This window comes from Rosa chinensis, chromosome 4 (assembly GCF_002994745.2).
Source record: "Rosa chinensis cultivar Old Blush chromosome 4, RchiOBHm-V2, whole genome shotgun sequence".
NCBI lineage: Eukaryota > Viridiplantae > Streptophyta > Magnoliopsida > Rosales > Rosaceae > Rosa > Rosa chinensis.
Window position 1 is genome coordinate 50,610,016 of NC_037091.1, and position 143,248 is coordinate 50,753,263.

The 143,248-nt window shown below is 41.5% G+C and overlaps 5 protein-coding genes and 3 long non-coding RNA genes across 15 annotated transcripts in view; 7 read left to right on the top strand and 1 right to left on the bottom strand.

Annotated features, from left to right (window-relative positions):
• The first annotated feature begins 17,727 nt into the window (after positions 1-17,727).
• On the top strand, positions 17,728-19,694 carry LOC121053044. The gene is made up of 3 exons (XR_005810562.1): positions 17,728-17,766; positions 17,838-17,888; positions 19,447-19,694. It is a non-coding gene; the product is annotated as an uncharacterized LOC121053044 (long non-coding RNA).
• Positions 19,695-21,404: 1,710 nt separating this feature from the next.
• LOC112199487 lies at positions 21,405-24,652 on the top strand. The gene is made up of 4 exons (XM_024340502.2): positions 21,405-22,214; positions 22,272-23,381; positions 23,470-24,081; positions 24,350-24,652. Exons 1-4 carry the CDS (start codon positions 21,405-21,407, stop codon positions 24,650-24,652), a joined length of 2,835 nt encoding a protein of 944 aa, XP_024196270.2.
• Positions 24,653-31,336: 6,684 nt separating this feature from the next.
• On the top strand, positions 31,337-32,602 carry LOC112199488 (FIP1[III]-like protein). The gene is made up of 4 exons (XM_024340503.2): positions 31,337-31,613; positions 31,826-31,998; positions 32,103-32,229; positions 32,432-32,602. The coding sequence occupies exons 1-4, from the start codon at positions 31,419-31,421 to the stop codon at positions 32,543-32,545; spliced, it is 609 nt and encodes a 202-aa protein (XP_024196271.1). The 5' UTR covers positions 31,337-31,418; the 3' UTR covers positions 32,546-32,602.
• Positions 32,603-44,145: 11,543 nt separating this feature from the next.
• On the top strand, positions 44,146-46,433 carry LOC121052953. The gene is made up of 3 exons (XR_005810375.1): positions 44,146-45,773; positions 45,978-46,089; positions 46,239-46,433. It is a non-coding gene; the product is annotated as an uncharacterized LOC121052953 (long non-coding RNA).
• Positions 46,434-55,639: 9,206 nt separating this feature from the next.
• On the top strand, positions 55,640-61,871 carry LOC112200732 (palmitoyl-monogalactosyldiacylglycerol delta-7 desaturase, chloroplastic). The gene is made up of 6 exons (XM_024341738.2): positions 55,640-55,945; positions 56,063-56,200; positions 56,268-56,388; positions 61,189-61,208; positions 61,333-61,439; positions 61,527-61,871. The coding sequence occupies exons 1-6, from the start codon at positions 55,655-55,657 to the stop codon at positions 61,726-61,728; spliced, it is 879 nt and encodes a 292-aa protein (XP_024197506.1). The 5' UTR covers positions 55,640-55,654; the 3' UTR covers positions 61,729-61,871.
• Positions 61,872-81,886: 20,015 nt separating this feature from the next.
• On the top strand, positions 81,887-85,816 carry LOC112200356 (gamma-tubulin complex component 2). 4 transcript variants are annotated; one of them, XM_040519181.1, is made up of 9 exons: positions 81,890-82,455; positions 82,534-82,592; positions 82,689-82,734; positions 82,838-82,945; positions 83,578-83,669; positions 84,220-84,292; positions 84,414-84,810; positions 84,979-85,032; positions 85,566-85,816. In XM_040519181.1, exons 1-7 carry the CDS (start codon positions 82,363-82,365, stop codon positions 84,510-84,512), a joined length of 570 nt encoding a protein of 189 aa, XP_040375115.1. In that variant the 5' UTR covers positions 81,890-82,362; the 3' UTR covers positions 84,513-84,810; positions 84,979-85,032; positions 85,566-85,816. The 4 variants fall into 4 exon arrangements, with proteins under 4 accessions (XP_040375117.1, XP_040375115.1, XP_040375116.1 ...); XM_040519182.1 differs by having other exon boundaries at positions 84,414-84,590; XM_040519183.1 differs by having other exon boundaries at positions 81,887-82,455; positions 82,543-82,592; positions 84,414-85,032.
• Positions 85,817-94,433: 8,617 nt separating this feature from the next.
• On the bottom strand, positions 94,434-115,302 carry LOC112199489. The gene is made up of 7 exons (XM_040518787.1): positions 114,966-115,302; positions 97,989-98,069; positions 96,398-96,533; positions 96,163-96,241; positions 95,854-96,056; positions 95,675-95,744; positions 94,434-95,547 (listed from the first exon to the last, which is right to left on the bottom strand). The coding sequence occupies exons 1-7, from the start codon at positions 115,300-115,302 to the stop codon at positions 95,410-95,412; spliced, it is 1,044 nt and encodes a 347-aa protein (XP_040374721.1). The 3' UTR covers positions 94,434-95,409.
• Positions 115,303-137,379: 22,077 nt separating this feature from the next.
• The window catches only part of LOC112200455, an 18,944-nt gene continuing 13,075 nt past the window's right edge, over positions 137,380-143,248 (top strand). The window contains exons 1-7 of one of the 5 annotated variants that reach the window (XR_005810169.1): positions 137,380-137,783; positions 137,886-137,995; positions 139,046-139,186; positions 139,257-139,399; positions 139,479-139,626; positions 140,029-140,190; positions 140,287-140,361. This is a non-coding gene — a long non-coding RNA (uncharacterized LOC112200455). Of the gene's footprint in view, positions 137,784-137,885; positions 137,996-139,045; positions 139,187-139,256; positions 139,400-139,478; positions 139,627-140,020; positions 140,191-140,286; positions 140,643-143,248 lie in introns of those variants that run through there. The other 4 variants (XR_005810167.1, XR_005810166.1, XR_005810168.1 and 1 more) reach the window with 4 other exon arrangements.

Here is a 143,248-nt window from a genome sequence, read left to right on the forward strand (position 1 = left end):
TCTCCTCGGATTCAGCCCAAATTATACAGAGGCTACTAATTCGTTAATTTAAAGGTTCCAAGGCAGAACCGGGAGATATCCGACGGTCGGATTCTCGTAATTCGATAATCGAAACCCTAAACTTCAAAAAATCATAATTAATTCCAAGCTTCTCCAAAAATTACCAAACGTCACATACAAGCTCCACACAATTTATAGGATTTAATGGGCTAAAAACCGGAATCAAAGCACTGCCCTACACGCCTCCACGCGCCACCCACAATGGCGGCGCGTGGGGCTCACGCGCCGGTGGCCACCACCTCCAATGGTCACCAAATTTTGACTACAGCACCTACTCAACACACTGATCATTTTTCTCAACTACAACACATCCCAATTTTACCTCGAAGAGCTCCAATTTAGCCGTTGAACACAAGCCCAGAAAACCCAAGAACCCTAGAATCGGGTTCTCCTTGATTCTCCTTCTACACTGCAAATCGTGGCTCAAGGGTAGGGGCAAAACAATCCTTGGCAAAAACCGCGCCTTCGACAATGGTTTGGTGGCCGGAAACGGCCGGAATCGCCGGAAATCGACGAAACCTCCGTTTGGCTACAGTGGACTTCTTGGCTCAAATCCGAGCTCCTCCGGCCGAGCCACCGCAAAACACCACCCCAGGCATGACAAGAAGGAGGAGGCGACTTTCCAATGCCCGGATTCCGTCATGGGGTGGCCGGAAACGGAAGAATTCGCCGGTGGAAGAAAAAGGGCAGAAGCGGAAGGAAAATCGAGGAAGAGGAGAGAGAAAATTCGGTAGATTTCCGAAAATGGAAATCTACCACAGTAACTCAGCTATTTATAGAAAGTTACCGTAAACAGTAACCATAAACAGTAACTTGAATATTTCCCTTATAACTTTCGTATACGGACTCCAATTTTAGCGCACCACATATGCACGCGCTTGATTTAACGTCCTCTACAACTTTCATGAAGGAAGTTTTCTCAAATTTTGGCCCGATCAAAAGTCAACTTTTAGGGCCACTAAAATACCGAATTAGGGTAAAAAGTGAAAGTAGTTGTCGTTTACCGTCCAAATGACTAATAAACGGGTAAGTGAAGATACGGGATGTTACAATCAACTTTGCTACGTAGCTGTATCTCGACAGTTGATGGTTTCGACTCCGCCAAAAAGAACTCATTCAGGCCAACCGCCAGATGGCCAAAGGCGGAGCTGAACGCCGATTGCTGGAGGACGGTAGGACGCGCCGTGCCATCCATGCCACCAAACCCCAGCTACTCGCAGATGTGAAAGAGCTGCTCCCACTCATTGTCGGTGAGGAATTTGGAATGGGCTACAAACAAGTCCAGGCTAGTCGTCGGCACCTCCCCAGTAGCGGCAACAGTGACCTTCTCCGCATCCTGCCTTGCCTTCTTCTGTTGGCGGACTACATGTGGCATTATGTCAACCGCCCTTCCTCGAAGTCATTTTGCCGCCGTTTCTTCTGAAGGTTCGTACCATGGGCGGCACCTCTAGCGGTAGTCCTCGGCCAGAGTGCAGGTTCCAAACCCGCAATGGTGATGGGTTCCTCACCACTGGCCTCCTTCCGCGGCCAACCCTCTCCTTTTAATATACTCGGCGGGTGGCGGGAGCGTTCTCAACAGCCTTCTCCTGTTGACCGCCAAACTTTCTCCCGCTATCAGCCCCGCGCTCTGGGCGAGGCTCAAGCCGAACTACAGTTTCCCCAGCAGCTACCAAATGGAAATGGTAGGGCATCTCTAGTACAACTTCATTCTCCGAATGACTGACCTTTTTGGTTTGAGGATCAACAATTGTCCTCCATGCGTTCAGTCCAGCGACGAACATACCCTCCAGGTAGTTATCCAAATCACTGTTGTCCATCACCTTGTCGAACGTCGCACGGCTCAACTTATTACCAGGAAGGGGATCTACAAAGAAAAGGAGGGGCAAGGAGAATGTAAGCACATGCCACATTTCTCGAACTCTAGACAACTACACAAGAAACACAAGAATATATACCTGGGAATCGAGTCAACTTCAACTCAGCCAACAGCTCCCGTCCAGTCAGTAGACGAAGGCCAAGAAGGTTGTGATTCTTCCAGCAACCAAGAATCCTCGCTATGCGGCACTCCTCCGCATGCGTCAACACAAAACCGCAGTCTTGCTAAATTATATATATATATATATATATATATATATATATATATATTAGAGGAACGGATCGAATCTGTTGAACCGGAACCGTTCGTGTTTATAATGATAAATTGCTATTTTGGATGAAATTGCTATTTATAACGATCATCAAATTGGCTGAAAATTCGCAGAAGTGATCTATACATTAGGACCTAAAAACTGAACGGTTAAGATGTGAAAATATGATCGAAAAGTTGGTCTAATGCCTATCCCTATAAAAGACCAAAAAAGGGATCCCTCACTAGAAGGGCCCTGATATATATATATATTAATTTCAAACACCACGGAAATAAAACAAGGCAAATAGCAACAAAAGATTCAACGGCAATCTTGAATAGATTGGAACTCGGACTTAATCCTAAACGTCGGCTCTTCCTTGTTCTTCCTTGTTCAACGACCTTCATAGCCGGACAATCGCCAGAGGGCATTTAGCGCCATCAACATCTTCCACATATGCAGGCAAACTTGCCCAAATGCAATGTCAAACTCGCATAACAGAATCTGAAGATTGGGCAGCAGTGGGAACCATACTCCTTGACGAAACACCACCTCGTGCACGGCTGCATATCCAGTCGGCAGGAATGACGCTTTCTCATCCTTTCTCGGCTACCTCAACTTCGTCACACTTGGAAGTTGGTACACCCGCTTCACTCTGTTAATCGCCGCTTGCGTCATCGGCCCCGCCGGCTAGTCAATGGGGGTACCATCATGCAACACCCACAACGACTCCACTTTTTCCTCATCAGCGAGGTTATCATCACCACCCTCGGAACCGCTAGCGGAGCTGTTACTGGCCAATCTCTCCTCCCGCTGACTACTGGCAGCGGTGTCCTCCCCCTCGACCGAAGGTTCCACGCGACCACCACGTTTCATAACTATACTCAGATAGATCATTTGTAACGGCTAGATGTCTAGCGGATTAGACAGTGAGGTTCCCACAGGGGCAGATGGACGCAACGAGTCAATAAAAATTTTATCGGAACCGCTGAATGACACTTCAGACCCGGAATCCTCACTGCTTGAGATCTCTACGACATTAGCCATCACAAACACCCTAAAACCCAAATTGTTAGTTCCAAACGAATCTAAACTACCCTTGTGTCAGATTTTATCCAAGAACACCAAGAACAAAGGTATGAAAAAGAAAAACCCAGAAACCAAAACAAATATATATATATATATATATATATAAACCCTTTGAACCTAGATTCGACCATCTAGCAAGTTACCCACCAAGAATCCTCTATTCAATCACCAAACAGCCCAAAATCAGTCTCCAAAACCCTTCTAGACCTTCAAACACATGCCAAAAACTCCAAACACCAAAATAATCACAAAACCAGAACATAGAGCACATGGGAACACGATTTAGAGGGCTCAGAGGTCACTAACCTTAGATGTGTGAAGCGCAGTTTTCCCATGTAGTTGCAAATGTCTAGTGTAATCTTTGGCTTGACCTCTTTCCTCCAAACTAGAAACCTTACTGTTATAATCTCTCACAGGCGAACAAGCTTGAAGATGAAGAACAAAGTTTGAAGTACGAAGCAAAGTGTTAACCTCTCTGATTTCCCCTCCTTTTATGTCAACATTGGATAAATCTGAGCCGTCCATCCTAATGAAAGGCCACACAAGATGTCAACACGTGCCCCACTATCACGCCTACTACCCGGGTTAACCAAGGCGTCGCCTTGGTTACTCAATCACCAATTACTCTCATTTATGGCGAGGAGACGAGCATGCTGAAGAGATGCGTGCATACACACCAACCCATTCAGTAGTCAACACGCATCGGCCGATGTCAAGGATAACGCTTATCCACCCCAACCGTCAAAATTCAAAATCCGCAACGGAGACGGTCTCCGCTAAATGAAACACCGCTAGCGGAACTTCTCACCTTTAGACCCCAAGGGAGAAAGTCTCCTCTAAGTGACACACCGCTGCTAGAACTTCTCACCTTCAAACCCCAAGGGAGAAAGTCTCCGCTGATGAAACTTCTCACCTTCAGACACCAAGGGAGAAAGTCTTCACTAAGCGAAAACACCGCTAACGGGACTTCGCACTTCAAACTCCAATGGAGAAAATCTCCGCTAAGCGAAACTTCTTTAGCGGAGCTCCTCATTTTCAATTCTCAATGGAGAAGCTCGCACCAGCGACACCTCTCGGGGTAATGCCTCATATAGTCAACAACAGCCATGCAGCATTGCAGTCAAGCTCTGCTCCTCCGGGAAAGAGTAAAGGGACATGTCAACAAAGTCTTCGACGTCCTTGATCAAACAGTTGACCCCCGACACTAGGGTATCAAAGATTAGGCTCGCTACCTAACACCCACTGCTCAACGCAACTCCCCTCGTCAAACAATCAACCGGCCAAACGGAGGTCTATCTTAGTCGGGGAGTGGGGGACTCCTTGAGGGGCCTAGAAGGGGCCCACCCGAAAGGGTATAAAGAGTTTGCTCAAAACAAGTCCATGGTTGACAACGCACTAACGCTAATTATGCTTTGGCAAGACTAGCAGAAGTACTAACACTTCAAATAGCTAGATAACTCCCTAACCAAGATTGCCCTCCTTGGCTGGGGACTTGGGGGACTTGTACTTACATGAGCATTTGCCTAACCATAATTAGCTAATGAGCCATGCTCATGCTACCGCTAACGGCACCAATATCTATCAAGGGTGTGGCCTACGGAAACACCGCCAAACAGGCTATCGCCTAAGCTCCAGCTCAGTCCAGGATCGCCGTTGACTCGCCGCCATGCGCCGTGCCAAGATCACCTCGCTGAAGCATCAGAAGCTGAGAATAGAAGTATATCAGTCCGACATTGAAAGCAAGGAAGAGATCAGTCTTTTCATCACCTATAAAAGGTCCACTCCTCTCTCTTCATTAACTATGCATTTATTACTTACCTAACGTTATTCTGTCAACATAAATACATTGACAAACTTAGGCATCAGAGAAGAGAAGATCGCCAAACGCAGTCTCCCTCTGACGCCCTGTGTATTTCATTTGACAGATAGCGGTAGCACTATAACCTCCTCAGTAGCGGTCTAGGCTTGGACCAACGTTAAACAGGATACCGCTACCACGAAATCTCAGACATTAACACAACCTACCTCATAGCATGAACATCACTGGATATCATACCCTTAGAATAGGTAACCAATGAAACACATAACATCAAAAAAATAAATAAATAATTGTACATACATAAGCATTTGCCTAAGCATAATCAGTTATAATGAGCCACGCTCACACTGCCGCCAGTGGCACCAACAACCATCAAGGGTGTGACTTATGAAAACACCGCCAAACAGGCTATCACCTAAGATCTAGCTCAACTTGAGATCACCATTGACGTGCTACCACGTGTCACACCGAGATCACCTCGCTGAAGCATCAGAAGTTGGGAACTGAAGTACATAAGTGCCACATCGAAAACAAGAAAGAGATTAGTCTTTCCCTCACCTATAAAAGGTCCACTCATCTCTCCTCATTAACTACACATTTTTCTACTTACCTAACATTATTCTGTCAATATAAATAATTGACTGACTTAAGCATCGGAGTAAAAAAGACCGCTAACAGCGGTCTCCCTTTGACGCCTTTGTATTTTACTTGACAAGTGACGCTAGTGCTACAACTCCTTCAAAATCGGTCCAACCCCAGACCAGCGTTAACAAGGTTTAGCTACCGTTGAATCATAGACATTAACATTGGCGCCGTCTATGGGAATCCTTGAGCAAAAGGTCATCTCATCATAATCCACAATGACTAACGGCAGCACGGAAATCACCGATGAGGAAGAGGATCAGTCCATCAATCCCCAACCCACCAACCCTACGGTTACTGTTAACCGTACACTCTTCAACACTTCAATCAACCCCGGTGTTGAACATCAAGATACCCCTCTACGTTCGCACACCCAATCAACGGTGGAAATTAGCCTAGCAGTAGCCACCAACCGCTAGGACAGGACCTCACCACTAAGCTCGAGCTAGTACCAGCGGATCTTCATAAGGCAAATAAAGAACTACAGCAAGAAATAAGGGAAAAGGCGGAAGCCCAGAAACAAGTGGCCACACTGTTTTCCAAATTTGACAACCTAAAGAAGGCGCTAGAGGCAAACGCCAACTTGGTGAGGAGCGAGAACTCACAGAGTACGAGAGCCAGTCTAAAAGCTGAAATAAGGATGAGGCCACCGCCAGTAATACAGATGGACATACCGCTGAACCCATCCGAGCTGGCAAGATTGGGCCCATGTCCTCCACCACGATTAATGTTGGAACACGAAGCAGAGTCCCAACTGCGTGCCAACTACAGCATGGGTTGAGCAAGGATGGTTGGAAGTCTGCTAGCGCTTAGGCAACACCTAAACTTGGTCCCACTAAATTCATAAGCAAGGCCCGACGCCACCGCCTTGATCCTCCAAAAAATGCAGCAGTTAGAAGAAAGATTGGTCAGAGCGAAGGCAGGCGCCCCAGTGCCAATCCAAAACCCACTTTTTGCAACAAGGTCAGGTCCATTTACAGCCAGAATCTTACAAGCTGTCCGGCCGGCGTATGCAAAAATGCTCAATATTGCTCAATACAGCGGCCTCACAGACCTCTTCATCCACAAGGACACATTCAAGAAGGTAACTAATAGCAAGGGGTTCGACGACACCACCCTGTGTCACCTATTTAGTGAAATGCTGGATAGCGAGGCAATAAGTTAGTTCTTCGAGTGCCTACTTGGATCCATTGATTCATTCTCCCTGTTGTCGAACGCTTTCTTGTCGCGGTTCATCCTCTTGGCAGCGGGATACCACAATACCAGCCAGCTGTTCAACGTCAAAAAGGGCAATGAGGAATCATTAAAGACATTATTCACAAGATGGAGGGCCTCTGATCTCGATGCCGCGACCTTGACAAGACAATGACATTAGCAGCCTTCAAACAAAAGCTCTTAAAGGGACCATTCCTTTATCATCTCAATTACAACTGTCCAAATGCGGCATATGACCACGTCATGGGCAAGGCGTACAGGCAAGGTACATTACATATAGTAAGGCGCCACCCCCGCCAAAATAACTCATCCTTCCTCTTCTCAGCAGGAAACCACCAACAAATCTTCTGTTATGCTCTTAAACGAGAAGAAAAGAGATTGGCAGCAGGGCAACTATTAGGATAAGCGGCAAAAAGATCAGCGGTACCACAACAAGAGTAATCAGTCTTTCCGTAATGACAACTACAACAACATCCTAATAGAAGCATCAAATGCGATAAATATAATGTGCAATCCTTTACACTTTTCTTAGCTATTTCCTTGAAAAAGTCAGTTTTAACTTTGTTATGTTTTTAGGTGCTTCGTGAATTGACTAAAGAGAAATAGGAACTTAAATGGAGTAAAGAAGCCATGGGTCATCAATTACTGATGAAAAGGACTGAAATTGATCATTCATATGGCCGGAAATTACAAGGGAAGTCCACAGATATCGTTGTGCAAAACAATTGATACAAAGCAAGAAACTGCAGTTTCAGAATCAACTTTTCGGGAACCGTTTTGGGGAGCCTTTCTTGCATTATTTTGACTGCACCTTTGTTGAAAAGGCCAGTAATCCATAAAGATATGATGTTGGACTTCAAAATGAGCTAAATAACTGGTCAGAAGCGTCAATGAGGTAGTAGAAAATTAAGCTCAATTAGGCTTCCAGATAAGGCAAAAACTGTCAGCTTTTCACGAAGCATTTTGGAAGATCTTTTCAACCGACTTACTTGGAGTTTTTCCAGAAGGGTCAAGAAAGAAGATTTTTTTCATCAGAAAATGAATAAAAGGATTTGTCTCTTTTCTCAAAGGAATTGATTTATGGTGGTGGTCTGCCTGCGGGGAACCTGGGGAAAGAGAAGAGGATTGCGACAACTGGTTTTTGTTTTTGTTTAAGGTAGTTTTTTTTGTTAGGAATTTGGTTAGGCTTTTCTGGTTTTTAGCATGTCCCTACTCATTTGAGCTAGGGTTGGGTCAAATTGAGGTGCCATGGATGTGGTGTCTTTCTTGGGGACGAATCGATTTATTTTCGGTTTTATCTTATGGTCAATGTGCTGATGAGCGATCCTTGCTCGTGGTCTGGTATCTTTGGCACACGGTGTGGAAGAGGGCGTTGGTTTTTCTGGCAGTTGTCTATGAGGTAGTGTAATACCCCGAAAATTAGTTATTAATTCCTAAATGCTTCGAGAATTATTAAAGTATTCATTGGTATGATTTTGTGGTTCGTGAATGGAGCGGAAGTGTTTCGAACAATTAATTATTTGAAAAGTATGGTTTTAGGGGGGTGCGAAGGTTGACTTTTTGTACGTTTGAATTCTGTGAAAACTTCCTTCACGAAAGTCATAGAGCGTATCGATACGAGTTCGTGCATAGGTGGAACGTGAAAATCGAAGTTCGTATGAAGAAGTTATCGCATTTGGAAAAGGTTTCCATTTTTGATAAAAGGACGAAAGTTTTGGAAAATTACAGAAAAGCCCAGGTTTCCATTTTGGGAAACCAGAGCTCTCTTCTCTCTCCTCTCGGCCATAAATCGCCGATTCCTTCCACCAGCAATTTCTTCCTCCTCCGGCCACCATTGGACGTGAAATTTCTTGGATTAGGACCGCCTCGGCCTTACGCACTTCCCTGTGGTCACCTTTTCCCCTCTTACGGCGGCTACACGGTGGTGCAAGCGAAACCCTATTCGGGCTCCATTTTGAGTCAATGGCGATTTCTCCCAGCTCCGGCCACCTTTGCGTGAGTTGTTGGGCACCCTGGGATTGCTTGAGGATGCTGATGATGCTTCTAGAAGGATCATACCTGAAGTGAAGCTTTGACCGGAAATCTCAAGCTCGCCGGAAACTGGGAAAATTTCGGCAAACCCGAAGCTTCCAAGGTACTTTTCGATCACTTCATTTCATTTTCAAGCTTCGTGCTAGTTAAGAAAGTTGTTCACCATGTTGAGACGAAGAGGTTCAGCCTAGTTTCACCGTCATCCACGGTGGTTGACGGCGGCTCTACCACCGTCTGTGGCGGCCATGTACGGCGGCTTCTGCCCACCTCTGGGGCAGTTTCTGCCCCTCATTGTGATCTACTCGTCGATACGATCATTTCGATATATAGTTTGTAATTTTTGGAAATCGTATAAGCAAGTTATGAATTTTAGCATTTTAGGGTTTTCGGTTCGATCGGTTTTCGATCTGTGAGGATTCAACCGTCCGATTGACTTGTAGTTTTGATATATTGATCGTAAGACTGTTCTGGAGACTTGGGTGGTCTCTGATGGGGTTTTGTCTCAATTGATGTATCCTTCAGTTTATAGTTCATGTGTTTCGAACTTTAAAATAATGTGTGTTTTGTATTGTATTGAATGTGACCTTGATGTGATTAGGTGTTTGACAGAATTGTTTTGGGAGAACAATTGTTGATTGTGTGATCTTGGCTGTTAGAGAAGACGCAACAAGATTTAGAGGTGAGTGAATCTCACGTGGTTCATTTACAAACTGAGTTATTTAATTGTCGGAATTGATTGATAATTGTAAATCGTTTTTGAAAATAAAGATTTGTTTGAAATAATATGAACTTGATCGACTACTGTTCATAGGGTTACGGCTCACAGATAAAAAAATGAATTTCTTGGTTTTAATACATATGAACTATGGTTGGTATTAGTGGTCATTCCTAAGTGAATGACTACATATATATATATATATATATATATTTACGTGAAATATATATATTGGATGGTGTGAAATTGGTGAAGTAATGATTGAGAGTTGATTGAATTGTTATTTCGAGCATTTCTCTTATGAGCATACAATTATCATGATGCGTTGATTACTGTGTAAAAGTGTGTTTAGCTTGAGGAAAGTATTTGAGTCAAATGGACTTTCAAATGTTTGGTTGTGTATCGTTTATCACATTGGTGATCGAGGCAAGTATTATCGTAAGGCTGACCCTCGGCTTAGGTGATAGGTTACGATTCAGTTAGAGCTCTAGTCTGTCTGCCAATGTACTTCTTGAGGAATAACTTTGAGTTATTGTGTGCCTTTGAGTACAATGTACTTCTTAGGGAATAACTTTGAGTTATTGTGTGCCCTTGAGTACAATATACTTCTTGGGGGATAATTTTGAGTTATCGTGTGCCCATGGGTATATTTGTTTAAAAGAAAGTGTCGGTGTCCTTTCTTTTGTCGTCCATGTGGGACTTGATTTCGAATGAATTGTGGAGGTGACATTGGTTACTTTAATTTGATTTTGGGTTGAAAAATGATTAAACGGAGATTTTTCATTTTAAATGTAATCTCCTGAACTAAACTATATGCAGGGATTACTATGGTTTTGGTTTGTATACTTTTGGTGATTTCCTGAACTAATTCTCTATGCAGGGATTACTAAATTTTACCAAGTATGATTGTATGTTTGGTTGTGTTTTGTGGAGTTAAATGTTGTTGCTTTAATTTATCTCACGAATTGAGAAATTATAAGCATGTGTGACGTGAGTCATTTTAATTGAGTTTACTCACACGAGCTTGCAAAAGCTTACCGGGTTTGTTGTTTCAACCCGGTGTACTATTCCATGGTGTAGGGTTTATTGTGCAGTTTAGAATATCGATTAATAGTCGTTGAAGCTGAGGTGTGCGTTCGGTAGCGTGGACGTCGAAGGGTACTCTTAGTTTTAAGTCTTCCGCTGTGTAGTGAATTGTGGTAGGTGTGTTTACTTATTGAATTATCATTCAGTTTAATTTGTAAACTATCTGTAATGTAATATGTGACTCTAAAGAACGAGTCGGTATTGACATTGTGAGCTCAGTTTGTTTAGTTGCTTAATTGAAATGAAAATTTTTCTATGTGTTTTTATTGTGCTTGTTAAGTTTTCGTGTTTCAGATTAGAATTTATTTATTCAAAAGTCAGGGCATGACAGGTAGTATTGAGATTCTCAGGATTCAATGTAGACCAAGAGGTTGGGCAACGTAGGTGGTTAGGGGTTGGGCCCTTTCGGCTCATGAAGGTCATTCATGATGACGGACCAGTAACTGGTTTAGGTCTTAATTAAGGAGGAGAGTGAGGAATTCTTGTCCGCCATCGGTCATTCCCGAATTATGTAATCTTGTTTATTTTCAACAAAGGTTTCTTATTTAAAAAAATGGAGAATATCACAAATGGTCACTGAACTATTACATGTTCGACACTTTGGTCACTCAACTTACACATCGTCTATCACTTTAGTCACTACCATTAGATATATTGTTGTAAGTCCTTAATTTGAGGGCAAATTTGTCTAATCACTATTTTTTATTTATAAGAAAAAAAAATTCTAAAATATCCATGGTCTTTGAGCTTTTTCAAAAAGAAGAAAAATCATGGCTGATATGATTGATTTCCCTCTCTCCCATTACAATCTCAGAATCTCAGTTTGTTTATCAATGAACCATGCTAGCTAGGGTTGCATCACCAATTTCACAATAGGATGAAGAAGAAGGACGCCAAGGGCAAAGATAGTCAACAAGCTTAGCAGAAAAACGCCGATCAACTTCAGCTTAACTAGCCTGAGCACAACGACGACGACGACTCAAAGAAGTCGGCTGCGATGGAGTCGGCGTCGGTGTCTCCTATTCTGGCGTCGTCGCTCGAGTTTAATAGGATAAAGACAAGATCGGGGCCGCTGCCGCAGGAGAGCTTTTTCGGGTTTAGGGGAGACAAAGGCTCGATGTTGGGGTTTAGTAATTTGTCGAAGCCTGTCGCCGATGACGGTAGTGCAAGGTGAACAAGAAGGAGGCTGCGGCGGCGACTCCGAACAGGACAGGGTTCAATAAGAGTGTGACAAGTGGGAGCTGGGTTGATAATGGTAGTAATTTGGATAGTATGTCAACTGGTAGTGTGCCTTCTAGAGACCAAAGCCCAAACATGCCTGCGCCGTAAATCTTATCTCATGGTTGATAGTAAATCTTATCAACCATGGCTGAACTATTTTTTTTTCTTTTCTTTTCTTTTGTGGCCTGTCAATAAGTATTTCTAGATCTTGTTCATTGCCTAAATTTGGGCATGAAATTTTGGTATTTTATTCAACTTCCATCATCAACGTTAATTCATTCCTTCTTTCTGCACTCACCCTTGGTCACCAAATTTCTTATAGCTATTTTCACCCTCTCTCCATAAGCCCATCTCTTTCAAGACCTCTTCTTGTCTATCCCACCAAAATGATAAGGCAGATGAGCAATTATAACCACAATTCATAGTAACCCCAGGCACCATCTCACACGTACTCACTAAGACCAAGTCTCTCCTCAACCTGGCCTTCCAATTCTAAAAGATTTTCTGGGCAGTTAGTGAGTTTACCAAATTGACAGCTTGATTCGCTTACTTTGGGATCCAAGACCAAGACAAGATTAGAGTTTTAAGATTATTGGGTGTATACTCCAATGAACGTTTAGATTCTTCTTGTTGATGCCATTTATCAAGATCTGATACTTTGATTTAATGATCATGAAAAAGGGTTTCTGAAAATTTTGTCCATGGCTCCATGCGCAAATCAACTCATCAAAGAGATAGGGAAGGGAAAGAAACAAATAAAAAGCAGAAAAAGAAAAATAGACAGAAAAAAAAGTTTTATTCTTGAGTACTTTGACTATAATATCCTTGAGATAATGTATTATTTACTAAATTTTAACGCATAAAATAAACAGAAATAGACCGAATAACTAAAGTGATAGATAATATTGAACTTGAGTGACTAAAGTGATATTTCCAAAAGTTTGAGTGAACAAAGTGTCGAATATGTCATAATTCAATAACAAATTAAGGACTTGTATCACCTTAGTTACTCAACTTACACATCGTCTTTCAGTTTAGTCACTCAATAAAATGATTTGTCTCTTTATTTTTTTGTAGAGTGGTTCTATTCATACCTCCCTCAAGCCTTGATTAATGAAACTGCCTAATACAAGGGGGACATTGAGCCTAAACCCCTGATTACAATAAACATCGAGAAAACATCCCAAAATAATATTATGAGTCTCTACAAAATTCAAGTATTCTAACAAGCACCAATTAGTAAAGAGTGCTCTACTGGCTACTCCATTTGCTTTGACATAGCAGTGACATAACAGAAAGATAACTCGTTTACAATCACGAAGCATAATTACCAAAAACGCAGCTTTCTCACTATGTTGCCAACCAGGAATAAATCCGGCGACAGTTCATTTCATTCTGCCACTAGGAGGTTGCTTCCATCTGACAAAGGCACGCCGCCTCACTAGGCCAGACAACGCGTACTGAGTGCATAGACAGAGACAAAACTCATTTAGCCCTACTAAACAAAGGTAGGGATTTATTACTGGCATAGTGTCACTAAGTACTAAATAGTAAAAGTAAAAAAACTCCATAAAATAAAATAAAATCAACTTAGGCCCAATAACTGGGCCCAGACCCACATTCAAGTCAAGCCAGCAAGGAAGGTAAAGCAGCCCACCAAGACCCTCTGGATCGCGAGTTCCACTAATCGAAACCAGTGCAAGAACAACGCAATCCGACCTCCTTCCAACCAAAAATCCTAGCCGCGCCGATCCAACCCCGACACCGATCCCTCTTACCACCAAATTGAGCCGCCAACCCAACTAGCCAACAATCCCCTAACCCTCATCCGCCGCCGTGCCCTCCCTATTCGACCTTGCAAAGATGAGGACTGCAGCTAATTAAACTGCAAAAGATGGAATAAGTTGTTGAAGAAGAAGAAGAAGTGAGATTGAACAGGCTTGGATAGAATCTCAACCGTTGGATTAAGCTACAAAAATTGGAATAAATACAATAAAAGATTGGAGCCGTTAGATGTGAGTTTGGACACGTGGTGGCTTGTAATGAAAAGCTTAGGCAGCTCAGGCTAAAAGCTAGCTCAGGAGAGGATCCTCTCCCTTGGAATTATCCCAAAACTTGTTGATTTCATTTAATTAATATTCTTTACAATCATTTGTTATTGAAACAAAAAGGAATAGTTGAATGAATCGACCTAGTGCTATCTTCTTCCCCCATTCTTGGTGGGTTTTATAGCTCGTGATTTGCCACAGCATATAGTTTAATGGGACCTACATTGCCTACATTCAGCTTATTTTGAAGACCCAATGTTGAAAATTTTTTAATTCAAGATCAGGCTCTAGAACTAGATTACATTTATTTCAAATCCATTCTTGACGATGATCTTCCCACAACACTCAACTTTTCTTGCATTGCTAAGTCAATAAGTTTCATTTCAAAAAAACAAAAAAAAAAGTTAATAAGGTTCGGAGGGTTGCCAGTCTCTTTGTTCTCCTGCAAGTTTCAGTGGTCAAGGGATCGAATTATAAGCAGTAATAGTCCAAATGGTAACGGTCTTGGCACATACTCAACATTAAATTGACGGTCTTCTTGGAATCACTAACAAGCAAGTACTGATTGGAGCATTAGATGTAGGCCTCATCAACGGGCCGGGCCGGGCCTTACTCCATTTTTAAGTAGTAGCGGGCCGGGCCGGGCCGGGCTTTATTGTAAATTGAAGGATCCAAACCATCCATTTAATGCGGGCCTCGCGAGCTTTTTCAGGCCGGGCCGGGCTAAGCCTTGCGGGCTTTTTCGGGGCGGGCCTTGCGGGCTTTATTTACAAATAAATCTTTAAAGATAATATTTTTTATAAACATATATTTATATATCATACACTCCAAAGAGCAACCCCTATCAATTCAAAGAAAATGGAAAAACCGACCGTTGGATGAGTTTATTACAATAAATTATGAGTGTGGTAAAAAATTTAGCCAATTTAACCATATTTTCGAATCCGATCGAATTGGTCAACCGTCGTTACTTGTATGTTTTCTTGGTTGACCGATGGCATGATGACCGCGAAATGTGCTTATTTTTTCACATCATGTCTGTAAATATTCCATCGATGGATGTGCGTGGACATAAGATAAAAATTTCAATTTTAATTGCAAAGATGTTGGCCTATATCAATTTGCCTCCTAAAGTCGTATGACTTGTATATTGCATTTAAATTGTTGAGGTTCATTCTAAAGCAACCATGAAGTAGAAAATGAATTTAGAGAAATCAACCGCTCGATTGAGAGATTGTAATGTTTTATGGTGATTGTAAAAAATTCAGCTAATTTGATTCTCGTTTCGAATTCGATCAATTAGGTCAAATTTAGTTACTCTTATAAACCTATATCTATATATCATACACTCCAAAGAGCAACCCCTATCAATTCAAAGAAAATTGGAAAAATGGACCGTTGGATGAGATTATTACAATAAGAGTGCGGTAAAAAATTTAGCCAATTTCACCATATTTTCAAATCTGATCGAATTGGTCAACCGTTGTCACTTGTATGTTTACTGGGTTGACCGATGGCATGACGACCGTGAAACGTGCTTATTTTTTCACATCACGTCTGTAAATATTTCATCGATGGATGTGCATGGACATAAGATAAAAATTTCAATTTTAATTACAAAGATGTTGGCCTATATTAATTTGCCTCCTAAAGTTGTATGACTTGTATATTGCATTTAAATTGTTGAGGTTCGTTCTAAAGCAACCATGAAGTGGAAAATGAATTTAGAGAAATCAACCGCTCGATTGAGAGATTGTAATGTTTTATGGTGATTGTAAAAAATTGAGCTAATTTGATTCTCTTTTCGAATTCGATCAACTAGGTCAAATTTAGTTACTCTTATAAACCTATATCTATATATCATACACTCCAAAGAGCAACCCCTATCAATTCAAACAAAATGGAAAAATGGACCGTTAGATGACATTATTACAATAAATTATGAGTGTGATAAAAAATTTAGCCAATTTCACCATATTTTCGAATCCTATCGAATTGGTCAACCGTCGTCACTTGTATGTTTTCTTGGTTGACCGATGGCATGACGACCACGAAACGTACTTATTTTTTCACATCATGTTTGTAAATATTCCATCGATGAATGTGTGTGGACATGAGATAAAAAAAAAATTAATTTTAATTACAAACACATTGGCCTATACCAATTTTCCTCCTAAAGTTGTATGACTTATACATTACATTTAAATTGTTGAGGTTCATTCTAAAGCAACCATGAAGTGGAAAATGAATTCGGAGAAACAAACCGCTCGATGGAGAGATTGTAATGTTTTATGGTGGTTGTAGAAAATTTAGCTAATTTGGTTCTCGTTTCGAATTCGATCCACTAGGTCAAACTTAGTTACTCTTATAAACTTATATTTATATATCATACACTCCAAAGAGCAACCCCTATCAATTCAAAGAAAATGGAAAAACCGACCGTTGGATGAGTTTATTACAATAAATTATGAGTGTGGTAAAAAATTTAGCCAATTTCACCATATTTTCGAACCCGTTCGAATTGGTCAACCGATATGTAGAATATATATATACACTAATGCACATATTCTATATAGAAGTATAAGAACTTTCACACACACCACACACACACACACACACACACACACACATATATATCTCTATATATATATATAAACACACACACACACACACACACACACACACACATATATATATATATATATATATATATATCTCTCTCTCTCTCTCTTTCTCTCTCTCTCTATATATATATATATATAAACACACACACACACAAATATCTACATATATATATATATATATATATATATATAAAACACACACACACACATACATATATATATATATATATAATATTTTACGGGATTTTACGGGCTAGGCTTAGTGGGCCCTGTAGACCTCCGTACTTTTTATTGTTTATTTTAATTGGTCGTATAACGTATGAAACTATGTATTCGTAAGGTACACAAGTATTCGCGCTTAGGTTAAAACTTTGAGGCCATTTAAAGGATTAAGAAATTAGAGAAAATCTAATTTGGGTCTAGAAAAGTATTTTTAAAGTATCGAGGCTTAGGACAAGCCCGGAAAATTTTCCCGAAACGATTTGGTGAAGTGTCAGAGAAATAAGGATGTTTGAAGATGCATTTTCGGAGTGGGCTTAAGGAAAATTCAGGGAAAAATAAAATGGAGCAGCCCAAGCCCATTTGGCCCAAAAGGAGGGGCGAATTAGACTTTTCACAATTAAATTGGGAGAGGTATTTAAGAAACACATTCTCCAAACCCTAGCCTCAACCCTCTCATTTTTCACTTCAGCTCTCTCTCTCTCTCTCTACCCGAGAGCTTCTCTCTCCTCATTCTCGCCGGAAATCGCCGCCGCCGGTCGTCGCCGTCGCCAGAACCCGGATTTCAACCAAAATTTCCAGATTTTCTTCTCTTCATCCCCTCTTTCCATTTCTCCAACCAAAATCAAGAAATTTGGCCATTTAATCCTCCAAAAACCCTAGAACCCGAAGCTAATTTGGGGGTTTTTGTGCTTTCTTCTTTCCAAGTTTAAATCAAGGTAATATCCATCCTAATCTAGCCTCTATTCCTTCGATCTATACATCTTTCTAATCAAATTCGAGTTTTTGATTTCCATTTTGATTTTTGATGCATGAACCCGGTTTCTCCTTAAACCATAAAGCTAGGCTATGGGTTTGGCAAAGATTTTTGGTAAGGATCTACCCATGCAACCTTGTTTACGATTTTTTTGGTTGAGATGATGATGTTGGACGGATTTGTAGGTGAAGAAGGCCAAGGAGAAGGAATACGCCGTGATTTTTGAAGAAGAAAGGGTAAGGAATGGATTTTGGACAAACCCTAGAATTTTTGGAATTTATTTGGTTGATTTTGATTATGTTGAGCTATTGTTGTTGTTGGAAAAATTGTGAAAAATAGAGATATGAGGATGGTTTAATTAGTAGGATTTTATTAGCATAATTTTCAAAGTGTTGGAATTTTGGTGTTGAAGATTTGGTGATTGTTGCTGTGTAGTTTTGGCCAAAAGAAAAAGAAAATGAAGAAGAAAAGAAATGGATTTGTTTTTGGAAGAAAAGGAAAATAAAGAAAATGGTAAAAGTTGGATTAAATGAGTTTTACTGTGGTAAAGTGGTAAAAAGTGAAGAAGGTGAAAGTAAAGGTAAATTCAGTAAAAAGGAGGTAAAAGGTAAAAGTGAAAGTGTTGAGGTAAAAGTCATGGTAAAAGTGAAAAGGTGAAAAAGAAGAAGTAAATGGGTAAAAGTAAAAGTAAAACTTTATTTATAATTATTTACTTATTTATTTTTAATAAATAATAAATAATGGTAAATAAAGGAATACTTGGTCAAAAGTCAACTCTGAGAGTTGACCAGGGTTGACCGACCTCGTAAAACGTGAGGATCGACTCGACTTTGGTCGCTCGGATTGGCGAAAGTTTAGCGGAGCGATAAGGACGTTTTCCTTTTTAAGAAAGAAGTAGTTTCCCAAATTGGTAAAGGTTGAAACAGATAATTAATGGTCTCATTGAAATAAAAAGGATTTAGTGTGCGCGGTTACTTAAAGTTGATCATAATGTTTACCTGGATAATTACTTACAAACTAAGTAATGGTTCAGGAAACACGATCGTTAAGGAAGCTTAAGCGGAAAGCATCAGAGTGTGGAATACGCCGGCATTTTCCAGGTAGGGTGAGCTGTCCCTTCCTTGTGAGAGGCTTTTCGATATATGTGGAATGCTCTAGTATAATATTATGTTGCCTACAACTATGTTTTTGGTTGTTCATTAGTCGATGCCTCGTGATACCTATGTTTTCATAACTGATGATTGTTGATTGCGAAAACCGAGGCTAGACTTGCATGTTGAGATACTGTACCCTTTTGTATGTTTGTGTTTGTGACCTGAAAGTGAATGGGACCTAGACGCGTAGATTCCTAGGGATCCCACGGTGTCTATAACCGTGAACCTCCAGAGGGGGCTGTGCTCCTATGTTTGTCGAGGAAATGTGAGTACAGACAGTGAACCAGTCATAAGAGACTCAGAGCCAGGAAATGGACACTTTCGCTATTTGTAGCCATAAAGACTATAGAGTAGTTGGCCGGTTCTCGAAGGATGACGAACCAAGTCGGTCACCGATTTATTTTAGTTTAGCCGGTAGGTAAGTATCTCGGAGCTCCAAGTTGTGTGAAGCATGCTGCATATGATTTCCTGAAACGAAACAACTGTGATTGTTTTTGCTTGCATTTGTTTACTTGATTTTACAAATGCGCGCAACCTATGTTTTAGTAGCTATGTTTTACTTATAGTTTTCAAACCTAACTAAGGTTGGGTCGGCCCCTATTGGGCTAGCGAGGACGAAATGCTTACCCCTACATTTCAGGTTAGAACGAGGTCATTCCGGACGATTTGGATTAGAAGTGGGTCGTTGGCCGAGTTCGTGTGTTGCTGTTCCTATAGCTTCAAGTTCTTCCCTTTTGGTATTCCATCGATTTACTCGCTTTTCTTTCAATGTTGAACTCTGTGAGGTCCGCCTACCTGGGAGCGCGCCTCACCCCTTTGTTTTATTGTTATTGTTGAACTCCTTTCATTTCAGTTATGACGTAAGCCCTAAGGCGCCACAGTGCACTTGCCCACTTTTTTTTTAAGCATTTCTAGACTTGTTAATTTGTATATTGGGTTGTTGATTTAAAGTCCTTTCTTAAAAGTTTTTCTTGGTCTCCTATTTTCTAAAAATTGCATTTTCAAAAGGCCTTGTAATATTAAGTTGGTAGGTCTACGGTACGTCTACTATGTATCAAGCTCCTATTGGCTTAATATTACGGCGCTGTGGTATACCCCTTCGGGTCGCCACAGAAGAGTGGTATCAGAGCGGGTTTCGAAAAAAAAGTTTTTTTTTTTGTAAAAGCGTTTTTTCTAAAAAAAAAAGGAAAAAAAAGAAAAAAACCAACAACCCAAAAACATTTTCGAGAAAGTTTTTCTTGGTTTTGTAAAACTGTTTTTCTTTTCCCAAAAAAAAAAAAAAAAGCTTTGAGGAAAGTCATTTGAGTTTTCGTTGTCTTGCAAATTGTTTCGATTTCAAAAGAAAAGGATTTAAGGAAAGAAGTTTCAAATCACTTGTGACGCCTAATCCCAAAACCATTGCTTCTCATTTAGATTCCTTTGCGCTGCCCTAACCCTTCACGTGGATCCCCTATTGACTTGAATACACATTTACGCAAGCGTACGTATCATTGTCAAGATAGGAAAATATTATGCCTAAAGTTTATCGTATCACGGGGATTAGTGGCTAACCCACAATCCTTGGGTAATCGGAACTAAAGACACTTAGCAAACAAAGAAAAGAAAAAGAAAATAAATAAAAAAGTTAATCTAAGGCACCAAGCCCTAGCAATGCTCGGTTTTGGTTCTCACCAAAGCCTAATCAAAACTAAGAGCCTAGTGATGGATATGCACAAATGAGTGGAAAAGTTTAATGGTTGAGGGTTGATTTTAGATTAACAAAAAGTAATAAAATGTAAAGCAATTAATAAAAATGCAAAGAAGAAGGAAGGGAGTAGGGTTGCCACGTGTCAGTATGGGAGTGGACAAGAAGAAAGGAAGAAATGGTTTGGGCACGTGATGGCGGCAGACTTCTCAATTGAAACCAAAGCTTAATTAAGTGTAAAGCTTAATTAAACTAAGGTCTACTGCTGCATGTTAATGGCTGGAGGTATTAAATAATCAAGCTAATTATCAATTAATACAAAACCTTTTCTTTATTTTCTGTAATTTTCTTCTTCTTCTTTTCTATTTTTCTTTCTTCTCCACTTCCACAATCTCGAATATTTCCATATATATTGTCAAGGGACTAGTCGGGTTTTGCTCTCAAACTTGCATTGACCATGGTTGATCGTGTCGACAATTTCGTCTCCTCGTCGAAAACTCCGATTTGCTCCACTTTTGTACCATTTTCTCTCGTTTCCGCAACTCCGCTTATTTTCTACACAATAAATAAAAAGAATTAATTATATAATAATTGACTCGAGGATTAGCTTAATTCTAGTATTTTAGATATAATTACACGTATAAAAATGCGTGTAATCACCTATCTACTTTGCTTCTTTCTAAGAGTCATTCATTCGTTGTATAATCCGATCATCGTAGTTATGTGTTATTACAAAATGATATGGTGAGATCTTCATTAGGGAGATTCCACATCGTGCATCTGGCACATGAAAATGGAAAAGTCTTTGATTTGTAGACTTCAATTGGACGTTGAAGAGTTTATGATTGATCTCATGTTGTAAGCTTTGTGAATCATATTGTCTTTTGTTCTGTCTCAGTTTGACTCCTGTTACGATGCCGCCACGACCCGATCCTAGAATGGCAGCCGTGCTAATGGCATTCGAAGCCCTATGCACTGCCCTGGAACAGACCCCGGAGGAACTTGAAAGATATAGGGTGACGCAATGCTTGGAGCAGTTAACCAAGCTTAAACCACCCCAGTTCAACGGAATTGGTGAAGCCTGCGAGGCCGAAAACTGGTTGAGGCAAATCTTGAAGATTTTGGATATCTTATGGACACCGGAGCAGTACCGTGTGTCCCTAGCTGTACACCAGCTTGTCGGGGAGGCTGACAACTGGTGGGATACCGTCCATAGCCTACGGATTGTCGCTGACCTAACTTGGGCAGAGTTCGAGCAACTCTTTCTGGAGCGGTTCTTTCCACCTGTCCTGAAGGCACAAAAGATCAGTGAGTTCTTTGCTCTGACCCAAGGAAACAAGACCACTCACGAGTATGTTGTGGCCTTCACACGACTACTTAAGTACGTGCCAGCAATCGCCAACGACGATCAGATGAAGAAACATAGGTTCATGGCAGGACTTCGAGACTCGATTCGACGCGATTTACGCTCGAACACTACCTTGAGCTACAGTGAGTCCGTAGCTGCCGCTTACGCCATCGAGGCTGATGAAGCTGCATACCCAAGACGTGGGGATGGTCAGGGAAGCTCTCACCCACGGAAGAATTGCTGGGTGCATCGGAGGAAGCTCCAAGGAGGAAACTCCCAAGGATATGCCAGTTCCAGCAGTAGCAGTGGATCTTCAGGAAGACGGAGCCCTGCACCCTACACTTGTTTTGCTTGTGGCCAACCTGGACACACCAAGGTTCGCTACCCGTTTGTTAACAACTCATAAGGAGAGTCTTCTGGCTCGGGATTCCAGAATCCGAGGCCAGCTCAATCACTATCAACTCAGATATCGCCAGCACCCTACCGACCACCTCAGCCGTTAGCAGTGAAGTACGACCAGCAGATTACCGCACCTCGACCTGTCAACCAGGCAAACCGAGGAAGAAACCGTGGAGGACGCAACCAGGGAGGACGTGGACAACTGTATGTAATCACCGGTGGAGAGACTACTGAGGCTTCTGGCTCTGGCACTGCACTAGCTAGTACGATACTCATCTCTAACTCTGAAGCTAGAGTATTGCTTGACACTGGTGCATCCCATTCATTCATCACTACATGGCTAGCTGAGTCACTAGGACTAGAACCAACACCGCTAGACGGAGTTTTCGACTTTAAGACCCCGCTTGGTGTGGGGACTGGTGTAGACAAAGCCTATAGGAAGTGCCAAGTTGTTATTGGTGGTAGGAAGCCCCAAGCCGATCTCTATCCTATCGAGTTGTATGACTTTGATCTAATTCTCGGGATGGACTGGCTGAGCAAGTACAAAGCACTCATCGATTTCGATCGACGCGCGGTACGAATCACACCACCAAGCAAGGAGACCTTCGAAATAAAAATGGCAAAACCCCTTTTACCTCCAAGTTCACTACTGAAGGCTTGTTTTCAAGGGAGGAGAATGCTTGCTTGTTACAGCATCATCGCTGCAGGGGAAAAGGTAAACATGGAGACCCACGGCTACATGCCGATTGTAGACGAGTACCCTGACGTATTCCCGGAGGAGCTACCAGGATTACCCCTGCATCTTGAAAAGGAATTCCGCATTGACCTAGTTCCTGGTACTGAGCCGATCTTGATATCGCCGTATCAGATGGCACCAGCCGAGATGAGCGAACTGAAGTTACAACTAGAGGATCTTGAGAGCAAAGGGTTCATCCGAAAGAGTTCATCACCTTGGGGAGCTTCTGTCTTGTTAGCTAAAAAGCCTGACGGAATGCTATGTTTGTGCGTAGATTCTCGACGATTGAACCAAGTAACAATCAAGAACAAGTATCCACTACTGAGGATAGACGAGTTGTTTGACCAACTCACGGGAGTGATGTTCTTCTCTAAGATCGACCTTCGATCAAGGTATCACCAGTTGCGAGTACGTGAGGAGGACATTTGGGTTGACCAACGCCCCATCCGCATTCATGGACCTAATGAACCGAGTGTTTCGACCCTACTTGGATCAGTTCATGATTGTCTTTATTGACGACATCCTCATCTACTCCAAGACGCAAGAGGAACACGTTATTCATCTTCGCATAGTTCTGCAGACATTATTGGATCACCAACTCTACGCTAAGGAATCTAAGTGTGACTTCTGGCTCACAAAAGTAAAGTTCCTTGGACATGTCATCTCTGCAGCTGGACTTTCAGTGGACCCTTCGAAAGTCGAAGCTGTACTTAATTGGGAACAACCACAGAACGTGACCGAAATCCGCAGTTTTCTTGGATTGGCTGGTTACTACCGCCGTTTTAGCCAAGATTTCTCTAAGATCGCCTTACCGTTGACCAAGCTGACAAGGAACGGCACAATGTTCGAGGGGGACGACAAGTGTGAGAACGCTTTTGTGGAGCTTAAGACGAGGTTGACTACCGCACCTGTACTAGTTCTTCCGAACAATGTCGACCCCTACCAAGTGTACACCGACGCCTCGGGGAACGGACTAGGTTGTGTGCTTATGCAAAATGGCCAAGTTGTGGCCTTTGGCTTGAGACAGTTAAAGCCGCACGAGAGGAACTACCAGACTCACGACTTGGAACTTGCTACTATGTATAGTCTTCGCATTGAAGATCTGATGGTGTTATCTCTATGGCACGCAATCTAAAGTTTACTCGGATCACAAGAGCCTGAAGTACATCTACACTCAACATGATCTGAACCTATGCCAGAGAAGATGGATGGAGTATCTGAAGGACTATGAGTTCAATTTGCTCTACCATTCGGGAAAAGCGAATGTCGTCGCTGACGCCTTGAGCAGAAAGACGAGAAGTTAGTTATCCTGCATCTTCTTGTCACGAAACGAGACGTTGAAAACTCTGGAGGAGTTTTGCTTGTATCCCCAATAGGGAAACCCTCAGGGGTACCTTGTGAGTTTAACTCTGAAGCCACAGTTACTACAACTCGTGGAAGAAAGCCAGTGGAAAGACCCGGATACGTATATGCTCCGAGCACAGATCTACGCCGGAGAAGTCACCAACGAGTGGATGGTGGGCCAAGATGGTTGTGTTAGATTTAAGGGTCGGATGGTTGTCCCTGAAAACGACCATATTAGGAAGATGGTGCTGGAAGAAGCGCATCGTACATGCTTCACTATGCACCCGGGAGCAGGAAAGATGTACCAAGATATGAAGCGCCAATTTTGGTGGTGAGGGATGAAGAAGGATGTGGCCGACTACGTCGTCCGATGTGCAATATGTCAGCAAGTAAAAGCAGAACATCAACTACCGGCTGGACTACTTCAGCCGCTACCTATACCAGTATGGAAGTGGGAAGACATCACCATGGACTTCGTCACCGGATTACCACGCTCGTCACGAGGACACGACGGAGTGTGGGTGGTAGTTGACCAACTAACCAAATCCACCCACTTCATACTAGTGAAGATGGACTCACCTGTAGAGTATTTTGCGGGACTGTACATCGACATCATCATCAAGTTACACGGAGTTCCGAAGACTATCGTCTCTGACAGAGATTCAAGGTTCACATCGAGGTTGTGGAAGAAGCTTCAAGAAGAGCTTGGAACACAGATAATTTTGAGTTCGGCATACCACCCTCAGACTGACGGACAATCTGAACGCACCATCAAGACTTTGGAGGATATGCTATGAGCTTGAGTATTGGACTTCAGAGAGAAGTGGTATGACTGTTTGCCACTCGCAGAGTTTACGTACAACAATAGTTATCACCGTAGCATAGGCATGGCACCGTTTGAAGCACTTTATGGACTACCATGTAGGTCGCCTACGTGTTGGGCTGTTGCACAAGAATGGGCTTTACTAGGACCTGACTTAGTTTAGGAAACCACTGAAAGGATTCAAGTGGTTAAAGAGAAATTAAGAGTAGCCCAGAGTAGACATAAATCATATGCAGACACGCGTAGGAGACCCCTAGAGTTTGGAGTAGGGGACTTTGTTTATATCAAGGTGAAACCTCGGAAGGGAATCAGTCGGTTCGGGGTCAAAGGAAAGTTGGCACCCCGATACATTGGACCTTTTCCGATAGTCCAAAGAATTGGGAACATGGCTTATCGGGTAGATTTGCCACCAGAACTAGAGCATATCCACAACGTGTTTCACGTGTCTCAACTTAAGAAGAGTCCGCCAGAGATCCAGCAAGTCATTACTTGGAGAAACTTGCCACTGCAAAGTGATGCCACCTACAAGACAGAGCCTATACAGATTTTAGCACAAAGTACCAGGCAGCTAAGGAACCGCGAGGTTCCATTGGTGAAAGTTCAATGGACACACCAAAAAAAGGAGGAGGTTACTCGGGAACTTGAGGCAGAGATGCGTGAGAAGCACCCCCACCTTTTCAGCTAACCAGGTACAAATTTCGAGGATGAAATTTCTTAAGGGGGTAGAGTTTAGACCCCCGTACTTTTTATTGTTTATTTTAATTTGTCGTATAACGTATGAAACTACGTATTCGTAAGGTACACAAGTATTCGCGCTTAGGTTAAAACTTTGAGGCCATTTAAAGGATTAAAAAATTAGAGAAAATCCAATTTGGGTCTAGAAAAGTATTTTTAAAGTATCGAGTCTTAGGACAAGCCCGGAAAATTTTCCCGACAGGATTCGGTAAAGTGTCGGAGAAATAAGGATGTTTGAAGATGCATTTTCGGAGTGAGCTTCAGGAAAATTAAGGGAAAAATAAAACGGAGCAGCCCCAAGCCCACTTGGCCCAAAAGGAGGGGCGAATTAGACTTTTCACAATTAAATTGGGAGAGGTATTTAAGGAAAACATTCTTCAAACCCTAGCCTCAACCCTCTCATTTTTCACTTCAGCTCTCTCTCTCTACCCGAGAGCTTCTCTCTCCTCATTCTCGCCGGAAATCGCCGCCGCCGGTCGTCGCCGTCACCGAAACCCGGATTTCAACCAAAATTTCCAGATTTTCTTCTCTTCATCCCCTCTTTCCATTTCTCCAACCAAAATCAAGAAATTTGGCCATTTAATCCTCCAAAAACCCTAGAACCCGAAGCTAATTTGGGGGTTTTTGTGCTTTCTTCTTTCCAAGTTTAAATCAAGGTAATATCCATCCTAATCTAGCCTCTATTCCTTCGATCTATACATCTTTCTTATCAAATTCGAGTTTTTGATTTCCATTTTGATTTTTGATGCATGAACCCGATTTCTCCTTAAACCATAAAGCTAGGCTATGGGTTTGGCAAGGATTTTTGGTAAGGATCTACCCATGCAACCTTGTTTTCGAGTTTTTTGGTTGAGATGATGATGTTGGACGGATTTGTAGGTGAAGAAGGCCAAGCAGAAGGAATAGTGATAGGAGCATAAAATGCATCGAATTTATAGTTCAAACCTTTATACTTTTGCTTAGTTTATTCTTTAAAAAGATCAATTTAACTTTGTTATTTTCTTAGGTACTTTGAGAAGCAGTTAAGGAGAAAAGAGAGCTATTGTGGGACAATCAAGGCACTTCACATGAATTAGTGATGCAAAGGATGGAGTCTGATCATTCATTTGGTCATAAAACTCAAGAGTAGATGGAGAGAGTTGCCGTGAAAAACAGTTGCAGAGAAGCAGAAAACAGAGTACAAGAGTCTGTCTTATTTTCTTCTGTATTGGGAAGCTGTTTTGAAGAACCTTCGAGTGGAATTATGAAGAAAGGCCTGGCAAGATTTGAAGATCACATGTTCTACTATAACTGAAGACAAAGAGTTGGTCCAGAATGATAAGGAGGAAGCCGGAGTCTGTGCTCAAAGTTGGTTCCTCGAGAAGACTGTTTCCATCAGCTTTTCAGGAAGCTTTTTCAAGGACTTTTATACTGGACTTACGGGATGATAATCATGAATTTCTCTACCCAGAATTTAAGAATATATGTTTTAGAGCAGTATAGAATCAAGAATCATCCAGAAAGGTGGTGTAATGAAGAAGTTACGATGCTGCAAATATGATCAGAGGATAAGGAAAATCTGGAATTTCTGACAAGTCTTTATGCGAAGCATTTTCAAGACCGTTGTTGGGCCACGTTTCAAGAAGATTTCTAGAAGGTTTTTGCACGGTTTTTAAGGGTGACATCAGAAGTATTATGTGGCAGAATATCACCTTCGAATCTGCTGGGAACCCTTGTCAAACATGGAGAGGGAAATCAGTCCTAGTTGAGAAAGGAAAGTGAATTAAAGGTTATATTTTCTGAAGATATTCTTGGCAGATTCTGGGACGAATTTTATTGGATTTTTGCTGCATTATACTTATCAAAAGACTATTAGAAAGACTTAAGGAAGGTTCAGAAGATTGTGTGGCAGCCAAGCAAGTGGAGTTGGAGAAGAATAAGAAGAACTCAACCCGGTTTTGAAGAGAAAAGTTAGGGGTTTGTAAACAATAAAAGAGGAGGCTTCTTGGCGTCAAAAAGAGACCATATCATACAGATTTCACGCCTCAAAATAACCCTAGCTCTCTGATTTTCGAAGCTCCATACAAGCATAAGGAAAAGAAGCCACCAAAGTCACCATCAGCCACCACCGTGACCATCCATCTTCAAGCAACATCCACCGTGCCTCAAACTAAAACATAGAAATTTATTATGAAACTTGAACCATAGTTTAGGGCTTCAAACTAGCCCCTAACACAAAAGTATTTAGCTACTCATTGTTCTAAGGTAAACACACAGTAACATATTGAAAATAAAAGGGCAAAGTCGCAGAAAAAGAGAGTGAAGAGGCACGGTGGATGTTGCTTGAAGATGGATGGTCACAGTGGTGGATAACGAACTCCTAACTGCTCATCATCATATTCACAGACTTTACTTTAGTTTCATCTTTTGTTCTTACTTTATTTTCAGCAAAATTAATCAACAATCCCCCAATTGTGTTTTTAAATTTGTTTTATTATAGTTTCTAGTTTATTTTGTTTTGTAGGTTACATAAATTGAAGGTAAACCCTTGATCCTTGGCGTAGAACGATCCCTTACTTTCACTACTACAACTTGACAACAAAAAGGGTTTTAAATTGCGTGTTATTTTTAGCAGAGCAAATAGGCCGTGATTTTTGAAGAAGAAAGGGTAAGGAATGGGTTTTGGACAAACCCTTAGAATTTTTGGAATTTATTTGGTTGATTTTGATTATGTTGAGCTATTGTTGTTGTTGGAAAAATTGTGAAAAATAGAGATTTGAGGATGGTTTAATTAGTAAGATTTTATTAGCATAATTTTCAAAGTGTTGGAATTTTGGTGTTGAAGATTTGGTGATTGTTGTTGTGTAGTTTTGGCCAAAAGAAAAAGAAAATAAAGAAGAAAAGAAATGGATTTGTTTTTGGAAGAAAAGGAAAATAAAGAAAATGGTAAAAGTTAGATTAAATGAGTTTTACTGTGGTAAAGTGGTAAAAAGTGAAGAAGGTGAAAGTAAAGGTAAATTCGGTAAAAAGGAGGTAAAAGATAAAAGTGAAAGTGTTAAGGTAAAAGTCATGGTAAAAGTGAAAAGGTGAAAAAGGAGAAGTAAATGGGTAAAAGTAAAAGTAAAACTTTATTTATAATTATTTACTTATTTATTTTTAATAAATAAGAATTATCTGCTTATTTATTTTTAATAAATAATAAATAATGATAAATAAAGGAATACTAGGTCAAGAGTCAGAAGTCAAAGTCAAAAGTCAACTCTGAGAGTTGACCAGGGTTGACCGACCTCGTAAAACGTGAGGATCGACTCGACTTTGGTCGCTCGGATTGGCGAAAGTTTAGCGGAGCGAAAAGGACGTTTTCTTTTTAAGAAAGAAGTAGTTTCCCAAATTGGTAAAGGTTGAAACAAATAATTAATGGCTTCATTGAAATAAAAAGGATTTAGTGTGCGTGGTTACTTAAAGTTGATCATAATGTTTACGTGGATAATTACTTACAAACTAAGTAATGGTTCAGGAAACACGATCGTTAAGGAAGCTTAAGCGGAAAGCATCAGAGTGTGGAGTACGCCAGTATTTTCCAGGTAGGATGAGCTGTCCCTTCCTTGTTAGAGGCTTTTCGATATATGTGAAATGTTCTAGTATAATATTATGTTGCCTGCAACTATGTTTTTGGTTGTTCATTAGTCGATGCCTCGTGATACCTATGTTTTCATAACTGATGATTGTTGATTGCGAAAATCGAGGCTAGACTTGCATGTTGAGATACTGTACCCTTTTGTATGTTTGTGTTTGTGACCTGAAAGTGAATGGGACCTAGACGCGTAGATTCCTAGGGATCGCACGGTGTTGATAACCGTGAACCTTTAGAGGGGGCTGTGCTCCTATGTTTGTCTAAGAAAGGTGAGTACAGACAGTGAACCAGTCATAGGAGACTCAGAGCCAGGAAATTGACACTTTTGCTACTTGTAGCCATAAAGACTATAGAGTAGTTGGCCAGTTCTCGAAGGATGACAAATTAGGTCGATCACCGATTTATTTTAGTTTAGCCGGCAGGTAAGTATCTCGGAGCTCCAAGTTGTGTGAAGCATGCTGCATATGATTTCCTGAAACGAAACAACTGTGATTGTTTTTGCTTGCATTTGTTTACTTGATTTTACAAATGCACGCAACCTATATTTTAGTAGCTATGTTTTACTTATAGTTTTCAAACCTAACTAAGGTTGGGTCAGCCCCTATTGGCCTAGCGAGGACGAAATGCTCACCCCTACATTTCAAGTTACAACGAGGTCATTCCGAACGATTTGGATTAGAAGTGGGTCGTTGTCCGAATTCGTGTGTTGCTGTTCCTGTTCAAGTTCTTCTCTTTTGGTATTCCATCGATTTACTCGCTTTTCTTTCAATGTTGAACTCTGTGAGGTCCGCCTACCTAGGAGTGCGCCTCACCCCTTTATTTTATTGTTATTGTTGAACTCCTTTCATTTCAGTTATGACGTAAGCCCTAAGGCCACAGTGCACTTGCCCTTTTTTTTTTAAGCATTTTCATACTTGTTAATTTGTGTATTGGATTGTTGATTTAAAGTCCTTTCTTAAAAGTTTTTCTTGGTTTCCTATTTTCTAAAAATTGCATTTTCAAAAGGCCTTGTAATATTAAGTTGGTAGGTCTACGGTACGTCTACTACGTATCGAGTTCCTATTGGCTTAATATTACGGCGCTGTGGTATACCCCTTTGGGTCGGCACAGCCTTTGGCGAGCCTGGCCTACGGGACGGGTCTGGTTTTTGATGGCATTTGGCGAGCCTGCCCACTACCCACCCTTGCGGGCTTTTTAACGGGCCGGGTCGAGTTTTTAGCCCTCAGGGCTGGCGAGCCTCCATCGGCCCACTTGATCCGCTGGCTTTTTAATAAGGCCTAATTAGATGTGTACTGATTAGAGCATTAGACGTGAGAGAGAGAGGAGATGAAGACACGGTTGAATTACTTTTTTTTTTTCTCTACATAGTTTTCTAGAGGGGCAGAATGGAAGGGAAACTAATTTTTACAAAAATTTGTGAGGTTGATATAACTGGAGGTATGAATAGAACCTCTTTTTGTTTTAACCGTTATTCAAAGGAAAAAAAAAAAAGAAGAGAGAGAGACAACCGTTAAAACATAATGCAGTAGTTAACGCCGTTACCTTCTCTTCTAAAAAAAATTAAAAAAAATTAAAAAAACGCCATTACCTGTCAGTGAGTAGGGTTTTAGGCTTTAGAACAGTGGAAGGGGGTCTATAGGGGGTTTAGCATTCCGCAACATCCTTTCTCTCACCCTTAAACCCTATCAACAATTTCCCATCTTCATTTCAATTCTTGGGGTTTAAGCCATGGCAGATTTGGACGACGATTTTGGAGACATCTACACTGATGTCGAAGCGCAGGCCGCTTCAGCCATCAATGGCGTATCAGACTTTGCTAAGTTCTATACGAACCCAAAGAAGATAGAAATTATAGTAACAACATTGCAAAGAACGGCGACACTTGCTCCGGCGAGGGTTTCGTCTCCGATTCTGAGAAACCCAAAGAGGAATGGGTAGTAAAGTTTCGGGTTCGGATGAGGATGAGGATTACAGTGACAGTGACAGTGAGGAGGACCTGAATATAGTTTTGAACAATGGGGGCTGTAAAGGTATTCCCTTTTCGGTTTCAGGTGGAGGGGGCATGAGGATTGATGAATATGAAGATGAGGATGAGGATGCTCTTGTGCCCATGAAAGATTGCAAGGTATTCTATTACTTTCAATCTATGGTTTTAGAGACTTTTATGATGATAGAACTGAATTTGGATTATAATTAGTATTCTTGGTGTTTAGGCATGTCAACTTCAAATTGATGATTTTATTCCATGTGAAAATAGTTACCTTGTTGTGTTTCTTTTGCTTAGCCTTGTTACTTTTCTAAATGAGAGATCGTGGGTGGTTTCACTGGTTTGTGTAGTATGTATGGACTCAAGGATTTACTTGTCCAAGCAATGGAAAAGCCAATGAGTCTGTGGATTTGGTGTCGTCCATGCCGTTTGGAGTAGACCAGTCGCAGAGTAGTCGTGTTCGTGATACACCAAATCCAGTGGTGATTCGAAATAGATATGGTTTTCGACTTCCTTGGTATAGGTTAGTAAATGCGTCCAAAAGTTGGCCTATAGAGCATAAAATGATTTTTGAATAGTACTGTGTTAAATTTTGACTGAAAGCATGCCCTGTTTTCTTTCTTACAGGACCATACTGGACGTGGATATTGAATCATTTGAGGAGAAGTCATGGAGGTGTCCTGAAGTTGATATAATAGATTACTTCAATTTTGATTTGAACGAGGACAGCTGGAAAGAGTACTGCAACTCCCTGGTAAGTGAAGTAGTGCTGATTCCATGCTTAAATCTCTCATTTATGTGTTCTGGCAGTTTGCAAATTATTTTCATAAACTTTCTATGCAGAGTAACTTGTGGGTAAACTGTAAATGCTTTGGCCTTATGGCCAACTGGTTGATACTGCTTTTCTGCAATACTGCACTTTATTGAATTGAATCCTAATGCTTAAATGATGGCAGGAACAACTTCGGCAGCTAAAATCCACACAGTATGGCATGCCTGGCTCTTCAAAATTTTATCAGGTCTATTTGAATCTTTTTGGAGTCTTATCATATTACCACAAAATTGTTTAAAGTTTTTGGTGTTGACATTTCCAATCGTATCATTTCTACATAAAATAGGCTAAACAAGCTGGATCTGAGTATGGCAGATTCACCCAGGAAAGAAATGAATTATGCTGGATTATGGGCATATGCTCCTCCGTCATCAACAGTTTATGATTGCAGAGTGAGACAATTGGAACTAGTATATCAGAATTGAATTGATCTATCTTTTGTAGAATAGCTGTAAATCCGTATGTAATTAGGATATTGTGATTATAGAAAATCTTGTCATTGTGGAAAGATTTTTTCCAATTAGAGTTAGACTACTCCTTTGTACTTGTATATATACCCTCACTGTGGCATGAATATTAATCATCGAATTAACCCTGAATTGAAGTATTCTTTTCTACTTGGTATCAGAGCCAGGTTCAATCTTTTGAACTTGCGCTGCATCCTTTGAATCCTGAATCCCGAAAAATACCACAAACCGCTGCGTACCACCACCGTTGAAATCAACCCATCCCTGAATTTCAAACCACCATCACCCTACAATTTTTAGGAAAAAGAAGAGAAAAAAACCTTCTTCTTTTTTTCCAAAACATTCATATCCATCTTGAAACCCTAGAAAATCCAATCCTGCGAAAATCCTCAATTCCTCAATGGTGCAATCAAAGAAACAGGCTATGGGGTATTCAGTAACTACCGAATTTTCTGTTATGGCTCAACGCAAACAGGGACCTCCTCCAGGCTTCTCAAGACCTTCTCCACGCCGTCCTCTAGGTAAACCAAATCCATTTGCAAACAAAAAGTACATTATCTGTGGGGAATTAGGTCATAGCAAGGAACGGTGCTATGAAGTGATTGGTTACCCTAATTGGTGGGACTTCACCAAGAAACAACGAAAGAATCTGGGCAAGGCCGTTGTTGCTTCTACAGAGGAAGTTTACCTAGACAATGCCTCTGCTAATATAGCGCAGTCAGGTATGAAGCGTAAGGTTACTTTTAATAGTACATGGATAATTGATACAGGTGCATCTGACCAATGACCCTAGTCTTGTGAAAAACCTTAGATGTTCCCCTCAAAATGTTGTCTCTACTGCTGATGGTACTCCAACTCTGGTCACCGGAGAAGGTTCTATTGCTTTATCTGATACCTTAACCCTTGAATCTGTCGTAGTTGTTCCATCACTAGCTTATAATCTCCTGTCTGTTGGTCAAATTATTTTAGCTCTTGCATGTATTGTGACCTTCTATCCGTCTTTCTGTGTGTTTCAGGACATTCTGATTCAGTGGATTCTTGGTTATGGTGTTAGAAAGGGGAAATTATACTACCTGGATCTGACAAAGACTGGAAAGAAACAGAAGCATCTTTTGGGACAAGCTAATCAGATCAAAGGGGTAGAGAATGCGAAGGAAGCTGTATGGTTATGGCATCTCCGTTTAGGTCATCTATCATTTAGTTATCTTAAGAAGCTGCAACCTCATTTGTTTCAGTTGTCAATGATTTGGATTCATTGTGAAATTTGTGAATTGGCCAAGAGTCACCATATTTCATATTCATCAAGTCTTAATAAAAGTCATGTTCCTTTTATGAAGATTCATTATGATGACTGGGGTCCTGCGAAAATTCATTCTCTTTCTGGAGCTCGGTATTTTGTAATGCTTATTGATGATTGCACTCGCATGACATAGGTGTCATTACTGAAGAATAAGAGTGATGTATTTAGAATGTTTACCGAATTTCACAAAATGGTGGCAACTCAGTATCAACAATCCATTAGAGTGTTTTAGTCTGACAATGGTGGAGAGTTTGTGAATGGCCCTATGATTGAGTTTTGCCGGTCACATGGAATTCATCATCAAACCTCCAATTCTTATACTCCTCAACAAAATGGTTTAGCAGAACGGAAGAACAAACAGTTGATGGAAGTTGTTCGTGCTTCCTTGTTTGGCATGAATGTACTTCGGTCCTATTGGGGAGAAGCAGTGAAATCAACAATATATCTTATCAACCGTACTCCTTCACGGGTGATTGAGTTTCAGAATCCTCATCAGAAGCTTCATACACTTTTGACCATCCCTTCTATGCCTAATTTGGAGCCCCGGGTGTTTGGGTGCACAGCTTATGTTCATATTCCCAAGCCTCAACGCAGCAAGCTTGATCCCCGTGCCCGTAAGTGTATATTTGTTGATTATGCTGAATTCCAGAAGGGTTATCGATGTTATGATCCTCTTACTGGCACTATACATGTCTCTCTTGATGTTGCTTTTTGTGAATCTGAACCTTATTATTCAGGGGGAGTTTCGGAGTCTTCCCTTCAGGGGGAGAGAGGTTATGAAGGAAATCCTCGAGATTTATTTGAATTTGAAGAATTAGAAACATTTGAATCAAGATTTGGAGTTGGGAATTCTCTAGCACCAGTTGACAGTGAAACTGAAATTGGGACTGTAGGAAACAAAAAGAAAAAGAATCTAGGGACATTGAATTTATTGGAGGTGGACCAGTGGGATCCCTAACTTACCAGGACATATGTGGTGTAGGACCATCCCTTGAACCAAGCCGACGTCATGATCTGTTGAACATGACAGACGCATCACGCCAAGACGTCAGCTTGCATCCCCAAAGTGACAATGACGTCAACTTGCATCCCCAAAGTGACAACGACGTCAACATGCATCCCCAAAGTGACAACGATGCTTCAATGCGTCTTGGAATATATGAAACATCACAAGCTGACGAATTACCCATTGACCTGCCCAACTGTGATACACCCAATGAAAAGAATATAATTCAGAGTTCTCATCTATCAGAGTTTTTCCCCCTCTCTACATCATCAACTGAAGAATTTGATGCGAATGTTCCTCCTCAGGTACCTTTAATTTCGAATGAATTATCCGGGGTAGATAATATTGACTCTAGGAAATCACAAAGGGTTACCAAGGGTATTCCTAAGAAACAATATGAGCCAGACATCAAAGCCAAAGCTAAATATCTTGTAGCTAAATACATGTCTAACCATAGGTTGTCTGGGTCATATGCACTTGTTGTTGATCAATTATCTACTATATCTATTCCTAGTAACGTGCAGGATGCATTGACGGATCCAAAATGGACAAAGGCGATGAATGAAGAATTAGAAGCTCTTCAAAAGAATGCAACATGGGCGTTAGTACCTCTGCCGACTGGGAAGAAGACTATAGGATGTAGTTGGGTGTTTACTGTGAAGCTTAATGCTGATGGAACTATTGATAGATACAAGGCGAGGTTGGTTGCCAAGGGATATACACAACGCTATGGGATTGATTATGATGAGACTTTTGCACCTGTAGTAAAGATCAATACAGTCCGGATTCTAATCTCACTTGCAGCAAACAAAGATTGGCCCTTGCACCAGTTTGATGTGAGGAATGCGTTTCTTAATGGGAATTTGGAGGAAGAAGTATACATGGATGTGCCTCCAGGTGTTAAGAATTACCCAAGTGACGTTAGCAATGTGTGTAAATTGAAGAAATCTTTGTATGGCCTGAAGCAATCTCCAAGAGCTTGGTTTGGAAAATTTTCAAAGTCCATGAAACCCTTTGGGTACAGATAGAGAAATTATGACCATACCTTGTTTATTAAATGCAAGAATGGTAAGATTACAGCTCTTATTATGTATGTTGATGACATGATTGTTACAGGGGATGATCCAAAAGAGATTAATGAATTGCAAAAATATCTGTCATAGGAGTTTGAAATGAAGGATATGGGACAACTGAAGTATTTTCTGGGTATTGAAGTTGCAAGGTCTAAGAAGGGGGTTTTGCTTTCACAAAGGAAGTATGTTCTTGATTTACTTGCTGAAACGGGGATGCTAGACTGCAGACCAATGGAGACACCCATTGAAATGAATCACAGACTTGGTATTTATCCTGATCAAGTTCCAACTGATAAAGGGAGGTATCAACATCTTGTAGGAAGGTTGATCATCTTTCACATTCTAGACCAAATATTGCTTATGCTATGAGTGTTGTTAGCCAGTTTATGCATTGTCCTAGTGAAGAGCATATAGATGTAGTCTTTCATATTTTGAGATACTTGAATATGGCGCCAGGTAAAGGGTTACTGTTTGAGAAAAAAGATGAATTTGAAGTTGTTGGATATACGGATGCAAATTGGGCTGGTGATAAAACTGACAAACATTCTACATCTGGGTACTTTATTTTTGTTGGAGGGAACCTTGTCATTTGGCGTAGCAAAAACCAGAAAGTCGTTGCCAGTGCAGAAGCTGAATTTCGAGGTATGGCATATGTAGTTTGTGAAATGTTATGGATCCGTAATGTCCTGAAAGATCTGGGTTACAAGCTTAAACGGCCTATGGATTTGCATTGTGATAATAGAGCTACCATTGAGATTGCACATAATCCAGTTCAGCATGATAGAACAAAACATGTGGAGGTTGACCGTCATTTTATTAAGAAAATCTTGACAGAAAGGTTATTCGCTTTCCATTTGTAAACTCAGAGGAGCAATTAGCTGATGTTCTCACTAAGTTCTCACTAAAGGAGTGTCTAGGAAGATATTCGACAAAGTTGGCATGATAGACATCTATGCACCAACTTGAGGGGGAGTGCAGAATCGCTGTAAATCCGTATTTAATTAGGATTCTTATTTAATTCGTATATCTTGTGATTATAGAAAATCCTGTAATTATAGAAAGATTGTTTCCTATTAGAGTTAGACTACTCCTTTGTACTCGTATATATACCCCCATTGTGGGATGAATATTAATCATCGAATTAACCCTGAATTGAAGTGTTCTTTTCTACTCCTTTATCCTCCTCTTTTATACATGTGATATACTTTCTTGTTATTCCCAAATTAGTATTCAGATACTTGGTCCGAGATAATTATTATTTGGCTTTTGATTATTTCAGCCAAAAGGGAAAGCAATTCAGATAGAAGATAGTGTTGTTGAACGCCAACCATCTTTTGATAGTTGGGTTCCCATATACATTAGGGGCGGTGATCTATGATATCTAATCACAAAAATTTTGCATTATTTAAGAGTAATTTAATTAATAGAATATCCCAAGTTTTCTCTACACAAAAAACCCTAGTGCCTCTGTACAAACTTTAAGCGCATCCTAAATTTAATAAGTAACTAATAAATCACATAACAATGAGGTATTTAGAACTATACGCCTCTTGACAAGGTATCGGAAAAGAGTCATGGAATATGTCGACTAGAAATGAGGAATGCTCTAATGTGGATGATGTGTCCACTTAACTTCTATAATATGTGGACTTGTTGAATATCTAGACTGTGAGCCCCGGAAAAATTATCGAGCTGAGTTGAGATCATTGAGAAATTAATTTACGATCTCGATAATTAATAGAGGTGCTCGAGATTATTTTTCAAAATTTTTCATAAAATGAAATTTTTGGTTTAAGAGTGTGATAACAAAGTACACGATACAACAAGTTCGTAATAATTTTAGGAGAATTTATGCGACACCGGAAGTGTTTATTTTGAATTTCCGAAGTTTGCGAATTATGAAAATTCATTTAAATAAAAGGAAATTATTGGAGTGCAATTCTAGTCGTCGATCTATCCACTGCTTAATCTCAGCCCTTGAGTTAAATTGGATTTCTGGGTATAAATATTCCTCTGATTGGGTCAACGCGCCAGATTGATCCAGAAGGATAGTGGAGGAGATCAAAAGGCCCGACCCGTTTCTCATAGCTGGACGACCCGCGATGGTGACCCGGACAGTTCTCCACCGTACGGCAAGACACGAAGGCGGACCACCCTTGTTTGAATCCTTTTTCTAGCGCTGACATGCCTCTGGTCATGGATCATCCATGCATGGAGTTAGAAGAGAGAATCGAAGCCCGAAGGCTTTGGATTTTCCAGGGCGTTATAACTTTCCTAATAGGCTTAATTACGTAAGGTGCTCTCCCTACGTACGTACTGCACATCAAAATCTATCGCAATTATAAAGCCAAATTATTAGTATTTACCTTTTCCTTCAATGCCACTAGCAACAAGTATTTTAGCTTTCTTTACAAGTTCCAAATCTCCCAAAAGATAAAGATTCTGCAATATAGTCATCTTCCTTCTGTCGTTGTTCTGAGGCAAAGCCATCTATTTTGGATTTTGGTTTAAAGAGAAATTTGGGTTCTGATTGTTGTTGATAATTCGGTTACCGGTGACGAGCATGATGGAACCGATTGAGTATGTTCCTTTGTTCGTGGGCTTTAAGGAAGAAGACCCAGACCTCTCTGAGTTGTAAGGTATACGTCTGGGAACCCATCTGGTGTTTAAGCTTTAATTTATTAAAGAAATGAGTCTGACATTGGGTTTTTAAATTTGGCTTTTGGTTGCTAATCAACGGGAAATTTGGGTGAGTTCAATGGGTGGAGTTGGATAACAAGTTGACGCTAACTCCAATGGAGTCTTGAATTGGATGAGAGAAGGAACCAGAAGTAGAAGAAGGCGTGCTGCTGCTTCTAATCCAACAACGCAGCAAGAAGGAAAAGTTTAATGTAAAGAATTTATAAGGTAAGTGGGAGACCAACTTGGATTGTTATTGTTGTGACTGATATTTCGATCTGCATGTTTTCCAATTTTTTTTTTTTTTGAAATAGAGTCAGTAGGCGAAAATATATTCATCAGAAGTTAGAATAGGCCGTTACATACCTTTCCGCTGCCATCTAGACAGACAAGAAGATAGTAGTAGTACCCACAGTGGTACATAGAAAATAGACATACTCATTGTACAATCAAGTACGTAGACAAAGCGAGATCCCCCTTTGGTACTACTCCGGATGTGCTAGAAGGCCCGGTCCTCCCAACCTAACTCATAAAACAGTAAATCTAGCCGCCTAGAGACCTCAATTGGTGTACAGCTAGCTAGAGACACTGAGAATTAAATCGACAAAGACCAAACCCAATGCTAAAAACTAAGTAGGAAAAAAAAACCACTAGATGCCTCAAAAGGGGCCTAAATGAACTAGAAAATAATAAAAACTAACCAACTGCCCATTTGGCCCAAAGAAGAGCAAAACCCTAAGCCCAACTAGCTGACCCGACCCTGTTGAGCTTCCGCCTTTCTGTGTTGAGGACATCGCAAGCCAACCGCTGCCACGCCTGCACCATGTAGTCGCCGCCACTTCAAGGACCACTTTCCACACCACACCGCCACCACTGCGAGGGGAACAAAACCCGAACGACACCAGACCCGATCCAAAAAGAAAGGATCCCTGTGTCCCTTGAGCACCGACTGCATCCCGACGATACAGCTGCACTACCGCCGTTGTCTGAAGACAAGCACCAGCCCGCACCATCCCTTGAAGCAGATCCACGACTCCCCCAGCCACAGGGTGGTTTCGACCTAAGCAAGACCAGATCAGACACAAACCTCGAGCCACTGCAAATCTATGAAACAGGGAATCCTAGACCATCAATACTCGTCTGGCAGCCTCCCAGCGACGACAAGGCAAGCCCCACCGACCCAAAGTGCCGCCGGACGAGAGGATCTCGGCTAAAGACTCGACCTTGATCGATGGGAGTGCCGTGCCTTCAGAGAGAGAGAAGTTTCAATGTTTTCTTTATCTGCATGTTTTCCATTGGAAACAAATATGCATGGTATATGAAATCCATTGGTTTGGTGAAACTTATCTGACCTTAAAGTATAGAGTAGACCAAGTCAAAATAGAGAAATTGGAATTAAGGTGTAATATGAGAGTTGCGTGTTGTACTGTTTCCTATTTGGATCACTAGCACCGTGTATTGAAGTTTGGTGGAATAATTATTCTATGATTGATTAAGTTGGATTTATATTTGGTATGATTATATTTCGGTCAAACGCTTTTATTTGTTCCACTCTTGGTTAATTGGTTACCAAACGTGGAATTAGATAACTGAATGGCTATTATGGTTTTGAGAAATAATATTAGTTGTGCAAAGGAAAGTAGGGTGGGTATTCTTAGTAATTCTTAGTAATTTTAAGGGTGCACCTATGGTGAAAGTGATATTGTATTGATTTCGGGAATGTTCTAATTTGGTCGTAATCGGTCTAAATTATTGTATATGGATGCTAAATTACGATAATTGAAATTGACGCCACCTAAGGTGGATTGCGTCGAAAGGAAAGGTTGTTAGTTATGGTCGGTCAAATCTTGGTCAGATTAGGAAAACTGGTCGGACTATATATCAACAAAATTGAGTCTTTATTTCCTTAAGGAAGGTTATTTACATTAATTATGTCGGAATCTAGGACTCTAGTTACCCGAGGAATGGAAGGTTCGTGACTCTTGGAATACGTGAAGAAAAGCATCGGAATCTAGGTAGGGGTCTCTCCTCGATTAGTGGTTTTATTATATTATGCTTTTTTATAAAATGATGCATGTTAAGTCTATGTGGTTTGGTTATGTTAAAATGCAATGCGTACTATTCAAACCGTGAGAGATGTGATGGCTTGAGAGCAAAAGGTGGCACTGACTTCCTTGGGTTCGATCCCCTTAACCTCCAGAGGGTTAGTTACGCCGGTCGTCCAGGTATTCTGATCATAATGACGGGCTCGGTACGTGTGTGTAACTAGGTAGTGGACGCTCTCGCTATGCTTACTTGGTTATAAATTAATTTGAGGTAAAGTCGTGTAGTGGGTCTATGGGACCGGCCATCAGGTAATACTTAGATTTGGCGTCGTATTTATTTAAACATCATGCATCGGTTTTCAAGTTAGAAAATATTGTAAAGTTTGTCATTCTTTAAATGACCTGGTATTCATGAGTATGTTTTTATATTGTGGCCACAAAGCAATACTCTATTGTTTTCAAACCTAGTTGAGATGAGATTTCCCATTGAGCAGCGAGGACAAAAGCTCACCCCTACAACAGTGGATGCAGATATTGTGACTGGTGACGGGATTGGTGGATGGAGCAGGGTGCGCAGGAATAGCTTTGACGAATAGTTGTAATGGAAATCAGGTTCCGTGTCGAGTCTAATTCAATTTCTTGAAAGTCATTAATCTAGAACTTGATCATCCTTGTTCCATCTTGTATCAAAAATGTGTTAAGTCTTGTTTACTTTACTGGTGAATCAGAAACACTCTAGACGGACTAGTTCGCTAAATGTTTTTAAAAGTTTTCATCTCAAAGAGTATTTTCGACATTTCCGCTACGCGTTTTACGAAAAGCTATTTATTTAAAACTGCCTTGCGGGTTTTTAGGATGTGAAATTGTACATTCAGTTTATGTCTTATAGACACGTAGCAATGTGACGTGCTCAAACTGATGAGGTGCAGTTTGGGGCGTTACAGTAGACATAACTAGATTTTAATAGGGTTACTTTTCTAAAGGTAGATCCCTCATTTATGTCTCAAAGCTTCATTATCCCTAATGCTTCACTTATTGTGTTTTGTTTTGTTTTAGGTCACATGAGTATAGAAAGAAGAAAAAGTGGTAGATATTTGGGAATAAAAGTTAGGAATCTTTGGACAAAGCTAGGTAAATGATCGAGATAAGATGGTGTGTTTTGGTTCTCTCGATCATTATGTCAATGTTAGGTTTAGAATTATGGAACTGATGGATTGTCTTTTGGATGATATTGATGCAATGAAATTTTGGTTTCATTTTGAATGCTGATTTTAGTCCAATTTTATGGCTTTGATGATTCACTAGGCCAATAACGTCAATATACAACAAATTTTACATAACGAAAAAAAAAAGTTGTTGTGTTATGATAGAAAGTCAATCATGCAACACATTTAAGAACCTTACGTTGTATAAGGCCATAAAATTTTTGAAGATTTTATTTAGAAGGTGATTGTACAACACTAACAAGAATATTTTGTTGTGTGAATGATAAAAAAAAGAGCGGCAGATTTCCCTCCTAGCTTGACACAAATTTGGGTCCAAATATGTACTATATATATGTCATGATTTAAGGATCCTACAACATAAAAACTTTATTTGTGTTGTCTGAATGAAACATGTTTATCCTAGAGCCAAAACCATTGCACATAGCGGGAACATACTTTGACTTTATTTGATAATCTACCTCTTGGTATTTGACTCCTACAACGTAATTATTTGTTTGTGTTGTCTAAATGAAAAATGTCTATCACTAGCACCAAAACTGATATTTTGATTGCAAATAGGCGGGAACTTTCCCTCCATGCTACCTCAGCTCAAATTTAATGTGTGCAAAATCAGACAACATAACTTCCTTTATGTGTTGTCTGATCAATACAAAATAAAAAGATCCAACTACCCGCATCTTTGCCAACTTAATTAGGCTAGGGCTAGTGACTTTTTGTAGGCCTGGCATTTAGACCTGCAACCCGCAAACTTGCACTATACCCACACGCTAAAAGCCCGCACAAACCAGCACTATTGTTAATCCGGGCTGAAAAAAGCCCGCACGTAAAAAACCCTCAAATAAACGGGCCGGGCTATGCTAAACCCGTTATTACCCGTTGAACCCGTTAACTAAAAATCATTTCTTATTTTTCTCTCTTTCGGTTGCTGAGAGCAGCCTCCATCTCTATTTTCTTTGAGCAGCCTCCAAACCCAAAACCCAGAGAAGCATTGGGCGAGACCTCCCCAAACCCAAAACCCAAATCACTATCTGAGCTTCTTGCACTGCCTTCGTCGAGACCTCCCCAACTGTAAGTCGGCTTCTTTTTCAAGCTTGGATTTCAATGCAATCAGTCAAAATTGGAAAACCCAGTTTCAGTTTCAAAGCACTGGGCTTTTGGATTGTGTGTTTAGCCACTTGTTTCAGTAACTTTCTAGTTTCTACTAATGTTTGATGGTTGAGGACTTGAGTCCTACTGTTGGTTTCAAGTTATTGGTTGATTTGGCTTTTTTTTTTCCTTCATTCAAATCTGGGAGTTATGTGTTATTGGTTGGTTTCAAGTTTGGTAAGTGATGTTCTGGTTTCAAGTTATTGGTTGATTTGCTGATATTGATCCACTCTGCTTTGGCACCTATAATTAGATGTAGATTTGGTTTTTTGCTTATTTAGATTGAGAAATCTGGTTTTGAAGAATGATGAAGTAGCTTTGGTTGTATATCTTGTTTGATTTTTGAGATCTTAATTAAATGGGTTTTGGAGAGATGATGTTGCCCTCCATGTGTTTGTGAAAATGACTCTTTTAATTGAATGATGCGTTTTGTTCTGATTATCTGCAAATGCAAACTAAATGAAGTATTTGGCTCACATAATTGAGAGCTATGGTAAAATGTTCATAGAATTGAAAGGTGAAACTCATTTGCTTGCAGTTGTAGTAAATATAATTCATTTGTTAACTTAGCTTCTTTCAGAAAAAATGAAAAGGTTTTCTTCCTTTTCACTTATGAATATGGTACAATTCCAAGATTTAAAAGGATGGATTTGGTGGAATCGAGATTTCAACAGTTTCTTCGAACATATGTGTGACATCCTTCATCGTGGGTCTCAGCAATGGATCATGTTGAATGCACCATAATGCAGTCATCACACACTTCTCCATCTTCCTCATGTCATCAATTGCTTCATCATCACTGTCCAGTAGCAAATGGAGCTTTCTTTGGTTATAGCAATCATATGCCCAATCAGCTAAATTAAAAAATTAAAAAATTAAAAAATTAAAAAATTAAAAATTAAAAAATCTGTTAACGGGTTTTAACAGGTTCCAACGGATAACCCGCAAACCGGCCGGGTTTAGCCCGCAAAACCTGTTAAGTTAATGGATTTTTATCGGGTCGGCCCGTTAAGAACCCGCACGGTACCCGCACGTTGCCAGGCCTAACTTTTTGTCTCCCACTTCATTTATCAATTTCCAACACTCAAACATAACACAATTTTCTCAGTCTTCTTCTTTCCCAGAAATCGAAAGTCCATGGCTCCACGCCAACCTCCGCGTCCCACTCAAAAGTAAATCTGCTATCCAATTAAACTATCGAAGCTCCCAGCTCCTCGCCTAAGCCAGATCCACCGCCTCCAAGTCCTCCCCTGCTAAGTGAAGGAAAATGCTTAAAGGTTGTATCTTTGTGCAGGTTTGGCTTTGGAGTTTTAGAGAGAGAGTAGTGAGTGACCCATTTGATGGTTTGTCGAATTGGAATGATAAAGATGGAGATATTGACCCTTGCTCTTGGTTTGGGGTTGAATGCGTAGATGGAAAAATTGTGGTCTTGTAAGTACTCTCTTTGTTTCTTCTTTCATTTAATAATTTCATTGGGGTTGATTAAAATTGTGTCTTGGTTGGAAGATTCAAATCAGCCCACCATCAAAGTGAGAGCTCAGCAAGACAGTAAGCTTGTATGTATAATTTATCATTGATTTTGTTCTTCCTAATGAGTGTTATTGTGAGACCCATATGTGTTAAAATTTATGTCCATGTGTTCAAAGTTGTTATGGAATACACTTTTGACCATTAATTAGCTTTGGTAACTCCATTAGAATATTTATAACTGAAATGGATTAAGGTTCAAATATTGCACACCATGTGTTTGATAGTATGCCTCAAAGGCAACTACCAAGCTGAACTAGTGGGTTGCTCTATTATTTTCGAAAAACCTATACTTCTTCTTTTAATCTTAGTTTTTGGAACCTTAAAATAGATTCTTCAATGATCGTTTTAAACTTAGTTTCATGCAAAATGAAGTTGAAATGAGATTCTTATGATATTTTGAAATTAGCACAGTGTTTCAGGATTTCTGCAGAAATCAGCATTTTCTATCAATTTGGATCTCTGTTTGACCGTCCATTAATTTGAACTCCGAATAACTTGAAATTTTGCGAAATTGTGGCTTTACATATCTAGTTTAAATCTGGAGAGTTGTGCTTGAAAGAACTAAAAGGATGATTGTTGGTGAATTTTTCTTTTTTGCTACCAGTTTTCTGAAAATTTCTGAAACTTGCAGCAATCTTGTTACAGAGCAAATGATATTAGAAGCTACTACACTTTTGTCAGTCCTCAGTCTTTAACATGTTAAATTATACATGCAAAGCATGCTTTAAAAGTTAAACTTTAGTCCAAGAGGCTTACTCAACCTTATTGAAAAGGTTTTCATGTTTTCTTCTGATATATTTATTTAGAAACACTGGATTATCCTGCTTTATCTAATGTTGCTTTTTATCATTGTGAGGAACCTTGCTAATACTGAACACTCCTATCATGGGAGACTGGTGGGACCAAAATCCCCAACTCGAAATCTTCATAGCTTAAAACTACCAAAGACAGAACACTATGTTCCTACACTACTCTTCCACCTTCAGATGTAGATGTAAGTCTTTTTCTTTTGTCTTTCTCTACAGTTTCTTGTATGTATCATATTTAGTTGACATTTAGATGGTTGATGTTGTTGCAGAAAAGAATTCAATGCTGGAAACAAATGTGATAGTTGATTGATGTTTATGTCTTATTCTAGTTGCAGCAACAATAGCTAAATCTTATAAAGTAGATAATAACAACTTCGTTTAACATTTAGGTGAGGTTCTTGCTAAGATATGGAACGGAATATGAACAAGCTTTCGAAGCTAATTGCATTCGTGAAAGTCACTCAGTAGCCACATGCTCCTTCAGATATTTCACTCTTACAGGTTGTGTGCATTACCACTTAGACTAGTTTGTGTTTGGTAGTCGTTTAGTTAGCCAGAACGCTGATCATATATGAATTATCTCCAATTAATTAATGTCACTGAGTCTTGTGCTTTGGTGTGCTTACTGCTCAATTTGTGTGATCATGTAGGTTGTTCTACCTGTTTTCAAATTGTTTGTTCTGACAAGGATATTGAAAGCTTGGATGAAGTGAAGAGAGGTTCAAGGAAGAGTAGGTTGTTCAGCCTTTAGTAATTCATATTGTTCTCAATTTTATTCTTGTGTTTTAGTGTATGGATGATTGAGAAATACTACATTTATAGTACATTTGATGCTTTTTTTTTTTTTTGGAAATTAATGAAACTTCATTAATAAATACCACTGAGAGTAAACTCAATGGAATGAGCCCAAAACAAAGCCCAAGTACAAATAAACCCAATAAGGAAAATTACAACTCAACCATAATCCACATGGACATGTAACAGAGTGTAACCCTAAAAATTAAAATACATCAACTCCAAACACAAACACAGCCGCCGCTGCCCAAAGGCTTCCGCACAGCAGCCGCTGCAGTCGCCACCAGAAGCCAAGAGGATGTGAGAAGTGCTGAATCGAAGTGATGAGTACTGAATAGTTGTTGCCAGAACAAACCCAAAAAGCAAATCCAGTCAAAACCAACATAAAGGGGGATGAGAGAAAGGAACCAATACCACACAATGACTCGCGCATCTCCACCAGAGAGACTCAAACCGGGAAGGGGAGAAAGCCACCGAGAAGGGACAAAAGCTAGTAACAAAGAAGAAAACCAGTGGATAATGGGGGGTGGAACACCCATGCGTGAGCACCCATAATCCAATCGGTAAGTGATTCTCACTTTAGAGCAGTAGCCACAAAATCCTTCATGGAGAAGGTCATTGGTAGAAGCAGGGGAGTTGGTGTGAGGTGATGGGTGAGGGGAATCATGGAGTTTTTTGGATCTGAAAATTTTTTGGGTTGATCGGCAAAGAAAGGAGGAACAAAGTCCTCTAGAGCTGGACATAAGCCTGAAAAAGGAGGAACAAAGTCCTCAAGAGCTGGACATAAGCCAGAAGATCACCCCAAAATGAGTGTAGTTCACCACAGGGGTGAGAGAGAAGCAAGTGAAAATGATGAAAGAAAGAGGAACTGAGAAAAAGAGAGGCCAGAACACTAGAGGCCGCCCCCAACTGTCAAGCCAACAATCTAGATCCGGAAGGATCAAGATTAGGGCAAGAGAGAAGGGCCGGGGAGGGAGATGGGTTTTTCTCAGATCTGTTTTCCCTCTCTAGGTTTTAGAGAGAGACGCTCTAGTTTTCAGAAAGTTGAGGCTTTAATGTATGGATTGGAGTACTTCATTGATGAATTGCATTTAGATTTCTTTCTAATATGGATCGGTATTGTTATTTAGATAGCAATGGAGTATTAATTCTGCAAAATTCAGATTACGTAATAATTAAGCAACAATTCACACAACAGACTTCTTATAACACATTAAAGTTCAGTTGTCTGAACTAAATCATACAACAATCATAGTCTACAAACTGAAGTATGAGGAGCAATCACACGACAGTAAAATTCAAATACATGTTGTCTGACGAGCTTAACCAACAACAGTTTGAAAATAAGTTCTCTTGTATGAAGGATGCACCTACCACACACAGCAGGGCTGCGTGGCAGCTGTGCCCTGCATCTGCCGAGGGAAGGTACAACGCTGATAACAAAGAAACTGTCGACTGTTTGTGTTTCACACAACGGCTTTCCACCTTTGTGCCATTTTTCATCACACAACGCTCCGATACACAACGGAGATCGTCCAAATCACACAACGATTTTGGTCCGTTGTCTGTTAGCTTTTTTGGCCTAGTGATTGTTAAATGAATATGTTGCTTCACAATATGTTTTATCAAAAAAATAGAAACAACAAAAACAAACAATGATCTCTTGTTTCTACTTACTTTAAACAACATAAAAGTGGAGTTGAAATCACTCTCAAACAATAGAAGTTGTTGGTTACTTGTATGTCTATTAATACTCGCACAACATAATTTAACTAAAACAATGGTTGAAAGTTCAAAGACAGAAAAGTGGCATTGAATACAACTTCAAACAACATAAATTGCAGTCCAGACTATACTCCAATTGAGATTCAAACAACATAGAAGAACTAAAAATGTAGCTGGAAATAAAATCTAACCACAACAAACACAATTTTCTGGAGTCCAAACAATCTCAAACAACATAACTCACAGTATAAATGTTGTTGTGTGCAAAATCAGTCGACATATAACTGTATTGAATTTTAAATCAGACAACAGAATCATCAACTAAGCTTCAATATTGGTTCAATCAAACAACATAAACAAGTAATACTCTGTCATGTAAGATTAACTACATCGACGGATATTTTGTTAAACCCGTCGACGAAGTTAATTCCCATCAACGTTAATATGCAGTTGTAATAGGTTTCAAACGACAGATAGTCCCTAATTCTTCACTATTGGGTACTTCAGACAAAGTACCTTAAACTGAATCTGTTGTCTGTGTGTATTATCAACGACGGGGAATCTCTGTCGTTTGAGTGGCTTAGAGACAGCAGCTACCTAGACATCAGATTTTGACTTCATCAGACGACATATATCATCTGTCGTCTGAAGGCTTTTTTGGCATAGTGATAAAACAACCTACCTCATAGTCATGAACATCACTGGATATCATACCCTTGGAATAGGTAACCAATGAAACACATAGCATTAAAAAAAAAAAAGGACAAAATACTGTTTACTCCCTAAACTCTCTAATTTCACACAATAAGTCATTGCCGTTAATTCTCCATCAAATTCTTGACCTGACATCCTTTTCACGTTAAAATGTCCATTTTACCCTCACTAACTCTTTTTTTTTTTTTTTTTTTCCCCTCTGTTTCCTTTTCTTTTTATTCTTTTCTCTTTTTACCTTTTCTTCTTCCAGTTCCGGCTCTCTCCTCATCCTCATTTTATGGCGTTTGGGCAATAGCCGAAATCGTTGCTCCATGGTCAACCTCTTCCGGCAAGGCCAAAACGTCGACCTAAACACCCTCAAAATGGCCGTGTGCCTCAAGTACGGCCTCGCACATGCACTAAAGCTGGTGGAGATGATTGCTGCGCTTCCAGAATCGGACAAAGAGGTTCTGCTTCTGAAGTGCGCTGAAAGCCAAGCCGTTCCAAATGATGTGCTCATATTATCCTATACTTCTATGTCTCTTAATCTTGGTTTTTATGTTTAATTCTCCTTATTTATGATTCATTTACATGTTTTAGTGTTTTTGTAGGTTTGTTTAGTAGAAAGAAGAAAAGAAGCTAGAATGAACTAAGTAGGATTGAAAGGCAATTGCAATACCACATTTCAGAATCAGTCTGTGCAGAACATCCAACTTCGCTGAATTACTGGGAATTATTAAAATTGAATCAGATAATGAGCCTTATATCATTGGAAAGCTACGGATGTCTACTTTCTGTATAATTTTACGGATCTTGATTTCGATACTTCTAGAGAAAGTTATGATTATTTGAGTGAAGATAGGTCAGACAGAAAATCTGCTCGGAAATTTACAAACATTCGTGGAGAACTCATGTACCATGGCACAAGATCATCAATCCTAATGTGTCAAGTAAGTTAATTCAGATGAGGATTCAGTGATGAACTTATTCTTCCTTCTACAAGAGATATTTCAAGGTTTTCCCATTCCAAATCAAGAAAGGAATCTAATCTCAAGTCTTACAAGGGAACTTGAAGTCAAAGATGAGCAGAAATCTTCCTTATATAAGGGAGCACGAATTTTACATGAGAAGAGTCTCGGGAGCACAATATAGACGCCTAAGGAGCAGAGACAACTCATCCATCTTCCCCATCTTCCCCTTTCCATTCTTTCCTATGTTTTATTTAAATATATTTTGCTAAACCTTTTTCTAGGGTTAGGATGATGCCTTAGCATGATTGTTTATGTACTTTGATGATTTATTGATGGATTTATAGTTTGTTTATGATGAATTCTTAGTCACTATTAAATTGATACTTTATGTTTAAGTTCTTTGATTGATCACCTTAGGGCTTTGCATCTAGTAATTAGAAGATGAATTTGAGGCGTACCTGCAATACAATTCAAATTAGCTTCTTGTGATTAAGAGTTGTGAATTATATTATTGTCCTACCTGAAGTAATGGTTTGCATGATTCTCTTGTTTTCCAGTACATAATGACTCCTATGTGTTAAATTTATGCCGTACCTGGATAAACTGCATGTTAGGATATACAACATCTGCCGTACCTGGAGAGAATCATACACCTAAGGAAAACTATGGTCTAAGTGCCGTACCTGGACTTAGATACATGAATTGTCATCAAAAGAAACAAAATAATCTGTTAATTACATCAAAACATAAATAGGATTGTTAGTGGTTGATTCCGAAACCCTAAGTTTTATCATCTTTGCTTTTCAACTTATAAACTTTATTTTATTTGTTTGTTTGTTTCACATTATTTCTTTATTCAAAAAATCTAAACACAATACTTTCTTTATCTTAATTGTTCATTGTGTTTTTGTGATTTTGTGTTTGGATTGATTGAGTTAGGGTTTAAATTAATTATCAATTCTCAGTTGGAATGACCTCGTACTTGCACACTATACTAACTACGATTCGTGCGCTTGCGAGTTTTAATTAAAATTTCACAACACCAAACCGCCTCCGGAATCATTGTCGTGGCCGTGATGTCGAAGCCTCACTGGTTCCCTCACATCGTCGCCATAGGGAATATTTGCGGGTACTGCCCCGGTGACCCCTACTCGGATTTTGAGTACAGTACTGGATACAAGCCTACTAGCATGCGCGCAATTTGAGTCTGGTAGGGTTTCAATTGGGGTTTTCTTTGTTTCAATCATGGTGTAGAAGACGAAGTTTGTAGCTTTATTGATTTACTGAATCAAATAGAGAGTTCTGTATTGAGGCAATGCGTAGTCCAACACCTTGTTCAGACCTTCGCCAGAAGGGATGGTGTCTTGCGCTAGCTTTATCAGAAGTAGGCCATACTTCCGGGTTGCCAAGCGAGGCGTTGGAGAGAATCGGGTTCGAACTCTCCGACTGAGGTGATTTGGACTTGAACGGGTTTGGCAATGGTCAAGATTAGGAGGCTTCTTGGCGAGCGACTACGGATGAATGTTTGATGATTATGAATTATATATATATATATATATATATATATATATATTTTAGAATAGATGATTATGAGTGTTTGATCTATGAATGTAGAAACTCTATGATTGTTTTAAATTTACTTAATAAAATCTGGTTGAGCCGCATGCTTTGTTGATCGAGTTTACCTTTTTTGTACTTGTGTGGTATTGGATTTTCAATTGCAGATTTGAGATGATTGTTGGTTCATTTACTGGGTTTGTTTGTTGAGAGAGAGCTGGGTTTGTTTTTGGAAGAAGAAGATAGAGATAAACAGAGGAGGATGAGAGAGCAGGAATTGGAAGAAGAAGAGGTAAAAAGAAAGGAAAAAAAAAAAAGAGGGCAAAAAAAAAAAAAAAAAGAGTTAGTGAGGGTAAAATAGACATTTCAACGTGAAAATGATGCCACGTCAGCAATTTGACGGAAAATTAACAACAAGGACCTATTGTGTGAAATTAGAGAGTTTAGGGAGTTTTTAGGTGAAATTGAAACGTCAGAGACTAAAACGTTGACCCTCTATAAGTATAGGGAGTAAACAGTATTTTGTCCAAAAAGGACAAACCCATAGACATTAAATTTTAAAAAATCAAAAGTCACACCTACTAACAATTGAAACTCATAGCATAAAAAAGTAAAATAAAATTAAAAAAAAACAGGTAGACATTAAATTTATAGAACTTGAAAGTCACGCCTACTATCTTATAGCCGTGACATTAAATAACATCCCTCTATAATAGGTAACCAATAAGTCACATAGCAATATATGTTGTATCTGTAGAAAGTGATTTTCATTGAGTTGATGTTTACATTTGTACACATATATAGCAGTGAGCTGCTGCTGTGACAATGCAGGCAATAAACTATATTTACAGCTAGAATAAAAACTGATAAGCAATTATAGCCTAGTTTTGGCGATTTAGAATCCAATAGTGAGTTGGGCAATGCTTTCAGTTAATGTTGTGGTGAGGACACTGACAATGAGCTGATCTTGTTGAAACCATTTGGTATATACAGGGTTTGGAATTGGAGCGGCTGGTTGAGTTTCAGAGGCAGTGGACATGATGGTTGGTGGAGAAGCAGGTTTAGAGCCATCAATATATCCCCAAAGATCATTGCCATTGAGGTATGGCTTGATTTGACGAAGCCAAACCATGTAGTTGGATTTAGTGAGTTTGATGAAGTTGGAGTTGTTTGGAGAAGGATTGGAGGAAGAGTAGAAAGAGACAAGGATCGAGAGGACAGATGAGAAGGTAAGACCTAAACGTCTGATACCATGTAGAAAGTGATTTTCATTGAGTTGATGTTTACATTTGTACACATATATAGCAGTAAGCTGCTGCTATGCAGGCAATAAACTATATTTACAGCTAGAATAAAAACTGATAAGCAATTATAGCCTAGTATCAAAACAGCCTAGGAATGAATCAATGGAGAAGAATCATATGACGTGATTTTAGGAGAAGATTTAGTTTCTCTAACTCTGATATATACTATGTAGAAAGTGATTTTCATTGAGTTGATGTTTACATTTGTACACATATATAGCAATAAGTTGCTGAACAGTGTAGGCAATAAACTATATTTACAGCTAGAATAAAAACTGATAAGCAATTATAGCCTAGTATCAAAACAACCTAGGAATGAATCAATGGAGAAGAATCATATGATGTGATTTTAGGAGAAGATTTAGTCTCTCTAACAGTATCTACATGCTGTATCTAAAGCTATGAACATCATAACTTAAAACAACCTACCCTCATAGTTATAAACATCACTAAATATTTTTTTTTTTTAAAACATCACTAAATATCATACATGTGGAATAGGTAACCAATGAACTCATAGCATTAAAAAAAAAAAAAAACCAGTAAGCCTTAAATTTATAGAACTTGAAAGTCACTTCTTGCCGACATTAAATAACATACCTCTAGAATAGGTAACCAATAACCAAGGTTTTAAGTTTCTCCGAAAATGCCGAAATTTCCATAAATTTGAAGTACCAAAACGAAATTCATATGCTATATCATTTCCGTCAGGAGTTTCCCGAAATTTTCTGTACATTTCCGCGAAATTCTTAATTTCCGAAATATCTACACACAAAATATATTAAAAAATTCACACCGAAATTTTGTCCGAAATTTCTCTCACTGACAAAATAGGAAATTTTGAATATTTTTTTTTTCCAATCAAGTTGAAATTGGATACAACAAAACTCTCTTTGCTTTATCTGCTACCAAAGTACTCATGCTCCAAGTCTCCAACCACATCATGATTCTATTTGCAATAGTGAGGCAAATTATGGAAATGACAGGGGGAGTGGCAAATCATGGCACTACAACCAATATAGTAGTAATGATCATACTACTTATCCTGGTGCAAATCGTGAATACAATTCTAGAGCTAGGGATGCACAAGGAAGACGTGATAGTCATTTGTCTCTAAATGAGTTTGAATCACTTTCTTCAAGTCTTGACTCAATGGACATAGGAACTCAATATAGTGATAACCCTAACCTATTTCATTCTCATTATCCTCATCATGAAATGAGTTCTACCTCAGAAAGTACTTACGGAATTGCATCAAGCTCACAAGGTGGAAGCACATATGGCCTTTTTGATCATTCTTCGTCCTAAATGCCGTATGCTTCATACAATGAAACACCATATTTGGTGATTCCACAATATCCGATATATGGATTGCATGTGGGAAGAGATCACCACACATACAATATCCATGTGATAAAGCACCAAAATCATTTCCAAAATTCATGTACTTGGGAGCAGTATTGTATGATACTGAATGGGAGCAGTTCAACCACATGGATCGAACCACATCGTAGTAGCTCTTATTACTAGTACTTTATATTGCTTTTGTTGTACTTGTTCATTTTCATTCACAGGGTTTTGGTATTACTCCCCCCGTTGTATTTTTCTAATTATCAGTGAAAAAGGCGTGATGGCCAAGCCTCCCACTGGGTTCCAGCCATAAAATAAATAAATAAATCACATTCACATTGTCAATATACAAAACATTTATAATTACATATAGATAAAAACACTAGTTTAGTAACTTACTACAGTTTTAGTTAATCACTCGTCTATATTAAATATCACAATTATATTATTTATGTATAATTTTAGAGAGGTTATATTGTAAATAGGTTTATTATAAGTTAGTTTAGTCTATATAAAAGTTTCATTCAAAAATATCATTTATAAATGCAATTAATGTGATTTCTTTATTTTTAACCGAAATTTCCATTGAAATCGAAACTTTCTCCGAAATTTCCTTAAATTTGAAGTATCGAAATCGAAACCGAAACCGAAATTTGAAACCTTGCCAATAACCACATATAGCAATGACGTATTGGGGAATTATTAGGTGGTCCCGGAGTACCACGTGGCACTGCCATGTGGTAGTCCCAACTAATAATATCACTCGAATCTGGTGGGGACCATGCAGGGGGTGAAAAAAGAAAGAAAAAAAATTAATTTAAAGGCCAATCAGAAATCATTACAAGTCACATGGGCCAATAATATCATCTCGGACCACCATGTGTACTATGGTCCGGGACCATGTAATAATTTCCCTGAGGTATTTAAAATTATATGCCTCTTGACAAGGTGTCAAAAAACACTCATAACATAAAACAACCTACCTCATTGTCATAAACATCACTAAATATCATACATGTGTGGAATAGGTAACCAATGAACTCATAGCATAAAAAAATAAAAATAAAAATAAAGCCAATAAGCTTTAAATTTATAGAACTTGAAAGTCAATTCTTACCATGACATTAAATAACATACCTCTAGAATAGGCTAGGTAACCAATAAATCACATATAGCAATGAGGTATTTAAAATTATATGCCTATTGACAAAGTGTCAAAAAAACACTCATAGAATAAAACAACCAACCTCATAGCCATGAACATCAGTAAATATCATACCCTTGGAATAGGTAACCAATTTAACTCATAGCAATGAGTCTAAGTGTTCAAGCACTCTGTATAAAGGAAGAGATAGTCCCTGCATTCTCTACGTGAAATAGAGTCCTTCCCCATAAACAAAGAGTTCATACTTAGAGATCTGCAGAAGGCAGTTGTTCATTTTGCTGACTTCATAGATACTTCAAGTATGTATATTAGTTCTATTCAACTATTTTCTATACAAGACATATATATAAGTGTTCATTGAATTGTGTTTATATATCTATGAATTGATTCTGTGCTTGTTCATGTTACAATTAATATACATATAACACTTATTTATCATACTGATTAAGTTCATCGACTACAAATATACCTGGCCTAGACTGTAGTGCAGCAACTGATAGCCAGAAATGGGGGGTCTTGTGGTGAGTACTGTGTTGACTCCCTTTGTACAATTTTGGGGGAGATCATGGAATTTGGTAGACATAATTACAGCGGCTACTTCTCTGGCCCTCCACGGCCTCTGTTTGTTTGCTCCGTTTCATTTCACATGGGCTGCCTTTTGGGTGGCCGTCGCACTCTATATTCTCACTGGTTTGGGAGTCACTCTGGGTTTCCATAGGCACCTTGCGCACAAGAGTTTACGGCTTCCCAAATGGCTCGAGTACTTGTTTGCCTATTTCGGGGTTCTATCACTTCAGGTATGTGCAAGTGCTACTACATGTACGTGATTTTGATGTTTGAGTATTCTTTTGTTCTTTTACTAGACAAAAGAATAAAATGATGTTTGTTGTTTTATTTCGATGGTTTATTTGCAGGGAAGTCCGATAGAATGGGTGAGCACACACCGATACCATCACCAGTTTACAGACACAAAGAAAGACCCTCACAGCCCCTTGAAGGGTTTCTGGTTTAGTCATATGGGTTGGATCCTTGATAGCACTTCTCGGCGAAAAGTAAGAAGGAATTAATTAAGGATTACATTTTAATATGAATTGAAATTGATGTTATGAGTTTTGTCAGAATGGAGGATTGAAGAACGTTGAGGATATGAAGAAGCAGTGGTTCTATAGATTTCTTCATCGTACATTCGTTTTACACGTAATTGTTTCTGGAGCTTTGCTCTATGCCCTAGGTGGACTACCTTAACACTATGCCAATAACCTCATCAGACGACAGAGCTCAGACGACAGACAGGTTGGTTTCTGTCGTCTGATATAATTTAACGACAGACAGTGTAAAAACTGTCGTCTGAATATAGCAACATACCATGGTAAGTTAGTTTTGAGAATTAAGTTTATTTTCAAACAACAGTTATCTGTCGTCTCGTCAAAGAAGATAAATTGATTTCGTTTTGGGTCGTAGCTTCTTTTTTTTGTTTGTATTCAGACAACATATATCTGTCGTCTTGTCAAAGGAGTAAATTGGCTTTGGATTTTGTTGGAACTATTTTTAATGATTTCTCTCTCCCCGACAAATTTATCAAACCAAAAAGAATGGTTTCGCGCTGCACAATTTTCAGATTCCCTCCTCATCCAATTTTCAGATTCCCTCCTCACCCATTCTTTGTCTGACCAATAAAAAAGATAGAACACTATTCCCTCATCTCTAGAAAAACACTCGGCTCACTCGCGTTTTGCTCTCTCTCTCTCTCTCCTCAAATCTCTTCTTTCTCTCCTCCCACATCCTTCCTCTTCCTCGCCTTCTCCATTATCGATATCGCCATGACCTTGGCTTCACTATCGGCCTCTTCACTATCCTCCGACACGCACGTATCCGGATAACACTGTGTTCAACCTTATCGCCAAGCACCATCGCTGGGACGACCTCCACCACTTCGACTGTAACCTTGTGAAAGGCAAGATCTCATACTCGATTCAGCGGGCGTTGACAAGCAGCCTCTCAGCTGTGCGCGAATCCAGTTGCCCAATCTTTGGTATCCATCTGATTTAGGGTTTCTAATCCATGTTATAGAATTTTTTTTTATTCAAACTTGTATGATAATTTCAGTTGTTTGGATTCCAAATTTGATTTATGGGTTTCGTCATTCTTGTTTCTTATTCTTAAATTGAGGTCTGATTCATTCAATTTTGACTTGAGATGGCTTGTTTTCAAGATTTTTTCAGTTTGCAGTTTTGCTTTAAAATGAAGCTTTTTTAGCCATCTTCTGTAGGTATTCTAAATTTCCTTCTATGTTATTTATTTATTCATGTAAAAATTCACTTTTCATATTATTTATTTGCACATTGAAAAGGGTAGTGAACCCAACTCTCTATGCTCAACGATATGGGTATACTGAATGTGAAGTAAGGTTATTGTTCTTCAATGAAATGAATTTGATTTGAAGTGGCCTTCAAATCTGGGTTCTTGTACCGTCTTTTCTATTTCTTTTTTTTAGGTTTCACTTTTTCGGTTGGGTTGGTTGGATCTTTTTGTACAAGTTCAATCAATATTTGCAAAGATCCTGGTAATATTAGTGTTTTATTTTTATTGTCTGTGAATTTATGCCAGTAATAGAGATTTTGGTGCTTTGCAATCACAAAGTTGTAGAGTCCAAGAGAGACCACCCATGGTTGATATTGTTGGGTTGATGATTGATATATGATTCTTTTTAAACCGCAGGATCATGTGGCACAGCAGAAATCTTCAAATAAAAGTGAACCGTATGACATTGCTATTGTTGGAGGAGGCCTGGTTGGCATGGCCCTAGCTAGTTCCTTGGGTAGTTGGTCTTTTGTGTATGTTTTCATCACTTCAGTTGTTTTGTGTGTTGTGTAGTCTATTGTGTTAGATTTGGTAGGCAAGTTGTTCTAATAATCTAGTTGTACTTATGGTTAATATCATCTCACAACTTCATGCTCGTGAATTTTTGGCCTATATGTGCTTGTCTTTGAGATTCTAATGTGTATTCTGACATTTAGAGTGGATAGACTGATGAACTGGTAACAATTACTTTTGTTGCGCAGTTTGTTATCTGCAGATTTCTACAGTGACATACTAATATATGTGTAAGTCTTGGTTCTCACGATTACTTTCGAGCATAGTGTATATGTATGCTTATTCTGGATATGAAACAATTTATTTTTATCTTCTCAGCGATTCTGTGTACTTAGTGGACAATTGCCCCCATGATGACTCTTCCTCGGATGCTCTGTTGTGGTAAATTATTTATGTTATTAGTTTATTTTGGTTTAGTACAGATTTTGCTGCACTGGTGCTTACTAGATTCATGCTCGCTACGTGGTTTATTTGTTGTAGTGACATGATCATTAATTCAAATATGACTAACAAAAAAAGGTCTTGACCATTTTCATTTGAAGCATGTAGGAGCAGTTACATGTTGTAATGATAAATTGATGTAGTAGTAATAAATTCATGTGGTCCATAGCAGTCTACTTGTTTTATAGCAAGAGGAATATATGTTGGTTGATCCACTCTATTATATGGGACACTGCAGGTCAGGAACGTTACCATAGCCGGGCTCCCATGTATTACCACTGTGCAGCTGCAGCTGTTGGTCTATGATATCACAAGCAAACAAGGGTACTAAATTGCTGTGTCCTAAATACGAACCCTACTTCTGGTCAAATGCAAACAAGGGTACTTTTCTATTCTCATTGCTGAGAATTGGTATTCAAGTTTATGAATTTCCTGCAAGGAAGGTAAAGTTTTCAATCAACATCTCAATTTGCCCAGATAAATTCTTTATCAGTAATTTCTTATTTAGATTTCATGCCTTTGTTGTTTAAGTTTACAACTTTGCCATTAATGCTGTGGATTTTAGTTTCCAAATGAAATCCCAGATCCATGTTAATCAAGTTTCTAGATCTTTGGTTAACTTGGTAGCTTAATTTTGCAGTAATGGCTCCTGGGAATTTTGCAGCTTGAATCTTCTATTGCATATTGTAAGTATCTTGTAATTTCAGTTTCGTTATTTGCTTGATTATTGGGATTTTAGGATTATTGTATCCATCAAATCATCAATTGGGTGACTGTTTGAGGGATTTGGGTTATGCCTTATTAAATCTTGGGTGATATTCAATTGCGTAATGGTAGTGGGTATAAGCATCGAAGTCTCTATAGGTTCAAATTTTAATTGTAATCAATTTGTTTTAGGGCATTGAGGATTTGAGTAGATAATTGGAAGAGGGTCTGATTGTAATCAACTTGGTTTCTGTTCAAATTTTGTTTGTAGTTGTTTTGCAATTCAGGAATTAGCTCTCGGTAATCTCTGTCTTCTAATTTATATTATGATATATGAATTCAGGAATTAAAATTGTGTAATTCTTCACAAAACTGTGTAATTTTTATTATGATATATGAATCCAGGAATTAAAAGTAGCGTAATCACTGATTTGTTCTTCTCACTCTTGTAGCTGGATTTGCACTTGGTTATGTTTACGGTGGCTTGGTAAGTTTATATACCCAATTGGTTCATGATTTATCAACTAAAATTTTTTAGATCATGAAGATATGCACTTTCAGAACTACTTTTCTACAACTGGAGTAAATATATATCTTTTGTACTATATCTATGGTGCCAGATAGTGTTTCTTTGATGGTTGACATACTCTTGCTAAACTATTATCTAAAGGTACTAAATGATTACCACTATTTTTCTTTGACTCGATGAAGTCGTTTTTATTTTACCTCGGAATAAGTATTTGCCTTCTTCATTTCTTCAACATGACTTTGTTTTCAGGCAAGTTCTGGAGGTGGTAGCTAGTTGTGACAGTGACATAGTTCAGCTGAGATTTTGGTAAGACTTTGGTAACAGCTATTCGATATATGTGATTTTGGATTTGAGCTGTTCACATTTGCATTCTAAAGCACAAATATTTATAAATTGATCCACATGGTGGTGGCTTCTTGGTCAGTGTGTGTCTTCTTGGTGGACTAATGGCTCTGGGATACACAATTGCTACTATCCTTAAAAGAAGCAGTCATGTATTCTTCAATGATGGTTTGGACATGGGTTTACATGAGGAAGGATGATGGAGATTACACAGCAACAAACACATTACTTTCTCACCCCATTCTCAGAGAGGTAAGAAGGCACTTGACCTTGAGCGTGGAGGGTTTTTTGCCCAACTAAATGAACGGCTTTTGCTGCTATTATCGATCATTTTAACCCTAGCAGAGTAGTCAATTTCAGGCTGGATTGATTTTACTTTGTTGAAAATTTGGAACAATGGATGTAGTTTGGTCGCTTGGTGGCTGATTGAAGTGGTAGTACAATTTTTGCAGTGTTTATCAATGGATATGTTGTTAGTGGTTTCCAGGTTTTTGATGAATATATGGTACAAAGCGATTTCCAGTTTCTATATGAATGGTATATTGTGGTTTATATTTCCAAGTTCTGATGAATGTATGGTACATCATTGTGGTTTCCAGGTTTCTGAATGTATGTTGCTTCATTAAAAAAAGAACAATATATTGAAGCCAAATTCTGTGGTTGTAAACCAAATCACACAACATATAAAGCATAACAACTGAACATCGAACAACAGAATTCAAGCAAAATTCTGTTGTCTGAAACAACCATAATCCATAGATAACTCACCGTAGATGTTGTTTTAATAAAGTTCACACAACAGATTTGCTAAAGAAACTCAAAATTCTACACATTCAGACGACATTTTATTGTCGTCTCACATTAAAACAGACAATAGATTATTTGTAAAGTCTGTTGCTAGAGTTTGACGACAACAACATTTGACTGTCGTTTTATTTTATATCTAACCACATATACTTACACTTTGTGCATATTTAGGCACACTCAGACGACAGATTTTTTTTAGGTGTCTGTCGTCTGAGTCACCTTCTGACGTCGGGCATTGACCGACGTCTGAACGCCAATCAGATATCAGCTTAATAGACGACAGATTTTCTTCATATCAGACGACAGTCAATGTCTGTCGTCTGATGGGTTTGTTGGCATAGTCTTTCTTTATTTGGGGAATGGTGCGTGCTAAATTGCAATTCATCACGTACTTTATATGGCTCGAATCCGTAGTCCATTCTATTTGAGATAGAAACAGTTGAAAATCAAATACAATTTATCATTATGATTAATGAATGATTGCAGGGAGTGAGGACGGTATATGTTTTCCACCTCACCTTGCTAGTAAACTCGGCCGGTCACATCTGGGGAAAACAAGTATGGAACACCGGCGACCTGTCAAAGAACAATTGGTATGGATTTATTCGATCTCGCTCCCTACATTTAAATTAATCAACGACTACTAATTGGGACATATATCATTTTGTTTTGTTTAACAGGTTGTTGGGATGGATCGCACTCGGAGAAGGGTGGCACAACAACCATCATGCATTTGAATACTCAGCTCGACAAGGTCTGGAATGGTGGCAAGTCGACTTGACTTGGTATGTAATCACAGCTCTTCAAGCAATTGGGTTGGCAACTGACGTCAAAGTTCCCACTGAATCTCAGATGCGTCGCAAAGCCCTCAAGAAATATTGAATTGAATACCAACAATTATGTTAGCTATTTGCACGCAATAATTTCATGCAATCGCGTACGTACGTGGTAGATGCATGTCTGTCTTAATTAGTAGTTTACTAGTGTATGGTGATAAACTATGTATCAACAGGACATTAAATTAATAGAACTTGAAAGTCACGCTTACTACCTTATAGTTATGACATTAAATAAGTAAATAACATACTTCTAAAATAGGTGACCAATAAATCACATAGAAATGCGGTATCTAAAACTATATACCTATTGACAATGTATGGGAAAAAACTCATAACTTAAATGAACCTAACTCAAAACCATGAGCATTACTAAATATCATACCTTTGAAATATGTAACCAATGAAATTCTTAGCATAAAAAAATAAATAAAATAAATAAAAGTCAGTAGGCATTAAATTTTTTGAACTTCAAAGTCACGCCTACTACCTTAATAACAAACATTAAACATACATTATAGCTATGATATTAAATAACAAACCTCTAGAATAGGTTAAACTCTTTATTTTGGAGAGCGTGTTTAACTTTATTTACATATTAGCAGCTGCACCGGACTCTTAAATGACTCTCAATTTTAGCTATCTGGTTCCTAAATATAGTGTGAGATAGGTGAAGCCTAAGACTAAAAGAAATAAAGTTACGATCAAAAGCCTAAGCCTGCCGCGAATGCAAGCCTTAAAAAACCCCCAACCCTATCTCGCTCTTTGTGCGTGCTTTTCCAATGAGTTCCAACGATGATGTCGCGGCTAGTTTCGCTACCTCGTTGATGCTAGTTGATGGTGCTGGTTAGATCGACATTAGCCATCTGGCAGGAGGCACGACCAAGAGCTCTTCACTTGCTTATCTGATCTCCTTGGCAAGGTGCTCAAGCATAAGGAGGTGAATCTCAAAACCTACGCAACCATCTCTGGCGTATCTGGGTATTGGAGAATAATTTATAGGTGTAGAAGAAGCTTCAAAACACATTGCTCTTATCATTTGATGATTGTGCGACAAGTACAAGGTTCTCCGTGGTGGTCCTTACAATTATTTTTAGAGTTCCGATGGTTTTGTTAGTGTTTATGTTGGTCTCCGAGGGTTGAGTAGGACCAATAGAATCCTAAGATGGGTCTCGAGTCTCTCCACTAAGTTGCCAGATGTCGAGTGTCCTACAAAATCAAGAGGCGTCAGGGGGTAGACCGGGTGTGCCGACCTATAATGCCTAAGTCAGTATCAGGAATGATGTTGACAACTGGGGGAGAGAGATAGTGGTGACATACTTGATATGGAAGTGGAGGCGTCTTATATAGCCTGTTTTGGGATTGGAGATTTACCCACTTTAGATATGTGGGAGAAAGTGCATTCCCCAAAAGTGGCAAATGAGTTTTGCACGTTTTGGGAAATGGGAACAGGAGCCCGTCAGGGGGTCCAGCACCCCTCGTGCATGTGAGCTCAGTGTCATGCAGATGAGGGGGGGCTCGATCAGAGTCCTCAATCTGGGCGTGTTTGGTCATATTACTAGCATTCGACCCTTGTTTTCAAGGTTAGCGAGCCATAATCTTTGATATTTACACCTGGAAGCTAGGTGGTATAAACAAGTCCCCCCAAGTCCCCGATCAAGAGTTCTCTCGGGTGGGGAATTTGTTTCTTGTGTAAATGTCAAAGTAAGGCAAGTTGCTCATGGAGAAAGATACCTACTCCCCTACTCCCCTTGTGTCAGTCGTGAATGGACACGTGGCAGGATCTGGGGCTGTTTTCCTTTTAATCCAATGGCTAGGATTAACTCGGCTTCTGTTATATAAACGATAGAGAGAGAGAGAGAGAGAGAATTCCAGCCATTTTCCTTCTTGGTTGATTTCTGGAGAAAGGGAGGAGAGGAAGAATAAGAGTGTTTATATGGAGTTTGCCTAGAGGAGTCCTTCCTTGTTGGATGCTCGCTGGTTCATTGGATTTTCCTTCGATTTCGACTGTTTTTTCCGGTCTCATTAGTCAAAACAAGTATGATTTTCTTTTCCCTTTGGTTTTTGTGTTTGCGTTTTTCCATTTGGTTCTGTTGTTGTTTCTGGGTAGGAGTGAGTATACGGTTTCGACAGCCTTTGTGTTCTGGGTTGTGAGAGTGATGGCACCGCTTTGAATGGTGGTTTCTGGTGGACTAGGTTTTGTGGCTCCAAGAAATGGTTTTTATTTTGGATTTGAAATTTATTGTGGACTAATGTTTGAGGGTAGAGGGTAGGTGTTGTTGACTTTTGACTAACTCTAGTGAGCTTTTGGCAGTATTATGGCATGTATGAAGCGTGTAGGTCAGGAAGGGTATCTAGTGTGGGATCTTCAGGTGAGGCCGAAGGGAGAGTCAACCCTCAGGATAAGGTGATAGAGGGACAAGTTGGGCCAGGAGTTGAGGCTTTTGTTAAAGGATCTTCTAGAACCGAGGGTTCCACCCCTACGGATAGCTCTAGTGAGGAGGAGTTGACATTAGAGATTGATGCCTGAGGTAGAATTTTGCTGGGTTTCGGGGATGCTGCTGTTGGTATAGATCAACAGGGGCCGAGCATGACTCAAGGGGAGATCGATGCTCTAAGGCGGAATTGGAAGATCTCCGATCATGTGGAATTGTAGCCCATAGAGGAAGACGAGTGGACTAGTCATCCCCATACTGGTTGGACCTTGTTTTATCTGTACTAGATCGGTTGTGGTTTATGCTTTCCCATTTCTCGGCTGCTATAATACTTGCTTTACTATTTGAACATAACCATCGGGCAGTTAACCCCCAATGCGCTCCAGTAGGGTTCTGACAGACGTGATACTACTGTGGAAAATGTGTGGCCTTAACTGTCCTACATACCACGAGTTTAATGCCATTTACAGGCTTCAGTATTGGAAGAAATATATGCGGTGTGTTACTTGGAAGCCTCAGAAATATGGGTCCCTTGTTGAGGATCTCATTACCAATATCAGCCCTTCATGGGTGAAGAAACCATGCTTTGTTAGTGGGCACTGAAAGCGGCCGAATCAGGGTTGGAGCCTTCTCGGTTTCAACCTATTAGTGAGTATTATGATCCCAGTTATTTTTAGGGAATTTTATGTGTCAAGTGTGCTAATTGTGTTCTTGATATAGGGGAATCCTTTAGTGAACTTAAGAGGAAGCACCTGCTTAGGGTGATTTGTAAATTCCCTGTCGGCAAGAAGGGTGTATAAGTTGTGCAGGTTACAATTATATGCTAGATGGAAGTTGGCGAGGGTTCCTGGTGAGGATTCATTGTTGCTCTTTTGCACTTGTGTCATTGCTGCTATTGATCTGTTGTGTGTCTTACAGTGAATATGGCAGGTGAGGGTAGCATCACAAGCACTACATCATTCGCTAAAACCGCTACTAGTGTGATATTGGCCGAGTTGGAGCCCGAGCAGATGGCTTGCTAAGCTGATGTTGACCTCAGGACGCGTGAGGCTATTGACAGGGATCATGTCGTGGACTTCTCCATAGAGTTTCCCCTATATGGTGGTGTCCCCGATGGTGTTGCAGAGTTGCTTGGGCTTGACACTGGAGTTGAAGCTGAGAAGGGTGGTGCAAGGGGGTCGTGGAACGTCAGGGTGAGCAAGTCCCCCCAGTCACTGTTTCGAAACTGTAGCCGGCTCTTGTTGTTAGGGAGGGAGAGAGTGTTTCAGTGTTGGAGGTGCTTATGGTAGACTTGCCGATGCATACTGCTGGTGATGTGCGTGAAGAGGCACTTGGTAATAATGTGTCCAAGGAGGCGCCTCCAGATAATGTTCAAGCTGAGAACAACTCTGGTGAAAATGAGGTAGCGAGCCAACCTGGTCCCAATGTTAATGCTATAGTGGCTACTAATTTTGAGCGTACTTTTGGTCGGGCTCACCAGGTTATTGCTTCTAAATGTGTGGGCCCTGTGGCATAGTCTCTGACCCCCTCGGTGTCTGATGCCTAAGCCAATAGTACTGATCCTCCCAAGAAGAAGAGGAAGGGTAGTGGTGTTCATCTTGGGCATCCTGCCATGGGCTTGTCATTGAACCCTTGGCCTAAGAAGAAGGCTTGCCAGGCTGGCAATCAAGGGGGAAAATCCAAGTCCCACTCCAGTGGTGGATCCCGGCATTCTTGAGCCTAGGTTGCTAGCAATTTGACTCAGGAGCTAGGGGAAATTGGGGTTGGTGAGAGTTCTATGCCGTCCATGGTGGTTGATCTACGTTGTATTCACTGTGATGGTGGCCGCATTAACCTAGGTGATCCTATTGCTAATGTGGAGGACTCTCATGAGAGTTTGATGCTGGTGAGTAGTGTTTCATTTGTATTGTCTTGCTGGCTCCATGTTTATTTGTTATTGTTGTAACTGCCTCGGTTTTCCTCTTGTTTGTAGGCTACACACCTCATGTATGCCTCTATCGATGGTTTAATTCACTATCAAGCTTCAAAGATTACTCGCTTGGAGGCCACCCTAGAGGCGGAGAGGACGAGGGTTGACAGGATGCAACAGGTCCTTATTTTGAACTCAAGCAGTAGGAGGAGTTGCAACGAACCATTGTTGAGGGTGTTAAGAGGAGGCTCCAACTTGAGCGAGACCTGTTTATAGCTCAGGAGTCTAGGCATGAGTTGGATTGGGCCCTGGCCCAAGAGTGTGGTTCGAGGCAAGACGCCAAGGCTGCTTTGGAACATATGCGTTCGGAAAACTCTGCCCTGCAATTAAGTAATGAGCAATTGGAAGATGTTGTGTGATAGTACAGCGGGTTAAGAACTGAGCTTGATCAATTGGCCATTCAGCTCACCGAGTATGAGATCCGGGTTGAAGAGCGAGATGCGGACTTAGCTGCTTTGGCCCCTTCGGCTACTGAATTAGAGGCCGAGGTGAATTGACTCAGGACCTTTGAGCGCCAATCGCTCGAAAGGGGTGACAAGGTTGAGCATCTTAATGCAGAGTTGGCAAGAACGAGGGCGTAGTTGGAGGAATCAGAGAGAAGTAGGCAGATCTTGTTTGATAATTACATGGAGCTAAGAAAAGAGCGTGATTTAAGCAGTAACACTATACTTTATGCTAGGAGGGAGGGCACTGATCAGTGGGTGAGTACATATGAGCGATCGCCGACCTTCTCCACGAAGATGAAGCAAGCGTATGACCAGGGGTGCACACATTGGACCAAGATGGCCATCGCGAGGGGCTGGGTGGATAATAAGAAGATGACTCGGGATCTACAAGCTAATCGAGCTGTCGAGAGCGAGGCCAAAGTGGTACACAGGAAGCTGCGGGTCCTGAAGATGTACACAGATTGATGAATCCACCCCCACCCATTACTATTGCTCAGCCAGTCGAGGAGCCCAGGGATGAGGGGTTTCAAGAGCCTGCTGTCGAGGTTGAGCCAAGCAATCCTGAGGGGTCTGGTCCTAGCGTCTGGTCCTAGCGCCGAGCAGTGAGAGATGCTCTGTTAGATTTATTTAAGAATTTATGTTTTGCTTTTCCCGTTTTCTCTTTTGTGATGTAAAGGATATTTGGGGATTTTGGCACTTTCTGCTAAGTTTTGTTTTGTGATGTGACTTGGTGATGTGGATGTTGTTTGAAATGGTCTACCCTTAATTTTGGAGATTTGGAAAGTCATAGCTTTATCCTCGTAACTACTATCATTTTATCTCTTTTACTGTTGCGCTTTTATTGCACTTTTAATATTTTTGAATCTTGGTAAAAGCATGCGCTTTTCTGGCAATAAATGTCGCTTTACTCGAGCCAATGGGTGACGATCTGGGCAGTGGGGTTTGCCTTATAAATAGAAGCATTAGGGGTGAGGGGAGAGCACGACAAACATAAGAATGTGTGCGTCTATGTTTTTCCTCCTTGTGTTCCTTTTGCTTCTGAAATCTAGGTTTTTAAAGATAGGCATTTGAGTCTGGTGGTGAAATCTCAAACTTGGATCGAGTCTAGTGACAAAATCTCGGGCACACTCATCCTCAGTAACCCACTAGAGTTAGGCCCATAACACTTGTGGGTTAACGTTCTTGAGCTGCTACTGCAAGAGATGGAGCTGAAGAGGGCCCGATTGCGAACATGGTCCCCAGTGCTGCCGCAATGGCTGGGCTGATGTTGGTGGTTACAACGGAGGCGGTGGTGCACGTTATTGTCATTATGGGTGATGTGTGTGTCTTTGTCCTTTGTGATGGTGTTAAGGCAGAGTGGTACCAACCTTCCTGTGCTTCGGTGTTCTAACGTTGGCTGTCGGGTTGAATCTTCTCGAGTTCAGATGGCGGCGTGCTCTTTTGTGCCTCGGGATTGGCCTGGTGTGGTGTGTGTTATTCGACCTTAGCGTCTGGATTGCCAAAGATGGTTCGATGCCTCAGGATTGATTGTGTCAAATGTAGTTTATTATAATAGGGTTTTACCCTTTAATTAGGGTATTTCATCTCCAATTGTACAAAAAGAAAGTAAAATGAGAATTTGTGATTTTGTAAGATTTGGCTGTTTTGTACGTCTACGTTTAGCATGTATGTTTAAGCGCTGTTATAACGTCTGCTTGTCAGTAGGGGCTCGTTGCTAAGCTTTTGCTGTGACGTCGAGTTGGTATAGGTTGGCTATGTTAGCTAGGTCATATTGAATCCACACAAGGCCAATGATGGTTATAGATAAACTATTTTCTTGCCAATCATGAGGTGTGGCTCATCTGCTAGTTTGGCTTGATTAAGGCTGTGTTAGTATTGTTCGCATGTGTTAAGTATGCGTCGCGGTGCATGCCATATTAGTTTAGTGATTTTAGTTATTGTAAAGCCAAAGTAGGTTGTCAACCGAGTAGCGTTTGTGGCTATCGGTGTGTGGCACTTGTTGGTAAGGTTGTAAGCCTTGTCAACAGAGTGCCAATTGTTTAAAATTGAGTCGAGTGTGGCTGTGATGTGTAATGAAATGTTGTTTGGTAGTAATCATGTATGTAGTACTAGAGGAAATTCCATTAGTAGCTTCAGAAGACAAAGAAAGTACATAGCAAATTAAAATTGAAAAGGTGAAATGACATGTCGATATGGGCTTCCTGAGGCTGACTGTTAGGAGAGTGGCGAGTCCAGAGAGTGCTATATGGGTGTTCACTTGGGGAAGTAACGAAAGTGTTGTGCATTCCATGAGTGGCCTAGTCTGTTGCCATCAGTGCCCCTGAGATAGAATGTGGCTAGGCCGACGACCTCTACCATCTCATATGGGCCCTCCTATGTGGGGTTCAACCCAGTTGGTGGAGGCATGACTTCCTTAGTGACCCAGTCTCCTACCTTCTAGGGTCTTGGTATGACTCGTGCGTTATATTGGCGAGCTACACGCATCGTGTTGTTGATGTTACGGAGGTAGGTGCGCTCTCGGTACTCTTCAAGGAGATCATTGTTCAACTTTAAGCCTTCATTGTTTGTGCTTCGGTCGAAGCATGGTCTGTATTTTTTTTTTTTTGTTGGTTACAGGTTGGTATGTATACTTTGAATTAGAAAAGGACCTCAATAGTATCCAGCATATTCCTGTGTTTTATATTGCACCTTTCGCTAGGCTCTTTGAATACTCCAACAAAAGGAAAAAAAAAGAAGTTATTCCTCTAGGCCTTTCTGTTTCTTACATTGTTGCTTGAATTATGTGAGTTTTAATCAGTTTTTTTTCTTTCTTTAATTGGATGAATTTTGATCAGTTTGATGTTTGTTTTCTCTGTTATCCCGTGGGACGTTGTTTTTTTTTTTTTGGTCTGGTTTCTGTTGTTACAAGGATGGCCCAATGTCAAAGAAAACAATCTAACTCCAATATGTTGAAACCACCACAGGTGGTTGAGTTGGTAAGAACCTCCAGGTGTGGAATCCCTACACCCGAGTTCGAATCCCGCCGACGACTCAGTCGCTTGGCACCTCCTATTCCACTGGGATTAGCACGTTGGTGCCGAAGGCCATGCAATATGGGGACTCATCGTTAGCCTCTGTAGGGGTTGTTTTGATTGCCTAGAGGACCTCAGGCAGTTTTAAGGCCCACATGCCCTTGGTTTCATCCAATCTCTTCTTGAGATTTTGCTTTATTATCTGGTTGATTGCCTCTACTTGACCATTTGTCTATGAGTGGGCTAGGGAGACGTAGAGGATCTTGGTTCTATATTTGCCAACAAACGTCATGAGTTGGTCGTTGTTGAATTGGGCTCCATTGTCTATGATTATGGTTTCTGGGATGCCGAAGCTTGTGAAGATGTTCCTCCAGAGGAAGCTAATTACCTTAGCCACTGTGATTGTTGCCAATGCCTCTGCCTCGACCCACTTCGAGTTGTAGTCCATTGCTACAATGGCAAATTTCAGTTGGCCTAGTGCTGTTGGAAATTTACCGATGAAATCGAGGCCCCATTGACAGAAGACCCATGGAGCTATGATAATGGACAATAGTACAAAGGGTGCCAGAGGGGAGTTTGCGAACTGGTGGCATTTCAAGTAGGATTGTGCAATATGCTTGGTGTCCTTCACAAGTGTGGGCCAATAGTATCTTGTTCGCAAAGCCTTGTATGCTAGGTTTCTGGTGCCCGAGTGGTTTCCACATACGCCCCCATGCAGGGACTGTAGAACTCTCTTGCCTTCTTCCTCAGTAATGCACTTCAAATTAGGGAAAGACTGTCTATTCCTGTACAATTTGCCATCTCTTAGCGTGTATAATGTGGCTCGTCTCTTGAGCCTTGTGGCTGCTACCTTGTTCGTAGGCAGTGTGCCCTTTTATTGATGCGGTGTCACTGGTGTCGCCATCTATAGGAATGGATGACTGTGTGGGCTACCATTTCCGAACTCATGTACCTACCAACCATGAATAAAGGTCAGAGGGAAGACAAGGCTAACCAGTCTTCAACTCTCCGATGCTTAAGTCAGATACATGTAAGAATGTAAACAATTTAGGAGTAAGTGCAAAATGGTAGGTTACCTTGAATGAGAGGAGATGCATGTATTTATAGTATAGGTTAGGGCTGGTCACCATTTCCTTTTCCCATGTGGGACTAGATGTGGCTACCAAAGTTGGTAAAGTGAGGCTAGCATGTGTGTTGGGCCCTTGGCCCACCTTGTAGAGTAAGGACTCAAGCCTCTTTTAGTGGCCATTTAGCCGTATATTTCCGGTGTTTGCACTCTTTGCCCATGTAGCATCAACAAGTCCCCCAAGTCCCCCGTCAAGATTCCTCTTCGGTGGGGACTTTATTTACTGGAAAACATCAGGAGTGTACGGCGAAATGGCCACAGGGGAGCTTTCTTCCGTAAGGCCTACCGCTTGACTCCCAGTCCCCCAAGTCCCCAGGCAAGAAGAATTGAAGACCGGAACCTGCTAGGCATGACATCAAATTGGGGTGATTTTCTCGTTCTCACGCCTGAAGGTAGCAATACTAGTGTGTTTGTATGCCATAGGCGAGTGGAGATGGCGTATATGAGTTGCATGTGTGAGTACGCATTGTATTTTGGTTACATGAAATGAAACAGGAGAGGTTACTTATTTTGTTTATTCGTCGGGAGTATTCTCATCCTCTATTAATGAAGTTAGGAAAGTGAAAAGATAAAATATAATTGGTAACCCCGTTCATTTCAAACTGCTGATGGCAGGAACAAAATACAATTGGGTGCTCAAAGGAGTAACAAGGAAATGAAATAAGGAGAAACTAGATAGTTTGTCCTGGTGTGTTGCTCCCATGTGACCTTTGATTGGTGCCAATGTGTATATATACCTTAGGCGTATGTGGCCCCCGAGTAGTATCAGCCACGTGCTCCAACCAATTGAGCTATTCCAGTTTGTTAATTTGTTCAAATGTTGCATGTATTTTATGCTTGACATGACACTATGGAAGGATTACCGTTTTGGCGTGCACCAGAAGTGTTTATTTTACTCCATCGGTATGCCTAAAGACTTAGCGGGTTATTATATATTTGAGTAGTCCTCCCGTGTCATGAAAAATGCAGGTAACACAATACAAGTAGAATCCCAAGGGAAGAGTAGGTGGTTGTGTACAACCAAAGTAAAACGATTGGAAGCTAATTTACAAGAGATGTCCCGGCGAGAGCATGTGGTACTCATAGAAGTGAGGACCCGGAGGGATTGCATAATAAGGCTGTTAGTGAAGCAAAAGAAATTGCCATAGGCAAGTGATTCTGGTAGGATCTTGTGGTGAATAAAATGTCGAAAATACCCTATATGTGGTTGCATCTAGAGTGCCACTAGATTACCTACGTACCCTTGGTGGGATCAAACCAATCGTAGTTCTGTAATTTGTAGGAGTTATGATTTTTCTGATTTTATCCCCTAAGGTGGCTGAGGCATGGCCCATGACATTTAGATGTGCCGCTGAGGCCTGAGTGTATATCTTAAAGGGTGTCGGTGAGGAATGAGCGTGAAGCTCAGCAGGTGCCACTAAGGTACTAGCATGAAGCTTTAAGAGTGTTGGTGAGGCATAGTGAGTATGCCGCTGAGGGGTGGAATAAATATTAAATGTTAAAGTAAACATGTAAATATTGTTGGTGCATGGCGAGTTTGCCGCTGCGGCACGAGCGTAAAGGTCAAAAGTGCCGGTAAAGCATGAGCATTAAGCTCGATAGTTGTCATTGAGGCATAAGTTAAAATCTCGAAGAGTGTCGCTAAGGCATGAGCGTGAAGTTCGAAGAGTGTCACTAAGGCAACAGCATATAGCATGGTATGTCGTTGAGGCATGGAGAGTATGTTGCTGAGATATAGAGAGATTGTCGCTGAAGCATCCACTAAGACATGGTAAGTGTATGTCGCTAAGGCATATGCTGAGTGTATGCCACTAAGGCATTGCTAATGTATGCCGCTAAGGCATGGTGGGTATATGCTTAGTATATGCCACTAAGGCATGGTGAGTGTATGCCGCGAAGGCATGTCTAGTGTATGCTGCGAAGCCATGGCTAGTGTATGCCTTAGTGTGTGCCACTGGGGCATGATGAGTATATGTCACTAAGGCATGGCGAATATATGCAATTAAGGTATGGTGAGTATATGTCTGAATATGTGTCGTTGAGGCATGGCGATGTGGAACTCGAAGGGTGCCGCTAAGGCATGAGCGTTAGCTCAAAAGTGTGTCACTAAGGCATGAGATCGTTTGTTTTCCATGAAGGGTTTTGCCCTTGGCATGATCTTGAGGGCAGTACGGTACCTGTGCCAAGAAGTGCTGCTACACAACCCAAGGTGCCCGTGCCCATATTGCTATGTGTCGGGGAGTGTTTATGTACTCACATCGGTTGGCTTATGAATACCGTGTGTCGGGGAGTGCTTATGTACTCTCCTCGGTAGGCCTCAGAAATGTCGTGTGCAGGGGAGTGTTTATGTACTTGCCTCGGTTGGCTTATGAAAAAGTGTGTCTTTTAGTGTCGGGAAGTCTCCAGGTACTCACCACGACTAGCTTATAGATTGTGCCGTTATGCCAGGGAGTGTTTATGTACTCGTCTTGGCTGGCTTTTAGAATGTGTGCCTTTAGGGCTGGGGAGTACTGTTTAGGTACTCGCCTCGACTGGCTTGTAGATGAAGTGTGCTGTTATGCCGGGAGTGACTATGCACATACCGCAACTGGCTTATGAATAGTGTCGTTATGCCTGAGAGTGTTTATGTACTCGCCTCGACTGGATTTTGAATAAGTGTGTCGTTTAGTGTCGGAGAGTCTGGCTTATGAATAAGTGTGTCGTTTAGTGTTGGAGAATCTCCAGGTACTTACCATGATTGGCTTTATAAATGCCGCTAAGGCATGAAGAGTGTCTTGAGCCTAGGGATCGGAGAATGCCACTAAGGCATGGAGAGTGCCTCTGAGCAGAGAGCTCAAAAAATGTCGTTAAGGCATGGAGAGTGCCGCTGTGCATAGAGCTCGGAGAACGCTGCTAAGGCAAGGAGGGAGCCGCTAAGGCATGAAGAGTATATGCCACTAAAACGTGGCAAGTGTATCACTGAAGTATAGCGGGTATGCCCCTAGAGCATGGCAAGTGTGCTGCTGAAGCATGGAGAATATACTACTGAAGCATAGATAAGATGTCGCTGAAACACAGATAAGATACTGTTGAAGATAGATAAGATGCACTGAAGCATAGGTAAGATACTGTCGAAGCCTGGATATGATGCTATTGAAGATATATAATTGAAGCGTAGATAAGATATCGTTGAGGCATAGATAAGATGCTGTTGTAGTATAGATAAGATACCACTGATGTGTAGATAATATACTGCTAAACCATGGATGGGATACTACTGAAGTATAGAAGCATAGATCAGATACTTAGGAAACACAGAGAAGATATGTTCATCGATGGTGCAGCTTTTGACTAGCATATCGTCCATGTAGACTTCTATTTTTCTTCCAATGTGGGCAGCGAACATGGTATTTACCATTCTCTTATATGTGGGTCCTGCATTTTTCAAATCGAAAGACATTACCTTGTAGCAATACAGCCCTTTGTCTGTGGTGAATTTGTTTGTGTTCCATGTCTACTGGGTGCATCTGTATTTGGTTATACCCAGAGAATGCGTCCATGAAGCTGAGGAGTTTGTGTCTAGCCATAGAGTCTACCAATTGGTCGATCCTCAGTAGTGGGAAGATGTCCTTTAGGCAGGCCTTGTTAAGGTTTGTATAGTCTACACACATGCGCCATTTTTCGTTGGCCTTCTTGAGCATCACAACATTGGGAGCCATATGGGGTATGACACCTCATGTATGAATTTTATGTCCTGGAGTTTTTTCACCTCGGCATGTATAGCCTTGTATTGTAAAGGCCCTGCGCTTTTGTCACACTGGCTTTGCCAACTTGGAGATGCTAAGTTGGTGTGTGATCACCGAGGGTGATATGCCGGGCATGTCAGCGTAAGACCAAGCACATACGTGCTGCCTTGACTACAAGAACTGAGTTAGCACCTTCCGGAACTCGGGGTTTGTTTTGGAGCCAATTCGAACTTTCCTATCAGGGTTGGTATCGGAGATGCATATTTCGATGATGTCCTTTGCCGAGTCCGGTCTGGGATATTTCAACTTTCTTTTCCCCTCTTTCCTTTTGCTCATTGTATCATGATCAAGATGGGGCTCAACTAGGTCTTCCCTGAGATCATTTGGTTTGTCCGAGGGCGAGGGTGAATCTGTGGTCGAGAGAATCTCGGTTTCGGCCCTACCCCTGGCTACCTTTATTGAGTTGCACTGTTGTGCAGTTTCTCTGTCACCTCGTATTGTGAGTATTCCCCTTGGGGTTGGTACTTTCATCATTAACATGTGACTTGCCACGAAGCACTGAAGTTTCCACACTCAGCCGAGTATAACATTGTATGATTAAGGGTAGTCCACTATGATGAAGTGGGTGGTCATGGTGGCCACCATAGGGCCGTCCCCTAAGGTGATTCTGAGATCGTCAGAGCCCAAGGGCTGCGTGATGTCTCTTGAGAAACTTATTAGTGGTTCATGGTTGGGGTGGAGTTTCTTTGAGTTGCACTTCATGCTGTTATAGCAGTTGGCAAACATTAATTACGCTGACAGCTACCCTTGAGCCCACAAGTATCATGTGGCATCTATAATGGTCAATGATCATAGTGATGAGGAAAGGGTCGTTGTGGTGGCTACAAATGGTGTCTTCCATCCTGTGGAAGCTAACCAAATTCCAATCTACTTAAGGGGTATTACAATTGTACTAGATGCCCATAGCCTCTTATAGAGTGCAACGGCACTTTGCCTATCGACGGGACTCGGTGCATGGTGCCCTGCCATGTATAGTCGTGATTTGGCCATAAACTTCAATAGCGTTCGCCCCTGTGGCTGGAGTTTTGTATTGTATGAGTTGGCCTTTTTGGATGAGGTGCTCAATGGCAATCTTTAATGCATAGCAAACGTCCATGGTATGTCACGGCTCTTCATGATAGTCGTAATATCTTCCATAATCTCGAGCCTTCTACCTTAATGACTTGCGTTTCGGGGGTGGTGGGATAATATCCTTGTGCTGGCGCTAGTTTTCCTCGTATGAGGTGGTCAGGGTGGTGAAAACTTAGTTCCTGGGGATCTACTCCCTGTGGTATAGGGCGTCACGGTGGCTGTGGCTTCACAAGGCCTGATACTTCGGTTTCTCGCGACTCTTGCCAAATTTCTTATCCCTTGAGTCACTGTAGTTCTTATCCTTTGCCTAGTTATTCCTTTGACTCTGGGGTTTGTCCCGAGTCCAATCCTTCCCCTGTGTTGTCCATCGTTTCCTCGCTCTGTCGACTGTGGAGGAAGGGTCATGAGTAACTGAAGCCTAGCACCGAGGTCACTATTGCCAAATGTTTCGTATTGTGCTTTAGTCTATGTTGTTGCATAGTCGATCAAATCTTCGTAGGAGTATGGGGGATGCTGGGTAATTTGGAACAAGAAATGGCCCAGTCTCAGCACCTATCTGAATGCTATTTCTGCCATGGATCTGTCAAGGTCGTGGCATAAGGAGATTGCCTGCAGCCACTTCGTCACAAAGTCCCTGAGGCTCTCATTCTCCTTTTGTTTTATTTTTAAAAGTTGGCTTGTCAAACTGTACCTGACAGGACCCACCCCGAATTCCACCCTGGAATCCGAAGTGGCCCTGCGGGACCCACCTTTAAAGGAGATTTACCAAAAATTTCGGCATAACCTCCCTTAAAAATGGTTAACCCAAAAACCTGTGGAAAAACCAAAATTCACTTCTAATCATCCAACCACGACTCCTGGAGCCACCCTGCTCCCAAATTCAAACAATCATCCCAAAGCTAATATCATCGTACATAATCTCCAAAGGGTATAAGTTACTACAATCACCAAAGTTAGGTCATAGGCCTCAAATATAATACATATAAGTTGGGTCACACATCCCTTAGTAATCAGAGCATTCTAGGAATATAAATAGACAAGGAATATAGTAGGTTAACCAGGTAACCTATAGAAGGTGATGGCGGAAGCAGGTGCGGTCACTATGGCTCACACTCGTACACCGAGCAACAACACTGCAATCTGGGCATTTGAAACCGAAGGGCCCAGGGAAAAGTATATAAAAACGTTAGCGTGAGTGGACAAAAATAAATAATTGAAAGAAAAAGGGTTTTATACTTTTCCACATTTATCTCAATAAAACTCCCGATGCATGCAATAAGAAAAAAAAGACCGACTAGCCCCGCTAGTCAAGAACAACAACAAAAGAACATGGGGAAAATGGGTTCACCATACGGGAATGGAGCCCCTCAGGCTCAACCTACCCTCGACTGCCACTCACACATAGATTGTGCGAGGAGGAGAACTAATAACCTCAACTTCCATTCACACATAGATTGTGTGAGGAGGAGAATATCACCTCGACTACCACCCACGTGAGGAGGAGAAAGCTACCTCACTGCCACTCACAAACACAAAGTAAGTGAGGAGGAGACCTATTCACATGACCCGCATATGGTGAGGAAGGAGATCGTCCAAAGCCAGTAAATCTGTATAATTTCCCCACTTATCTCACGAAATAAGAATCCAAGTGTATAAAGACGTGACCCCGCACGCCAAGATCATCTCAAGTTCCAATATAAGTAGGGTATAAAGAAGTATAAAGTTTTGCTTCCTCGAATTCTTATTTCGTAAATCTCTTAAAAAGCTCCAAGAGCTGAATATAAATATAAAATCAATAGTATAAATTTCCGAATCCGCATAAAACAAAATCCTCAAATCGAGCATAACGAATCTTAATTCAAAAGTTCAAACCAATAAAACATTCAATAATCCAAACCAAAATAAAATGCTCGATAAATAGTTGTTAAATCAATAACTTAAAACTTGCGGAATTTAATTTGCATGCATCAATTAAAATCAAAGGTCCACTCACAATAAGCGGTCAATCCTGACGTCGCTCGTGATTCTCCTCGTATGGAGACTCCTCTCGTCCTGTACGAATAACAATCATAAATATATATATAATCCACAGGACGGAATTTTAAATTTCACGATACTTATAATTGGAAATTCATAACATCCCTCTTCCTAAAATCCGACTCCTCAACTCTCTACAACATCCATCCTTAATGCTCCAACATTAAACTGTCATTGATGCAATACCTAGAGTGAATTCGAAAGGAATTCGGCGATCGAATTCACGATAATCAATAATTAATCATTTAAACTCAATTTGTAAATCCTCCAATTTCCACCAAACTTCATGCATTACGTTCTACAATCATTATAGGGTATATAGGATTAAAACGACAATTAAAACACAAGTCTACGCGCCACCACACGCTACCTACAGTGGCGGCGCGTGGGGACCACGCGCAGGCGGCGAACTCCTCCGATGACCACCAAATTCCGGCAACAACATCATCTCAACAGACCCAATCAACTTCTCAACTACAACATTGATCAATTTTACCTCTAAGTGGCCGAATCGAACCGGTGAAAATTTTCCAGAAAAGCTCAAGAACCCTAGAATCGGGTTCGATCGATTCCACCTCTACACGGCAAATTGAGAAGCAAGACCTTAGGCAAAATGATCTCCTGCAAAAACCGAACCTTCGATGTGAATATGGTGGCCGGAGGTGGCCGGAATGGCCGGAAATCGGCAAAATCCCCAAAACTGCAACCTTACCTTCCCGGCGTGAAATCGAGCTTTTCCGGCCAAAACTCCCCAAACCCAGGTCACTGGTATCACGAGCGGGTTGAGGCGCCCCTGTGGTGACCGGTTGCACGCCGGATGGTGGCCGGAAAGTGGGGAACCGGAGGGAGGAAGAAAAAACCCGAAGGAGAAAGGGGGAGAGTCGGGGGAGAGGAGAGAGAAAGAGGGGTGGGTTTCCGGATTTGGAAACCTACCCGGGTAACTTTCCCAATATATCCTAATTTTTACCATGAACAGTAAATTTCGTAATTCACTCATAACTTTTGCATACGAGCTCCGATTTTTATGTACCACATATGCACGCACTCGGTTTAACGTCCTCTACAACTTTCATGAAGGAAATTTTCTCAAATTATTAACTCACAAAAAGTCAATTTTTAACCACCCCCTAAACGTTAAAATTATAACCGCGAACGGTAACCATAAGGAACTCCATGCAATTGAATAACAAGGGTATATCAGATATGGGGTGTAACAGTACCTGCTTGTCCGCAGTATGAATCTCTTGACGAATTTGTCTTATAATTCCTTGAAACTGTCGATCGAGTTTGGTGGCAGATTAAGGAACCAGCGGAGAGCCTCGTTGATCAATGTTTCCTCAAAAGCATGGCACGTTATAGCATCAGTGTAATTGGTGTCGTGCAAGATGGATTGGAAGACCTCAAGGTGGTTATAGGTGTTAACGTTAGAACCAAAGGCTCTAGTTAACGTTAGAGAGAGACAGAGAGACAGAGACAGAGACAGAGAGAGAGACAGAGACAGAGACAAGAAATATAATGATTCATCTCCCACTTTGGGGGAGACTACATCCACTTGAAGCTTTACTATGTGTTTGGCCTTGTGGCCCAACAAGATTACAAGAGTTGTAATGAAGTGGATTTTAAGTGGGAGGAGAGGTCCCTTTTATAAGAAAGGGAGCCACTCTCCTTTACATGTTTTCCAATGTGGGATGCAAAACAGCTACTCTAGTCTAGAAAGTGAAGACAACTCGGCAAGGCTAGGAAGGTGGCTTTATGGTGAGGTCTCAACCGCTTCCGACTATCATGGCATAGCTTGGACATCGGGCTATAAGATACATATAGCGGTTGGGTCCCACTAAGAGGTGTTACTTATGCTTGGTAATGTAGCAAATCCTTCATACTATTGGAGGTATGTATAAGTCCCCGGATTCCCCAAGTAAGATGAGCTTCTTAGTTGGGGAGTTATAAACATGATGTCATCAAGCATAAGTGACGTCCGGGCGGCGCCGAGCCCCTACAAGTCCCCGAACTCCTTAAGCAAGAATGACTCTTCAACCTGTAAAACAAATATAGGAACATGCGCACATAGAATGTTTGTTGTATTGAGCAACGTATGTGAGTTGCATTGATATGCATTGGCGTATACGAATGTATGAGGTGCATGATGCGTATTGATGTATATATGTGAATGGCGTCGAGTATGATCGATTATGACGTATAAACTTGAGAATGCATATGGTTGTGTGAACATATCAAGAATAAGCATATGAATTTCATATGATGCATGCGTGATGCTCGCAAGAGAACGAACGAGGTTGAGTTGATGAGATTACACTCGTGCGGTGTAAGTTGCATGAGTGCCATGAAGGCAAGCGTTTGTAACTCATGAACAATGAATACCTGAATGCTTGTGTTTGTTTGGTTTTTACTCGTATTAATGGAACCGTACCTGAAAGGAATTCGATTGTTGCAAATGACAAATGGTAAAAGAATTCAATGTTCCATTATGTTGTGGAGGCGTGAGTGTAAAGCTCGAGAATGCCAGAAGGCAAGAGCATGAAAGCTCGGCGGTGCCGTAAAGGTGTGAACATGAAGCACGGGGGTGCCAGGAAGGAGTGAGCGTGAAGCTTGGGAGTGCCGGGAAGGAGTGAGCGTGAAACTGGGGGGTGCCAGGAAGGGGTGAGTGTGAAGCTCGGGGGTGCTGGGAAGACATGAGCTAGAAGCTTGAGGGTGCTGCGAAGGCGTGAGCGAGAAGCTCGAGGGTGCTGCGAAGGCGTGAGCGAGAAGCTCGAGGTTGCTACGAAGGTGTGAGCGGGAAGCTCGAGGTTGCCGCGAAGGCGTGAGCGGGAAACTCGGGGGTACCGGGAAGGCGTGAGCAGGAAACTCGGGGGTGTCGTGAAAGAGTGAGAGGGGAGCTCGGGGGTATCGTGAAGGCGTGAGCGGGGAGCTCGGGGGTACCAGGTGCGAAGAACCCCGGAGGTTACTGCAATAAGCAGAAATATCACTCACCGGCCTAAACCTCGAGCAAACACTCGAACGTGAAAGCAAGGGATCACCCAACGAATGGACGAGCCCGAGGAGGGAGGAGAGAAGGCGGCAAGTGATGCGCACATATTATCCTATATTTCTATGCCTCTTAATCTTAATTTTTATGTTTAATTCTCTTTATTTATGATTCATTTACATATTTTAGTGTTTTTGTAGGTTTTGTTCCATAGAAAGAAGAAAAGAAGCCAAAATGAGCTAAGTAGGATTGAAAGGCAATGTGCAATCTGAGACTGGGAATCCGCCTGTGCAGAACATCCAACTTTTCCGAATTACTGGGAGTTACTCAGATCCAATCAGACAATGACCCTTATATCCATGGAAAGCTACGGATGTCTACTTTCTGTAGAATTTTATGAATCTTGATTTCGATTCTTTTGGAGAAAGTTATGATTATTTGAGTGAAGATAGGTCGGACATAAAATCTGCTCGGGAATTTACAACCATTCGTGGAGAACTCAAGTTTCGTGGCACAAGATCGTCAATCCTAATGTTTCAAGGAAGTTAATTCAGATGAGGATTGAATGATGAACTTATTCTTACTTCTATAAGAGATATTTCAAGGTTTTCCCATTCCAAATGAAGAAAAGAATCTAAACCTAAGTTTTACAAGGAAACATGAAGCTAAAGATGAGCAGAAATCTTCCCTATATGAGGGAGCACAAATTTACATGAAAGAGGGAGTCTTGGGAGCACAATGTAGATGCCTAAGGAGCAGAGACGACCCATCCATCTTCCCCATCGATCTTTTCCCTTCCATTCTTTTTATGTTTTTTCTATGTTTTATTTAGTTATATTTTGCTAAACCTTTTCCTAGGGTTAAGATGATGCTCTATCATAATTGTTTATGTACTTTGATGTTATATTGATGGATTTATAGTTTCTTTATGATGAATTCTTAGCCACTATTTGAATTGATGCTTTATGTTTAAGTTCTTTGATCGATCACCTTAGGGCTTTGTATCTAGTAATTAGAAGATGAATTTGAGGCGTACTTGCAATATAATTCAAATTAGCTTCTTGTGATTAAGAGTTGTGAATTACATTATTGTCGTACCTCACTACTAGAATTATGCCATCAGACATCACCACTATTCAATCGGTCAGAATTGCACGCAGTGTAAAAAATACATCCTAACATCGGTTTATGAAATATCGATTTCTATTGTGATTATAAACATCGGTCGTTAAATTAACCGATATATAAAGTCTCGTTCAAAAATTTTGAAAAAACGCGGAGGGACTAACTTAAAAAGTTTGAGGGGCGCGGGGACCAAATTTTGATTCCCCCTAACACTTTCGTATTTTTTTCACTTTGTCTGAAACTATCGAACCCTAACCAATCACTTTGACTTCAGCGCCTCCTTCTCCTTCCTCTCCTGCTATCTTTCCACGGCCACCATTGCCTCTCCTTCATTAACGGCCTCCTCCCTCTTACCTCCGCCGGCAAGCGCTCCCTCTCTCTCTCTCTCTCAGAAGATTGAAAGTAGGGGAAGAATCCTTCTCTCAATCTCTCAGTCGAATAGGGAAAATCGATGGCTAGCTACTGCGAGGGTTGAGCGCAGAGATCTGTGGAAGAGCGATGCCCTCTCCTGCTCAGGTACTACATATTTTCACCGACGACGAATTTTCCTTGTACCACTGAAAGCTCGAAGAGGCCAACATCGTTCGTAGCTGTCGAATCGATTACTTAGAGAAAAGAGAGAGAGTGAACTACTGTTCAGTGTTGGAGGGAGGAAGGAAGGGTTTTCGATCCCGATCCCGATCCCGATCTCGATGTCGGCGATGAAGATCAATAGTTCAATTTTGTGCCCTTCAACTCCTTGTTGGATCTCCGAGAGGCCGTTCCTCACTGACCGCTTCCATCAGGTTCCTCCTCCTCATCTTCTCTTTACTCTTTATTTTAAGCTCCTCCTCCTTTACTTTCCATTTGAAATTTCCGTTCAGTTTGTGCAGAAAACCAAATGGACGTCGCGTTTCGCCACCAATACCAAGGATTCCCATACGTAAGTTTAATATCATTTCTCCTTATATCACTTTTGTCTCTTCTTCATATCTTCTTCTTCTTCTTGTTTGTCACCTCTTCCTTTTGGAATTTGCAGTGTGGGATTCCAAGATTCCATTGGCTGTTACAATGCTGCTGTTCAGGTGAGATAGAAGATGAACCTAAAATTTCAATTTCTGAATTTTCAAGTTTCAGTGCTTATGATGATGATGATGATGATGAACTAGGAACTGGTGGAGGTTTCAGAGGCTTATGTTTAAGCACAAGTTGTACCAGCTAAGGGAAGAGAGGGATATGAAGCCTGAGACTTTTGCTAGCCTCGTCTCAGCTATTATCTATTATCTAGGAGAAAAGGTTCGTAATTTGGTTCAATTTGATGGTTGTTATGTATATGCTTGAGCAATTTGATTGGTATTGTGTGTCTTAGCTTAGTGAGGAAAAACTAGGGTTTTTACAGTCATGAATGTTAATGGCATATGAATCCCAATTTTGTTTTTCGTTTTTGTGATTTGGGTTTGGTCCATACTTCATTCAGCCTGTGATTGCTGGATTGGGAGATGAAGACAAGCCATTCATCTGTACTATGGATTCAATGTACTTAAGCCATTCATATATGAAAAAATAAGCACTTAGATGTTGGTTTAACAAGTCATAATTTATATGTGCTTGAGTTTCTGATTCAAGTTCTGTTTCTTTCCCTCGTGCTACTTCATACGAGGTGGTTTTACCTGTAATTTTCTAAGTCTTGTTGTCTACCCTGATGTTTTGTAGGCCTAAAAATACAGCTAGGTTGCCAAATGTTCCTTGTATTTGTTATTGACGCTTCTGGTTCCATTTATTGATGCTTCTGTATTTATTGAAGAAGCAAAATTGTGGTTTATATACTCAGTTGATGTATCTTCTTTGGGAAGTAAAAAGCTCTCTCTCTCTCTCTCTTCTTTTTTCAATTGCTACTTCAAACTAATGTGGCTCTTTGAAATATCCAGGCTAAGGCCATGGCTGGTGATACTGCTGTAAGGTCATTGCTAGAAAAGATGGCTGAATGTGCTAGCAATGCGTACCTGGGTATATTAGAGAGGTACTCTTCTAGAATGTATACTATTCTTTGTTTGTGGGAATTGCAACTTCCTCCGGCAGTGTCTTATACATGCCGTCCTATCTAACATCTCTAGTTAAATGTGATTGCCTAACTACATAAGCTTAAAATGCTCCCATAAGTTAAGTTCTTTCTTTGTTGTTCTGGTACTATATTGGAACAAGCATTAGACAAACTGCAGTTCATTTTGCACCATGACTGTTTTTATTTCTCTTCTTTATTTATTTATTCATCTTTTTGTTGTTGTTGTTGGGTGTTTTGTTTTTTTTTTGGGGGGTGGGGGGTGTTGGGATGAGATTTTGCATAGAGGCTCTGGGCAATTGTGCTACAGGAAGACATGTTTCAGACCCAAATTAGATCTGTGCAGAGTATTGTGTTTGTGGGTGCATGCATCTTTTTTCTTGAGCATCATTTATTTCTCTTCTTTCTATATATCCAATCCTATAAGCTCTTGTGACTTGGATTTATCATTTTACTGTCTTTGAAGGATACTTTGTTTGATCTCAATGTTTGGAAATGAAACTTCTTATAGGTGGGTATATGAAGGAGTCATTGATGATCCTTACGGTGAATTTTTCATTGCTGAGAACAAATCTCTTCAAAAGGTATTGTCTACCCTTACAATTATAAATTTTGTAGTGCATATATATATATATATATATATATATAATTGAGCAGCTATATGAGTGCAATCCCATCAAAAGCCTTGTGCTTAATGTGTTACAGGAAAGCCTCAAGATTATGAAGCCAAGTATTGGAGGCAACGTTACAGCCTTAAGGATGGAAGTCCTAGCTTTCTTGCAAATATTGCTGGGACAATTTTAATCACTGGAAAATATCTAAATGTCATGAGAGAATGCGGGCAACATGTTCAAGTTCCACTATGGTTTATCCTATACATTTGTACAATATTATCTTCTTCTCGTTTTTTTTTTTTTGGTACAATCCTTCACCTCCCTTGTGGTGTCGTTAGTATCTATCAGTGACTAGATTGTATGAATAGGTCCCTGTATCTGAAAATTCGAAATTGATGAGCTTTGGATCAAATCATCGTTATATTGAGTGTATAAAATCTGCTTATGACTTTGCTAGCAGCGAGCTTTTAAATCTTATCAAAGAAAAAGTGAGGCTCAGTCTCATAAATACTTTTCTGTTTTTCTGTGCATATGTTATCATTCTTTTTGGTTCCTATATGAATAAATTCATGATTGATGATCTTCATAGCAATTCATTTATCTTGTTGTCTAATCTTACCTTTTCTTTTTTTTTTCCTTTTTTTGTCTGTATGTAGTATGATCTGATAGGGAAGCTACGATCTATAAAGCACTATCTTCTTCTTGATCAGGTATATATACTGCTGTATGACCAGTGAACTTGGAAGTAGATTAATGGGTATGCAATATGTTTTAGTATGAATATTTATGCTTCATCTGCCACTGAGATTGGAAAGCTTCAGTCATCTATATCAAGTTAGGTGCTAGGTCAGTGTCTACTTAATATTCCATGGGAATAAGCGAGCATGTGTATGTTTCTGTCACTATAAATCGTGGGTGGACATTTTGAACACTTGGGTATTAGCTCCGTCAAGCACTAGAATGCTTGACTTTTAGTTCTAGATCTCAGAGGCAGTACCTGGTTATTATAAAGGATTTTGTGATGTTTAATCTATTCTACCATGTGGTTATTAAGTGGAATGTTTTCCCTCAAGTTATTCATACAATGAAAATGTTATTCAAATCAATTAGATATCCCAAAGGCACGCTTCTACTGGATTGGATTAGTAGCTTTGATTGGATTTATTCTTCTGTTGAATTTCCTTTTCACCTTGGCACATATGTTGTTTTCCATGTTTGTATTACAATATACTCTCTTTTGCAGGCTTCTCTCGTGCAAAGTACGTTGGAAGATCTTCAAGAATTTTTTGACAATATGAAAACAATGTGAACTATCCATATGATTTCTTCAGTCTTGCAGCGCACCTAATTTTCACCTTTTGTGGTAGATGAAGTGACTGCAGCATAGAAATTGCTAGGCTAGACTTGTAGTAGGTTAATTGGGGTTTTATTTTGCCTATTTTGTGAATTGTCAAGGATAATGATTTTGGACAGAATACTCCAATATTCAAATTACTTTTGTCAAATATGGATTGCATTTTATAGCAACAGCTACATATTTTGTGGAAATCATCCTCATCTAAAAAAATGATGTCTATACATAAAGTTTAAATCAGTTATAACCATAAAAACAGATGTCTATTAAGAGAAATACATCAGTTTCAAAATGAAAATCGATGTCCCATCAACCATAAGAGATCGAATTACTATGTTGGAATCGAAGTGCCACAAACTAGTGCACATCGTGTTTTAGATAGAGATCGATGTCCAGTACAAGTATTGTCATCGATGAAGACCAGAAAACTGATGTGTAAAACAGTATCAGTCATCGTTTTTAAATAAATAACGATGTTAAAATGCATAGTTAGGTTGTAGGATCTATATTTTTATAAGCATTAAAGCCAAAAAGATGAGGGTTTAACAATATATAAACATACAAATTTGTCATCATTTAAAAGTATTTACATCGATTTATAATGAAGAACCGATGTATATAATGATACCAGACATCGGCTAAAAACCGATGTCTGGATTTTCCGGACCTTTCTCACCACCCACTAAGACATCGGTCGGAATTCTTTTTCTCATCGGTTTTTGGCCGATGTCTGAGGCCATAATTCTAGTAGTGCCTGAAGTAATGGTTTGCATGATTCTCTTGTTTTCTAGTACGTAATGAGTCCTAAGTGTTAAATTTATGTCATACCTGGATAAACTGTATGTTAGGATATACGACATCTGCCGTACCTGGAGAGAATCATACACTTAAGGAAAACTATGGTCTAAGTGCCGTACCTGGACTTAGATACAGGAATTGTCATCAAAATGAACAAAAGAATTTGTTAATTGCATCGAAACATAAATAGGATTGTTAGTGGTTGATTCTGAAACCTATGTTTTATCATATTTGATTTTCAATTTATAAACTTTATTTTGTTTATTTCACATTATTTCTTTATTCAAAAAGCTAAAAACAATACTTTCTTTATCTTAATTGTTTGTGTTTTTGTGATTTTGTGTTTGGATTAATTAGGTTAGGATTTAAACTGATTATCAATCCTTAATTGGAACGACTTCGTACTTGCACACTATACTAACGACGATTCGTGCACTTGCGAGTTTTAATTAAAATTTCACAACAAGTTTTTGGCGCCGTTGCCGGGGATAGATGATTAATTTTGATTCTAACTTGATTACCAATCTTTATTTTATATATTTTTTTTATTGAGTTTCTATTATTTTTAGTTTTAAGTTTGCTAACATTTATCTTTTTGTGTTTCAGGTTCTGTACCTTCTTTGTGATGTAGATTTTGGACTGTTCCCTACTCGCTTTAATTGCCTTATTGCATATCACCAGAAAGCTACACGAGTCTATTTTCCAATGAAAAAAACATATCATCATTCGGAGCTGTGAGCTAAGAGATATTTGAGAAATACCGAACAGTGCTCAATCTGAGCGGAAACTTTTTTCCGACGACTTTAGCGATCGTTTTGACTTCAACACCGGCTTCGTGCTATTCTTCAATAAATCCCAGGGAGCTCTAAACTCTTCTCTTTACTTTCTTGTTTTTTTTTTTCCTTCATTTATCTCTTTTCCATGCTTTTATGTGCATTGCATGCTTTAATTCTTTCAACATTGAGGACAATGTTAGATTTAAGTGTGGGGGAATGGATTTTGATTTTTGTTTCTATTACGTTGTTAGTTTTGCGGGTTTATAAAAAAAATGAAGAAAAAAAATTGTTTTATTTGTTCTTTTTGCGTCATTATTTTTTGTTTTTGTTTTCTTAAGTCTTAGAATGTCTTTCAACAACTATGATGATGTTTAAGGATATCTCTATTTGTGTTTGATCTAAACTCTCGGTTACTTGACCTAGTGGTAATAGCGTTCAATTAGAAGAATCTAGAGATTATCTTTCCTTGTATGATTCTAACTCTATGCATTGTAATCCTCTATATAAAGAGATCCCCTATTATCAATGAGAATACACAGCGATTATCTCTCAATTTCTGATTCCCTAAAACACGTTATCAGCACGAAGCCCTAACCCTGAAATCCTAAATTCGTAGCCTACAAATCCCAGAAACCACCGCCGCCCACCTTGAAGATCTCAACTCCAGGAGTCCAGAACCGGTGGCCTCACCCCCAGAACCGACCGGAAAACCACTAAACCGGCCACCGGAAGTAGCGAAAGTCCCCCTGCCCGGTTCGAAGCTTTCCTCCCTGCTTACTGCTACCAAACTTCACCAGCAGCTGCAGCCGGACCCCAGATCATTGGAGCCGAAAAATCACCACCGGAACCGGCCTAGAACCACGTGAACCGGCCGCCTGAACCACCGAACCGCCGCTTGAACCTGTGCTTCAGTCAACCTCAACCTCCGGTCAGCCCTAGGCCCATATCTCAGCCCAAGGCCCAGAAGCCCTGCAGCCCGAAGCCCAGCAACGCGGCCCACTGACGTCAGCTGCCTCATCAGCGTCCACGCAGGCACACAGTCAGCACACGTCAGCATCCAGTTAGCCCTGCCACGTCATCACCCCGGTCAACGGTCAGTCAACGGGCGGTCAACACTTTTCCGACTACTTTTCCGGCCACTTTTCAGGCGACATTTTTCCGGCCAACTTTTCGGTCAAGTTTTCCGGCCACTTTTTAAGGTAATTTTTCCTAAAAGTTCCCCTTTTTGAAGTATTCTTTTAATTTCTTCTTCTTTTCTCGGGGACTTCCAACATCCCTTCTTCTACCCCCCTTTCTTCTTCATAGGGGAGACCAAAAGCTGAACTGTGGGGGTTCGTGCTCACTCCAAGCTTGGAGCTTGTAGAGTCCTCCAAACTTAGAGTTTGTTGAGAAGAAAACGATCGACCACATACATCGTTGTTTCGATCTAATCCAAAACCCCTCTTGGAATCGGATTTTCTTAGAAGCGACTACGCTCAGAAAATCCCTAATTTCTTAGAAGCGACTACGCTCAGAAATTTAATAGTTTTTCGTAGTAGCCTTTTTCGCTTCGAAACTAACCCTAATCTTGTGTTGTTTTTCAAGATGAGTTACCTGAACAAGTTGAACTTTGTTCCACTAGAGACAACTGGCGCAGGATTCCATAGATGGGTCAGAGATGTGCGCCAGCATCTTAAGGCAAATGGACTTCTGGAAGCCATCCAAGAGCCTAGTCAGAACGTGCTCTCCATTGAGCAAGCTACTGCATTTGAAGCAAAACAAGCTAAAGCCATAATTCTCATGACAAGGCACATGAATGACGCGCTCCAAAATGAATACCTCAATGAGGAAGACCCAAGAAGGCTATGGGTAGAACTTGAGCAGCGATTTGGCAACGTTCGTGACTCCCTACTTCCTGATTTTGAAGTGCGATGGCATAGCCTCCGCTTTTGTGATTTCAAGTCTGTGCTTGATTATAACTCGGAAGCTCTTCGTATCAAGTCTCTAATGGAGTTTTGTGGCCAAGCCATAACTGATACGATGTTGATCGAGAAGACTCTCTCTACCTTCCCCATCTCTGCACTAATGATTTCAAAGAATTATCAGATTGATGTAAATGCAGGACGTATCACAAGGTTTCATGAGCTCATTGGCGCCATGAACGTAGCTGAAAAGCACGACAATATTCTTGTGAAGAACTATAATGCTAGACCCGTGGGAACTAAGCCTATTCCGGAGTCTAACTATAGCCGCGCCCCCAATGGAGGACGCAAGGAGCGAAACCCTAAGAGTAGGGACAATTCTGGACATTTTGGTCCATATGTTCGCCCTAAAGAGGAAGGAAATCGCCAAGAGAGGCGTGCACGGAACCGTGGAGGTCAACGTGTGAAGAGAGAGAGAGGCGAAGCCTCCGACCATGGTGGTAACGCCACCAAGAGGATAAATCGTCCAAATCGCGCCCCAATGGCGCCTCTATCAAGGGAGCCTGACCATAATGATGTTTGTTTTCGATGTGGATCAACTGAACATTGGGCCAAAGCATGTACAGCACCCCAGAATGTTGCAAACGCATACAAGACGTATCGTGAAGCAAGGGAAGCAAATTACATGGAACAACAAGATCAAGATGGCAATCTAGATCTAAGGGTGGAAGACTACAAGGATCAAGACCCAGAAACTGGCGATTTTGATTAAGTCTTTTTATTTTCCAAGAGATGTAGGCGATTGCCATATTACTTTTTATTGGATTAAATTTTCTTTGATCAAAGAAAAATGATGTACTCTGTTGGCTTATGAATAAAATTTCGAGTTCTTTTCATTATGACTCAATTTTGATTCTGAGCATATTACTTTGTGACTACAATGGCTGGGCCATCAATATTAATTCAAGGACATGAAATAGCCCAAGTTCCACTTGCCAAATGGCACCTTGATTACAGCTGTCACAGAAACTCTCTATGCTCTTAGGGAAAATCGTACCTATGAATAGCCAACAAATTCCATGCGAAAATGCATGTAGAGAACAGAAATGAGTTCCTTTGCAATACCTTTAATGATTATGAACAAAGACGCATCTTAGAGAAGTTTATGTGTCTCTCTAGTGGACTCTATGTCACTATTCGAGCTATTAATCCAATAAAAGTTATGAGAGAAGATCTCTTAGATTTAGACACATATTGGCTTTGTCACGACAGGATAGATCATCCTAGTCATGATATGATGATCCGTCTACAAAGACTTCACATGGACATCCTTTCTCTCGAGCGAAATGAAGCATGAATCAAAAGTTGATTCCTGGACTAAGTGTGACCGACGCTGCTGCCTAGGGCACTGCCTCCGTCCACCACCAGCCTAGGGCTGGCGCAGTCCCTATCCATGATGCCATGGATGGCGTCCATCATGGTGCTGGCGCCTCAGGTGATGCTGCAATCACCAACTTGCTTCAAATAACGTTTTAGACGCTGAGGCCTAACCAAAATACTCAATGGTTGCTTCTAAGGCCTCTCGCTCGTTTTACAAAGCCCGTTCCTTAGGGAAATTAGGACTGAGACCATCCTATGCAAAGGATATGACAATACTCATTCTGTTCTTACAAAGAATCCGTAGAGATTTTGTGGATTGATTCAACCAACTTGCGGACGCTTAAATATTTCATGATATTAGTTGACACGCAAACACGCTGGTCACGTGTTGTGCCATTGTCCACCTATAATTGCTACTTACGCTACACTCCTAGCACATATCATATGACAACGGGCTCACTCCCCAGATCATCCTATTCAGTCAATTGGATTTGGCTATGCTAGAGAGTTTACATCGAAAGACTTTCGATGGATATTGCAATGGGCTTGATGTTGGACATCACATTCCCATTTACACACCCAAATGGTCTTGCGGAAACGACTACGATGATAGTCCGGACATTGGTAATGCACACCAATCTCCTTATATCCGCTTGGGGTAATGCAATATCGCATATAGCTATGCTAATTCGTCTACGACCCACAGCCACTCAATGTACCTCTGCGTTACAGCTAGTGACTGGGTACAAATATCGTACTTACGCATATTTGAGTGCACCATTTATGTGCCAATTGCGCCGACACAGCGCTCTATGATGGGTCCTTACAGACGAATGGGCAACTACGTTGGATTTGAGACTCCAACAATCGTCCACCACTTAATGCCCTTGCAAGGTGATCTCATTACCGCTAGATTTGCGGGTTGTCACTTTAATGAGACAGTCTTCCCGTCATTCGGGGGAGATAAGAACACAGATGTTCAACAGGAACGACAGGAATTGTTGTGGTCTGTCCCCACTATGTCTCATCTTGATCCCTATCAAAGTGACAAGATCACACAAATATGTTGCAAACATGCCTGCAAGGAAGGACATCCCTACAAGAGGACGTAGAGCCACCCTACACGGAGGTAGGCATGGCGCCAATGCCAAAAAGAGTGGCACTCTGGCGTTACAGGCCATGGCCCCAGCTAGGATGCGTGGGAGGCCCGTGGGTTCGAAGGATACTTTGGCACATTCCAATCCTTTGATCATCAAGACTCAAAATCCGTCTCATGAGTATCTTCCGGGTTATGGTTATCGTTGGGGGACGCCTCAACGTCAGAACCTACTCTTGAGAATATAGAGCTCTATGAAACTTACACTAGTGTACATGAGACGTGGGATAGAAACTCCATCATAATTGATGATGTAGTTGTGCATTTCCGTGCGCATGAGTTTGTTGAGTCTAATGATATCGAACCACGCTCCGTTGATTAATGAATGCCAACGTAGAGAAATTTGGCCTAAATGGAAATATGCGATCCAGGTTAAGATGGATTCTCTAACAAAGAGGAAGGTTTTCGAGCTAGAGATGCCAACACCTCCTAACATAGAACCTGTTGACTAATGGGTCTTCGTTAGAAAGCGTGATGAGAAAAAGAGATGGCAATCTCGCCTTATGGCGCAAGGCTTCTCACAAAACGCCCTGGAATCGACTACGATGAGACATATTCTCTCGTAATGGATGTCATTGCACTCCCTGTCAGTTCGGTAGTTTCGGAATAACTGAACATGCAGCTTACAAATATGGTCACTACGTATCTCTATAGGGATCTAGATACAGAATATACATGAAGGTTCATGGTGAACTTCATTTACCCAAGTCAAGTGGCTCTAGACCATAGAGCGCGTTTACAATAAGATTGAAACGCTCACTAAAGTGACTACTTGATTAGGAAAGGATATGCCCACGCGTTTCTATGACAAGTTTCGGATTCTATCGCAGTTCATGTTAGACATGATCTTCATTAGAAATCCTTAAAGAGTTAAGGGAAACCGCTGAACACTTGAAATCCGAGTTTAAGATGAAGGATTTTGGGAGAACACGATTATGTCTCAGTTTAGAACTTGAGCATCGTGTCGATAGATGCTTAGGCATTTTGACAAGGTCAAGCCTTCAAGCACCCCTATGATCGTCCGTAGTCTTGATCCTGAAAAGGATCCTCTTCATCAAAAGGATGATGACGAAGATGTGCTAGAGGCAGAAGTGCCTTACTTAGTACAATAGGCGCATTATTGTACTTATCCCAATGCACAAGACCAGACATCTCATATGTTGTGAACTTGTTAGCTAGATATAGCTCTGCACCAACGCGACGCCATTGAATTGGTGTAAAAGATATCTTTCAATACTTGAGATCTATGAGTGATATGGGCTTGTTCTATCCCTACAAAGAGATGATGGATTCGGACCCATCACACACCAGGAACGCCGCCAACACTGGCCTGCGTCCATTATCCCCATCCCAAAATAACATGTGTTCTGGAAGGTTTTGCTGATGTTGGGTATCTCTCTGACCCACACAAAGGTCATTCCCAATCCGGTTAAGTGTTCACCATGGGAAAAGACCGTGATATCTTGGAGGTCTACAGAATAGACCCAATCGCTATATCTTCGAACAATGCAGAGATCATTGCTCTTCACGAAGTGGTTCGTGAATGTATATGGATTGGATCCATAATTACGCATGTTCGAAGCAATTGTGGTTTAAAGTCTACCACAGATGAGCCTACGAGCATTTAGGATAATGCTGCTTGTTTTGAACAAATGAGGCAAGGCTACATCAAAAGCGATAACACCAAGCATAATCAGCAACAACAGACTCTCCTCGAGATCAAAGTGAACTAGATTCAATCTGAGGACAGTAAGGCAGACTTGTTTACTAAGTCATTGCCCAAATCCACGTTCAAGAAATATGTGGCAAGAATTGGCTTGCGGAAATTATTTGAACTCCCATGATCGTAGTCATCAGGGGGAGGCGCAGACATCAGGGGGAGATGTCTACATGTTCACCTCGAAATGTGAAGGGTGTGTTGTGCTCTTTTTCCCCTTCGACCGAGGTTATTTTTTGTCCCACTGGGTTTTTGTTACTCGGCAAGGTTTTTAACGAGGCAACGAGAGAAGCAGCGCGTTTGGAACACACAAGGGGGAGTGTTTAAGGATATCTCTATTTGTGTTTGATCCAAACTCTAGGTTACTTGACCTAGTAGTAATAGGGTTCAATTAGAAGAATCTAGAGATTATCTTTCCTTGTATGATTCTAACTGTATGCATTATAATCCTCTATATAAAGAGGCCCCTATTATCAATGAGAATATACAGCGATTATCTTTCAATTTCTGATTCCCTAAAACAGATGAGTATATATTTCATAAATCATGGCTTAATTAAGAGGATCATAAAATTGAGATGATGTTTGACTTTAGTCTTTGGTTATTAAAGATGTATGATTGTCATATGTATTGTAGTGGATGTGGTCTTACTTACATGGTACAGAAAAGAGCATGTTAGGATAAGTTTTTTATTCATACATTGGCTTAGTTTGGGACTGTTGTGCTGTGAGGGGAAGCACTTCCGAACTTGTTGTGAGAGGAAGCACTTCCGAACTTGCTGTGAGAGGAAGCAGCTGAGGTGTTTGGTAAACTATTTTTAAAAGTGCTGTGAGAACGAAAAGCAATTTCTAGGTGTTTAGTAAGTTGCAAGATAAAAGTGCTTTGGCTGGGTATAATTACCAAAAGGGTCATACATGCTAAAATATGCTACTAAAATATATAATTTTATTTTTTTGATTATGTAACCATACCAAATAAAAAAAATTCTCATGTATTATTCTTGTACCCGTGCTTGGACCGAATAAAAGATTTACTTTAAACCCTTCAATATGCATATTATGTTTTATTATTACACAAAATAAGTCTAGAATATTTGGATTAATTTCCCGACCATAGTTTAACGGGAACCATTATACAAAATATATTAAAGTCACTTGAAATTTGCAACTAAATGCTAAGTAGATGCATTCATTAGACTTTGAGCAATTGCATTTCTTAACACCTCCATTTCTTGTCTTCCCGGACCATCTCCATCATGTTCATTATCCTCCATTTCGTCACTAGTCTCTTCACTTGAGTATTTTCCTCTTTCATCAAAATCAATATCTCGTTGAGCATATCTTCTTATGTAGTTATGAAGAGCCATAGTAGCAATAAGGGAGAGGATCCTCTCCTAACCTTCTAATCTGCCTAACCTACCTAACCTTTAACACCAAACTGACACGTGCCAAACTTACATCCAATGGCTCATATGATTTCGCACTATATATATATATATACATACATATATATATATATATATATATAGATTTTATCCAGAGCGAGGTTAGGGTTTATGGTCACTTTTGGGTCTCATATCCACATCTCGACCGTTCAGTTTTTAGGTACTAATGTATAGATCATCTATGCAAAATTTCACCAAATTGATGATCTTTAAGGTATCTAACTCCCTTAAACCAGTGGACAAACTGAATCTGTCTAACCTGAACCGTACTACCTTTAACGCAGTTATCAATGCTTTAACGACCATCAATTTGGTTGAAATTTGGCAGAGATGATCTATACATTAGTAGCTAAAAACTGAAAGGTCGAGATGTGGAAATGCGACCCAAAAGTGACCCTAAACCTTTCAGAGCGAGGCATCGCTCTGGATAGGATCTGTATATATATATATTTTCAATCAGTGTGTAGTCATTAGCACCACCTTCATTTTTATCTTCAAGACCCCCAGTAATATCGTTGTTAAGACGTGTTCCCTGGAAGCTCTCCATAAGCCTTCAGCAGCCTAGCCTCTTAAGTTTGCAGAATCAACATAGCCCTCCCCTCTTACAAAAAATAAGACATAATGACATGGTAGTATAGTCAGACCGAAAAACAATGACATGGTGGTACTTGAACCCAAGCATTCAAAGACAAACTTTGTCTGTTTTATCAATACAAATTATGTCATTTTTTACTAATAAGTCATAACAATTGAACTATAAGTAAATTAATTATTCTTAAAAGTGATGGTGGATGCTAACGATAAATTGAATATATTACCAGATTACCTTGACTGTTGTTGCCAAGACAGGAAGAAGGTGACTCTGTGCATTCACTTTAAATGCCTCTCTAACATCCCTGTCAAAATCAAGCCAATAAAAATGAAAAATACACGCATATCTCAGTCCAAAGCACAAACCACTCAACAACCCAAACATGTGAATAATAAATTGCACAGCAAGATTACCTGTCCAGGTGAATTGCCAGAGTAGGAATCCGCATGATGGGCTTCTCAATCCGGACAAGTCTATGCGAGTAAGAAACAACACCATCTTTCTCTTCTCTTACCATCACCCTTCCTGCAATTATCAAGTCACGGTCGAACCAGGTATGCCACAAGCCACCTCCATATGTTTGGACTCCCACTTCCAAGTACCCACCCTTAGCTACCTACACAAGCCACCGATACACCAATGCTAAGTTCAAAGCTCTCACACACTCTTCATTCATCATTTTTCTTAACAGTTCAATTCAGATACAAATTACACTACATCACCTTGGAAACAGGCTTCAATTTGAGACAAGGACTATCAGTATGAGCACCAACTATATGGAATCCATTTCCGGCAACAAATCTAAAGCACAATATAGCCACTATACGAGCATACAAACCAATATAACATACAAACTTCAGCTTTCTCAACCATTCAATCCGTATACTTTTACAGTCTAAAACCAAAGAGAGCTAAAACTCAATGAAAACAAGCTCAAATTGAAGAAGCGGTACTTACTTTTTACCAATTGCAAAAGCCACAATGGTGGAGTAGTTCCTGGTGAAGTAGTACTTTTTACCAGCCTCCAATTTCCAATCCTCTCTCTCCAAAATCTGCTCGTACCCCGCGCTTTGCAGACGCTTCTTCGCCTCGTCTGCAACACAAAAACCAAAGCAGATAACAGATTTAACCGCTTGAAGAAATCAAATTCCTATCTTGCAGCAAACCATATGACCACAATCTAAAGAGCTACTTTGTTTCAACAAGCAACATTTCTAAAGCTGAAACCATATGAACTGAGTTTCTAATCAGTAACTCTTATCTTACTGTTATGTGTTGCTTTTACTTATCTAACAAGCACAAGAACTCGAATTTACTAATTCATTGTTTTGGCTCTAACAAACATTAGGCTAACAAGTAGATCATCATTTGAATAGATATAGTCAGAAATGGTTTTTTAATTATTAATCTCAAACTTCAACGAATTGCAATGATTCACTCTTCCTAATATTTTGCATGTATGCTATTCCCCTACACTCTAAACCTTGCAACCTTGCCAGAAGTCTGGAAAAATTAAGACAACAAATTAAACAGAAAACCAACAAGAAGGTTCTGAAACTGCATTGGTAATGTGTAGTAGGATTTTTTTTTTTTTTTTCCGGACAAAATACTGTCAACTGTGTGACTACAGTGCCAAAGAAGAAGAAAGTTTTTGAGGTATACATGTAATGGGGAGGGCTGCAGACTTGCATTATTGAACCTAGGAAGATTTTCAATCAGAACATTAACTAATGTGATATCATGACATACACACATGGTAAACAAGAAACCACATGCGATCCTAACCAATTCACTGATCTATCTTCTTAATCAGCAACCAAAACTTTCAAAAAAGAGTTTATCAAAGAAACTAAACTCCTCATCATTCAGGAGTCCATTGATGAGAAGGACAGAACTGAAACTGTTCATGCATTATATGTTGATATGGATATACCATAACCACACATGTTGCTCAAATACTAATAAAAAAAGCATACTACAAACAACCATGCTGCACGATCATAATTGCTTCTCAAGCTATGAAAAGTTGACTATGGATTGAAGCTGAATATGAAATTCATCTTCTCTAAGTGGAAACATACTCGGTTAATTTAGCAAAAGAATAATGTAACAAAGAGAACTAAGCTGAAACCATACTTTTAGTCGTTTAATTTTGATAAGTAAAAAAGAAAATATGATCTTCCCCACCATTTTTTAAGAAACCCACAAAGCTTCAACTATCAAAGCTTTACATCCCAACAGCCATTATTCATAGTTAAGTAAACCAAATCAAACCCACCTGATAATTCAGGTAGAATCAACAATAAGAATAACAGAGTTCATCCACCAAAATTAAATTTCTCCTCGTTCCAATCTCTATCTTAAGCAGGACAATTATACTTTCACAAAAATTAAAACTTTCAGGCTTTGTATCCCAAATTAAGCAAGACACAAGCTTCAATCTATCTTAAAAGCACAAACCCAACTCACAGAAGAATACCAATTACATGGGTACGAATAAAAAAAAGATTGAATCTGAAAGAGTAAGGTAAAGACAACAAGATTGAACCTTTCAGTGACAGCTGAGAGAGAAGGAGGAGAAGTTCGATGAGGATCAAATTATCCAATGTTGAGATGTACAAGAATTCTTCTATAAAACAATTCAATGAAATCTGATCAATTTCTCAAAATTAAATGTAAAGAGAAGCAGGCAAGCAAACTTTGGGTTCTGGAAATCTGACTGAGTAAAGCTCACATACCTTACTCCTTTTTGTGACGTTATGGAGGAATCAGAGAAATTGGGTTCCGTTTGATTCTATCTGCAGAGAAGAAGCATGACCCAGAAGATCCAAAGTCTGCGCAGAGGAAGGAGGCGAGGCCGGCGAGAATCCACGAATTGAAGAAGAGGAAGGAGGAGATGTGGAATGATAATGATAATGACGGCAAAGAGAGATGTCTGCCTCGCGATGGAGAAAAGATAGGTTTTAGCTGTTTCAATATAATTTTCAGAAAAGGAGGAGGACAGAATTGGCAGTTAGACAAATTTTATTAAACTGTCTACTGTTGGTGCTCCGTGTTTTACCAAAGTAGTTCCTAAAAGCTACAAATTGTAGCTTCCTAAATTTGACGTTACGGAAAAGCCATTTCAACCAAAAGCAGCTTTCAGATATTTTATCAAACACCATGCTCTTGGCCCAAAAGCAGAAGCAGCCCCAAAAACACCCTAGGAAGCAATGCCAAACTAAGCCATAACCTATGTGAGATATTTGAGCCTATTTGCCTTTTCTTTGTTGAGTGTTAAATCAAAAAATATATATATCATCTTATTTTTTTGGCGATGATTTTGTTGATCTCATTATTCTTTCATCTTGATTGATTACTTGCCATAGATTAAGTTTAATGGACTATAGAATGCTAGAATACACTCTTATACTTGTTGAGACTTTTATCAATACATGTTTGGACCTTAGAAAGGATAAAGGCACCCTAGGAAATTATCACCATTGCCAAATAAGCATGTGTCCCTATTTGTGCACAAGATGTAAACCCCCTAGATAAAACCCTTTGAGCCTACATTAAGCTTTTTCTTTCATCATCCACATAATCCTTAACCCTTGAACTATAGTATAGTTACAACTTTATCCTTTGTTCTAAAGACTTAGTGGAGCTATTTTTTGAGACATACAAGAGGTTTTTAGCTTCAAGAATGAAGATGGAGAAGAGAAGGAAGTTCAAGTGTGGGGATAAGACTTGTCCATAGAAAAAATATATATATATATATATATATATATATATGTATATGATGTGAAAAAAAAAATTGAAAAAAATTTATAAGTGTACGACAACAATGAAGAAAAAAATATCATTGTTTATGGATTTTAGTCCCTCCATTGTGGATTCGGAGTTTGCGTTGAAGTGAAGGTCTATTCAAGAAAATTTGGTCTTTGTCCAATTCACAAGTGTTCAAAGGATGTTTAGAATGAAGCATGAGCCTAACAATGATGACATTTGGCCCTTTATGAAGACTTTGAAGGAGTCTATGACGTTTCTATTTGGTGTAATTTCAAGATTTTCTCTCTACATCAACAAGAGCTTTATTAGGTTTTTAGGATACTTTATGATTTTCTTATCCCTTTGTTTCTATAAACCCTAAGCCTTGGCCATATATATTGCAACCTTAATTATAAGACCTCTTTGATCCTTGAAAAGAGCAGCCTTTGATCTGTGGAGATGAGTTATAAGAGTTGAACCTATGGCTTGGGTCCATTTGTGCAAATAGTTGGTATCCTTCATGAGATCATACTTGAAAAACTAAAATATTCCCGGCAGCTGGCGCCAAAAACTTGATGGAATTCCTCCAAGTATACAGGGCAGATGTAGCATAGTAATGGAAGAGAAGGGGTTGTCGTTCCCACGAGGATATTAAGTCAATTCACAATATGAAAACCTAAATTAATTAAAACCAAAAACACACAAAACAAGAAACACAAATCAATTAAGACACACACAATGACTCAAACTAATACTATGATTTTCACGGTTTTGAAAAGAGTTGTTGATAATGGGAAAATAACTTGAAAATAGAAACTTAAAAAGTGAATCTAAATAAACTGCAATTGAAAAGAGTCTATAATGATTGAACCAACCAATGGATTCTTTCGTTTCTCCATATGATAATTCCCGTATCTAAGTCCTTCTCAGGTACTCTAGACCATAGTTTTCCTTAAGTGCATGATTCTCTCCCTCTCGGGTAAAGGTCGTATATCCTAACTATGCAGTTTATCCTTCTCAGGTATAAATTTAATATGCAGAACTCATTACGCTTTAGAAAATGAGGGAATCAAGCAAATCATTATTCTTTCTCAAGTAATAATGTAATTTACAATTCTTAATCACATGAAGCTAATTTGAATTGTCTTGTAGCTATGCCTCAAATTCATCTTCTGATAACTAGATGCAAAGCCCTAAAGGTCGCGAATCAATAGAACTTTAACATAAGCACAATTCAATCAGAGATTAAGAATTCATCTAAAAAGAAACTAATAATCCATCAATTGAACATCAAACATGTAAACAATCATGCTAGGGCCTCATCCTAGCCCTAGAAAAGGAGTTTAGCTACTCATGTTCAAAGAAAACATAATAGAAAATTTTAAATACATAAAAGAACTTGTTAAACGGAGATGGAAGGTGAACACGGTGATGGCGGCAGCTTTCTTTGATGAAAATGTGATGGTGAATTCTCCTTCTCTATCTTGACACATTCTCCTTTTATAAGATGCAACTTTTTCCTTCTTGCTTTAGGCCTATGGAACTCCTTAATCACTTAACACATAAGAAATGTGATGTGGCACTTCTAGAATTCCAAGGAAACATATGTTGGACTCTCAGACAGTCTATAATGCTAGATCAATCTTCCCAGGATTTTGCTAAGTCATTCAGGCCTTGAAAACTCGAGCCTTTGGAAACACATCACATATCCGCGTATCGACTGTTAAACTGCCATATCTCCCTCTAGGGATATCAAAATCACAAACCGTAAAATTCTCCAGAAACTAGACATTCGGGGATTTACGTCCATATAAGGCACGTTTTCTGGTTATCTCTGGATCAGTAAATTTTAATCCTCAAAGTTAGCTATTCTGCAGAGGCTACTTCAGATTTTAGGATTGCAAAGCACCTTCAATCCTTTTCCTCTTGTTTTTGCTTCTTTTTCTCATCCTTCCTCTTCATACCTATAAAAACACTAAAATAAGTAAATGGACCATAAACAAGGAAAACAAAACATAAATATCAAGATTAAGAGGCATAACAAATTAGGAAAATATGAGCACATCAAATACCCCCAAACTTAGTCTTTGCTAGTCCTCGAGCAAAACAAGAATAGAAACTAATGACTAACTAGAACAAACACACACAAGAATAAAGAAAAGTTCCTAATCCTTCCAATCACCTTAGAGAATCAATCTCAAACTTATAGCTTCCAAATAACAACATTCATCAAAGCAGGTCCATAAGAACTTTCAATCGAGTGCTAATAAATTCTGATAACAACCATGCTTGTGTAGACAGCCATAAATCAATACAAATTTCCACAATCCAAATAGACATATGAAAATCAGCTTCAACTTCAAATCTCACCAGGGATTTCACTCACAATGAAGCACTCAGATTTTCTGGGTAATTCTATTCACTCATGTTTATGTGAGACGAAGGATAGATCAAAGCAACAAAAAGCTCACATAAAAATTTAGATGGAAAGGCTCTTTCTGAAAAATAAAAATAAAGAATGATCTCATGCAAGAATATCTATCACTTGAATTATATAGAATTGCCCCATAGGCTCACCTCTTTGACTCATCTCCACAAATTGCCTCACACTTTCCCTACCTAGGATCATAAAAGTCTTTGTTCCGGTTGTAATGGGGCTAAGGGTTTTGGATAAAGTAAACAAAAGATAAAGGAATTCAAAGGTTCTAAGAAATCAATAAAGCAAAAATAAATCAATGCTCAAGATCGCCAAATTCCCATAGGTGTCACACTCCACTTCTCAAATAACGAACATGAAAGGCCAAATTTCGTCGTGTTGGTCCTTGACTTCACTCTAACCTTCTTATACTCCAAACAACACTCCAAGAAATCTTCATGGCTCTACGGTTTGTGATTCTCAATTTTTTTTTTCAAACCATTGAGCATTGACAAAATATGTACCATAAGCTCCAAGTTTCAATTCTTTCTTCTTAGTAGTTGGTAGCACGTCAACTTACTCCTTTGTTTCTAACACATAGCCTCATTCTTTTCTCTCTCTTTTTTTAGCTCTTTCTGTCACTTTCCCATTGCTTTCGCATGCCAAGCTTGGAAGCCTCCTTTCAGAGCTCTTCCATTGTAACGTCAAAATTGTTTCCCTTTTTTTTTTTTAGCTCTGCTTTGCAATAAAACATCCCATATCCAAGCTGCTACTACAAGTTCATGCTTTAGACAATAGCAATTTCCTTCGAAACACTAACCAAGGCAGACTTCCCTTCTTAACTTCGGTGACATTCAAAAGGCCAAGGTGTGTCCAACTTTTTTTTCTTGTTGTCACTATTCAGACACACCTTGCATTCACAACTACTTTGACAATGGCAAATCAACTAAAATTCAGATATATGACCTGCAAATTCCACTTTGCCTTCAAGTACACATCACAACCCCCAAACTTGTTTTCTTCAGTACACATTCTTTACTGCAAAATTCCTCATATGCATCTTCATAGTGCTCCATCAATTTCTCAGAACATAGGTAGGATATGTGTTTAAGGGTGAAGGGTTCGGAATATGTGTTTTATGAAAGAAAAGGCTTATTTTGGCTCAAAGGGCTATCTAAGGGATATTATAATCAGGAATGGAGGCTATTTGGCCATGGTGGTGATGATCCTAATTGCCTTAATCCTTTCCCAAAAATCATGTGAATCAATATAGAGTCTCGAGAGTCATTGAAGCAAGTTCTAGGACAAAATAATGAGATCATGTACAACCTATCTAACAAGAAAGATCACAGAACTATGTAAAGCACTCTCATGAATAGGCAATAGGTTCAATACTCACATAGGTTATACAAGTCTACACTAACCGTCACATGCTTTTCTAGATCACAGATTTTCATATTAACAATGGTTGTTGTGTTTCAAGCACGATCATCATAAGAGAATATTAACAAAAGATTGATGTCCAGACCTAAATTGATGCTTATCATATTCATCAGCTCTAACAAAAGATTAAATTCAAAAGTTCTCATCCTAGGTGTTGGAAGAAACTAAAGCAAAAGACACACAAAATAACAACAAAGTAGAACTATTTTTTTATTTTTTATTATTTCCAGTATTTTCTACTAAGCTATTCTACCACATGTGAAGCTAAAAATATAAAAACAAGAATCTAAATTTCTCCCCCCAAACTTAAGTGAGACATTGAATATGTGTTGCAGTGGTACACTTGCTCAGAATAATACCCAGTGAAAGCCATGAAAATTTACTCTTTGCAGCTTGCACAAAAACTGTTCTGTTTTCCGCGCAGATTGAGCACTGTTTGGTAGTTCTCAAATATCTCATAGCTCACAGCTCATAATGATGATCTTCTTGGAGCGTCGGAAACTAGACTCACGTAGCTTTCCGGTGATGTATCACACTCCTAGAAAAATATGAAAATATCAGTTCGTAATCAGCTTTGCAAAACAGTTCCAGAACGTAAAAGAAATAAAAGCTGGTCTGACTTATTTTATCAAAACCTTTCCCTTTTTTTTCAACTCCAAAAAATAAATAAAATTTTGAAAAAAAAAATCAAACTAACACCACTAGAATTAAATTAGGAATCCAATATTTTGAATTAAACTAAATTATCCCCGCTAGCCGGCACCAAACTATTCTTCCACTATAGGATAATATGTTTGACTTTATTCTTTGGTTAATAAGGATGTATGATTGTCATATGTATGTGTAGTGGATGTGGTCTTGCTTACATGGTACAGAAAAGAGCATGTTAGGATAAGTTTTTGATTCATTCATAACCTATGTGAGATATTTGAGCCTATTTGCCTTTTCTTTATTGAGTGTTAAATCAAAAAATATATATGTCATCTTATTTTCTTGGCGATGATTTTGTTGATCTCATTATTCTTTCATCTTGATTGATTACTTGCCATAGATTAAGTTTAATGGACTATAGAATGCTAGAATTCACTCTTATACTTGTTGAGACTTTTATCAATACATGCTTGGACCTTGGAAAGGATAAAGGCACCCTAGGAAATTATCATCATTGCCAAATAAGTCTGTGTCCCTATTTGTGCACAAGATGTAAACCCCCTAGATAAAACCCTTTGAGCCTACATTAAACCTTTTCTTTCATCAACCCCATAATCCTTAATCCTTGAACCTTAGTATAGTTACAACTTTATCCTTTGTTCTAAAAAATTAGTGGAGCTAATTTTTGAGACATACAAGAAGTTTTTAGCTTCAAGAATGAAGATGGAGAAGAGAAGGAAGTTCAAGTGTGGGGGTAAGACTTGTCCATAGAAAAAAAAAATATATATATATATATATATATGTATATGTATATGTCGTGAAAAGAAAAAAGAAAGAAATTGAAAAAAAATTATAAGCGTACGACAATGAAGAAAAAAAATATGATGATTGTATATGGATTTTAGTCCCCCCATTGTGGATTCGGAGTTTGCGTTGAAGTGAAGGTCTATTCAAGAAAATTTGGTCTTTGTCCAATTCACAAGTGTTCAAAGGATGTTTCGAATGAAGCATGAGCCCAACAATGATGACATTTGGCCCTTTATGAAGACTTTGAAGGAGTCTATGACGTTTCTATTTGGTGGAATTTCAAGATTGTCTCTCTACATCAACAAGAGCTCTACTAGGTTTTTAGGATACTTTGTGATTTTCCTATCCCTTTGTTTCTATAAACCCTAAGCCTTGGCTCTATTACAACCTGAATTATAAGACCTCTATGATCCTTGAAAAGAGCAGCGTTTGATCTTTGGAGTTGAACCTATGGCTGGGGTCCATTTGTGCAAATAGTTGGTAACCTTCATGAGAACATACTTGAAAAAAACAATTCAGAAAAAGCTTTTTCTTTCTATTATATGTGGGCTATGTGTTTGTCTTATATATAACTTGAGTGAATATATGCTTATGCATGAGCCAATGAATCTGAGAGAAGAAAGAGGGTAAACCGTTGAGGATTTGAGTCATAACTTGTTTGAAGCATGCTAAGATTAATATCACCAATGTCGCCCCCATGTCCTACATGTTTATATGTTAAGTTATATGTTTTTGTTGACTCTCGAATAAATGTTGGATTGATTCTTGGTTGTTGTGCTAATCTTGATGCCATGAAAGTATGAGATTTTTTAGACTAACGTTGAAAGGCTTAGCGTGATTTTTTTTTATTGTTTTGTGTCTTTGTGTTTTTAGTTTTTCGTTGTTTTGCTCGAGGACTAGCAAAGTCTAAGTGTGGGGGTATTTGATGCGCACATATTATCCTATATTTCTATGCCTCTTAATCTTGGTTTTTATGTTTAGTTCTCTTTATTTATGATTCATTTACATGTTTTAGTGTTTTTATAGGTTTTGTTCCATAGAAAGAAGAAAAGAAGCCAAAATGAGCTAAGTAGGATTGAAAGGCAATGTGCAATCTGAGACTGGGAATCTGCCAGTGCAGAACATCTAACTTTTCCGAATTACTGGGAGTTACTCAGATCGAATCAGACAATGACCTTATATGCATGGAAAGCTACGGATGTCTACTTTCTATAAAATTTTACGGATCTCGATTTCGATTCTTCTGGAGAAAGTTATGATTATTTGAGTGAAGATAGGTCGGACAGAAAATCTGCTCGGGAATTTACAACCATTCGTGGAGAACTCAAGTTTCGCGGCACAAGATCGTCAATCCTAATATTTCAAGGAAGTTAATTCAGATGAGGTTTAAATGATGAACTTATTCCTACTTCTACAAGAGACATTTTAAGGTTTTCCCATTCCAAATGAAGAAAGGAATCTAAGCCCAAGTTTTACAAGGAAACATGAAGCTAAAGATGAGCAGAAATCTTCCCTATATAAGGGAGCACGAATTTACATGAAAAAGGGTGTCTCGGGAGCACAATGTTGACGCCTAAGGAGCAGAGACTACTCATCCATCTTCCCCATCTTTTCCCTACCATTCTTTTTATGTTTTTTCTATGTTTTATTTAGTTATATTTTGCTATACCTTTTTCTAGGGTTAAGATGATGCCCTATCATGATTGTTTATGTACTTTGATGTTATATTGATGGATTTATAGTTTCTTTATGATGAATTCTTAGTCGCTATTTGAATTGATGCTTTATGTTTAAGTTCTTTGATTGATCACCTTAGGGCTGTGCATCTAGTAATTAGAAGATGAATTTGAGGCGTACCTGCAATATAATTCAAATTAGCTTCTTGTGATTAAGAGTTGTGAATTACATTATTGTCGTACCTGAAGTAATGGTTTGCATGATTCTGTTGTTTTCTAGTACGTAATGAGTCCTAAGTGTTAAATTTATGTCGTACCTGGATAAACTGCATGTTAGGATATACGACCTCTGCCGTACCTGGAGAGAATCATACACTTAAGGAAAACTATGGTCTAAGTGCCGTAGCTGGACTTAGATACGGGAATTGTCATCAAAAGGAACAAAAGAATCTGTTAATTGCATCGAAACATAAATAGGATTGTTAGTGGTTGATTCTGAAACCCTATGTTTTATCATCTTTGCTTTTCAATTTATAAACTTTATTTTGTTTGTTTGTTTGTTTCACATTATTTCTTTATTCAAAAAGCTAAAAACAATACTTTCTTTATCTTAATTGTTTGTGTTTTTGTGATTTTGTGTTTGGATTAATTAGGTTAGAATTTAAATTGATTATCAATCCTCAGTTAGAATGACCTCGTACTTGCACACTATACTAACGACGATTCGTGCGCTTGCGAGTTTTAATTAAAAATTCACAACAGCAAGAACCATACGTTCAGAGAAGTGGCGGTTGTGGGGAGCTCGAGGGTGTCGTGAAGGGATGAGTACAAAGCTCGGGATGCCATGAGGCATGAATGGATAGCTCAAAGGTTATGTCATAAGGCATGAGCGTGATCGTTGCTAATTACACTGGGCTGTATGTACAAGTCTCCAGTCAAGGAAGGTTTTCTTGCAGGATTGATACCAAAGTGTGGTTTTGTGCCGTATTGCAAGCATAATTAGTGCGAGTGCGTCGTCCATCTAGAATTTTGTCGGAGTAAATGCTTTTGCCCTTTCTGGTGGGCCCCTACTAGGCCCTGCAAGGAGTCCCCCACTCCTAGCTATAGACCTCCTTATGGTCTGAAAATTATTTGATGAGAGGAGTTGCGTTTAAGTAGTGGGCGTTAGGTAGTGAACCTAATCTTTGATACCTAAGCATCGGGGGTTAACTGCTGAATCAATGGCTATCGTAGGCTGTATTAACTAGTCCCTTTACTTTTTCCCGGAGGAGATAAGCTTGACTACAATTCCGCCTAGCAATCATCATCATTATGAGGGATTGCCTTACCTCTTGGCAGCTAGTCATGGACCATAGACTCGTGGAGTCTAGACCCATTTTAGGTATTTTTCCCTTGGGGAGAGTTTGACAAAGTATAGTACCCGGAGGCTAGACAATATGTTTACATGTAGTGTACATGTAAATCTTCCTAATTGTATGAAGAACAATAAATGAGCATAGCGAGTAATATATGTGGATCTTATAGCCATCTAACATGCATAATAGATAGCAGCAAGTGTAATGGGTCTCCATATAAAATTTTGAGGGTAGCGCCCGGTGAATAATGTGAAACATGGCATAATTTTTTTAAGTGAGTGTCACATTAAATTGATTTAAGCATGACATGTTTGTACTTGTAGTAAAGTTGCTAATAATATTTCTGCATTGTTGTAAACATGCTTAGAAGTCATGGAGACATTTTGAACAATGGCTTTGAGCATAGAAGATCGATGTACTACTTAAATTGATATATAGTGTAAGCATGCTTTAAAAGTCATCAAAAACATGTAAATAAATATCAAGTGCGATAGATTTGTAGACATACTTAAAAGTAGTAAAAGCATGCAAAGGCACAGCCATAGCTCTAGTTGCAAGAGTGTAAAGTAGGAGATATGGTTACTTATCCTATACTGATGGAGTGGATTAGAGTTGGAATTTATATAAGTACCCAAATCATGTAAGCGTTATCCAACCATGACGCTCCATTGCTTTGGCAAAGCACCATAATAGAAGGCACGCTAATTGAAGCGGTTCTCATGATTTTGTCTCCTTAACAGAAGGTAAATGATTAGCAATTTAGACATATTAGATTTGACTGAATGTGTGCTTTATGTAATCATATTTGAAGCATAGTGTAGCCATTACTACATGACATTAGTTGACAACCAAATGTTTGAATATCATGAGCAGATGCAAATGTTAATTCCACTTTAACTATGGAAAGCCTAAAATTGAGAACTGATCTGCATGGTGTAATGCTCGTAGGACGGATATGTAATATGCGTGTGATTGACCATGCAATTGTAACTTTAAATTCTTAGCACTTATCAATGACAGATAAGAAGCTAAACAGAGTGTATGGAATTAATGCTTAATTGCTACCATAAACGGAGTAAGAAACTAGCAGAAGTACCATGAATGGTGACAAGCTTAGCACATGTGTGATAGAATCATTTGGCAAACATATGTGTCGGCCACTGAATGTGATAGTGATTATAGCTAGTATAGATGTGTCATGTGTGTAGAGCATGCGGACTATAAAGCAACAGCACAACACATTGCGCATGGTCAAAGTGATAGGTTATGTATCATGCAATTGATGGGTGGCCTTAGATTATAATTTATAAGCCATGTTTTTTTGTTGCCAGGTGAATTGTGCCTCTTATGCTCTCGAAAATATTAGTCATTGTGATTTCAAGAGGATAATTTCAAGTGTGAATGGTTGTGGTAATCGCTAATGTCCATTAGTAACATATGCAATATATATTATTGTAAGGGTGTGCATCTACAAGATTATATAAGCTGGGCATGAGAAATAGCAGTGATATATTCACGTGGGGAGCCTTCACGTGGGGAGCCAACAGATGATTGTAAAAATCATGCTAGTTATTTACTTAATTGGACGGGCCAATATAACCAACAGATATGGTATTTTACAAAATCATGTGTAAGGAAGTAGCATGACAATGCATGTAGCATGCACTCTGATATGTGGCATTATACTAGAGCATGGCAGATCACTTAATAAGCAAAGCAAGCAGATACTATATTAAAGCATAGCATATGAACTTGTAGGCTTTTGATTATTATAAGCATGTAGTAGGCATATACTCATGGAGAGTGATTGTCTAGCTACTAGCATGTGCAGAAAGACCAAGGTCAACTATATCATTCTATTGATTGGTGTCATTAAAGCCAAGGGTCATGCTGTCTACAAATAGTAGTTCACTTGTGTAAAATAGATGCATGTGGCGTTCCCAGCTTCATATATGTATATATATATATATAGAGGAAGGTTCTGAAGAGGACGTCCGCAACCCAGAAAAAGTGCGGACGTCCCTCCTCCGGGCTTGATCAAGCTTTGACGGCGGCATTTCTGTTGCCGGAAGGAATCAGGCCATGATGTGGAGCAGTTCAGAAGCGGGTGGACTCGTCGATGAAGGGTTCAAAGTGGAGCTTGATGAGCTTCCATGGTTTCTGGCGAGCTCGTCGCGCATCGTTGAGAAACCAATCAGCTGAGCCTTCGCCTGGATGGTGACGTCGTCCGGGATGTCCAAGGGGTCGTCCGGCAACTGCAACACAGCTGTCGCCACCTTCTTAACGCCGGAGGAGGGATGTCCGCACATTTTCTGGGTTGCGGACGTCCTCTTCAGATATATATATATATATATATATCATGAAGCACGGATAAATCTAGAGGCAGGAGAAGCTTTGTAGGCAAGTGTACAATTAACACACAGGAATTGCGTTTCAACAGCTATATTTGATGGCCGTGGATCGGATACGCATATGTTAGCTTATGAAAACTAAATGTTCAACGAAACGTGCTTTGCTCGAAACTTTGAATAAAGCAACCAGTCAGTCAACATAGACTGGTAAGAATAATAGAGTATTCATGTGTAATCAATTATGCTATCTCAGACTATAGATATGTTGGAAGAATAGTAACTAGAGAGATATTCAAAGCATTGAGCTGTTATTAACTGGAGCCAGATATCAATTGAAGACACTTATTTGGATTTGGAGATTGCTTGGTAGAAGTCGTGTGGGTTCCTTAATCTGAGTAAGCTGATCAGTGGCCGGATGTTTCAGCTAGTGAAAGTGAAGAGGGAAGATTGTTTGGTGTCCAGATCATCTCCATGGGTGTCCAGATCAAATGAGTGAGGGAGCTGATATAGGATGCTTGACGCTTTGGCCAGTGGTAGCTTTGGCTGGTGGTGGTGGAACTTTGGCCAGCGATGGTGGCCAACAGAGAAAGTTTTGGCTAGCGGTGGTGGCCAACGGTGGAACTTTGGCTAGCGGTGGTGGCCAGTGGTAGCTTTGGACAGCGGTGCTCTAGTCAGCGGAGTTTTGGCTAGCGGTAATGGACCTTGGCTTGCGGTAGCGGGGCTTTTTTATGTCGACGGCCAGCGGAGGATGGCTAGTGGTTGGGGCTAGCGGAGCTTGACCAACGGTAGTGGTTGGCGCTTGGCGGAGAAGATGATTCTTGACGGAGAAGATAGTTCTTGGAGTTGGCTCTTTGGTAGAGATGGGATGATGAATAGCTTGCCGCTGGCAGTGCTTGTGTGTTGGCTTGCTGTTGTGCGGGGCTAGTGAGATTGAGGATTGGGTTTGCGTTCAATGATGGTAAATGGGCGTTTGATGGAACCTGTCATGTGTTATGCGTTGTGTTGAGCAAAGCTAGTGGTGAAGACAACTTCTCGTACTGAAATGCAAAAGAAATTGATGCTTGATGACCAGCAAGAAGATTGAACCTATAGCAACAAGCTCCCCCAAAAAGTTCGTCAAAAACTTCTGCCAAGAAGTTCGATGATCTCAATATGATTGCTGTTGGCACTAACGCTAGCGTCGCTGGCACTTGACACAATGAACGCTAACGCAGGGAGCAGAAAGAATGAACGCTGACCTTCTAGGTGCAGTGATAATTTTTCTAGGTGTCCAGAGTGAATTGGTACCCAAAGTTTTTTTTTTGGATTACCGTCAAGAATGAGATTCTTTTTTGTGTTACCACTGAGGATGAGATTGACTTTGTGTGTTACCACCAAGGATGAGATTCATTATTGCATGAGATTGATTACTGCTGACTCAAGTAGCTTTACTTTGTAAGCAAACTTTCATAAGTTGCCGCTAGGCTTGATTGAGCAGTGATGATCAAAGTTGGGCACAAGTTGCTGCTTGCACTGGGAGCTAATGATGATTGAGTGATGATTAAAGATAGAAAATGGGTCCCTAATGAGACTTAGATAACTCAAAGAAGAAGGAAAAAATTTCTTTGAGCTTCGTTAAGCATGGTAAATGAAGAAGCCTTTGTGTTGGCTTCTTAGTGACGGCGCCAATGTTAACGTTAGAACCAAAGGCTCTAGTTAATGTTAGAGAGAGAGAGAGAGAGAGAGAGTAAGACACAAGAAGTATAATAGTTCATCTCCCACTTTTGGGGAGACTACATGCATCTACTTAAAGCTTTATTTATGTGTTTGGGCCTTGCGGCCTGTTAATATTTAAGATTGAGCAGTGGACTAAATCTTGGTTAACGCTGATCCGATCGGTGAACCGCTACTTATGATATTCTCAAAGTTTCCGCTATCTGTCAAGTGAAATACAAAAGGCATCAGAGAGAGACCGCGTTGGGCGGTCTTCTCTTCTCTGATGCCTAAGTTAGTCAATGTATTTGTGTTGACAGAATAATAGTAGGTAAGTAGTAAATGCGTAATTAATGAGGAGAGAGGAAAGAACCTTTTATAGGTGGGGAAGAGGCTGATCTCTTCCATGTTTTTGATGTGGGACTGATATGCTTCAGTTCCCAGCTTTTGAAGCTTTTGATGCCATCTTGACGCATTGAGTGGCGGCACATCGGCTGTGATCTGGGGGTGAATCGGGGCTCAGGCGGTAGCCTGCTTCGCTGTGTTTCCATAGGTCACTCCTCTGGTGGGAGTTGGTACCTCTAGTGGTAGCATGAGCGTGGCTCATTAGAGTTAATTATGCTTGGCAAATGCTCATGTAAGTACAAGTCCCTCAAGTCCCCAGTCAAGGAGGGCAATCTTGGTTGGGGAGTTGCTTAGCGGTTCGAAGCGTTACTTCGGCTAGACTTGCAAAAGTATAATTAGCGTCAGTGCGTTGTCAACCATGGACTTACTGAGCAAACACTTTATACCCTTTCGGGTGGGCCCCTGCTAGGCCCCCGAGGGAGTCACCCACTCCCCAGCTAAGATAGACCTTCGTTTGGTCAGTATATTATTTGGTGAGGGGAGCTGTACTGAGCAGAGGGTGTTGGGTAGTGTTAATGCTCAAAAGTCTGGCGGTAGCCAAACCTTGGTCTAACGCTGGTCCGGCAGGCGGACCGCTACTCTGCCGCTCTGAGGATTACCGCTAGCTGCCAAACACAAGACAGGGCGTTAGAGGGAGACCGCGTTGGGCGGTCTTCAACTCTCCGATGCCTAAGTCAGTCAATGCATATAGGCAGCATAACAATAATGAGTAGTAAATGCGTAATTAATGAGGAGAGAGGAGAGGACCTTTTATAGGTGAGGAAGAGGATGATCTTCTCCTTGTTTTCGATGTGGGACTGATGTGCTTCAGTTCCCAGTTTCAGTAGCTTCTGATGCTAACTTGACACGGTGCGTGGTGGCGCGTCGGCGGTGCTTTGGGGTTGATCCGGGGCTCAAGCGGTAACCCGGCTAGCTGTCTTTACGCCAGTCACTCATATGGTGGGCGTTGGTACCCCTGGCGGTACAATGAGCGTGGCTCATTATAGCTAATTATGCTTGCAAATGCACATGTATGTACAAGTCCCCCAAATCCCCAGTCAAGGAGGGCAATCTTGGTTGGGGAGTTGATCGGCGGTTTGAAGCGTTTCTCCCGCTAGACTTTGCAGAAGCATAATTAGCGTCAGTGCGTCGTCAACCATGGATTTACTGAGCAAACGCTTTGTGCCCTTTCGGGTGGGCCCCTGCTAGGCCCCCCAGGGAGTCCCCCACTCCCCGGCTAAGATGGACCTCCGAATGGTCGCTATTATTGTTTGTTGAGGGGGAGCTGCACGGAGCAGCGCTGCACGGAGCAGAGGGTGTTGGGTTGCGAGCCCAATCTTAGCACCCAAGTGATGGGGGTCAACGTACCTGATCAGGGCTGTCGTAGACTGTTGACTAGTCCCCGTGTCCCGTAGGGACATTCTGACCGTAATTCTGCGTGGCGGCGTTGTCAGAGAGGCGTGGCCTCGGGATCCGCCGCTGGCGGAAGTCCCCCCGCTAGATGTAGCAGGAAGCAGCGTCAAGTAGACGTGCTTGGTGGTATTTTATTGAGCGGTATTGCGCTGAATAAAGTACGCAGCTTGTCAGATGAGAAAGGGGGGTCCGCTAGCGGTGTGCTGTGTAGCGGAGGACGCCCCGTTTACTGAATGACGAGAGAAGTTCCGTTAGAGACTTCGATGGTGACAAGAGAAGTTCCGCTGGCGGGGTTTCGCTCAGTGGACTGTCACCTGGGAGATGACAAGTGAGAAAATCTGCTGGCGGGGTTTCGCTCAGCGGAGACTCCACTTGGAGGATGACAAGTGAAGATCCGCTGGCGGGGTTTCGCTCAGCGGAGACTCCGTCACTTGGAGAATGACAAGTGAAGATCCGCTGGCGGGGTTTCGTTCAGCGGAGACCCCACTTGGAGGATGACAAGTGAAGATCCGCTGGCGGGGTTCGCTCAGCGGAGACTCCACTTGGAGGATGACAAGTGAAGATCCGCTGGCGGGGTTTCGCTCAGCGGAGACTCCGTCACTTGGAGAATGACAAGTGAAGATCTGCTGGCGGGGTTTCGCTCAGCGGAGACTTCCAATGGTTGGGGGTTTTCTTCTCAAGTGGTTACTTCCCTTGGAAGCTAAAGGAGACGACGGTTGACACGTGGCCAACTCCTAGAGGGTTAGCGTCTGGAGGCTTGCCTCCTAAGCCTAGCCGTCTTCTCGTCATTAATGCGAGTAATGATGGATTTCGTAACCGAGGCGACGCCTCGGTTAATCCGGGGAGTTAGTGAAGACGTGGGACACGTGTACGGTTGCTACGTGATGTCGTTTTCTAGCGGACGGCTCAGGATTGCCTGATGTTGACATAAAAGGGAGGGAACTCAGCGAGTTTCGACACTTCTGGAAAATCTTCAAATCTGAGTCGCCTCCTTCGAGCCTTGTTCGTCTGTGAATTGCGAAGAAGATTCCCCGGTTTGCGTGGAGCTGTCGGACTCGAGAGGACGAAATATCTGTCAGTGAAGACGAGTTGCACGCCACAGCTTCGACGTGAGGTTGGTATTTCGAATCCTTTTCCTGTTTCATTGAATCTGCAATGGTGGTTTCTGGGTTTTGCTACTTCTGTTAATGGTGTGATGTTGCTTCTTTGGTGTTCTCTGAGGGTGTAGAGAGAGATTTGAGGGAGGTTATGGTGTTTGACAGAGAGTTGGGGTTTTGGGTTTTGCTAGATGGTCGAATCTGGGTTGAGTGTGCGTTTGTTCTTGTTTTGGTATTTTTCTAGGTAATTGTTCTTGATGTTTTTACACTAAACGAATATAGGTAAAGGCTAGATCTTGTGTAAACTGACCGGTTTGGGTTTTAGGGTTTGGGATGGCTAGCGTCGTAGAGATTTCGAGCAGTGAGGATTCCGGGTCTGACGTGTCATTCAGCGCGGCGGATAGGAATTTTATTGACTCGTTGCGTCCGTCTGCCCGTGCAGGAACCTCACTGCCAGAACCGCTAGACATCGAGCCGCTACAAACCATACCCTGGGAAGTAGTAATGGGTCGTGCTTCGCGCCCCGAGAGTTCTAGGGCCAGGGAAGCCGCCGCTGCTAAGAATAGGCGTGAGGAGCGGTTGGCAAGTAACAGCGCTGCGAGTGGCTCCGCTGACGGGGGAGATGCGACAGGGGAGGATACCGAATCGGCATGGGTTCTTCCGGATGGGATTCCTGTTGACGAGGCGGGAGGGCGGATGACCGTTGCCAATGTCAACCGGATAAAGCGGATGTTTCGGTTGCCCGGCGCGGTTAAACTGCGTCCACCGACGGTGGATGAAAAGGCTTCAATTCTTCGCCCGGGGTTTGCCGCTGTGTATGAGGCCATATTCCGCCAGGGAGTGACACTACCGCTCATGCCCAGTCTTCAGATCTTGGTGTGCGAGTTCGGCCTAGCCTTTGGGCAAGTCTGCCCCAACATGTGGCGATTGATGTTGGCGATGACTTCGCTGTGGCGGTTGTCCGACTGTGAGGGACCAACCATGGCGGAGGTGCTGCATTTCTATGAGCTGACGTATGTGAAGCGTCAGGGCTGCGTAGGTCAAGTTAACCTAAGTCGCCGCCAGGGAGCCCCCAAGTTGATAGAGAACCTGAGGGATTCTATGTCGTATTGGCGGGACACCTTTTGCGTTGCCACGACGGGGTGGGAATATCAGGCGGAATCCAATGACGGGGAACCGGCGTTTAGGATTAAGTTAGAGTTCCAACCTATCCGAGGTGGTTTGTCGGTCTCCGCTGAATATTGCTGGCGGTTTACGTTGTGCTTAGTCTTGAACCTTGCTAACGTTTATCCTTGTTTTGCAGTGGGCTTGCGCTACAACCTGACTCGTGAAGAAGAGTGTCGTGTGGCGCGCATCCAAGGTTGCTGGCGGAATCGCAATTTGTTGGACTTTCGCCTACTTACCGGTTGGGAGCTGTTGGTCGATCAACGATTGACTCGCGCCGTTGGTAAGAAATCTCCGCTACCTTGTGCACTTAGTTAATTTGGCCCTGCGGTTGACTGAGTTGCTTTCTGTTTGTTTAGAGACGCCGCCAGGTAACGCTAGGAGCCATGACACCTTTGCCAAAGCCATGGACCGCGCGAAGATTGACAACTTTTTGGAGGCCATGTATGCCTCAGGGGATGCGGCTCAAAAGACAGTGATAGACCCGGTGACGCTGGCGGTGAGCCCATCCGAGGTTCCGGTGGTGCTGCCAATGCCGCTGCACTCCCACCTTGGCGCCGACGGCCTACCCGTTGCTCAGACGGGTGCCAATGTGGGGGGTGGAAAGGAGGGGTCTGGCGCCGCGCCGCAGACAGAGAGAGTGCCCAACGTGCGACGTGGGCCACAGAAGGTGGTGCGGCCGGCGGGGGCTGCCGCCACGGTGGGTCAACAGCAACGGGGCCACGGCCTGCGGCCGCTGGACAGACGCGGTTGTTGCGGAAGCGTCGGCAGAATGACTCCGACGAGGAGGATGATGATGATGCTGAGGTTATCGGGGTCCGCCAGCGAAAGAAGGCCCGCCAAGCTCCGCTGAAGGCGCCAGTGGCCGCTGCAGAAAAGGCGCCTGCGAGTGACCTGGACTCGTTTGCCGCCTATGCCGAGTTCATGACTGACAATGAACGGGGATTTCTCTACCACCTCTGCGAGATACTGGGGTTTGGTGGTCTGGCGGGGATTTCCCGCCCCACGGCGATTGACGGGTCACCCTTCAGTTCAGCTTTTGGTCACCTTTCGGTTGGGCTGCATGAGATGTTCATGGCGGCGCAGAAGCAGCCCGGGGTTGAGCGGCAGCTCAGGGACGAGATCAGCGGTCTCGAGAGGGAGCTGGGGGACGCCAAGGACAGGCTGGCGGATGTGGAGCGGCGCCTGACGAAGGCGGATTGCGACGCCGCGGATGCTCGCGGCAAGTTGGAAGTGGCAATCCGGCGGGACGTGGAACGGAACAACCACATCTCCAGGATGGAACAAGACATGTCTCTGCTGCAGGAGCGGGTGGCCGCTAAGGAGAAAAAGATTGATATCCTGCAGCGGGAGTCTGCCGCCAAGCAAGCAGCAGTGACGAAACTGGAGGCTGAGGTAGCTCGCCTGCGGGACGAAGGGACCCGTGCCGCTGCCGCCGCTGTGGAGAAATTCAAACAGTCGGCGGAGTACAAAAAGGCGATGACTGAATCGGCGAAGGCCGGCGCCCTAGCCAACGTGGAGATGCTGAAGCAGAGGGGCGCCATTGACTTTGCGAAGGCGTCCCAGCCACCTGTTCTGCCAGTCCAAAATGCTCCGCCGGGGCAAGCTGCGGTTCCTGTCCAGCCTGAAGGTGTTCGCTCGGGAAGCGGGGAAAGTGGTGCACAGCCAGCGGATGGTTCTCAGCAGACTCCTCTGCCTACCCAGTCGGAGGTGTCCCGTGCCGGTTTCCTGGCGGCACACACTCGGCCGGATGGCACCATAGAGACTCCAAGTCCTACCGCCAGAGGGTCTGACCAGACAAGCCGCGCACAACCACAGCCGCCTGCGGAAGGTGGAGATGTTGAAGCCAACCCGAAGAGCTGAGCTCCTACATGTGTTGTTTTTTTTTTTTTTTTTTTTTTTTTTTTTTTTTGTTGTTGGCTGAGTTTCGACATTTTGAAGTAATGAACAACTTTGGGTGGGGAGTCTCAGCCCTGAAATGAAATTTCAAAGTTTGATGTTTGTCATGATATGTTTGTACCGCTAGAGTTTTGACTTAGAGATTTTTCTTTTGCCAAGCAATGAAACATTAAAGGAATTAAAATTGGTCCAAGTGCACAACGTAGCGGACGTGGTCCGCTGACGATTCCTGGCGTTGCCAGTTGCCCTCAGTGCTAGACTTGGTAACAATGGTTTGAATAATTCCTCGTTTCATTGATAGCTGACTGATCAGCGTTTACAAAAGAGGGGTAGTACCCGTTGGGTAGCTTCCCTTAGCTAAATATTGAACAAAAATTTAGCTAAGTCAAGATGCCCTTGGGTAGCGGCATGACTATTTGTAATAATACCGAAGGTGTTCGGTATTCCAAGGGTGGGTCGTTGTGACGCCATCCTTGTCCATTAAGTAGAAGGTGCCTGGGCTAACGACTTCCACAATTTTGTATGGACCTTCCCAAGTTGGGCGAAGCTTTGTTGGCGGTGGAATGACTTCCTTCATTACCCAGTCCCCCAGTTGGAGGTTCCGGGCTTTGACTCTGGCGTTGTAGAAACGCGATACCCGCTGCTTGTTTTGCAGGTTGCATAAGTGGGCCTTGTGTCGCTTTTCCTCCAGGAGGTCCTTGTCCAGGTTGATGCCGTCAGTGTTGGTTTCTGGGCGGTAGCCCTCGACTCTGGCGGTAGGTTGAGTAACCTCAATAGGCAGGACAGCCTCCGTTCCGAACATCATGCAAAAAGGAGTTTCACCAGTTGCGGAAGTTGGGGTTGTTCTGATGGCCCATAGAACTTCCGGGAGTTTCTCCGCCCATAGACCCTTTACTTTGTCGAGTTTTTTCTTCAGCAGCTTTTTGATTATCTTGTTTGCTGCTTCGACCTGACCGTTGGTCTGGGGGTGGGCGACAGATGCAAAACTCATCTTGGTACCCAAGTTGGCGGTGAAAGAGATGAGCTCCTTGTTGTTGAACTGTGTGCCGTTGTCTGTGATTATTGTGTGTGGGACACCGTAGCGGCAGTAGATGTTCTTCCAGAGGAAGTGAATTACCTTGGCGGTAGTTATTGCCGTTAGTGGCTCCGCCTCTATCCACTTGCTGTTGTAGTCGATAGCAACTATGATGTACTTGAACTGGCCCTTGGCGGTTCGAAATTTTCCCATCAGATCCAGGCCCCAAGTTGAGTGAATCCATGGAGCGATGATGACCGATAGTGGTTCCGCCGGTGCATGTGGGAGATCAGCAAATTGTTGGCATTTGTGGCATGATCTCGACATCTGGCGGGCATCATCGCCGAGAGTAGGCCAAAAATAGCCTTGCCGCATTGTGCGATTGGCTAAGGATCTGGCGCCTGAGTGGTTTCCGCATTCTCCGCTATGAATTGCCGCCAGAACAACCTTTCCCTCCTCTGGGGTTAGGCAGCGGAGGTTGGGATGGGTGAATCCCTGGCGGTACAGCTTGCCATTCTGGATGTTGTAGCGGGTTGCCCTCCGCTTGAGTTGTCGCGCCTTAACTTTGTCTTCCGGCAATGTGCCGTTGCGCTTGTACTCAATGACTTCGTCCATCCAGCTGGTATTGACCTCAATGTTGAAGATCTCCGCCAGGGTTTTTGTGATACTTGGCTTGTCAAGACACTCCACTCTTGTGTCCGCTGGACTCTGATGTGGCTGGGCGGTTGCCAGTCTTGCCAGTGAATCAGCCTTGGCGTTCTTTTCCCTGGGGATTTGTGTGATGTTATGAAATTTGAATTTCTTGAGGAGTGTCTTAACGTACCCCAAGTATGCCGCTAACTGTTGGTCCTTGGCCTGGAAGCTGCTATTGACCTGGTTAACGACCAACTGGGAATCACTGAAGATGTTGACACTGTCAGCCCCTGAATCGATGGCGAGGAGTAAGCCGGCAATGAGTGCTTCGTACTCCGCCATATTGTTGGAGGCCTTGAAGTTGAATTTCAATGCGTATTCTACGTTCAGCCCCCCTGGTCCTGTCAGAATGACTCCGGCGCCGCTGGCCTTGGCGCTGGCGGAGCCGTCCACATGCAGGTTCCAATCTGACTGTAGGGGAGCTGGCTCCTCAGCGGTTACCATTTCCGTCCCGGGCTCAGCCTCCGTGCCGGGATTGGGCTGACGCTCGGTGAGCTCAGCGATGAAGTCCGCTACCGCCTGGCCCTTCATGGCGGTTCTTGGCTTGTAATCTATGTCAAATTCACTGAGCTCGATGGCCCACTTGCTGAGGCGCCCTGAATGTTCAGGGTTCTGCATCACCTGTCTCAGCGGTTGATTAGTTAGCACATGGATTGTGTGTGCTTGAAAATATTGGCGGAGGCGCCTGGCGGCAACGATGAGTGCGAGAGCTAGCTGCTCCAAGGGTGGATATCTTGTTTCTTCCCCGTTCATGCCTCTGCCGGCGTAGAAAATGATAGGAGCAAAAAGTGTGATGATATTATTGAATATGTGCCCCATTTTACCCTTGTTTCTCCCTTAAGTTTAGTGTTTTTAGTCATTGAGTCGTTTTTAGAGTCTTGTTGAGTGTTTGGAGTGAAATAGGCGGAAAAAGTAAAATTCATGAAAAATCCTAGCTGGATCAGGATTCCTAACTGTCAACTATTTTTGCGGTCTTTACATTTTAATTTCCCTTTATTTTCTCTAGAAAATTCTGATATTCTCTTGCTTGTTGTAGGAAACGTTGCCTGGTTGAACTCTTGGAAACAGCAATGATGGAGTCATAAAATAAAGCATTAAGATATTTGACCAAGCAATGAAGAAGGGAAATAAAGGAGAAAAGATGTTTTCAGTTGAGGAATAAAAGAGAAAGACGTTTCAGCTGGAAAATAAATAAGAGAAAGACGTTTTCAGTTGGGGAATAAAGGAGAAAAGACGTTTTCAGTTGAGGAATAAAAGAAAAAGATGTTTCAGCTGGAAAAATAAATAAGAGAAAGACGTTTCAGCTTGGAAATTAAAGGAATTGCCCCATTATGAGAGGAGTTAAGGCCATAAAGAAGACGTTTCAGTTGGGAAAGCCAACCAATGCTCCCCTATAAATAGGCAACGTCTAGAACTGAATTTGCATCACTTCCCAGCCAAGATAATTCATTGCCTATCACTTCCTGGCCAAAAACCATTCCAAGACTGCCCAATTCACTCCTTAAACTTCTATCACCTACAAGACCGTGACACCATCCATCCATCAATCTACAAAGCTCTAAGGCGCTGAGTCAAGGACGCTCCACCACCATCGCAGAGACGAGTTCATCACCGTGTTGCTAAGCCGCTGAGGAAAGCTTCAAAGTGTAACTATGACTCTACTTATAATTTTTGTTTCGGTTTTGTGTGTTTCAATTTGTGAGTTGTGTAATTGGAGACATGAAATTTTCAGAATATTTTTATTAATATTTTTGAGATTTTCAGTTTATTATTGAGTTAATTTCGAGAATTCTTTTATGATGCATGTTACAATCTTGTGCCCTTTTATGTGTTTTGGTAATTTTCAGAGTTAGGTTCATAAGTTTGCATGCTAGAATAACGGTGAGAGTTTTTGTGTGTTTGCTTAATTTGCCAAGAGTAATTGTTATTTGTTAAGACGCTGAGTTAAACAAGTAGCAATTAGTTCTAAAAAGTGGTAAAAATCATGCTTTAATGATTAAATGATTCTGGAAATTACGTGTTAAATTCTATGTGTAATGGTTAATTTGCACGTGTGAGTTGATTCGAGGGTTAGATAATACTACTAGTTAAGAGAATTACGTTGAGTGTTTTCGAAATTTAGTAGTATTAGGCTTGGTAAGGACTTTTCCGATCCAAACCTACATTAGAACGAATCAGATAAATGGATTGATCCGCTGAGGCTTTTCATTTTGGCTCTTATCTAGGCATTTAAGGTGGGCACATTTTTGTAGCATGTTGAAATGAATTTTCTGTTTTTACACTTAGTAATTTCCTAGTGGTATTGGTCTAGGTTAGGGAAGTTGATCATTGTATATAGTTTTATTTGTTTTGTTTTTATTTTAAGTAGATCTGGAACCAAATTTCAAAACCCCCCATTTTATTCTTTTATTTGTTAATTGACCTTTTAGTGTAGGTGTACCCTACAATCCCCGGACTGAACGATCCCTACTTATCCTATACTGACAACTACATTTTGCAGGGTTAAATTATGAGGCTATTTCAGCCACATCAATTTTTGGAGCTCGTCCTGTCCCTCCCGCCGGACAATGGCACAACTCACCGCTGATATCGATACCGCTAGGTATATGAACAGTGTCTCTCCTTGCACAGGGATAGAGAGTAGTGGGACTGCCGCTAGGTAATCCTTCAAGCCCTGAAACGCCGTCTGACATTCTGGGTTCCAGTTGATGACTTTCTTGTGAGTCGTTTTGAGGAGTTTGAAAAATGGGGCACACCTGTCAGTGAGCCTGGAGATGAATCGAGAAAGGGCGGTTAACTTGCCTTGGAGGCACTGGACATGTACCTTATACTCAGGGTCCGCCAGGTCGAGTATGGCCTGTACCTTGTCCGGGTTAGCCTCGATTCCTCGTTCACTGACGATATAACCCAGAAATTTGCTGGCGGTGACGCCAAAGAAGCATTTTTCTGGGTTGAGGCGCATGCCATAGGCCAGGAGGATGGTAACTATGATCTTGAGGTTTGCCACATGTCCGCTGGCCTTTATACTCTTGACCAACATGTCGTCCACGTAGACTTCGATTATCTTGCCCAAATGTTCAGCGAACATAGCATTCATCAGCCGCTGATAAGTTGCACCGGCGTTCTTCAGACCGAAAGGCATAACATTGTAGCAGTACAGGCCTTTGTCGGTGGTGAAGGTGGTACACTCCTGATCGCTGGGATGCATCTTGATCTGATTGTAGCCGGAGAAAGCGTCCATCATGCTGAGGAGTTCATGCCCGGCTGTTGCGTCAACCAGCTGATCAATGCGTGGTAGAGGGAAACTGTCCTTTGGGCACGCCTTGTTGAGATTTTTGAAGTCGACACACATCCGCCACTTGCCGCTAGGCTTCTTGACCATGACCAGGTTGGAGATCCACTGGGGATAGACTACCTGGCGAATGAATCCCATGCCCTGGAGCTTGGCGACCTCCTCTCCTATGGCGCGGTATTTCTCCTCGTCAAAGGCCCTTCGCTTCTGCTTGATAGGATAGAAGGATGGCTTGATGGTTAGCTTGTGTGTGATGATTTCAGGAGAGATACCTGGCATGTCTGCATATGACCATGCGAAGACGGCGGCGTTGTCCCGTAGGAATTGAGTGAGTTCTGCCGCCACCTCTGGGTCTAGCTGAGCTCCTATGCGGACTGTCCGCTCTGGGTGCTTGTCGGAGATGCTGATGACCTTCAACGATGTTTCTGGATTGACCGGTTCCTTCTTCACATATTTCTTCTCCTCATCCCTAGGATCCTCAAAGATATCTGGTGGCGGTGCCTGATTTCCTACCGTTAGGATTTCGTGGCGGCGGGTTGACCGCGCAATGGTGGTTGAGTAGCACTCTCTTGCCAATTGCTGACTTCCCTTGACACAGCCCGTGCCGTTGGGTGTGGGGAACTTCATGAGAAGCATGTATCCAGCGATGATGCATTTGAGCTTGTTGAGTGCCGGCCGTCCTATGATGGCGTTATACGAACTGAAACAATCCACAATTATAAATTCAGTATGTACCTCCGCCATACATGGACTGGAGCCGATGGTTAACCGCATGTAGTCAGAACCCAGCGGTTGAGTGATATCGCCGGAGAAGCTAAGCAATGGCTCATGGTCTTGTAGTAGTTTCTTGTTCCGCTTAAGGTTGTTGTAACAACCGCTGAATATGACATTGACAGCAGATCCGCTATCCACCAGGATTCTTCCCACTGACCATCTGTCGAGAATGGCATCGATCAGAAATGGGTCGTCATGGGGTAGATGTGCTCCGCGCTCCTCCTCCTCTGAGAAGGTGATGGGCTCCCAACCAGACTTTGGGAGTTTGGCGGATCTCTCGTAGCGGATGTTACAGACTTCCTTTGGGTGATTGGCACGTGCGTAACGCTTTCTTGCCCTGTGAGACATGTTGGTGATTAGAGCCCCGCCATCGATGGTGTTGATGCGGCCCAGTGGCTCAATGTTGGCAATTACAGGTGACGGTTGGCGCACCTTGAATTGATCCATCTTGCCGTCACGGTACAGGGTCTCAATGGCCGTTTTGAGAGCGTTGCAACTGTTGGTATTGTGACCGCTGTCCTCGTGGTATTTGCACCACATGCCGGTGTTTCTTGGCTTGCCCTTTTTGGGGAATTTCGGTGAGGGTGGCGGTGGTATCTGATCCTTGCACTGATTGTAAATTTCCTCGTACGAGGCTGTGAGGACCGTGAATACTGCATACCGCTGAGAGGACTCCGTCTGCTTGTTGCGATTGTCCCCATGGGATGGGCGGTTGCCCTTGTAGTGGTTGTCTTTCTGCCTCTTGCTTTGATAACTGCCCTGTTGCCACTCCCTCTTCCTGTCAGCTGGCGGTGCAGTGGGGGCCTTGCTGGCGGTCTCCTGATGGCTGGAGGAGGGTTGAGATGATTTTGTTGGTGTTGCTGGTGGCGGTGGGGTTTCTCCATATGTGATAAACTCTGCCTGGGCATGAATGACCGCCTCACTCATAAGGTGATCATACGCCGCGTTTGGATGATTGTAGTTGAGGTGATAGAGGAATGGTCCCTTGAGGAGTCCCTGCTTGAAAGCCGCCGAAGCCATTGTTTTGTCGAGATCGCGGCACTGAGATGCTGCCGCCCGCCATCTTGTGACGAATGCCTTCAATGATTCGTCCTCTCCCTGCCGGACGCCAAACAACTGGCTCGTGTTGTGATGACCGGCGGACAACAAGATGAATCGAGAGAGGAAAGCATGAGATAACGCCTGGAATGAGCCGATAGACCCTGGCGGACACTCGAAAAACCAACTCATTGCCTCACTATCCAGCGTTTCGCTGAACAAGTGGCACAGGGTGGCGTCATCAAATCCCTTGTTGTTGGTGACCTTCTTGAACGTGTCCATGTGGACGAAGGGATCGGTCTTACCGCTATAATGTGACATTTTTGGGGTCTTTGCAAACGCTGGTCTGACGGCTTGCAAAATTGTAGCGGTGAATGGTCCTGGCCTGGACGCGAAGAGTGGGTTTGGGGCTGGCGCCGGGGTGCCTGCCTCCGCCATGATTAGCCTCTGTTCTAACTGCTGTATCCTCTCCAAAATTTGGGCGGTTGCGTTGCCAGAGGGGCCTGCCCGGGCGCTCCGCGGAACTGACCCTCGCCCGGGAATGGGTAGATTGCCCTCAGTCCTTGCTCTAGTCCTCGAGGGGTGGGTGCGCAGCGATGACTCCGCCTCCTGCTCCAACAGTTGGGGGCAGTGGGTGGTCCCATTCCTGCCAGCTCAGGTGGGTTTAGCGGTACCTGCATTTGCACAATGGGTCCTATACCAGCGGTAGGCCGGCTGTGTCTGGTGCTGTGTGACTGCTCACTTCGTGCTGGGTTGGCGTTTGCGTCCAGCGCCCGCTTTAGCTCGTCGAAACATGTCATCAGCGTGGCCACCTGCTCCTGGGCCTCAGCCTTTTCCTTGCGTTCCTACTCGCGCTCTCTGTTTGCTTTGTGGAGGTCCGCCAGCGCCAGCTCATACAAGGCGGTGAGGTCCTGACCTGGGGGGCGGCTGCTGCTTGGATTTGTTTCACCGCCAGGGTTGACCGGGGTGATGAATAGTGCGCGGTTGATGCTTACCGCTGGGTGGGCGGGTTGGGGAACGGCGGACTGGTCTGCCTGCTCCTCGACATTTCCCCCGCTACCGTTAGTCATGGTAATTGTGATGGGATGACTTTTTGTTCAAGGTTTCCCATAGACGGCGCCAATGTTAATGCTCAAAAGTCTGGCGGTAGCCAAACCTTGGTCTAACGCTGGTCCGGCAGGCGGACCGCTACTCTGCCGCTCTGAGGATTACCGCTAGCTGCCAAACACAAGACAGGGCGTTAGAGGGAGACCGCGTTGGGCGGTCTTCAACTCTCCGATGCCTAAGTCAGTCAATGCATATAGGCAGCATAACAATAATGAGTAGTAAATGCGTAATTAATGAGGAGAGAGGAGAGGACCTTTTATAGGTGAGGAAGAGGATGATCTTCTCCTTGTTTTCGATGTGGGACTGATGTGCTTCAGTTCCCAGTTTCAGTAGCTTCTGATGCTAACTTGACACGGCGCGTGGTGGCGCGTCGGCGGTGCTTTGGGGTTGATCCGGGGCTCAAGCGGTAACCCGGCTAGCTGTCTTTACGCCAGTCACTCATATGGTGGGCGTTGGTACCCCTGGCGGTACAATGAGCGTGGCTCATTATAGCTAATTATGCTTGCAAATGCACATGTATGTACAGGTAGCGAGCCCAATCTTTGGTACCCTAGTGGCGGGGGTCAACATGCCTGATCAAGGCCGTTGTAGACTATTGACATGTCCCCTTGTCCCAGCGGGACGTAGCCTGACTGTAACGCAGTGTGGCGGTCTTCATCAGAATGAGGGGTTGCCTCGGGAATCGCCTTGGTCTCACTTGCTAGATGAAAAGGGGGAAGTTCCGCTAGCAGTGCTGTGCTTGGCGGAGGTTCGCACTTGCAAGATGAAAAAGAAGAGTTCCCCTAGCGGTGTTGCGTTGGGCGGAGGTTATCACTTGCAAGATGAAAATGGAGAAGTTTCGCTAGCGGTGTTGCACTCGGCGGAGGTTCTCACTTGCAAGTTGAAAAGGGAAAAGTTTCGCTAGCGGTGATGCTCTTAGCGGAGGTTCTCGCTTGCAAGATGAAAAGGGAGAAGTTTCGCTAGCAGTGACTCTTCAAAGATTGGTGGTCTTCCTTTTCGACGGTTACTTCGGATAGACGCTTCGTCTGACGGCGCCCTACACGTGGCCAACATGTATTGGGTTAGCGTGTGGAATCACGTCCCCACAGCACGCCCGCATCCTCGCCATTAATGCGAGTAATTTTTGATTTTGTAACCGAGGCGACGCTTCAGTTAATCCGGAGAGTTTGATGTGCGATGTTGTTTTTCAGTGAACAACCTAGATTGGTTTGATGTTGACATAAAAAAGAGGGAAATTGAGTGGTTTAACACTTTGCACTTTGAACTAATATCGTCGTCTTCAAGCTTCGCTCTGAGATCCGAGAAGAAGATTCTGCAATTCCGTGAAGTTATCGATCTTTGGAGGATGAAGACCTCTTAAAGCGGAGACGAGCACCTTCAAGCGCACCAGGGTTTCCATCTTTGAGGTTGGTAGCCTGAATCTCGTCCCTGTTTTATTGGGGTTTTTTTTCTGCTTTTGTCATTTTCTGGCTTTGTTGTTTCGAAGTGGTTTCTGCCATTCCCCGGTGTATCTGAGGGTCTAGAATTGTGTTTGGGGGTAGGTTTAGGTGTGTGATAGAAGGTTGGGGCTTATGGATTAGCTAGCTTGTCGAATCTGGGTTTTGGACATGTATGCGTTGTGTTCTTGTTTTGGTGTTTTTTGGGTAAATGTTCTTGGTGTTCTTGACTGAAAACTGTCATTGGGTTAGTTTAGATCTGTTTGGAACTAACTGACTTGGGTTTTAGGGTTTGTGATGGCTAGCGTCGTAGAGATCTCGAGCAGTGAGGATTCCGAGTCTGATGTGTCGCTCAGCGTGGCAGATAGGATGTTTATTGACTCGTTGCTTCCGTCTGCCCCTGCAGGAACCTCACTGTCCAAACCGCTAGACATTGAGCTGCTACAGACCATACCTTAGGAAGTTGCAATGGGTTGTGCCGGTCGTCCAGGGAGTTCTAGGGCAAGGGAGGATGTTGCCACCGGCAAAAGGCGTGAGGAGAGGCTAGCGAGCAATAGCGCCGCTAGCGGTTCCGCTGGTGGGGGAGAGGCTGGCGGGGAAGATGTAGAGTCAGCCTGGGTTCTCCGCTATAGCACTACAGTTGATGAGGCGGGAGGACTGATGACAGCGGCTGCCGTCAACCGTGTGAAGCAGGTCTTCCGCCTTCCTAGCGTGGTAAAGTTGCGCCCGCCAACCGCTGATGAGAAGGCTTCCATTTTTCCAGGGAGGTATGCTGCCGCTCATAAGGCCATCTTCCGCCAGGGTGTCACCTTTCCGCTACTCCCCAACCTTCAGATCTTGGTAAGCGAGTTTGATCTCACCTTTGGGCAAATTTGCCCCAATATGTGGCGGTTGCTGCTAGCGCTGAACTCGCTTTAGCGTCTATCTGGGTGTGAAGGGCTGACCATAGCGGAGGTACACCATTTCTATGAACTTGTCTACGTGAGGCGACAAGAGTGTAGCGGACAAGTGAACCTCACTCGCCGACAAGGGGCACCCAAGTTGATAGAGAATCTGAAAGATTCAATGTCTCCCTGGCAGGCGACCTTCTGCGTGGCGACCACGGGGTGGGAGTATGACGCCAGAGCAAATGATGGGGCACCGACGTATAGGATTAAGTTAGAGTTCCAGCCAATCCGAGGTTGTTGATAGTCGTCACCGACCAAAGTTGGCGGATATTGCTTGTATGATATGCCTGTATTTTATCTTTTTCCTAATCATTGCTTCGCTTCCTGTGTAGCGGGTCTTCGTTTCAATTTGACACTCGAAGAGCAATGTCGTGTGGCTAGGATAAAATGCTGTTGGCAGAACCGTAACCTGCTCGATCTTCTCCTGCTCACCGGGTGAGAGTTGTTGGTCGATCTGAGGTTGACACGCGCCATTGGTAAGCATTTTTGTCCGACCAGTTTGTTTGTTTTTTGTTTGTGTTCCATGCTGACTAGCATTGCAGTTGTTCAGATTCACCATCAGGAAACAAAGCTAGTCGAGAGGCGTTCGACAAAGCCATGGACCACGCCGAACTTGCCAATTTTTTGGAAGGCATGTATGCTGCCGGGTTGGCGGTGCAGGAGACCACCGTCGATCCGCAGACCCTGGCGGTGAGTCCATCAGAGATCCCGGTGGTGCTTTCCATGCCCCACCACTCACACCTCCCCCTCGCCGGTCAGACGGAAGGGCCGATTTGGGGTATCGCCGAGCAAGGTGCTGTCGGTAGGAGCGAAGCTGCAGTCGCTCCAGCCAGGACCAAGAGGGTTGCCGCCCAGCGGCGAGGGCATCAGAACAAGACAACGGGGCTAAGGCAAGAGGCTGTTATAATTGAGGGGCTAGAGCCTCAAGAGCAGCTGTGGGCCGTCGTGATGGTTGCAACTTAGGGTGGCGGTCTCAGGAAGAGGCGTCAGAATGACGTCGAGGAGGGTGAGGACGCCACTGATGTCGTGCTTATTAGAGCGCGCCAGCCGAGGCAGCAGAAGAAAGCAAGGCCGACTCATCGACCAGCGACCGCTACTGTGGCCGATGAGGGGCAAAGAGGAGGGTTAAACTCATTCGCCGCCTACGCGGAGTTCTTGACTGATCCCAAGCGAGAGTTCATGTTCCACCTTTGCGAGCGGTTAGGGTTCAGTGGGCTGGATGGGATCGTACGTCCGACGGCCGTCCAGCAGTCGACTTTCAGTTCGGCCTTCGGGCACCTGTCAATGGGGCTCCATGAGTTGGTCTTGGAGGCGTCCAGCCAATCGCAAGTTGAGTAGCAACTGAGGCAAGAGGTAGAGAGTCTCCAAAGGGAGTTGAAAGAGGCGCAAGACAAGCTGGTAGAGACCGAGCGGCACCTTACCAAGGCAAAGTGCGACGCACTGGATGCCCGCGGCAAGTTAAGGGTGGCCATCGAGAGGGATCTTGAGTGGAATGAGCAGGTTTGTCAGCTGGAACAAGATGTTGCTTTGCTGAAGGACCAGCTAGCGGCGAAGGCCAAGAAGGTTGAGATCCTGCAGCGGGAATCTATCTCCAAATCCTTGGGGAGTGAGAGGAGCTGCACAGAGGCCACCGCCGTGGAATAGTTCAAGCAGTCGGCGGCGTACAAGCAAGAAATGATGGAGGAGGTGAAGGCTGGTGCCGCTGCTAACTTGGACCTGCTGAACCAGAAGGGCGCCATTGACTGGGTGAAGGTGTCCCAATCCGCCGGGTCCTCTGGTTAGCGGGAACCTGCTAGCAGTGTGGTTCCTACCCAAGCTGAGGGTGCCCGCTCAGGTATTGGGGAGAGTAGTGAGCGTCCGGCGGATGACTCTCAGTGGACACCACCTCCAACTCAATCTGAAATTTCCCGTGCTGACTTCATGGCCGCCCACACCCAAGCGAATGGTACCATGGTGACGCCGAGCCCTACCGATCGTGGGTCTGACCAGACTAGCCGCCTAGCAAGGCAACAGCCATTATTGGAGGGTGAGGATGTCGTCGCTGCTCCCAAGAATCCATGAAGACTGCTCCGTAGCTTTTTGTAATGCCACTGAGGCTTCTCTCTTCTTCTTTTTTTGTGACAATATTTTTGGGCGAGGAGTCCCGACCCTAAATATATGAAGTTGGTATTTGCCTTTTGAAATTTTCTAAGTGTGGGATTCTGTGCGATGATTGTGTTGTTTGCATGCTGTTATACCGCCAGAGTTTTGACTTGTGCTTTTGCCAATCAACGAAACATTAAAGTCTTGGTTAAGATTGAGCGGTGGCCCAAGTCATGGGTACGATTCCCACAGACGGCGCCAATGTTAATGTTTAAGATTGAGCGGTGGCCCAAGTCTTGGTTAATGCTGATCCGATGGGTGGACCACTACTTATGATATTCTCAAAGTTTCCGCTACCTGTCAAGTGAAATACAAAGGGCGTCAGAAGGAGACCGCATTGGGCAATCTTCTCTTCTCTTATGCCTAAGTTAGTCAATGTATTTGTGTTGACAGAATAACAGTAGGTAAGTAGTAAATGCGTAATTAATTAGGAGAGAGGAGAGAACCTTTTATAGGTCGGGAAGAGGCTGATCTCTTCCTTGTTTTCGATGTGGGACTGATATGCTTCAGTTCCCAGCTTCTGATGCCATCTTGACGCGACGCGTGGCGGCTCGTTGGTGGTGATCTAGGGGTGAGCCGGGGCTCGAGCGATAGCCTGCTTGGCTGTGTTTCCGTAGGTCACTCCTTTGGTGGGAGTTGGTACCGCTGGCGGTAGCATGAGCGTTGCTCATTAGAGCTAATTATGCTTGGCAAATGTTCATGTAAGTACATAGCCCAATAAGATTACAAGAGTTGTAATGAGATGGATTTTAAGTGGGAGGAAGGGTCCCTTTTATAAGGAAGGGAGCCACTCTCCTTTACATGTTTTCCAAGGTGGGATGCAAAACACGTACTCTAGTCTAGAAAGTGAAGACAACTTGGCAAGACCAAGAAGGTGGCTTCTTGGCGAGATCTCGGCCGCTTCCGACTATGGCGTAGTTTAGACATCGGACTACAAGATACATATTGTGGTTGGGTCCCACCAAGGTTTGTGGGCCCACAAAGAGGATGTTACTTATGCTTAATTAGTGATGTAGCAAATCCTCCATACTATTGGAGGTATGTACAATAGGGGTCCTTTGTACCATTGTATTTATCAATTTTGAAGGGCTTGGATTTGTTGTGTGAATGGTCCGGGTTTTTGTTCGAATCTGACTGGGATGGGCTGCCAGCTTCGCCTACTCTCGGTGAGTTCCACTCGTGCAATGCAAAAAATTGTGGTTCATCTATAGTAGCAACTGAGTATTCAAGTCTAGGGTTGCATTGTGGCATGTTAGAGGTATGTCGGTATGATGGATTGTATTAAGGGGTGTTGACATCGGTGGTGCACCACTCAGAGTATTAGTCTGAAGTGTCACTTGTTGTAGTAGGACCATTATGGACCCGGCTACTATGGTTGGGATAGGTGGGGTCTGGCCACAGCCGAGGGTGAATGTGCCCGCCAATGGGTTTGAGGGATCTGGAGAGATGAATGTATGTGGTGTGCCCACGCCTGCTATTGTTGCCTTGGTGTTTCTCCCTTGATTACACGTATTTTTATGCTCGTAATTGCATTCTAAACACTAGAATTATGTTAATCCTTAGACCAATTATTATGTAATCAATCCAATTTTATTTGTTTGTAAGGAATAAGTGGAGTTGCGGAAACCGAAAGAAGTGCAAAAATGGAGCCAATTAGAGTTTTCGATAAAAGGACGAAAGTTTCAATGTGGTCAATTATAGTCAACACCAACAAAGAAAGAAAAGGAAAAGAATTAATTAGATGGAGAAAAGAAATGTTAATTAACCAAGAGGTGGTCGCGTGAGTTTTGTAAGGAAGCAAAAAGAAGATAGCAATGGATTATTGATTAATTTGTCAATTCCACCATTGACTACATGACACATGGCAACCCATTCTCTTAAACGGCCACAGCCCGCCGTTATTCTTTCTGTGCTCTCTTAGTTCAGCACACACACTCTTCTCTCACGTGCTCACCCACTCCTCATTATCCCTTCACACATGCGCAACCAACCCTATTCTATAAAACCCATTCTATTAATCTCATTCTATATACACACCACCAACGCCGCACACCACCAAAAAGGGGGTAGCCTTTGGGCTGCTCTCATCCCATCTTTCTCCTCCATTTTTCATATTGTTTTAGTTTTAGTTTAGGGAATTGAAGGAATACTCACCCAAAACTTCAAGGATTCATCGAAAACTTCTACCTCTACAAGATTAAAGACTTGGGTAATTGTGGGAGTTGTAATTCAAGACTAGTCCAGCTAGCTTTTTAGCTATTTGTGACTATTCTTGTTTTCTCCTACACTTCTATACTCTTTTCTCTTTGAATTTTGTATCTTTGATGTTCATGATTATGCGTTGTGAGTAATTTTCTTGTTGGGGATTAGGGTTGTATGCCCTAGCCTAAATTTTGTGTAAAAGATGTTTAATTTAATGTAATGATGCAATTTTCATATGATGGATTCTTATATCAATTATTATTGGGTTGAAATGTATGTCTAGGAGCCTAGTCAATCTAGGGTGTGTATTTTGAGCATGTCTGAGACGGAGTTAGAGGCTTGACATACTCTAATTCCTAATCTAAAAACCCTCAATTTCATATTCGAGGGGTTATAAGCATGGTGATTTACACTAGTTGTGTGATTGCGTGGACGGGTCGCTTAGTAGTCTAATTCCTCAATCTGTAGGCCTCTTGATGTGACTTAGTGACCTTGAACTGGCTTTAATTTATGTCAAGTGAGTTCCTATGACCCTTGAACAGGAGTAGGAATACAATGAAAGGGAATTTTTGGTTCTTGAGCCTTGAACCGCCTTGGATACGACCACCGCCAAAGTAGGAAATTTGTATCTACATTAGATTAGCTTCCGACACATAAGATTTGGGTGAAGGAGCCTCTCTAGCACCCGACATTCCATCTATTTAGTTACACTTTTATTAATTTCTTTGCATTTTTATTAATTGCTTTACATTTCATTACATTTTGTTAATCTAAAATCCTCTCTCAATATTGTACTCCGGCTCATTGTAAATAATCATCACTAGGCTATTAGTTTTGATTAGGCTTTGGTGAGAACCAAAGCCGAGCATTGCTAATGCTTGGTGCTTTAGAGTAGAATTTTTGTTTATTTTGTTCTTCTTTTGCATGCTAAGTGTCTTTAGCTCTGACTACCCAAGAATTATGGGTTAGCCACTAATCCCCGTGGTACAATAATTTTGGCCTTAATACAGACAGAGCCGCACTTGATAACCCGACCTCTAATGTCATCTGTAGGACTAGAAATTGGTCGCGACCCTCTGACCAAGAGAAAACATCCCACAAGCCCTACAAAGACCCTTTATCTTCTCATAGTGCAACTGCACCTCCATTTTGACCATTGAAGCAAACCGAAATGCCCTCGACGACCAGAGCAGCCGAACATCCACCACCGCCTTAAACCGTTGTTCGGCATTACCATGCTATAAAGCAAAAGTTATCAGCCCTTGTAAATCGCTCCATTAATGAGTCTAGTAATATTAGATATTCCTCTGTTCTCATATGTGGTGGCATGCCTCTCATCACTACCCAGGTTTTCAATGTCTGCAATGGAACTTCAGTGACATACCCTATCCCACCATACTCCCCCAAAATCACCATCCTGCCATTGTAATGCCATGGACCTACGTGGAGGATCTTGTTGCATTCATTATTCCATTTAAACTTGAATAGAAAACACTCCTCCTCTTGCAGCGTGATCACCAGCCGGTCTTTTAACCCCTACACAACCACAAGAGTATGCTCGGCATACCCTTCTCATCCCTTGGTTGGCGAATAATCAGTCTCCTCACCAAGAAGAAACACATCTCTGCAATTGTTGCAGATGTCATTTCCCCAAAGTCCATCACTACATCCTCCATATGAGCCAATGCTGCCGAAAGGCGAGCCGCCATCTCCTCTGCCATCATTGAAAGAGAAAAATGCAAAGGGAACTAAGCAAACCCTAGTTTCCTCTCAACCTTAGACGTTGCGGCTAGGTTTTTTCTTTTTCAAAATGAGATAGATGGACTCTTGTATTTCAACAAAAAGTAAATATAAGAGAAGAAGTAATTTTGCAAAACATTATTAGTTTCCAAAACAAAGTCTTTTTCGCTTTTAATATTTTATGTCTTAAGTTTTCTTAATTTATTACACATTTCAAATTAGATACAAAACAAAGTATCTACAAACAATGGAAATTGCAATTAAATAGAATTCTAATAGATGGAGTTGTAGAAAATTTCTAAGGGGAGTGAAATTCACAATTCCCAAATTGTAAACCACACTCGCATTTACTTTTATAATAATTTTTTATTGATGGTGATTTCTGTTTCCAAAATTGTCCTCCCCCCCCCCCCCCCCCTCCCTCTCAGAGAATAGCTTGATTTACTCGTCATTCGGTATAGAACAAGACTGCTTTACACTGCGTTTGCATTCCTTAAAGATCACTAAACACACCCACCCAATTTGTTCTCTAGCTCTAGCAATGCAACCAATTTGAACCCAAATCCACCACAGCCAAATTGACGAACACCACCAACAAACTTAATAGCCTTAAAGAAAAATTTGTATATTCTTCCTTAGAAGAAACCTTTACTAAATAAAAAAAATAAAATCAGGATCCTCGTCATGGTGAGATCTCTGCGTACTACCTCCCTTTTCTTATTATTTTTCAAACTCTCAAACAAGAAACAAGAAAACATCTTCGATTACGATTAGCAAATAGTCTGATTCAGATTTCCTCAAAATCAACTTAGTGAAATCGTTTATTTGTTCGCCAGAACCAGAAGTTAAAATTTTAGGAACTAAGTGCTGGTGCACGAAGCATGGGGAACACAAGCCGCTAGTAGATATAGAACCTATCAAAGTTTCACGCCTTCAGCCCTTCCAATCAAATGATCTACAGCTGCTAATATATCTTCCATTTGTCTCCCTTGAAGGTGATTGAGGTTATGATTGTACCCGGATAGAGGTTATGAATTCTGATTTTCCTATATTCATCTTAGAGGTGCCCATGAGATTGTATGGTAGGTAATTGCTATAGTTGGTTTGATTAGCATCGCAAATGTTTTAGGTTGAGAAATTTTTCACTTTTAATCAAAAGAATAGATTAATTAGCTTTCTTTGGAAGAGAAAGAATTGATTGGCAGTGGAGAGATAGGAAATTGAAAGAGAGAGAGAGAGAGAGAGAGAGAGAGAGATAAATCAATGAGGGCATTGAATAGAGGAATATCATTAATTATAAATATATAATAACAATTAAAGGGAGTGCAGTTTGCAAAATGGGAAGAGTAGGTTCTGTAAGAGCAAGCCTACTCGTGGGTCACCTACTATTCACTACTTTTTATGTGTATTTTCACCCTTTAGGTCACGGGCACAGTGTATTTCGTGCCCTGGATCACCCTAGGTCACTTTCTGGGTCACCCTGGTGACCTGTAAGCTAATCTGGTGACCCAGGTCAGTTTGAAAACGGTGCCCGTGACTTAGAGAGTAGAAATAAACACTAAAAACAGTGAATAGTAGGTGACCCGATGACTCAACGGGTGAACTTGCTCTAAGAGAGACAGAAAAGTGAAAGAGAGAAAAAATAAATCAACGAGGGTATTTCTGGAATAGAGGAATATCATTAATTATAAATATATAATAAAAATCAAAGAGAGTGCAGTTTACAAAATGAGGAGAGTAGATTTCACTATTCATTTATGATTGCCTCATCCAAACGCAACATAAGAGTTTCATATGTTAAAATTAGAAGTTTTGCTATAATCAAAAGGTTCACTATAACCAAAAAACAAAAAGTAAAGTTCAGCCATTGGTCAAAATGTGTGGGCTCTCTCTCTCTCTCTCTCCCCCCCCCCCCTCCCCTAAGGTTTCGAGCCAATAGCGGAGGCTCTATTCTGGTCAAATCTAGTCATGCCTAGCGGTATTCTGAAGTCGAACTCCTTTTTTGTTGTGTTTCTTTCACGAATCAAGGCATCTGATTAGTTATTGTGGATCAGGATTCGATCTGTTTCTAGTCTGGTTGGGGTGGACCTGTGTTGCCTGAGCGTCTAGTTAAGGAGAAGTTCAGATAGGGTACAAGTGTGGTGGTTGCATTGCTTGGTGGCTATAATAGGAGTTGTTGGTGCCGAAGCTGTTGCTAATCGGAGCAGAGAGGTAGTTCGAGCTCGGGGCTTTGCAAATTGGCGGTCGGGCTTGACTGGTTTTGGAGTAGCAAATCAGCCGTGTGGTGGGCAAAATCTGGGAACGAAAAGGATGGGTTGGAAGTATAGGTTGTCGTAGACACTGGTTAGCAGGCGGTATAGGGTCATCCTCCTCCTGCTAGCCTTGTTTTTACATGGGCTAGGGCCTAAGCTTTTGGGCTTGGTCTCAGGTTTGGGATGTTAGGGCCTATCGAAAGCTCTAACCCTTCTACAGGAAAGGAGCTCATAGTTGTCTAGTTCTTTAATTTAGAATAATATTCTATGTTAGTAAAAGCTCCTCCAGGAGCATTTGTAGAAGTATTTGGTTTCATCATACCACAATGACATACTTGGAGTATGGAGTCAGGTAGAATTATTGCCTATGGGACAAGATTATTTTTTAGCATAAACTACTCTGCGCTATTATTGTCCAAACAGAGTTGTCATTTTTGTACTATTCTTACCCATGATTCAAGGTCATGAGTAAGAATAGTAGTATAGTACAAACTAATATGAAGAAGAAGAAAAAATAGTCAAAATGTGTGGGCTTGTTCCTTTATTCATCATCGAAAACCATGTATGGGTCGGCCCAGCACATTTTTCAAAACTCGCGCCAAAACGCCGAATGAGTTTCCCAACACTCGACTCGCCGGACTGCAATCCGCACCCACTCTCCAACATGATTCGGATCCGAATGGAAATGCGGCGGAGACCGCCCGGCCCATCTAGAATTAGATCGCCTCTCGGATTCTCAAGACCTGCAGCGCCAACTCCAGCGGCGTTACGGCCGCGATTTTGCTCCCCGATCTCTCCCAAGTATGGGTTTTTAGCCGAATTAGGTTCTGGCTTTTGGTTTGTTTTTGATTGCTGAGAAAATTAGGGATGATAAAAATTGATCGGAATTGTGTTAATTTGATTAGGCCTGGCATGAGCAAAATAGGGACAGGCCTATGAAGAAAATGCCGGAATGCGTGAAGCAATTGTGAAAGAAGAATAAGTGAAGGAAGCTTTCGAACACTGTGACTATTGATTTCATTTATGAGAAGAATTTCTTATCCCTGAATAGTGTTTTGGAAGTAGTGATTGTCGATATTTTTGTTCTCCCTGGTAATTTGTTACTTTAGAAAGTTTTGCTGTGATCTGTAATGTGATGTTATTGTCTTTTGTTGTTGACATTGCTACTCTTTCTGTTTTAGGCACCAACATTAATATGCTTTCCCTGGGGAATTTTTGGAGCACCAATACCATTGATCTTTATCTCCACCGCAAGTAAAAGATTGCGCTGTTATGATGTATTGGATATGAGTCGGTATTTCTTTTGTTTGTCTGATTTTCGGGAACCAATGAGCACCGGTGCTTGAACAAATAAGCAGATGTATATATAGGGTGTTGTTATTCTACGCTTGTGTTGCTGCTATATGTGCATTTACAAATTCATTTAAGTTTCAGTGAATGGGATTTGTCTGTACAAGTACTATGACTTGATAAATCCTAAAAATGGGATTCTCAAGAAAGGAAGGCAGATCTTCCTCACGGGGTGCCATCTTCATCCTGCTGCTGGAGGAGGGTCTCGTTGTCCTCGACTGTTGCCTACAGAATATCTAGTGATATTGTTGGATGAGGTAACTTTCAAATTTGACTACTGGCCAAGCTTGAGAGAATGAGTGGTATTTGGGAGGTGTTTTTGTTTGTCTTCTTACATTTAGCTGCTTTCATCAATGTAGGATGATGATGGTGATGCAATGCTGCTAGGAGCTCAGTTTTGTTCAGATTCATTCTCTTCAATTTCTCCTGATGCATTTAGCAAAAACGTTTCTTATTCATTTTATGCAAGGTACGGTAAAATTGCTTCTATATATCCTTAGGCTCAGCCTTTTGCTTGTTTTATTTTGCATCTTGGCTATGATTTAATAATCAATTTTTGGTATATTTGAGTATCAGATATTCTAATAAGAACATCTGACTATTGAACTCAATTCAAAGGATACACGAGCTTTTCTCTCTCTCGTTTTGAGAGTCAACAGCGCCTCCTCCATTCCACCACCCTCTGTGGTGAATCTCCCTGAGTTTTATCTCAGATCTGAGGCTTTATGTCTCAATTTTATTATCGTTTTCTTTGCTCTAACCCAATTCATCTCCAAATGCCCAGATCTACTTTCATTTCTCTCATCCTCACACAACTCCCCCTTTCATTCTCTATCCCATCTTTTTCTTTTTCCACAATTCTGCCATCACACTTGTGCTCGACCTGGGTTTATATACCTAACTCTACACCTGAGAATAGCTGCCGAACCGTTACTCCACTTATGCTTATGGATGTTGCCGGACCAGTGGCGTTGTGTTGCTCGGTGGTCTCCACCACCACCACGACCTTATGTCTTTGGTACCTTTACCCTTCTTTTGTAGACTGTTCGGGTATGGAGAATGATGATGGACAAACCCTTGGCATCCGGAAGTGAAGCGTTGGCTGATGTTACTCCCTCTGTAACTTGGTGGTCAGCAGCCATGGCGGCTGGTCTCCTGGAGGCAGTGCTTTGTGATTCTAGATCTAGGGGTTTTTTTTTGTTGGGCTTTTGGGCCTTGGTGTGTTATTTTCTGTTGGATGTAGGTTAATTAAGCTTTTATCTATTAGGCTTTTGGGTCTAAGACCTTTGCTTCCTAATGTACATCTACTTCTACATTTGTAGTTGTTTTGTTAATGATTGAACTATTTGACCAAAAATAATAATAATAATAATAATAACATCTGACTAATATAGTTTTTATAAATATGATCTATGCATATACTGAAATTAGAATTTTATGACCTAGAACTTTTGCAACTCTTCTGTTGGCATGTCACTAGTCAGCAATTGCATAACTTGCTTTCCTCTTTTATGTGCAGAATTGAGCTCATTGGCCCCCTGGAAGTTCAAGGAAAGTTTGGAACTTTACAAAGGAAACAAATCACTCTTATAGATGATGACGGTGCCAAGTTACAATTTCTACTGTGGGGTGACCAGGTTGTCCTGGCAAATCTTTTCAGGTAAACTCTACCACCCAATGACATTTTCTGATGCTTTCTTGCCATGTATGTTCTGAATCAATTTCCTCAGTGTGGGAAGTATGCTTTGCACTGGATAAACCATATATTTCAAGTTCCGCAGACACTGCAGCTGAAACAAGTGCTGAAGTTTCCCTTGAATTTGGTAGTGCAACGCAATTGTTTTTGGTGCCTTTTGTTCAACACAAGGAACAAGTAAGTAATGTTTGATTGTTTGTATAGTGGGCTGTCATTTAGGTGTGGGCTATCAATACTAAATTTCTGTATTAATCAGGTGTGTGTATCACTGACACCAAATCGCCATCAAGGATCAAGACTGCTAAGCACATTAATTAGATCCCAGTCAGAGTACACAAGTTTCTCAAGTTTCCTTGCCCTGTGATTCACACGGGTCTATTGATTTTAGTAGTTATCCTTTTCAAGTGAGTTTCCTTCTGTTATACTTCTTCATCTTAATTGAATACCTTTTAGGTCTAATAAAATTTCTGTTAGAAGCTGTGAGCACCATGTTGCTAAAAGGACGCATAATTACTAATTCATGAAAATGTCTATTGTTTGAACCTTTAAGCGTCACATTGTATCAACTTGTACATCTGTCCAAGTTGTGTATGGTGGATATATGGGTTATTATTGTTCCTTTTCTTCAGAAATCATCATTATTCTCTTTTAATCATTCTCACTGTGTGCTTATGTGCTTGATATGTGGCTAAGTTCATGTAAAAATTAACTGCCTGAATGCTTTGTACCTGAATCTGTACTTAGCATTGCTTAGTTTTCTAATCTAAATTTTTATTAACATATCTTACCTGTGTGAAGTTTTGCAGTCCTTCATTAACGATCTTCGTGACAAGATGACAGGCGTCAGCCTTTACGGTGTTGTTACGAGTATCATCAAAGAAAGAGGTACCACAGAAGCCTATCTTCTCATTGCGAATTGAAGATACCACTGGAATAATTTGGACTAAATTACATTTTGTGAAATATTGGTATGGATATTGATATTGCTGGGTTTACGCCCCCCTCCCCAATTATTAAATTCACATTTTTGATGTACTTTTCACTTCAAAACATGTATTATATAGGTCACTGGGAAGATTAAGCCTTGGCCACACCGTCTACATATCAGGTCTGACATGCTCTATGAAAAAGCGGAAGGGGTAAGCTCATGCATTGACAATTGTCATTTCATCATCTGGAGTGAATATGCAGGCTGGTTAAAGCTAGTTCCAACCTTTGCATTTAGTCACTTTCAGTTATAGTTTACCCACTTTCCAGTTTGTTCCCAATTTAGGTTTGTACTATTGAAGGATGTTGTATTCTAGTGTGCCTCTTCAAACTAGGGTTTAGTTCTAAAGTTATAATAGGAGAAGGTTCTAGATTTCCTAATTGTATTCAGATTCTATTACCTTGTATGTACTCTGTAAATCCCTATATAAAGGGCTCCTAATATCAATAATAGAACACACAATTTCTCTCACAATTCTCTCGAATCATATTTTCCTACAACACGTTATCAGCACGGGCCCTAACCCTGAAACAAATAACCAAAACCCTAAAACAAGTCAAAACCCTCAAACCCTAATTGCCTCCGCCTCCCAACTAGTAGCCCCCGACCCAAGGAGTCCGGAACCGGCAGCAACACAACCAAAACTGACTGGAAACTTACCGAACCGGCCGCCGGAAGCCCCAAACCATCTGTTGCGATTTCTCCACCGGTTCACCACCTTCCGGACACCCAATTGCCACCAAATTTTGTCAGCAGCACCGTCTCTGTCTTAGGATTCAGGAACTAGAAGCGATACTCCAAGAACCGGTCCAGAAGCCCCTGAACCGGCCATCACACCAACTGATCCTCTTGCAAAAAAACCGGTAGAAATGACTTTTTGCCCAGTTTTTCCTATTTCGACCAACACCAACTACCGCAATCTCTAGCCATACCGTGCACTGCCCCTGAAGTCCTGCTCACCCATGTGCCTCCTGCTGCCCCTGCAGCACCGCCGCATGCCCGTTGCATCCTCCTCCTCTCACCTTTCCTCTCGTTCCTGTTCATATCAGTCTGCTTGCATGCCCCGAAACTTCTAGTTCGGGATCTCTGATCAAAATTCTTTCTTCACCAAAGTTGTTCGCCTCTCTCTCTTTTATCTGACTTCCAAATTTTAGCCCTGTTGGAGTTGTTTTGAGACCTGTACACTAATTCAAGTGGGAACTGTTCAGAAGCGAATCTGCTCTGAATTTCAACAAGTAAGTCTTTATGGTCTTTATGATATATTAAAGTTCCTGCTTTCTTGTCTTTTAAATTTCATTATTTTCTGCAGGATTTTCAATATACGAACGTGAGTTCGATTATTTAAATAAGTGGAATTGTGGGGATTCACGCTATATACGAACAACGAGTGTTTGTGATTGTAGGACTAAGAGCGTCCTCAAGCATCGATCTTTGACCATATTAAAAATCATTGTTTCGGTCTAATCCAAATAAACTTAGAAATAGATTTCTTGATAGCATAGCTCGGAAATCTTATTAATATTAGTTTTCATGGAAGCATTGACTCCGAAACTAATTCGTTCTTGTTTCACTTTTCAGGATGTCAAACTCGAACAGACTCAATTTTGTTCCATTGGATTATGCTGGCAAAAGATACCTATTGTGGGCTCAGGACGTTGAGCTCCATCTTATTTCCTGTGATCTATTGCACACAATCCAAGAGCTTTGTTCCGAAGGAACTGCTCCAGACACTCAAACTGAGATTGACAATTCCAGGGCACTTGCCCTAATGATGCGTCATATGGATAGAGACCTCCAGTTTGAGTTCATGAATCAGGATAGCGCTATAAAGCTATGGCAAGCGCTTCAGGAACGTTATGGTAATGTTCGTGACTCCATCCTTCTGAATTTAGAAGCAGAATGGAATGATCTTCGCTTCTCTGACTTTGATATAGTCATGCAATTTTATTCGGAAACTCGCCGCATCAAAGCAATGATGCGCATATGTGGCAAGACAATCACAGAAGACCAATTGATTGAGAAAACCCTCAATACCTTCCATGTCTATGCTATGAGGTCCTCTAATTTATTCTGGACTCATGTAAACGCAAGACGGATCACAGGTTTTCAACAGCTTATTAAAGCTATGGCCACTACTGAAAGACATGGCAACGAGCTTGTGAGAAGAGAAATTGATAGGCTTCGAGATGGCCACCAAGAGCATCGTTCCATGGCTAGAGAAAGTTGCCATAGACGTCTTGATCGAAATGCTCATGAAGGTAACCGCCAAAGGCGACAATCACACGACCGTAGGAGCCGTGACTTTGAGGGACGAAGGGTTGGAAACTATGAAGCCAACGTTGGCCATGGTCATAATTTTCCAACACCTCAGGTCCTAGGGACCATGCACATTGCACCAATGTGCCTCAATCAAGGGAGAATCCTCTTCGCGGTGTCTATTTCTGATATGGAACGTCTGATCAATAGACTTGAGTTTGCAATGTACCTAAGAAGGTAGCCACCTCATGGTGATCAAGACATTGAGTCAAAGAAAACTTCAAATCTGGCGATGAAGATAAAATGCCTCAGATTTTTATAGTCTTTTATTTTCCAAGAATTATGTAAATTTTGGATTAGATTTTTGGTTACGAAACTTTGATGTAATAATTGGCTATTAATAAAGTGTAGATTCTTTTATTTCATGTCTTGGACATACTTTAATTCTAACTTTATGATTTCAAAGATATAAGAGCTAATGATTTTCATGTGGAAACACATTATGAGAATGGACAAGAGTTCCTTTGCATCATCTCTAATTACTACGGATATAAACGAGTATTAGAGAAACTTATGTGTCGCTCTAGTGGGTTGTATGCAACCACTATTCGCATCACTGAACCCAACCATGTCATGAGAGATGGCTTATGGGATTCTGACACATATAGGCTTTGGCACGACCGTTGGGGACACTCAGGTCATGATATGATGATCCGTATACTAAAGACTTCACACGGACATCCATTTTTCAAAATGAAAAGAAGTAAAAACCGAAATTTGGT

Coding starts and splice junctions, on each gene's coding strand:
- LOC112199487 (XM_024340502.2), top strand. CDS start 21,405: ATGCCGCCACGACCCGATCCTAGAATGGCAGCCGTGCTAATGGCATTC. Junction 22,215..22,271: donor GCCAACCTGGACACACCAAG/GTTCGCTACCCG, acceptor TCGGGATTCCAG/AATCCGAGGCCAGCTCAATC. Junction 24,082..24,349: donor TTCGCATTGAAGATCTGATG/GTGTTATCTCTA, acceptor TATCCCCAATAG/GGAAACCCTCAGGGGTACCT.
- LOC112199488 (XM_024340503.2), top strand. CDS start 31,419: ATGGGTAGTAAAGTTTCGGGTTCGGATGAGGATGAGGATTACAGTGAC. Junction 31,999..32,102: donor TTTCGACTTCCTTGGTATAG/GTTAGTAAATGC, acceptor TCTTTCTTACAG/GACCATACTGGACGTGGATA. Junction 32,230..32,431: donor AAGAGTACTGCAACTCCCTG/GTAAGTGAAGTA, acceptor AAATGATGGCAG/GAACAACTTCGGCAGCTAAA.
- LOC112200732 (XM_024341738.2), top strand. CDS start 55,655: ATGGGGGGTCTTGTGGTGAGTACTGTGTTGACTCCCTTTGTACAATTT. Junction 55,946..56,062: donor TCGGGGTTCTATCACTTCAG/GTATGTGCAAGT, acceptor GTTTATTTGCAG/GGAAGTCCGATAGAATGGGT. Junction 56,389..61,188: donor CTATGCCCTAGGTGGACTAC/CTTAACACTATG, acceptor TGTTGGCATAGT/CTTTCTTTATTTGGGGAATG.
- LOC112200356 (XM_040519180.1), top strand. CDS start 82,363: ATGTCGGCGATGAAGATCAATAGTTCAATTTTGTGCCCTTCAACTCCT. Junction 82,735..82,837: donor GTTACAATGCTGCTGTTCAG/GTGAGATAGAAG, acceptor TGGAGGTTTCAG/AGGCTTATGTTTAAGCACAA. Junction 82,946..83,577: donor TCTATTATCTAGGAGAAAAG/GTTCGTAATTTG, acceptor TGAAATATCCAG/GCTAAGGCCATGGCTGGTGA.
- LOC112199489 (XM_040518787.1), bottom strand. CDS start 115,302: ATGGCCTCATACACAGCGGCAAACCCCGGGCGAAGAATTGAAGCCTTT. Junction 96,057..96,162: donor AATTGAAGCCTGTTTCCAAG/GTGATGTAGTGT, acceptor TGGCTTGTGTAG/GTAGCTAAGGGTGGGTACTT. Junction 95,548..95,674: donor TCTTGGCAACAACAGTCAAG/GTAATCTGGTAA, acceptor TTGATAAAACAG/ACAAAGTTTGTCTTTGAATG.